The 122,402-nt window shown below is 41.9% G+C and overlaps 6 protein-coding genes across 10 annotated transcripts; 1 reads left to right on the plus strand and 5 right to left on the minus strand.

The window, feature by feature from the left end:
- The first annotated feature begins 10,555 nt into the window (after positions 1–10,555).
- On the plus strand, positions 10,556–23,415 carry LOC128765193 (high-affinity choline transporter 1-like). The gene is made up of 8 exons (XM_053875687.1): positions 10,556–10,772; positions 11,960–12,073; positions 19,092–19,247; positions 19,523–19,671; positions 19,744–19,887; positions 19,959–20,112; positions 20,462–20,679; positions 21,498–23,415. Exons 1-8 carry the CDS (start codon positions 10,589–10,591, stop codon positions 22,053–22,055), a joined length of 1,677 nt encoding a protein of 558 aa, XP_053731662.1. The 5' UTR covers positions 10,556–10,588; the 3' UTR covers positions 22,056–23,415.
- Positions 23,416–23,706: 291 nt separating this feature from the next.
- LOC128765194 (cytochrome c oxidase assembly protein COX20, mitochondrial) lies at positions 23,707–26,846 on the minus strand. Its single transcript, XM_053875688.1, has 4 exons — positions 26,699–26,846; positions 26,294–26,408; positions 24,973–25,036; positions 23,707–24,062 (listed from the first exon to the last, which is right to left on the minus strand). Exons 1-4 carry the CDS (start codon positions 26,726–26,728, stop codon positions 23,870–23,872), a joined length of 402 nt encoding a protein of 133 aa, XP_053731663.1. The 5' UTR covers positions 26,729–26,846; the 3' UTR covers positions 23,707–23,869.
- Positions 26,847–33,442: 6,596 nt separating this feature from the next.
- LOC128765043 (high-affinity choline transporter 1-like) lies at positions 33,443–39,224 on the minus strand. Its single transcript, XM_053875424.1, has 8 exons — positions 39,041–39,224; positions 38,026–38,139; positions 37,631–37,786; positions 36,066–36,214; positions 35,635–35,778; positions 35,097–35,250; positions 34,104–34,321; positions 33,443–34,025 (listed from the first exon to the last, which is right to left on the minus strand). Exons 1-8 carry the CDS (start codon positions 39,222–39,224, stop codon positions 33,522–33,524), a joined length of 1,623 nt encoding a protein of 540 aa, XP_053731399.1. The 3' UTR covers positions 33,443–33,521.
- Positions 39,225–47,285: 8,061 nt separating this feature from the next.
- LOC128765058 (uncharacterized) lies at positions 47,286–50,388 on the minus strand. Of its 2 annotated transcripts, XM_053875445.1 has the most exons (3): positions 49,513–50,388; positions 49,101–49,235; positions 47,286–47,999 (listed from the first exon to the last, which is right to left on the minus strand). In XM_053875445.1, the coding sequence occupies exons 2-3, from the start codon at positions 49,209–49,211 to the stop codon at positions 47,547–47,549; spliced, it is 564 nt and encodes a 187-aa protein (XP_053731420.1). In that variant the 5' UTR covers positions 49,212–49,235; positions 49,513–50,388; the 3' UTR covers positions 47,286–47,546. The 2 variants fall into 2 exon arrangements, with proteins under 2 accessions (XP_053731420.1, XP_053731419.1); XM_053875444.1 differs by having other exon boundaries at positions 49,101–50,388.
- Positions 50,389–50,921: 533 nt separating this feature from the next.
- On the minus strand, positions 50,922–83,647 carry arfgef3 (ARFGEF family member 3). Of its 2 annotated transcripts, XM_053875358.1 has the most exons (41): positions 83,258–83,647; positions 82,896–82,947; positions 81,423–81,504; positions 81,212–81,349; positions 79,653–79,721; positions 74,737–74,853; positions 74,516–74,558; positions 73,742–73,826; positions 72,136–72,240; positions 71,936–72,060; positions 71,136–71,383; positions 70,956–71,068; positions 69,954–70,086; positions 69,131–69,630; positions 68,648–69,000; positions 67,407–67,573; positions 67,165–67,330; positions 66,865–66,972; positions 66,568–66,783; positions 66,213–66,323; positions 65,981–66,131; positions 65,135–65,452; positions 62,653–62,786; positions 62,429–62,574; positions 61,751–61,930; positions 61,543–61,684; positions 61,032–61,154; positions 60,620–60,723; positions 60,396–60,540; positions 60,196–60,324; positions 58,977–59,153; positions 58,789–58,903; positions 58,587–58,689; positions 57,068–57,199; positions 55,356–55,486; positions 54,944–55,162; positions 54,676–54,847; positions 53,883–53,978; positions 53,365–53,738; positions 52,839–53,292; positions 50,922–52,480 (listed from the first exon to the last, which is right to left on the minus strand). In XM_053875358.1, exons 1-41 carry the CDS (start codon positions 83,340–83,342, stop codon positions 52,289–52,291), a joined length of 6,753 nt encoding a protein of 2,250 aa, XP_053731333.1. In that variant the 5' UTR covers positions 83,343–83,647; the 3' UTR covers positions 50,922–52,288. The 2 variants fall into 2 exon arrangements, with proteins under 2 accessions (XP_053731333.1, XP_053731334.1); XM_053875359.1 differs by lacking the exon at positions 65,135–65,452.
- Positions 83,648–85,328: 1,681 nt separating this feature from the next.
- Positions 85,329–121,350, minus strand: kif20ba (kinesin family member 20Ba). 3 transcript variants are annotated; one of them, XM_053875836.1, is made up of 33 exons: positions 121,248–121,350; positions 120,951–121,013; positions 120,571–120,657; positions 120,011–120,133; positions 119,737–119,875; positions 119,390–119,574; positions 114,055–114,109; positions 112,950–113,123; positions 111,990–112,101; positions 111,837–111,908; positions 111,610–111,756; positions 109,399–109,561; positions 109,048–109,194; positions 106,101–106,181; positions 104,644–104,783; positions 104,176–104,275; positions 103,646–103,784; positions 102,362–102,531; positions 101,058–101,869; positions 99,809–99,947; positions 99,206–99,331; positions 99,081–99,141; positions 98,884–99,009; positions 98,122–98,237; positions 97,690–97,845; positions 96,606–96,773; positions 95,601–95,699; positions 93,929–94,138; positions 90,096–90,137; positions 88,431–88,505; positions 88,136–88,244; positions 86,384–86,535; positions 85,329–86,316 (listed from the first exon to the last, which is right to left on the minus strand). In XM_053875836.1, exons 1-33 carry the CDS (start codon positions 121,266–121,268, stop codon positions 86,239–86,241), a joined length of 4,587 nt encoding a protein of 1,528 aa, XP_053731811.1. In that variant the 5' UTR covers positions 121,269–121,350; the 3' UTR covers positions 85,329–86,238. The 3 variants fall into 3 exon arrangements, with proteins under 3 accessions (XP_053731811.1, XP_053731810.1, XP_053731812.1); XM_053875835.1 differs by having other exon boundaries at positions 103,646–103,787; positions 104,155–104,275; XM_053875837.1 differs by lacking the exon at positions 90,096–90,137 and having other exon boundaries at positions 103,646–103,787; positions 104,155–104,275.
- Positions 121,351–122,402: the final 1,052 nt, after the last annotated feature.

The raw sequence follows: 122,402 nt of genomic DNA on the forward strand, positions 1-122,402 counted from the left end.
TGTCATACATCATCAATTAACCACAACTTAATCCTGTTCAGGAACCCACAACCTAGGTCACCGTGTGGCCCATAAATCTGTGACAAACTGGGTAAAGATTGAAATAAAAGGATATCAAAAAGTTTCCCCTGGAGGTGCCCCATAATCCGCAAAGACATTCACAAGGAACAGTGAGATTCGATTTTTTCAGCAGTTGGATCCTGTTGACAGATGCGCTTCCTTATAAACACAGTTCGCCGCGTTTTTGCAGAGCTGACACAGTCATATGGTCGTCTTAAAGCTATACAAGCACTGACACGGGGGATTGCTATGGGAGCTCAGAGTGTGCACTGGTGCATCAGTGTTCCGGGATAATTGATGTGAGTCTGACCACTTGTTTCATGTCTTCAACTATCTAACTGATTAGCACTTGGGTTTGCATTGTCCCGTAGTGCAAAAGTTGTTTTTCAACCTTTTCCAGCACACTTTGTTCAATTTAAAAAATCCAGAGGGGCACCTCCAATGGTACCTCAATCAAAGAGCAATTGTGTTGAGTTGAAAGTCCTGTAGAAAATCCCTTTTAATTTGGGAAAAATTGCAGCTGCTGATACTCGGTTGTCTCAGTGAAAAATGAAACACTGGCATCGACATCACGTCTCTGTTCTGGACATTCTGCAGCAGGTCTCAAGCTTCATAACCACCCACATTAGTTTTTACAGCGTGTCTTGCAGTTCTGGACAGATATTTTGTTGTTGAGTGGATCTAGGGTGACCAAAAGCGTAACCGGAGTACCTGTGAATCCCAGGAACCGCTCAGGACCAGGAGAGATTGTGTGACTGCAAGTTCATTCCTCCTGTGTTGCTTTTCATTTGATTTCAAGCAATTTAATTGGTTGTATTTTAGCATCCCTATGGACAACAATTTTCTGTTGGTTGTTTGAGTGAGAGTGTGTGCTTGGCGTTGGTTCGGCCGGATCATCAGTGTGTGTAATTTTATGTTTATTAATACAACTGTATTCATGGTTAAGGCTGTTTCCTTTATTTAGCCCATGCTGACGTTTCTTCTGACGGTTTATAGCAGCGGTCACCAAACTGTACCAGAAAGGGCTGCAGTGGCGTGTTTTTGTTCCCACCAAACAAGCTCACACAGTTTAACCAATCAAGTGTCATCTGAAACTAGCAGCAGTCAGACACGTGTTGACGGAAGTAGATCCACAGTCAGTCACTGTTGGAGTTTGATTAACCAACAACCTTTTCAAGGGGGAGCTTGTGGGAGGGTCGGTTCCCCCCAACTTGGCTCCGTCTCTGTTGGACCTGTGCGGTCCTCTTTCTCCTTCAATGGACAGAACATTCCACGTGGGTTATGCGCTTCAGTTTTGTCTGCATCCTCCCAGGTTTGACAGGTTGCACAATGCAGTAGCCCACTGTCATCAGGAACAGTGCTTAGCTTCTGCTGGAAGTGTGCAGGGTGGGGTTTTACTTGATGTATATCTTCGTCCAGAAGAGATGAGGAAGGTTGAAACCCATCCAGGATCTTTGGAGGTTAACACTCATGTTGCATCACCATCATTCACAATGTTGGTGGTCAGGCAGCTTCTCGACATCAGTGGACCTGACACTTGCATATTTTAATGTGCCCATCCTCCTGCGTCACAGATGTTATCTGAGATTCGCGGTAGGGGGTGATAACTTTCAATTCAACCGACTACTGTTGGCCCCGAGGACCTTCTGAGGTCTGAGGATTCTGACCTACCTGGACGACTGGCTCATTCTGGTGACGTCCTGGGAGGAGGCGCTCGAGCATATGGCAAAGGTGCTAAATCACATCAGAAGTCTGGGTTTCACAGTTAATCTCTCAAAGAGTGCGCTGCCACGGCTTCCGCACAATACCTGGGGATCCTCCTCGAGTCTCGCCTGATGACAACACGGCTCTCAGATGAGGAACAGGTGGTTGAGTCTGTCGGCTCAAGCTCGCCTGAGCATGGCGTTCTGGGAATCACGTCTTGTGGCAGGGGTGCCAATGGGCTGGGACAGTGTGGGACGGGAATGGTCAGTTCCGACACCTCATATCAAACTGTTGGAGTTGATGGTGGTGGAGAAGGTTCTGCTTCAAGGTTCTACTGCACTGCTGTTGATAGGACATCACGTGATGGTAAGTTCAGACAACTTTACAACAGTGGCTGTGAGGGCCCTCTCTGCACAACGGTGGCGGCTCAACAACGATGCCACCACTCACTCAGTTTCAGACAGAATTTAATAAACAAATAATTATATACATACAAGGGGCACATACACATATTTTGATGCCATCTCCCACGTGTGCTAAGCCTGGGCGTGGACAGGATGTCCAGAGGAGGCACTCTTGCGGACCAGTGGGGACTCACGCTGTTGGTCTCTGACTCGGTCTGGCAGAAGTTGGGGACAAAGCACCACTGTGGTTCTCACTGAGGGCCGTGGACAAGCCCACGCTCGAGGTGAATGCGATCATCAAGGGGTTCTGCTTGGTGCCAGGTGGATCAGGCCCTTCTGTTTGGAGTTTGGACCCTTCATACCAACCCTTCTCTGAGGCCGAAGGTGATCACATCTGAATACCGGTCGCAGGTGGCCATCTTGAGGTCTTTCATCCTTCTCATCAGAATGAGCAAGTGGAAAGAATGCACCAGGTGTGTGCAGTTTGTGCTTTGTCATGTTATGTCAACAGAATTGGGGGGTATCAGACTGATGGACAGACTGTTCATCTGCCACTCTCAGAGGGAGACCAGTTTCTTCTCAACGGCTGGCACATTGGGTGTAGGTAGTGGGCGGTGCGCCAACCAGTGGAAGTCTCAGGCCGAAGCCAGTCTCCCCTTAATCAATAGCGAAGGCAGTTAGAGGGCTACGCACATTAGGGATGGACAATAACCTATTGTGCACAAATTCCGCAATGACAATTCTGCATATCATGATAAATTCGATAAACATTGGACTTGCATACATGAATAAGATGAGACCATGACGGTACGCCACGCTGTCCGGCTCTGCTGCATTTAAACTAATTTTTAATACAGGAAACCTATGATGGTGACACTGGTCGACTCGGAGTCTCTGAATCAGGCAGTGTTTGTTTTATTAGAGTGATCCAAATGTAATAGCCTTAAACAGACGGTGTATAAAGCAAAGGATATGAGGACTCAACAACGATGCCACCACTCACTCAGTTTCAGACATGAATGAGAATGAGGCATCGTGGCAGAGCACTCCCCTTTGTAACACCACCAGACAAAACCAATCAAAACTCGATACGTTTTTATTCCATCACACTAATAAGTTTCCTGACACAGTCGTCTACCTTGGTTCATATCAACACATGTAGATCTCCCGCTGCGCTGGCGCCTCAGTGAAACACCGTGGTGAAAATAGTTGATATTGGACGGACATCCCCTCCTGTGTTGGCGCCGGTGTCCTCTTCCACGTACCCAATTAGAGTTCACACACTCTCACAGGCAGCATCGTTGGTACTATAGGCAAACTGCATTGAGTCCAGGAAGGGAGCAGTGATGGATTTCAGGTGGGATAGAACCAGGCGCTCAAAGGACTTCATGACCACAGACAGTGCCTATGGTCTGTAGTCATTTATTCCTGTGATCATAGGTTTCTTTGGAACATGAATCATAGCAGAGGATTGAAAGCAGGCTGGAACATGATAGGACTCCAAGAATGCATTGAAGATGTCCGTGAACATTGGAGCCAGTTCAGAAGCACAATGCCTCAGGATGGCAGGGGTAACTCTTGGTGGTATCTCGAGACAAAGCTCTTTCGGCTCAGAAGTCTGAGATGTGAACACAAGCGAGTCAGGTTTTGGCCGTTTTGGTCCCAGCTGGAGACCTGCACTTGGTCTTTGGAGACTCTCCACAGAGGGTGAGCTTCTCGCCTCAGGCGACTCAGCACCAGATGCTGGAAACTACATGTACAACGCGACTATACACAAACGTGATAAAAAGGTAGGGTCTGATCAGTGTCTGGGCAGACATCATTCAAAAACAACTTCTCTAACTCCCAGAACACTGAGGTGTGCAGCTGGGAGCTGCAGGAAGCGCAGTGGTCTGGGACTCACGATGTGTGTGGCTGTTTGACAACTCACATGTTTTTGCCTTTATTAAGATGATAAACACCTGATTTTTTATTGACAGACAGATTTTCTCAAATGAATCATGCTGCGCTCTAGAGTAACCGTTTCACTGCTGTGATGTGGCTGCAGCTCAGCTGTCTGCATGAGGAGAACTGCGAGTAGGAAAGACACAGCTTGATTTACTGAAGATCACCAGACTATTTATTGATCATTTCCGACGTCTGGATCTGTACTTCAATGATTAAAACCTTCTCGATCGTCAGTAATCTCACTCACTTTGTTCAAGGTGTTGTGAGAGCAGCGTGGATCAATCAAGACACTCCATATTATGCAGCTTGTTTTCACTATTCCCTTGTAAAATAAACATGACAACACTCTTTCATGTTTAGTTTTGGCTGTGAAACGCCACATTCTGTGACAGCCATGGCAGAGCACCGTCATCAGTTCAGTTCTGAGGTGAGGACGACTCGTAGTACTAAGAATTGACAGAAATAAGGAGGTCAACCCGATGGTGGTAAATAGGTTGTGGCGCAGCTCATGACGACTTCCTTGAGACGTGCTTCGTCGTGGGACACAAACCAGCTATTTTGCGCGGCGAATCGAACTCAGGCCACCCGAGGTCAGGTCAGGTCAGAAATATCTGATCAGGAGAGGATGTTTTATTTAATTGTTTCTTTTTCACCCCGAAGCGAATGACACGTCATCATTTCCTGTTTCTGTTTGTATCAATGTGTACGCTCCAATTTAAAGTTTGAAGAGAAAAGTGCTTTTCTACAAAGTTAGTGAAGACAGAATTATAATGGCTCCACAGATTATTGATATTTTACGGGTGATTTCCATTGCATTCCTGATGTTTGATAATTAAATGTATGTTTTGCAGTTTTATAGTATGTACAGTAGATCACTGTGACTTGGTCATAAAAATGGCACCCCTGATCTGTCAGCCTTGTCCTGAACTTTGACTTCACTACATTCATGTCAGAAAGGGCTGACTCCCTGGGGTATGCAGAGCCAGACAAAGCAGGTCCTTTCAGAGCTACTCAGTGAATCTTCTTGTAGTTATCTGGTTCTACTAAGCTCCAGAAATGCTGAGATCACTGCTAACTACTGCTTACATTGATTTGACGGTTTGCAGTCTCAATCTCCATGTCTGGATCAATACAGAAACGTTCAGGCCCTGAAATCTCACTCATGTCCACATACATGAACGGGTTGGCTATAACAACACAATGGGCTTTTTGAAGTCAGAAAGTCTGCCTGCAAACTCCTGCCAAAGCAACCTTGACAGGAGGACACAATACTTGGAGGCACTTAAAACACTGACTGCATCCTAACATACTGTACTTCAGACACCACAGGAGAAGGGCTGACACTTTCTGTTCATCACTTGCTGAGTGCACAGTGACAGCTTTGCTCAGAATGATAGTGGTTTTCAGGTGTAAAGAATCCTAACTGTAACATCATGCTAGCTTAATGAGAGGAACAGCTGTTTGTGGAACTAAAGTTGCGATGCTGCCAGTACGCCCTGAGGAACGGACCTGGTGAGGACAGATTGGAGTGGATTCATTAATATGTGTGCCACAAACAAGGCTTCTGCTGTTGCATCTTCCATCTTCATCATGCATGTTCCATCTTCGTGGGTTTGATGTGTTGTCTTTAAAGTTCTGTTGATCGACCTTACATGCTTGCTCCACATACCATAAACATATGCAATAGACATTTTGTGGGGATTGGTGCTCAAACCAGAAAAAAAGGGCACCCATCACAAAAAGGCTGTTGTTGGGTCAGTCCATTTGGATTTGCAAACATTATATTTTGACATCATAAAACACGAGATGCAATCAAACCATTGACATATTGAAGAAAACTTTAGAGCAATTTTTCATGCAATGCAACACTGGCATATTGGTTACAGGACATCCCTGAGTAACCTAAGGTGGTCTTCGTCTCTTAAATTTGTATTTTACTGATTTCTCAGTGTGGTTTCTAACAGCCAAATGATACATAGGGTAATCCATAAAGATCAGAACAAAGCCTATCAATGCCCCAGCTGAAGGGGATTACACATTGTTTAGCTGTCTGATCGTGCAGGTCATGAGGAGGAGTGACAGGGGCTGCTGAGCTCTGTGGTGCAGGCAGGGGTATGATTGCCCCCAGAACCCAAACAGATTCTCTGTCAAATATCTATATATTACATTGAGTTGGTATTGATGAGATAGTAACTCTGTTTTAGCTAAATGAAGCACTGATGTTTGATTTGTTTGCGAACATTATTCCCAAAAACATTTTTTATGAAGAGGATGGAAGGTTGGCTGAGTTTTGCTGTTTTCTCAGCCTTTTTAAACTAGTACTCTGTTTTGTTTTGAGAGGAAGATAATGAAGATTCTAAATTACCCCAACAACATCAATCATCAATCAATACATTGCGCAATATAATCTTTTAAGTGTATAATCACTTCTTTGAAGACTGCAATAGTCATGAGACGTTTCACCTCAAACTTGCTCATAGTTTTATTGGTTCAGTATGTGTTAACACATAATATTGTCATGACATGACATAATAATGTTGTGTCATGTGACGATAGCTGTTTTAGCAACTTCAGTGCTCCAGTTGTAAACCTTCTGCTGTCTGGCCTCCACCTTTGGCTTCTGTTTCTTTCTTTAAACCATGGGTAGCTTCGTCACTTTTTCCATCTGTTCAGTCTAGATCCCAGGGCAGTGAACAGCATCTCTGCTCTCTTCAGCCATCATGGTGTCAGAGCCACGACAGTGGTGTTGCAGGAACAAAGACGGACTAATTCTGATGCTGGTTTGTTTTCTGAATGCAATATTGTGGGGCAGTAAGGCTGATTTATTTGTGTGGCATCAGTGGAACACAAAGGACACATGCTTTTCATAAAACATCAGTAGTGGGATAAGTAGATTAAAAAATGAGGGACAATTACCTGATAAAAGTTAAAACAACAACATAAATCAAGGATTTGAGAGAAACTATGTCCAATGGATCAGATACAGCAAAGTAGCTACCAAAGTACAAATAATTGTTGCTTCTATCAAACTGCAATGAGCCTCAGAAAGGTAGCATGCTGTTAAAGGAAAAATAGACAAGATAAGATAAAAAAAAATAGATGGGATAAAAAATATCCATTCTGTGTGCTGTGCAGCTTGAAACTTGTCATGTTTCTGATGTTGATGTTGGTTCTCAGTGTTAAACTTATGAACAACACTTGCTGTGGTGAGGTTAATAAATGAAATGGTGAAAATGCTGCAAGCCAATCTGCCACTGACTGCGAACAGCCATAGAACATATGAAACCTCAGGCGCTGTAGATTTCAGTGATGTCCCATCAATCTGTTACATCCATCACAGAGCCAACAGTCACAAACCTTCCAAGAAAATGTCATAGATATGACCTGGGATTTTAAGCCTCAAAGTATGATGTGTCAAAGTTGTTCTGCTGTTTGTATCAAAGGTGATGCATGTAGGGAAGTGAACAAATGTGATACATGGTATCTGCTTTTCATGGCATTGTCGGCAAACCTGTGTGTCAGATGATGACAGGTTGGAAGCCGTCCTTTCCTTTCATATCCGTAAGAACACTGTGCTTGCTAACAGCAGGCACTAAGACACTCTGAGGCCACAGTATTCAACTCAGTGAGCAGCCATCAAGCAGAGTGATCAGGAGGTCCAGAATTCCTGGAGTGGTCAAAATAATAAAAGAAAACACATTTCAGAGTAGAATTGAAGAATTCAGAGAAACTATCCTATTTTCTGTGGGTTTTCTTTGCATTGCTAGATTGATAGCATGAACAGTACTGTGCTGGTGAGGAAAAAAGCGAAATAATGTGAAGGAGAATAAATGTTGCTGAAGTTCGAGCGACAACAAACCCTGGGGAAATTACCTGATTATATTCATGATACAGTTCACTGGTTGAGTGGGACTATCAAAACAGGATTATACTGGAGACATTGTTTTTGTGGTGGAACCAACTTAATGCTCACTGTCTCCTCCCACCTTCACTCACTGTGTCTTCTTTTTAGTGTAACACCGTCCTCCCTTGGTCTTGAGATATGATATCAAGATATCAGATAAAAATATTTAAGAAACAATGCTTTACACTAAAGAATAATATGCATTAATTAACATGTGACTCATTTTACAGCCCAAAATGAAACAATTTTGTTCTGAACTGGCTTGGTAATGATAAACAAAAAGAAAATGCATTTTGATGACTAAACTAGCAGCAGATGAGACAATCATGTGTTGGTGCCAAATCTTTTGTTTTTTAAAAGTGTGTTGCTGTTCTTAAATCCTTGCGATTATTGTTTTCCCTTTTGTTGGCATACAGAAATTATTCTTCACTATAAAGGTACTTGTTTTTGGTTGCCATAAATTATATATATATATTATAGAATCTTACAGCTTTATTGACAACCCTCTAAAACTTGTGAGGACGGGCCAAAATGTTCTTCTCTTCATGTTTCTGTCTTGCATGCTTTAATTTTGTCAACCTGCTCCCAGGTGTGACTTATTTGGATAACTTTCTAAGAGTCAACTACAGCTGACTACAGTTGGTGTCAGTCACCAGCTGCTCCTTCTTTTGCTTACCCTCTGTAGAGGACCCAGTACCCAGTTTGCACACCAGTCCAAACATCAAGGCCGCTTTCACTGAGGTTCACCCAATGTTGTCGTTGACAACCCCAGGTATTCACTGCCAATATCATTTCCAGCAGAATTCTTTCAGACTGTGGCTGGTGGCTCCTTATTCTGATCAGAATCAGTTTAAGATTGAGTTACTTAACTGCACTTTCAGTTAATCTAATGTGTACGTCATTTGGTAATGACAGGAACTTTTTTGTGATCATGTTAGATATAAAGTCATCGCTTTGAGTGTGTTGGGTCCCAGCCTCTTCGGGACTGGGGGTGAATTAAATTCCTCCCTTTATCCTCAACCGATTCTTAGGAAATTAATGTGAGAGATTAAGGAATTTGGTGTCAAATTTGAGATTGACTGGCATCTACTTCAGGATTGAGTATAACCACAATGCTTTGCATATTTACAGCCAATAAAATGAAGAAGGCAAGCTACAAATTTAAGTATTTTCTTTGTTAATGGAGGTATAATTGTCACCAAAACTATTGTATTATCTAAGTCTATTTTATGGATTATATACCTGATTGTTGAATGGCATTTATTTTTATTTTACAATCTTTTCTCAATCTTCTTCTTTATCTGAATTGATAGACTGAAAGCCGGTTTTGCATATTGCTGCCCCCCACAACGTTTTCAGTGTTAAGATTAAGGGAGCCGAGGACACATTTGCTGTGTCAGGTGCACCCTCTACTTTTGCAACGGCATATCTGCGTGCTTGAGATGACTCGTTTTGTTTTATCATCACATTCGAAGAGAAGGTCAACACAGCAATGGCATCAATAAATCACGCAAACACATGTTCCTCTACCCAAGGCCTAACAAATAGCATAACAAATAGCATTGCCTGTTAGAGGGCAACAAACTTATTCATAGAACTGAAGTTGTGTTCAGTAACGATTTTTAAGCAAACTGTCAATTCATTACTTCTTACTGTTTAGTTTGTTGATGTGAAAACAGCCTTTACATTCTTTTTATTAAACAGAGCGAAAGTGACAATCCATGTGGTTTTGTGGAAAATGTGTAAAATAATAAGTTGGATAAAATTCTCTTCATGGAGTCAATATAATGACAACACATGTAAGTTGAAAAAAAGAAATCGTATATCATATACTGGTGTCATCTAACTAGTCTTTAACAGTCTGTGGGCTGGTAAAAATGCCTACTTCTGTCCAAGTAATCTGCTAGAGGCTACATTTTAAAGCTTGTACAAATTGTGTCTACATGAATGAATGAAACCACAATAAATTGCTAGACTTTTACACGACTGAAAGTGGGCTAGAATTGAAACGAATACTGATGATCGAGAGTCATAAAGACTAAAAGGAGGGTCGGGCTAAACATGCTGCGCAAATACATATATAACACTGAGTGGAGTTTGGGCTGAAACACTGATAACATAATTCACATTGGCAATATGTGAAACCCAGTATAGATGAAAACATTGACTGCATACAGAGAAAGTGAGTCGTGCACATGACACATGGATTGATCAACTATGATTATTTAAAATGTATCTTTTAACCTTTTTCTCATCTGAAACAGTTTTTTTTTTTCTTTTAGTAGTTTAGTTCAGTTAAATTAAATAATGAAAATACATCATTTGCTCTGGTGGAAAAACAAAATCCCCAAATACGCAGTTATGAACTGAATGTCCCTTTAGTAGCGTATCAATGTCAAATAACATATCAATTTAATCCCAGCTATGTTGACTGGGTATTGGGAGGGGGTTTGGCGCGACGCCCGGTGATTGTCTAGCGCCGCCCTTGCCTGCAGTTCCGGCTTTCTCCGCTGGTGGGCAATGACGCCTGAGCGCAGAGCTGCATGCGGGTCAGTGCTGCTTCCACATCATGGCTCTCAACATACCTGGTGTGGTCGTCATGATGCTCTTCTACCTGCTAGTGCTCGCCATTGGGATATGGGCCTCCGTCAAGTCCCGGCGAGAGGCGGAGAAAACCCGCGGGGACAAAACGGAGCTGGCTCTGCTGGGGAACCGGGGCATCAGTCTGGTGGTGGGAATCTTCACCATGACAGGCGAGTGGACCGGGCGGTGTGTGACGGCACCATATTAGGGGGTTACGTTGTATTACCCTCCGTTGTTCATCGAGCTCGCGTGTACGTCGACTTAAGCCTTTTGTTCGTTTGTTCGTGATAAAAAGAAAAAAAAAAACGAAAACGAAAAATGCTATTAAAACGCTGGTAAAATAAGCAGAAGTTGTCCTTGAATTAAGTTGGAAATTCAAGCGACCATGACGGAATTGGAGGATGAGCTGAATCATCGTGTTCCTCAGTAGTGGGGCTGGACCGTCCTACAGCAGCCGCAAGTGAAATGGAATTGTAGTGAAATCAAAGTAGTCCAGTTTGTGTCAGTCAGTGCAGCAACTGGGGTCACCAACCTCTTGGAAAGAGTTACCCAAAGGGCACCACCAGCGTAGCATACTGACACACACATTTTTGAAATAACACAATGCAGTTTTTAAAGATAAATGACATTCATCTGAAATACTGATCACCTAATTGATTTTTAGCAATCACAAATTCACCGTACCTTTTTGGATGTTATAGCTTTGGGGATTCTCATGTGGGGTGACTGGTGCCCCAAGTGTTCACTCCTGTTGTCATCACATGGGATAAATCGCCAGGGGTCTGGGAGTGCGTTCATCCAAGTATATTCACTGTGTCTCCAGACACTATCAAAGATGAGTCTTTGATCCCGTTTTTGATTTTCATGCTGGGGCCATGAGGTGCTCAGGAGAGCAATTCTTCACTGAAGAGAACATGTGAAAGCATTTGACTGTGAACTGGTCTGGGACTCTGCCATAGTCCACTGTGTGTCCATCCTTTGACCACGAGGACTTTGTTAAGTTTACATTTTTGTCCCTTCTTGAAATCCGTGTTCTTGTACGAGCAAAATAACATTCCTTAAGTACATGAAGAAATGAACTCCCAGATCACCCTAGTTGGTTCTCTTGATCTGAACTAGTGTTTTTTTCTGTGCTGTAGAACGTCAATTTTGTCCCACACATAAGGAAAGTGACACAGAGACATTACAAGGAAGAAAACTTACATTTTGGCAAACAGGCTGCTGCAAAACTTCAGTGCACTTTGCTTTCAAATGCAGATGTGTGATGTTTTGCCTTATTTCCACATAAAATGACACGCATGCGACACAGAAAGGTCAACTCTTGCAGGGATGTCATCAGTTGTGTCTGTCTCTGCAGCTACCTGGGTGGGTGGCGGCTTCATCGTTGGTACAGCGGAGGCTGTGTACAATCCATCCATGGGTCTGATCTGGGCTGTCATGCCTATTGCCGCCACAGTGTGTTTCATCATTGGTGAGTTTTGAGTGATGCCCCCAGTGCCATTTGATTTAAGAGGTGTATTCTTCAGTATGTTAGCAACTTATCCTTACCAAGTGAAGGGAACTGAGCTTCGGTGCAGACAGTTGAGAGCATTTTAAACCAGATAAGTCACATGCATATTTGGTATTATTCTGTCTTCCCCCCCCCGTCTCCATTTTATGTCAGTTGCTCTGCAAATCCGTCCCCTCAATGAGTCTCTAAACCTTGAGCTGTCCCTCTGATATACTTTACTGCTTTCTAATCTTGTCTTTCCCATGTCATTCCAAATGAAAACCTGAGCATCTTCAACTCTGACACTTCAGACTATGCTTCTTGTCCTTATAGTTAAATAAGGACTGTTTGGCATAGACTGTTTGTGGTGCAGTTCAAATGGTGCTGCATCTTCCCGTGTCCAAAGGCTGATTATCTGAGATTAAGATGGATTTTAAGGCATGTGATCAATGCTAATAAGTCTCCCACTTATCACTTTGGTCCAGACCTGAGACCCTGACGTATGCGGCTCATTTGAAAAACAACATGTTTTGGGGGGGTTAAAGAAATGGACTGGGTTTTGTTTTGACCAAATTTTGTTTACCTATCAGCACTTTTTTTCAATCAAACATAATGTAACGATTTTAACTTTAACGCAATTGTCATGTTTCTTTGTTAAGGGTTAGATTGGAAATCTTAAACAATCCTAATCTTAGTGCGTTTAATTGTCTTAGTCAAATGAACAAATTGTTTTCGAAAACTAAGCAGAGCTGACTGTTTATAAGTCACGGACACAACTGCAGTCACCCACAATTCTAAATACATGCACTGGTCTAACAGTGCTTCCTGGCTTGTCAATAGCAGTAATGCAGGTCCTCACAAAAACCAAAAGTGGCTTTTATTGAGCATCTTTTTCTTTATTTCCTGCTTGTCTCACAAGCTTCCTGAGCTTTTTAGTATTGTACAGGTGGTAGTGAGCTATCCACTGGGCACCACAAACAAACTTTCTTCTGTTAACAATAAAAACCCTTCAGGTGGTTTGTTGGGAGATTAATATCAACATTCCGGTTCATTTGAAATACAACATTTTTGAGGGGTTAAAGAAATTGACTGTTTTTTTGTGTTGATTTTTCAATCAAACATCATGTAATGATTTTAACTTTTACAACTCTCATGTGTTATGGTAACAGTCTTGGGTAGTAACTTGGTGATTATACAGGTTGTTTATTCGTGTATTTGATTCATAATTGTCCTAATTATGGATTATGTCAACAATTACATGACACTGTAGCATTTTGTGTTTTGTATTTATTTGACCCTGCTACAATGCTCAAACATTTCATTGTAGAACATAGGATGTATCTGTTTTAATTTGACATGTAAACAAAAAAACGTTAACAGAATCTACATGAACTGGACTTTCTTCTTTGTTTGCTGTTTATTACCCAAAAAAAGTGTTTTATTTCCATTTGCTGCTGCTCTATTTATTCATAAAAGCAGATTTTTCTTTTGAAATATTTAGAGGAGCAGGAGCAGCAGCGTTTGTTCAGCTTGACGTCACTGCAGCACTTAGGCTGCTCGGTCCTGATGATGTCATCACTCTGGTTAGTTCTGCACCTGCTCAGCATACGCTGCTCATGGAGAGAGGGACTGTCAATCAGAACCACTAAATCTGTGGACCAGCTTCTCAGCTGGATTTCACTCTGTCCACTACTTTTTCTAAAGGGTTGAGGCTCTCTTCTCATGGAGCTATATTTTCTGTTTGTAAGACAAGGACACAACTGCAGTCACACACAATTCTAAATACATGCACTGGTCTCACAATACTTCCTGGCTTGTCAGTGAGCATTCAAGTGCACATTCTATGGTAATGCACGGTCCTCACAGAAACCAAAGGCGGCTTTTATTGAGCATCCTTTTCTTGTTTTTTGCTTGTCTCACAAGCTTCCTGAGCTTTTCTAGTTATATACAGGTAGTGAGCTATCCACTGGGCACCACAAACAAACTTTCTTCTGATAACAATAAAAACTGTTAGAACAACCCTTCAGGTGGTTTGTTGAGATTGCTGACTAAAATGGTCAATTTCTGGTCATTGGGACAGATTAATACCAACATTCCTCCTCCACATGGAGGTCACATGACCTCACCCATGATCCTCTTAGCCACGGTCTTGATTCAGTGATGTTGGATAAGAATCTGACTTCCCAGACGCGCATGTATGACGTGACTCACATCTTGATGCTATTTTTTTTTTTCATTATTTGGACAAATCTCTCAATCAGGGAATTTATTCTGCGTAAAAGCATAGCAGTTTTTTTTTTTTTGCAACAAACTCAATTTTTGCTTTTGTTTTGTTCTCACGAGCCCAATAGGCCAGTATTTTTCAGTGTGGAAAACTAGTGTATTGTGAGAGCCTGTCAGGTGTGCCGTGGGAAATGATCCAGTTTCATCTTTTTTATCCGGAGATGGAGGCGGACCATGATGATGAACATTAAATAATGAACTATTACCTGTTGACAAGCTGCCAACATGAGGACATTACAGGGATTCAGTCACATTCTTTCTGTACACTATCGACGTATGCTGACTCATCACTCGCAGCACGCCGTGCAATGCTCCAGTGCTCAACTCGCAGTTGTTTTTAAACCTGATGCGCCTCTAAAGTGACCACGCACACCTTCACAACAGAATGATGGCCTGCTCCTTGACGACGGCAAAGACAGTCTGCGCCACATAGCTAATGGCTAATGTGATGTCTCCATTCAAAACTTGACACTGGTGGACCGTCAAAGTTTGCTTTGTGGTTTAAACTAAATGCTGAACCAAAGAAGGTTGCTCCAAAATGTGAAGCGAGAAAGAATCGTTGTTATGAAACAAGCTGAGGTAAATAAGATTTGTCTGGAAATTCACCAAACTAGAATAAAATCATGCAAAAGACATTGTGATAAAATTGACCCCTTTCTGGAAACATGTTTAAACAAATACATTTTCTGCTATTTGTTTCTGCAAATAGCATGCCAAAATAACTTTTCACAAATTAAAAGGGATTTTCTACAGGACTTTCGGCAAAGCACAATTGCTCTTTGGCCGAGGTGCCATTGGTGGTGTGCCTCTGGAATTTTTCAAGGAACAAAGTGTGCCACGGTTTGAAAAAAGACTAAAAACACTGCCATAGGCGATATTATCTGGCCCCACTAGAATCCCACTAGAAAATCTTTGTAATTGAACAACCATTTCAAACCATACCAAACTCTAAAAATAAGGACACAGTTTCATGAAGCCTCATTAGGCCATTACTACCCTCCAGACATCCTGAGATGCCGGCTACCTCATGACGTTCTGTTGTGGATCATGGAGGTTCCCAAGATCATTGGGGAGTGTATTGATATCTGCTGGCAGCTTTTCAAAAACTATTGTGGATAAGCACAGTTCAAGTGAGGTTATTTCAAAAACATGAATCTATAATATTATAGTAAGTATAGTATAAACTGTAGTCAGTACCACTTAGACCTGAACTAACTGGCCTATAGTATTACGGTATTTGATTTAGGTATTAAGTATATATTTATGGAAAGCTTTTCTAAACTCACCCTCAGGAATATGCGCTTACATTTGTATCTCAACTGTAATTAAAGGCACTATTATTAAAATTTTAAAATCCCCATGACATCTCTTGGATTTTACTCATGGCCAATAGAGACAAATAAATCAGTCCGAGCTGTCAAAGAAATTGACAAAACGTGTCGCGTCATAACTAATTCTCAGCTCTGTGCTCTAGACGACATAGTTTGAATGAATACATTTCGTTGCATGTAAGTGTAACCATTGCCTGCAAATCCCTCAAACAACAAGTGACAAGGTTTGTAGCAGAGTTCCTTATCTAATGTGCAACATCCTCTTACAAGGGCTTTGTTTCGTGGCTTATACCATGAACAATGTGCTCACTACGGATACAAACAATACACAACTTTTAATATGTAAAACAACGGTTCATTTTGGTAAATCTTTGGTACAGCAAACAACATGAATGAACTTTTGTTTTTCATTATTAAAGGAAACTGTCAGACATTCTGTCTTCTCCTCTGATGTCCAGCTTCAAGAGGTTTATTTTCAAACTACATAATAAATTAAAGATTGTAAAATACATAATAAGAATCAATAAAAAAAGGTTTTGGTGAAGGTTGCTCAATTGACAAATCCATAAATGATTCTTCATGGGTTTTGGGGACCAGTTCCTGTAATGCCTGGAACTCAAGGATTGCTCTGGTAATGCTGCGGTGTCTTGTATCAGAGTGAACACATACGCTGTGGGAAGGATCTGAACTAAAATGATTCCTACAGTGCAAGAGTGGTTAAAACAGGAGGCCTGGGTTGTGTTTCATTGCTGCCAATATCTAGAAATGAACTGCACAAATCAGTTTCTGAACCCTTTCAGCACCAGGTGTTGGTTTGCAGGAACGCATACATGTATTAAAGCACTAGTTCTGTGTGCACTAGATTCAAGTCCCTGTAACGAAATGGTCCGGGCTCTGCTGGACATTGGTCAGTTTATGTCTAGGGGTGATACCGATGAATCTCAGCAGGCCAATACCGATTTCTTTTTTCTTTTCTTTCCTCAACTAATCATACACAAAGGACAATCAATTACACAAACCTAAAACAGAAATAATACTGAACATCACTGTACAGAAAACATTTTGTGGTAACTTTTAAATCAAATAAATAAACAATGAAAAAGGCAAAGTGCTTCATATAAACAAAATATGTTTTATTCCTTTTTCAATATACAATGAACAGCTCAAATCCTCAATGGAAACCTCAAATGGTAAATAAGGGAATGCCTCAGAGCCTGACAGACCACTCCTCTTTTAATCGACCACATGTCCAGGGTATGAGTATCTGGGGTCCAGGGGTGCTATTAACACAACAACAAAACACAGCTGTTTATCCAAACAATAAACTCCATTAGCATTGGTTTCGCTTGCCCTTAGCTCTGGTTAGCATTCGTTCATCAGCCTCTTAGTAGTGCTTGAATTCGGTGTGGTTATTGAAGGCCAAGTGTCTTGTTTTAGTGCTATTACTGAGTCTGTGGGTACGCATGTTGCAAACTGCAATTCCTTTGTCATTTTCTTGCATGGAGAGGTATTGCCAAACGACTGACTGGCTCTCATGTCTGCAGCTGCAAGTCTACGCTGCAGCCACCCGCCTGCGTCACAACACCCAGTGTGATTTTGTGGAGAAATGCCTGCTTTATTTTGTCACTTTTACATTCTGATCTAAAATTCTAAAGGGTAATTAGCATTTCTTATCATGTATAAATATAAATAGCATATTAGAGTAAGTATATAAATCATTTTTAAAAAATCGGCTTACATTTGTCATTTGATTGACCGATCTGACGTCATAGATGCCCATATTGGCGCTGATAAATTAGTGCAACCCTAGTGGAGTGAACCCTGGGAGTCTTCTATTGCAGCTAACCATGTTGTGAGCAGAGAGTTCTCGGCTCGGAGCACCCACTTGTGGATGTCCACTTGGTGCTTGCAGAATGAAACCTTATTGTCCTCAGTGTGATTTTCAGCTTGTGCTGGAGTCCTTGCAGAACATGCTTTTGAGCTGATGGATCAGGTCCAACTTCATATGTTATTGTAAAGCTGTCAATCTTTGTTGGCTTAGGCATCAGTCAGTAGAGCAAGTAACCTGTACCAGCACTCCACCTCCCCTGATCTTGTCGAGGAGTCTTTGGTAACTTTATGCCCGAAACCAGCCCCAAGGTGATTTTCACTGGGTATGGTGTTTCGCCTTGAGGCTGTTTTTTCCGCTTACTCACTCGGAGACTGATAAGACCTGTCTCCACAACTTGTGTCCAGTGCACTAGTATGCTATTTAAGGCCGGTGCAGGAGTTCAGCTACACATACTGACTCTTCCTTGGGTGGGCTCAGTCCCAGTACATCTTGCTTGGTTTGATTTCATAAGAACCAAACCTGTGGTTTGTGGGCCTTGCAGAAGCCACTGATCTTTGGCACCAGAGGCAAAAACGCACACTGTGGTTGTATTCAAATGGGATAACAAGGCGAAAGTGCACCCATGCGTTACAGGAGGGCCTGCTCTGCCCCCGGTGGGTGATGCTTTCATATTTTTTTCTCAGCAGCAGGACACGGTCCCAAGGGGTAAGCAATGCCCTGATAGACATTCAAGAACCACGGTTATGTTCAGTCACCCTGGACGTCTCTGATACTGGAAGTAGTAGTCCCCAGAAATAGAAATATTATTTATCATATATCAGTCTCACATAGGGATGCCGCGATTCGGGTTTTTGCTGCCGATCACCGATAACGATCGCCAATACAGATCACATGGATTAACAATGAATTTGTCAATCAAAATGAGACCTTCTGTGTACATGATGTGAAAAAATGAACTCATGTGAAATCATTTTAATTCAGACATGTTTTTATATACCTCTTCAAGGAGGTAAAAAATAGAAAAACCCTGAGAAAGGCTGGTCATCTTGCTCTGTGAAATTAATAGTTATTTTTCGTCATTCCAAATGTCACGCTGTGTGTCCGTGGGTGTTGTTAAGCATTAGCTGTGCTAACAGCCTGCTGCTGAGGAACCAGCGGTCTCACTTTCATGAGCCCCAAAACTACCCGTGCTCCGTCAAGTGCTAGCACTTTAAATGGCGTGTGTAATTTGACGGCGCTTCACTGCACTGCATTTTCTCATGTGTGGATGCCAAAACGTTACATGGCAGATTGAAAGAACCATCACAGCAGATATTCTGCTGCTTATTGAGCAGCAAGTAGGGAGGAGCGGACACTTCACAACCAGCGGGGATCGGTGACTGATCGATCGGAGCTTCCCTAGTCTCACATATGGCTTGTTTGAGACACAAGTCTCTCTGGTTGTTTGAACTTGTGACAACCTCACAATCTCATCAAGACATTATATCTACATTTCACCGTTCTTGAGCAGTTTTTGTTTAAACCTCTTAATTTCCTGTCTCTTGGCTGTCTTCAGGTGGTCTGTTCTTTGCTGAGCCCATGAGGAACAACAAGTATGTGACCATGATGGATCCATTCCAGATCAAATATGGAAGAGCAGCCACTGCTGCTCTGTCAATGGCCTCGCTTGTCTCTGAGATCATGTGGGTGACCGGAACCCTGATAGGACTGGGTGAGGGGTGTCAATGTGTGTGGGTGTCATTGTGTCGAGTGCGATCAGAGCGCAGGATTAGCCTACTCTCAAAGAGTCTAAATTTAGTGGAGTGTTGAGCATGTGAGGCAGCTGCAGAAACACATTCACCCAACATACACACACACACACACACACACACACACACAAGGGCATGCACAGACAGAGCAACTCAAAGACACCCACAAAGCAGTTCAGTTTTTGTGTCATGTTGATATTGTTTTCATTTGTGAACAACGTTGATGTTTTGTGTCCAGGGGTGACCATGAGTGTGATCTTGGACTTGTCCTACACAGTCAGCATTTGGATCTCGGCTGCGGTGGCCATCACCTACACTCTGATGGGCGGCTTGTACTCAGTGGCCTACACTGACATCATCCAACTGATCCTCATTTTCATCAGTCTGGTTTGTTATACTGGATCTGCTTGATAGATCTGAGAGTTGCTGGGTTGGTGTCTCAAGTTTTTATCTTCTCAGTGGTTGTGCATCCCCTTTGCCATGATGAGTCCAGCTGTGTTGGACATCACAGAAACTGCATATAACCGGAGCTTCCAGGCCCCATGGGTCGGGTCTCTTGAACCTGACAGGGTCTGGAGGTGGATTGACAACTTCCTGTTGCTGGTAAAAACACTGGAAGTGGAGTGTTAGACTTGTCTTGGGTGTTTTCAAGTTTATTCTTGCTGATCCTCTAGGGGCTGGGTAATCTGGGTCTCCAGAACTTCCACCAAAGGACACTGTCGGCCTCGTCTTCCTCCACAGCCAAGATTACCTGCTTTGCTGCAGCGTTCATTGTCCCTACACTAGGAATTCCACCAATCCTGATCGGAGCTGTGGCAGCATCGACAGGTGGGAGTCATAGAGCCGAGTAGTGACCTTGTAGTTTGAATTTGCCAGAATGCCCAGTCGAATCTTAGAAGTTCACCACCTAGGTCTGTTTGTAATTTTGTTTTGATATTTCTGTGTTTATCAGCATGATACGATGATCATGTGGATTCATGGTTGGACAGATGGATGGATGGATGTGGGGATAGATTCATGGAAGTTTATTCATTGTTGGCTTGATGAATGAATGGAAGAGTGTTGCATGATTGGAATGTCTTGAGTAATGGTTGTGTTAGCTTGTGTTATATATATTGGTAGATATGTGGAGGGATGGGGGATTCAGAAAGATGTTAATATCTTCTTCACTCTTCAGATTGGAACTTGACCTCGTATGGTTCACCGTCGCCGTTTGCTCGTGGTGAGACGGGTCTGGTTCTGCCTATTGTCCTGCAGCATCTGACTCCCAGCTACGTCTCCATCATCGGGATTGGAGCTGTTGCAGCTGCTGTGATGTCGTCAACGGACTCGGCTCTCTTGTCTGCCGCCTCCATTTTCACCTCCAACATTTACAAGAGCATCTTGAGGACTCGAGTGAGTTCATTCATTCTTCTCATGGATATTCCAACCCAGTCTTTATCTAGCTGGACAACATTGTACTGAAAATGGGTCTCCATCCCTTGAAGCATGGTCCTTTAAGGACATCCTTTTAACCTTGCTTTGTTTTCAATTGTAACCTCACTGCACATGATTTGAAACATGGTTAGAAGGCTCAAACCTTCCTGTCAATCGAGAGTTGCATTCTGTGTTGAAAAGTGGACGTGCGCTGATTGGTGTGATATCCACAGTCTCTATAAAACCACTTCCTGGAACAAAAATGTGTTACTATGCACATAGTGCGACTATGGTAGCACTATGTGCAGTCTGCAGTGTATGAAGAATGTCTTGGTTTCCACATTAAGACATTTAGGGGGTGACGACTTGCCATTGTACAAAGTGAACGTCAATGTCAAAAAGTGAATGTCAAGAACTCAATGCAATAGCTCATCTTTTGGATGTGGTGGGAACTGATAAATCTACACTGCTAGGTGATGCCATCATGTGACTAGGGACCAAAATCGCAGTCATGTTTCTGACACCTTGTTGAACATAAAGAATAGAGACCATTTTGAAGGCAAAAGGGGCACCAAAGAACTAGGTTCACACATCCAAGCACAGAGGATATAAGAAGTCTACACACCCTGTTCAAATGCCAGGTTTTTGTGACACCAAGATGAATAATTTCGCAACTTTCCACCTTTAGACAGGGTTGTGTAGACCGCTCATGGCATTGTTCTAGGACTGAAGTTGAATTGGGGTAAATTTGTCTGTGAAATCTGGTTAAGGATGACATGTTTGTGTGGTGTGCACAGGCGTCTGAGCAAGAGATCCAGTGGGTGATCCGGGCCTCGGTGGTGGTAGTGGGTCTGGCTGGAACGTCGCTGACCTTCCTGGACAATAGTGTGCTGATGATCTGGATGCTTCGGTCTGACCTCACGTATACACTCATGCTGCCGCAGATAGTCTGTGTTCTCTTCTTCAACTTCTCCAATGCTTACGGTGCTGTGCTGGGTTGTGTGACTGGCATGCTGCTGAGGATTCTCTGCGGCGAGCCCCTGCTGGGCCTTCCACCGCTCATCAAATTCCCAGGATGCACACTGGTAAACGGCATTTACATCCAGCACTCTCCGATCAGAACCATTTGCATGCTGTCAGCAACCGTAGCCATTTTGTTTTTTTCATACGTGACACAAGTGCTCTTCCGACGTGGAGTGTTTCCAGAGAAGTGGGACATTTTTGATGTGAAATCTCAGAACGCCACACAGGGTAACACCAAATTTGAAGTGAAGGCAGCCAAGGTACCGGAAGAGCTTAAGGAAGCAACGGAGAACAGTGATGTCTGTGAACCCATGCTGGAGTCGGCATGCTAGAAAATGTGTGGACTCAACACGACGACTTTTGTATTTATAACTCACGGAAATGAATGCACCGTCTCTGGCGTCACTTTCTCAACTAAGTGTGTGAACAACTGGTATTGAGCAACTTTACAGCATTTGGACACATGAATTGTAAGCCTTATCTCAGCAGGTAGTCGCAAGTGGTGAGGGTTTCAATCAAGACCTCCTCCTTGGTTTATTTCCTGTCAAAAATTGTGTTTTAAGTTTTATGTATGATGAAGAAATACCTCTGGAATATCATCTTCTCAATTAGATGTACCTAGAAGCAGTTGAAAGCAGTGACGTGCAGTGAGGTTTATGGCTGGTGAGGCATTGACTAATAATCAGATTTACAAACACATGAACCCTACAGAGAAGCCTGTTCACCATTTGATAGGCAGCAGTTAATAGGTTATGTTTAAAATCTCATATCAGTACATTCAATTAAAACAACAAAAAAACGTTATGGTCTTACCTTAGTCCAGACCAGTTTAGAAAATTGTTTGAGTTTAGATATGTAATCCTCCATTTTGAAAGTAAGGCCAAATTTGAAGAAAAAAATAACGGATAGCTGCACTTGACTTACCAACGGTCGTTTGATGTCAATTATTGTGTTGTCGTTCTGTTGTCACAAGAACAGTAGTAGGTGGCTGCCTCACTGCGCTTCTCTTCTTAGTATTTGAACAGTAAATGTGAAAAATCAGCCATTTTGAATAAAAACCTTAAACTGGTGAAATAAAAAAAACATTAATTCATAGTGTAAATCAGTGGATAAATATAACCATTATACATATATATATATATATATATATATATATATATATATATATATATAATTGACAGGTGAGGCCCTGCTTCCCCTGACTGCACGTCACTGGTTGAAAGGTAACCTCATGGCATGGAACTGCCCTTTCTATTATTGTTGCATAAAGGCTTCATTGCAGTGTACAATAAACAAATTTACCTTACAGACAGAAGAACCTAAGGTAGGTCAGCAGTTATAATCATTGTATGATCAGGCAAGCTAAGCTCATGCACAATCAGATCAACAGTTACAATGAAAACTGCCCATCAGAGTATGTCCAACTGTGTCATACTCAACCACTGAAAGTGCAGTATAGTGCTGTTGTCTTCTGTTGTTTAGTTGAATGTATTTCTCAGTAGAAATCAATTCAGCATTCAAATAAAAGCGCTGAACACAATTTTGAATTTTGCACTTTTATTCCATCAAGGACAATGATGGAATTATGGTTAAGACTTCCTCACTCTGTCAAGTGTGACATATGTTTTAAACAATACCACTGTTCCTTTTTTTATTAGATTTAACTCGTTCTGTAATTAATTTTAATAAAACTCCAAACGTGTGGTAAATTTTAAAAGGCTCAGTTTGTTTCATTCATTGTATATGGACAACACTTTAATGATAACGCTGCAGCACAGTATACACCATCAGTAAAATACAGAGTAAATCAGACAAAGTGGATGAGGATTTTGTCAGGTATTGTGGAAAATATACGTCCCAACTGGTCTGGGACGATTGTTCTCTGAGCACAGGAAACATCATGCAGACCTCCACACCAATGAGACAGCTCATTGGCATGTCAGTTAGCAAGCCCAATATTGTGATGATGACAGTCCTTCAGAAAAAAAGAGACAAGAGTAAGTAACGCTTCAACAATTTATTTATGAATGAGTCTGAATTTACATGACCTGCATTCAGCCAGAAGTAAAAGCATCAGATCAGAGAAAAAGGTTAAGTATGAACATTGATTCTTCCAGGTCATTTTTTTGCTCATGACACCGCAAGATCACGAGTGTGACGTTGGCACTTCAGCTGGTGGCTTGCCGTCCAAACTCATCCCAGCTGGGGGTCCACGTCTCGCCTCCAGATTCATGTTAGGGTCCACATATGTGCCTTCATATACAATTTTGTTTCTCATTCCCTCCTGGATCATCCTCCGCTGGGACCGTAACCTTGCATTATTTAACCGGCAGTAAAACCTAGAAAACCATTGGAATATTTGAGTTCAGAACGGACAGAATTCAATGGCTAATATGTTCAGAATGAAACTCTTTTTGGCATCGTGGTGCATGGGTATATGTCTCATCATGCCCAGCCAACAGCAGAAGGTCAGCTCTACGGATAGTTTGGTGTGCATTTATGAGGCCCGGGTTCTCCCAGGATTGTTTCACAGCATGGGGGGGCTCTTCCCCTCCACCTGACAGTTGAGGAGGAGAATGGAAGAGCACCGATAAAGTCCATACAATCCTCCTCAACAGGTCTCCATAAGAGTGAGGAGTCCTCATCAACTCACAACAAATAGCACTGTCATTGTGAGTCAAACTGGACCACGTCGAACAAAAAACGAAAAATCAATTCATTTGCACACGCAAGGGATTATTACTATAAATCCTAAAATGCCAGACTGGGTTGTGTACAATAATGCACTTTAACTGTCAATGTGTCAATTGTGTGTGCCAAAAGCGCTACGGATCATACTGTCAGAGTCGGGGCTGAGTTCAACTCTGACAGTTGAAGTTCTCTTTAGCTATTTAGCTTTAGCTTTATTTAGCTATTGTTGCAGTGATCAAATAGTCTGTCCAACATTGTGAAATGGAGCCATAAATATGAGTGCTTTTCATCACTCTACCTTACTGTTGACTGATATAAGCGACCGCTGACAAAGTCACGCATCTGTGTCCCTTGTTCTAAACCAGTTCCTAATGGCTGTCTGATGAGGCTGCAGTGTCCTCATTTCCAGAGCTCAGTAGGTGGCGCTCTCAGTTGAAAAATGAAATGATTGTTCAAATCCAAATATTGTGACCACCTATTTCTGCTTATTTCATTCGGAAGGGATATGAGCAAATAAACCAACCAAGAACATTATCAACAGACATTAATACGACTCACCAGGATCCAAGTGTTGTGACCAGAAATCCTGCAAACCCGACATTAAACGATCGTCTCACTCGACCTGCAGAGGCACATTGAATTTGGTTATTCATGAGACATGGAGATTCACTATTCACTGGGGAGTCATGAGTAACCTCAAAATTCAAATTATTGCTTTGTAAAGTTCTCCCGCCAGAGATCTTGTGAATGAGAGGTAACGAGAGTCAAGCTCAATGTGACATGACTATGTATCAAGTGCAGCAATAATGATATCAAGGTGGGTAAAACCAGGGAGCTGATGGTGGACCTCTTTCCACCTGCACTGGTGAACATACTGAGAGGGCAGCAGCATCATACAAGTACCTGGGTGTGCACCTGAATAACAAACTGGACTGGACTAAACACAGGGGCCAGGGCAGGCAGTTCCTGCTTTGGGGCGCAGAAAACACTCTTGACTTGACTTGACTTGACTTGCAGCAGTGCCATGTTTAAAACTTAATCAATTTGGTTAAGACACTGAAATATCTCCACTTCTCATCCTGCTTTGCAAAGCAGGCAAGAATAGATCATGATCAGAAATCAAATCACAAATCATCATGAATAAAAATGAAAAGGAAGAAAGTCACACATTACCACCCCTGAATATACCTCACCTTCAATATTCCCTCTAAGCTGCGCGCTTGTGCAATTGTGCACAGCTGATACGATCGCAACAAAAATTGATCCTGAATTGAATATAAATTACCGCAATTTCTGGAATACAGGGCTTCCTGCCGTCAAGACAAAGCCTTACGGCATTAGCTCAACAAAATGGAGCGATGACGGTGCTTTTTGACCGTGTGTGTCCTTAACCAGCAGTTTCCACAGGTCCTTCGGTGCAGTACGGTACGGTAGCCTCAAGTGGACAAAATTCAGTCTCACACCAGACACATGATATCCAGCGCCCTCGGTCTGGTCTAATGTGCCTTCAATGACTATTGACTATATATATATATATATATATATATATATATGTGTGTGTGTGTGTGTGTGTGTGTGTAATATACAAGTCCAAAACAATTTTATGCTTTTATTTTTTTTAATATTTTAACGCTATTATAAACTATTTATTATAACTATTTTAGGTCCGGGTGACCGCTCAGAGAGTTTGTTGGTTTGCTCAGAGACATGAAAAATTAGAGGGAACATTGGTCACCTTTCTGTTTTCGCTTCTTTTTCTAGACACACTTTATAGATGAGGACTTGAGGCTGCAATAATGAATCGACTGCTTTCAGATGGTTTAAGTTACCTGTACGATGATTTAGCCCTACACCGCACTAAAAGGTCCTATACACTTACTTGTAGCTAAGAAATTTAGCAGCCCTGCGGCCACTGACCCTCCAGCTCCGTACAGGACAGCTTCGCGGGCGCATGGCGTCTTCTGGACATCCAGTATCCACAACAGTCGGTAACCCTAGCAACATAATGTGTAATAAGGAACATAAGGAGCAGGACATTCGGGCATGTTGTAATGTCAGGTTAACGTTGTATTTGTCATTTGCCACAAGTCAAGTAAATGAAGAGCTAATAGTCAGTGTCAACTATTATTATTATATGCAAGCGGTTCATAACATTTTAAGAGTATGTAATAATGCCAGCGACAAAAGGAAAGACAGCGATTAATAGCGATGCAATTCAAGGGACTTTTTCGGCTCTGTTTTGGAGGTCGACCTTCCAACAACTAAACCTTCTTATGCCACTCACCGTCTGGTCCTCTTTGTCGCCACCAGACATGTTTAAAAAGATGTCAAAAAACGAAACAAGATCGTCAAACAGACAAACATAACATTATTATTTTGCTTAAATTTCATAACGCCATGACACTGACGCGCAACAGCGATACGACCGACCGGATGTTACGTATATTTATTTCCGGTTAGTATTGCAAACGTGATTATTTTAGTTGTGTTTCACCATATTCCCGTTGGTTCGTGTTATTTGTTTTATTTTAAAACTTTAATGGCGTACATATGACGTCTTGTTTAAAATAAAATTCAATCGAACATTTCAATGATCGTGGCCATTTCAGTGCGCGAGCCACAATATCCGTGTCCAATCCGCACGACCCGTGCACGCATGCGCAGTGGCGGAATGGCGGTCTGCCTGGGTTCCCCATATAAAAAGCCAGTCCGATTTGTCTGTCATAGACTGTTCAAAATTGTTCTTTTCTGTGCTTATCTTTCATCTTTCAAACAAATAAATAAGCATTGAAATAAATTAGGATATGAACACAAATTATTGAGTCATTATGCGACAACGGAAATTCAATGGTAACTAATAGTGCTTTTATGGTTCGACCATCTTTACTTAAAATATTCAGACGATTGTTGAAATGTGAAATAAACCATTGTTAAATCTCTTTCATGTTCATTCTGTTTTAAATTAAGGTAGCATCTTAACAGTATCAGTATAGCTCATGTTACTGCCACACCAGTGCTATAAATGCCATGGAGAATAGATCATGGCATACTGCAGCCCACAACAAGAGGGCGCTGTCTGTGCACTCATCCCTCAGCAAGTAGGTGCCTTAAATGGTCCCAAAGGAATGCAATGCACAGCTGTGTACGTGTTATTTAATCAAATCTAATTTAATTATTCTGTTAGAAGGAATCCCAACTCCAAAAGAACCGCTATTTCATAGGGGCGCTTCTCTTGAGTAAGTTTTGTTTTGATGTAATGTTACTCTTCAACCACACGAGGGCGTCAGAAGACAAATGACTGTGCTTGACAGCCTTCCCATGTAGTGGTGGTGGTCTCCATGCAGTACCTTGCAACTGGACAGTTTGAGTCAGCATAGGACACATGGCCTTTTCCCTCATGCCCCCTAAGTAGCTGAACGCCACTCACGCTCTTTTCCACTTCATAATTTAGTAGTTGTGTTTTATTGGGTAGAGTGTAGCTGTCTGCAGCGTTACCTACTGGCCGGTACAGTGGTGTATCCAAGGAGGCTGCACTCAATAGTGTCCCTAAACACTGATCAGAGTCAAAACATTAGACCGGCCATGTTTGATTGGTGGTACCGCACATGGGGTCGGGAGCAAAACAATTGAATAATTTTGACCACATGTGGTTCACAGCTTTATGCCATTATGACATTTGATGTAGGGCTCAACAAACCAAACTCATTTGATGCCTACATTAGAAAATACATGCAGGTGGTCAATGAAAGCTTTGCTTATCTGTGCATCTTCCCACAGAACACAGCAAGTCCAAAAATTAGGGGGTACGGGAGACAAAGTTGATATTTTATTGATTTATTTCTTCATTCGTTCATTCATTCATTTATTGATTTTCTGACGTTACACTACACTTTTGACCTTAAGCAAATAATCATCTGTTGTGTTTGTGATGATGGATGAGTCAACTGGAAACATTGAACCACAGTATCTAAATTTGCAATCTTTCATTGATAAATTGGTATTGGTATGTACAAAATAGAGGTGTTGTATGATCTTCTTTCTCTTGGCAGCATCAGGCGGCATCGGAAGCTGCATTCAATTCCCCTTTGATTACCCATTTGAGAACCGCTTTAAATAGCAACTGAAACCAGGCCAGTTGCCATCAGTGTGGATGGACTAACCAGGCTTCACAATGTCCTCATTCTCACAACCCACTAGATGGCACTCTCTGGATTTGAACAATTTCAATGAAACTTCACAGCATTTTTAAGTAGACATTGCTAAACATGGTCACTCGCCACCAGGGCATCGGATCTAGCAGGCAATGCCTGGTAGGTTGTCATACATTTTGAGCCAATGGCAAGGTCCACAATTAAATCTGTTACTTCAGTGCATTGCACTGCACCCTGGGTTCTATTCTTTTACTGTGCCTTAGAAAAGTATTTGCCTCCTTCCTAGGTAAGGTAAGGTAGATTTATTGTCAATTCCACCATTGCATATAGAGGATTGAAATGTCATTAGTCAGCAACCAGTGCAGTGACATAAACAGTACGACATTGAACTATGTATAAAATACAACGTAAATAACAAAAAAACAACAGGAACAACAAAAACATAAGTGTCAAGTTAACAATGGGAGTGCAAACAGTTGAAGTGCAACTAGGAGTGTGGGGGTGTGTGTATGAGTGTGCATGTGTGAATGAATAAATACATGTCCCTGAGATTTCAACGTCTCACTGTCCATACCGTGCCGCAGATAGAGCGGGGAGCGTGGATAGAGAGTTCAGCTTCCTGATGGCCTCGTGGGTGAAGCTATCCTTCAGTCAGCTGGTTCAGACCTCAGACTTGGCAGCCCTCTTCCTGATGGTAGCAGATTTTAGCGGCTGTGTGAGGGGTGTGTCGCATCTTGCATTCTCCTAACGGCTTCCTGTTGCATTATCCTGATCTGTTTTTTTTCTCTTTCTAGTTCTATCTATCACTCAGAGGTTTCAAATAATCAAACCAATTCTAACATTCAGACAATCCAAGGAAATACCAACCGCAGTTTCAAAATGATGATTTTATTTATTAAAGGCACAAAAAAAATCCAAACATATCTGACTTTATGCGAAAAAGTAATTGCCAACGGGTCGGGCCACCCTTGGCAGCAATTGAAGTCAAGCCTTTACGACAATTGGAGATGAGCCTTTCACTTGGCTCTGGAGAAATCTTGGCCCACTTGTTTAACCCCGCCATGTGAGAGGGGGTGTATATGAGTAAACATATTTATAGCATGAACTGTCCATTTAAGGTCACACCACAACATTTCAGTAGGATTTAAATCTGGAATAATCAGCGGAATTCGTTCTTCCATCACAACAAGTTGTCTAAGTGCAGAGGTAGCAAAGCAGTCCCAGGTGATCACACTGCCACCAGCATGTTTCACTGTTGGCATAATGTTCTTGTTAACAAACGCTTTGCCATTTTTATGCCAGGGCCCTTCCAAAAGTTCCAAAAAGTTCAATTTTTGATTCAGTCCGCAGAATGTTTCTCCAAAAGTCATCAAGATGGTTTTGGCAAAAGAGAGACGAGCCATTGTGTCTTTGCTGACAGCAGGGGTTTCGACTGGGAACTCTCCCATGGATGCCATTTTTGGCCAGTGTCTTTCTTATGTTGCAGTCATGAACACTGACCTTAACTGAGGCCAGCGAGGTCTGTAGTTCTTTTGATGTTGTCTTCCCCTGAGTTTGTTAAAAACAACAATAAATGCCACACAATTTTGTCTCACGTAATGTAATAGCGTTTACCACTGACATTGGTAACGTGTCTACTAAGTCTGCAAAGCTGATGAGTGACATGTTACAATCACCATCACTTGATTTACCAATAGCTGCTGACTTGGTAAGTGCCTTACTCCAGACATTAACATGGTACAGGCAGGTGTCCTCCTGTGATAACGTGTGGGATGAAGCATTGAGTATCTATCAGCAATGTGACACAGCAACACACTCAGTGGTGAAAAAAAGGGAGCTCTGGACTCAGTGGCTACTGTACACTGAGCACTGTTGGTTGTAGGGATGAACAATGTGACAAGGATGTGCACACTTCACTTTCTATCCAGTCATTGACAGCATTCTTTGTGAATTTCTGTAAAACCAACTGTGAGCTCATGAGAAGCGTACGGTCTCTCAACTGATAAAGTGACAAAGTGTCTTTCCATTTGGCCGTTTGTATAGTGCAAACAAACGAAAATTTCATTTAAGAATTTTGGAAAGAAACATTGAGAGCGGTGAAAATCAAAAACTTAGGACTGCAGTTGAGCTGCTCCACTCTTCCGACTGTGCAAGATTGCTGTAACCAGCGAGCTCTGCATTTTCTCAACATTTATCCAGTTGATTAAAAGAATAATGAATTAAATAAATTTTTCTGACGCTCCTCTATTAGCAGTGCGAGACTCAGTGATCTTGGTGCCTACAGTATAGAATCCAGAAGAGCCAAGGCCCTGGATCTTGATGCATTCGTGGACTGCTTTGGAAGACAGCACAATTGCTGCATTTTGTTGTTGTAGGTTTTGAATAAAATGTAAAACAATGTCAATTTATTATGTGATTCATAATATACATCGGTGATGACCCGTGCATTTTACACCTAGGGTTTCAGTCAAGTCCTACCCCCTCACATATATATAAAAAAAAAAAAAACCAACATCAACAAAAAAAACGGAACACAGCCATTCAAGAAGTGATAGAGAAGCAGCGGGGAATGTTTTGCATATGTCATATGTCCAGCCGGAATCTGCAACTTCAGTTCTGCCAGCGACAGTCATTATATGATGTTTCTTCCTGGATTTTCCGCAAATAACATGCGAAAACACATTCAGGACCACCTCTTCGATGTTTCCAAATCATTTAATACATTTGAAGAAGCCAGAAGCCCTGTTGTACACTCATTTGCATAGTCTCTGTTTTGTATCAGAAAGACTCCAACAAGACGGCCACAGTTTGCCAACAGTGGCGTAAGAAACAGTGCAGAGTGGAATTACACAGCTGCGCCACTGGAATGTCACCAAATATCTGTGGTTTCATTGCTCTGAACTGAGTTTGCCCATAAAAATCTGTTGTTCAGCCACAGGGTTCTGAGAGCAAGATAAGAAGAGCGGTTAGTCTGGAAATGACGGTATTAGTATCCAAACACAGGACGAGTACAAGTCACGTTCAATTCTAGATGGCCTTACTCTCCCCAACTCGTGATCTGATTGGCTGTCACAACTACCCATCAACTATATGTGTCCGTTCACTCTGAGGACACCTGTGCCTGCACTGTTGCTGCTGGAGGCCTTGGACATGACGACACAAGCTAGCTGAATTCTGATTGGATAAAAACTCTAACCTAGAAAAACAACACTGGGATATACTATGACGTGAATATGATTATTATCTATACTATGTATAACATATTTTGGGAAAGTACATTAAAAATTAAATTCACTTTTGTGATAAATATGCTCATGATTTCTGGTTATGTTAGGCGGCAGAAAAGGCCTTGCTGGCCCTGACAGCCCGCCGCTGGTATACATACATATATACATCTTCAGTTAACCACCACTTAGTCCTGTTCGGGGTTGTGGGGAGTGCTGGAGCCTATCTCAGCAGTCATTGGGTGAGAGGCAGGAATACACCCTGGACAGGTCATTGGACCATCGCAGGGCACTCACACCATTCACACACATGCACACCAAGGGGCAATTTTGGAGTCTCCAACTAACCAAGTGAGCATGTTTCTAGACTGCAGGAGGAAACCGGTGAACCCGAAGAAAACCCACGTGCACATGGGCAGAACATGCAAACTACAGAAGGCCACCAGTCCAACCTGGGAATGGTACCCACAAGTGCTAACCACTTGGCTGCCCGGTTCACAATATGTGTTCAAAATGAAAGCGTTATTGTTAAAATATAATTTTGTTATTGTTTTTGATGCGTCCCTGTGATTGAACATCGGCCCCATCTTGGCCCCTGTAGAAAAAAATTGGCTGGAACCACCACTGATTGCCGAGCGTGACGTATGAGGGACTGAGTGGTGATTGCCTTCACTTTTAATTAAAGTTGAACCAAGTTGTGCACATCCCAGCACTGCTTCCAAATATTATTTTCTTTTAAAAGGGGAAGCATGAAGTAAATATACAGACAATGTTGCTGTGTCCTGGTCCGCCATGTAATGGGCTGCCTCTGCACGTCCCAGAGGTGAGGCATGGGATGCAAAAGCAATTGATTTTCCAGACGTCAATCCCCAAAACACAGTTATACAAAACGTGAATATCTACCTGAAAGAATAAAGAATCCAAACAAGAAATACACTTTATTTACATTGCAAATGCTATCATTAGCTCATCGTCATGATCACATCCACCACATAAACATATAATGCAGTTTCTAAATCGGAGTGGGGGGTAATTCAGCAAAACCACACCAGTTGGATAATTTAGACTACACCGGTCAGGGACATGAAAAATCTGATGCAGACTCCCTTACAGACACAACCCTCTTGTTGGACTACATTGTTGCATTGTGCTCTGTGGCACTGGTATGTGGCGCTCCTAATGTAAGCTATTGCATTACATATATGTCCTTGGGCGAACTGAGTTCAACCTCTCAAGCCTCTAGCCACACCCAGATCTTTTGACTGTCATACCTGTTTTCAAACTAGGAAACGTATATAACTTGATGGGACCTGCTTGTTCAAGTAAAGTAGGATAATCAATCCTCAATACCATGCTGAGCTCTAGAGAAATTCTGGAAGAAATGACCAAATGTACCTCGAGAGTGCAGGGACCACTTATCCAAGAGGTCACAACAGAGCCCACGACAACATTCAAAGAAGTGCGGGGTTTGTGAGGCGGAAGAGTTTTTGTTTTCCTTTAATAATGAATGGAAATTAGTTGTACGAAAATTGCATTTTGTTTTTATTTGTGTGGTCTTTGACTGAATCAAATATTTGTATTTGTTTGAGGAACATGACAAACCTGCAAAATACCCTGGTCAGACTCAAAGCTCACTGAGGCTCTTTTTCATCGGTACTGAAGTGTTCTAGTCGCTCTGGGTTGATTAAGAATTTGGCAGATATGATGCCGTACAGTTACATATGCTGACATTTTAACATTTGGGCTCCAGCATGAGCTCATTTGTTCCGTCACTCTGAAACTGCGTAGGACGCTTCTGAGCTTTCACCTGGAAGACGTCCCATTTCTCAGGAAGCAAGTTCCTATTGAAGAGTTGTACCATCAGGGCGGACACAATAAGGATGCAGACGAAGGAGCTCAGCATGCAGATTGAGTTCACAGGAGCGTTCTGCACGTACAAGCCGTCTTCTACAACGCCCCCAGGGAACTTGATGACAGCTGGTATTCCAAGCAGTAACTCTCCACACATCAGCCTCAGGAATATTCCCAGTAAGAAGCCTGCTGCTGAACCATATCCATTGGATATTGGGAAGAAGAGAACAGAGACCAGCTGGGGAAGCATCAAGATGTAGGCGATTTCACCCCCTAGAATCCAAAATGCCATAACGCCTGAGTGCAGGAAGCTGAGCGATGTGCCAGCGAGACCAAACAGAACCACAGAGCTGCGGATGACCCAGCGCATCTCATTTTCAGACGCCTTTCAGAGAAAATAAGAGTTAGCTTGTCAGTGGAATGCAACAGAAATGAAGTGAAATTGATTTGATGATTCCCTGACCTTGGTCCTTAAGATCTTTTTGTAAATGTTTGAAGAGAAGATGGACGCAGCCGACAGAAGGGCAGAGTCAGTTGATGACATCACTGCAGCTGCAACCGCACCAATGCCCACAACAGAGATGACTGGTGGGGTCAGGTGTTGCAGCGCAAGAGGCAGAATAAGACCAGTTTGTCCACGCTCATATGGAGGTGGCAAACCATAGGTTGTCAGGTTCCAGTCTGAAAAAAAAAAACTTCACAACTCAATAAATACACTTAAAAAAACCTAAGCACCTGGAGACATGTAAGTCACGCCATTGCACATGCAAACAACAGGTTGAGCAATAACTGCATTAACAACAATCAGAAGGTTGCCAGACAAAAGTTGGATTGCTACTCCAGTGTCAGTAAACGCAAGCCTTTGCATATGGTAATAAGGCATCATTCATCAATTTGCACAGATAATGCAAATGGACTAACAGTTGTATCAAAACGTCTGTCACATTTATGTGTCACAAGTGTGGCACAGGCCTTTCAGGAATCATCACTATAAAGGAGAGTTTAACAGCACCTCCCTGAACTTTTGAGTTCTGTGGGTTTTAGCAGAAAAAATGTAACTGTACCATTACTGACGGTGCTGCCTCCGAATACGATCAGCTCAGGGGGAATACTCAAGAAAGCTCTGGCAGCAAAAGCACCAATGTATTGCTGAACATGTCAAGATGTTTGTAAACAATAAGTGAACGCCCCATGTCGACAGTTGTAGAATTCTGGACAGAATACACCCACTGATAAGTTTATATACAAACTGTTTCTACTTCGGTCTGTCATTAAGCTATTGTGTTGTGCCTTGTGTGAGGTTTAAATGCAATGCCCATTTTTATTTGTATTTGTTTTAAGGTCAAGGTGTGTCTTTAATAATGGCTGACAGTGAGACCCACAAACAGGGGTTTTGAGATCCACTGGTTAAGAGACACTCGGACACTGAGACACAGCTGATCAAAGGGACACTTGCCTGTTGAAGCTGCCACGGCTCCGATCAGCACTGGAGGTATCCCAAATGTTGGGATGAGAAAGGCAGCAGCGAAGCATCTGAGTTTGGCTGTGTAAGAGGAGGATGCTGATAATGTCCTCTGATGAAAGTCCTGGAAGCCAATATCCCCGATGCTCTATGGGAGGTGGGAAACAAAACCATTCAGGAATCTTCACTGTAAGCTGAAGTGACAATTTAAAGCAAAGTCAGAAACTATTTGTTGATACAGATGTCAGCTAAAGTAAATCGGAGATTATGGATGTGAGCTTCAGCCATATCAAGTGGGTGGATGGGTGGATATATATATATATATATATATATATATATATATATATATATATATATATATATATATATATATATATATATATATATATATATATATATATATATATATATATATATATATATATATATATATATGCTACTGACACATGTTGTTGCAGACATCATCCTTCCATGTTGCATGTTGACACATTAATGTAGGTTACGGTTTTCAATTGAATGTCTTCCCCTTTACCAGCAGTAAAAAAATGTCCAGCCACCTCCATGCCGTAGTGCCAGTTAGGGACCCCACCCAGGGTGGCTGGAAGGTCCCATTGAAGGAAGTGGTGGTGATGTCAACTGAGGATGGATTGGTGAAGACAAACGGGATGCACATCCACTGTGGAGACATAGTGGTGGGTTACTTTGAGATGGTCATCAGCCATTTCCATTTTTTCACCATACAAGAGCAGCATACAGACTTGACATTTCAAAAAGATTGATGGATACTGATGGGCTGATGAGGCTTCATGAAACAGTGCTCAACAGGTTATGTTCAATGATGTAGGGTCTCATTCACATAGTAGTTCCAATACAGTATTTAGTATAGTATATTTAGTGACAGAAAGAACTTGACTGTAAAAAAATCTAGTTACAAATACAGCGCAGAGTCTGGATGCTACTCACCGAGGTGATGAAAATGAGAACTAGCTGGATGATGTCGGTGTAGGCCACAGAGTAGAGGCCCCCCAGCAGGGTGTAGGTGATGGCAACACCAGCAGAGATCCAAATGCAGATTGCATAAGACAAGTCCAGGATCACACTCATCGTTACACCTGAGGAAAGTCGATTCCTTTAAATTTTGACTACATTCACTTTCTTGATGACCTGCTTTCCAGCTTTCTCCATTCACCTGGAATCAAGGTACATGCCAGATGTGATGTCATCACTCCGCAGCAGGGAGGACACAATTGGTAACCAGACACATTTGGTAGTTACACTGATTTGTTCCCCTGTTGCCCCCCCAACTCACACATGTGCACAGAGAGCGGAGACAGCAGCGTTTTTTTCCCACCCACATCCTAGGGAAGTTTTTTTGATGAATGAAGATTCATGGAATCCTAGGTATCCTTCTAGTATTGGCAGCTGAAGTACACTTTGACCACATCTTTAAAAAATGTCTTCTTTTTGCAGCCCTGACTGACCTCTCCACTAGGAACAGCAGCTAAGCCTTATCCTCATTGTTAAACATTGTTCAAATGGTTTTCACTTGAATGGTTTCCAACAAAGCAGTTAAGAATTTATATGTTAAAAAATGGAAGAGTTAATTAAAGCAACAATAAAGGATTTGCTAATTGAGGGTACTTATTTGTGGAGCTTTATTGTGTTCTAATGTACTTGGTTAAATGTGATATCCCATCGTTTTCTTATGTTTATTGATGTTGCAGCGACCACTGCACGCTGTTTTCCAGTCTGTCCCCGAGGATGCAAATTGGCAATTTGTAGCACCCGCAGATTTACAATGCGCTATTTCACTGGATTTATTTGTTTTTCTCACAACAGAACTTAAGGGCTCAGTAGGAAATGATTCTTGTTTTGGGCTTGTTTTCAAAGGCCTGGTTGCTTATTTGTCTCGCGGAATCTGGCAACGTGTGGATCAGGCTAAAATGAACACGAAACAGGTTTCTTTCCTCATCTGACTTGTGTGTAGTCTCTGAAACCTGCACTGCAATGATTCTCTCTTCATCTCTCATTTCTGTCTCTCCTGTGCGTAACGCCGTTCCCAATTGGCCCAGCGCATATGCACATTTTGACCAACCACGAGTGACTTTAAGAGAAATGGTGCCGGGAAGGATACACACAGTCAAACATAAGTTCGCAGTGAGCGCTTACTTTTATTGGTCTAATGTCATGAGGTTTCATGTCTTGACAGCAAGAAGCCCCGTTTTCGTTGTTCTGTTGCACAGCGTAGATATTTTTGTGCACTGAGAACGTTTCAGCAGAGAGCAATTGTGCACGCGTGCAGTTTAGAGGGAACATTGACTGGACCCATATTCTGTCATGAGTATAGTGAGCTACAGTGGTTACAAATGGCAAGTGTTCATGAAACTAAAAAATCAGTTTGACATATTGAATGATCTATCTATAGGACAAGGTAGATGCAACTAAGACGAACTCCTCCATTCTGGTCTGTGTCATCTACACGCGCACTCATCAGGGGGCCTCGGCATTTGTGGTGAGGCGCTTCTTACCTAAGCTGATGAGAGTCGAGGTCACCCAGACGATTTCTGACATGAGTGGGGCCAGTGACAGCAAGGCGCTCATTTTGTTGCCATACTTGATTTGGAAGGGGTCCATCATTGTGACAAACTGTCTTTCTCGCATCGGTACAGCAAAAAACAGACCACCTGCATAGGATGAGAAAAAAAAAGCTGTGATGAGTGGGACACCATTTTAATAAAGGGAAGAAAATCAAAATCGCAATGTCTGAATATAATGCAAATGCAAAAGCTTGAAAGGGCACTGAAAAGGATTTTTATTATTATTTATTATTTATCTCTGTCAAAAGTTTCTCGAGATCAACAAGATGGGCATCCTTAAAGAAAAACAACCATTCGAGTGGAAATGGAAAAAAAAAGTCCCTTACCTACAATGAAGGCCACAGTTGCTGCCACCGGCATCACGGCCCAGATCAGGCCCAGTTTGGGATCATAGACGGTCTCTGCTGTGCCGATGATGAAGGTTCCACCAACCCAGGTTGCTGGTGATGCACATTTTACATTTCTTTTTAGTAGTGTTGTAGTTGTAGACCGAGACAAGACCAAGACAGTTTATATAAGGAGTCTCAAATTGGTCCACACTTTGGTTAACCAATTAGGTTAGCTGAAACAGGCAGCACTGGTTTGACAGTTAACAGTCGTCAAACAGCATACAGGACATACTGGATGTAAGATCAGGTTCATCCACTCTCAAGCTCTAACGTGTGATCTACAGAGAGCTGCGCTCTTGCCATCTTGGTTCTGACTGCATACATAACACAGTGAGCTCTGCTTCAATGCCGTTCATTGTCACTCATCTTAAGAAAACTAGAAACACATACTGCTTTGTGGACTCAAAGCATGTGGTAATGACAGGATGACGTGTAACAAATTCAAAATTTCCAAAATACAATCAACATCAAAATAAATATGTGAATAAAAAGCAAAGCTCATTTCTATCCTGTCCCTATTCAGCATTTCATCAATTCTTTCCAAGTGGTCTAAAACACTTAAAATGGCGGTACCTACTTTTGTTAACTTGCTGAGCTATTGGCACTCGTTCACTAACAAAGACTACGAGCATGTCAGGATTAAAACAGATGAGTAAATCAAAATCCAAATTGTGAGATCCCTCCGTAGACCACCACAGGGCAAGACTGAAATAATGCAGGATTACTGTAACCCAAGCTTTTATGTTTTCCCCGAAATAGTCCAGTAGCAGCAGCAATGCAGTGGGGTCATTTCCTTGCCAACATGCTTGATTAATTGCCTACTGCCTGTTTGTTCTTATAAACTTGCAAACATTATATAATATATACATATTATTTACATATTTCACTTTTTCACAGTTGAAATCACATAGAAGTTGAATTGAAGAAATTCCTTGAGAAGGTCCAGACTCACCTGTGGTGGTGAAAATGCCCACTACCAGGCTGATCTTTCTGTCGCCCAGCAAGGCCATATCCGCATGAGCAGCTTGGGTTCGAGTCTCATCGCGTTTGGATTTAATGGAGGCCCAGATGCCGATGCCGAGGACCAGCAGGTAGAAGACAATGGTTGCAATCAGCCCTGGGACGTTGAGAGCCATCGTGTCAGTCTGGAGTGCTTGTTTGCAGCAACCTGCACATTTAACTCACGATTGTGGGAGGACAGGTGTGGTGAGGCTGGAGGCGGAGGGTGTGTCTGCACTTCGTGGCTCTTGAAAGTGATTATATGCGTGGATCAGCAGGAGCTCTAATTATCTTAATTCAACATTTGTGAATGACGTCAAAAAAGTCTCAAACAAACTGTAAATGTTTACTCCATTAACTGACTTCCCCGGGCTTTCTGTGATAAATATGGAATTAGTTGGAATAAGATATTGTGCCTATCTGTTCACTTGTTATGTTGTTTACCAGATCAATAACAAAGGTTTATTGACATGACCCCATAGCTAAACTGGTTATCCCAGCAAAGACGGGAGCAATACTCGAGCTTTGACTTGAAAAACTCACTCTCGGGGTACTGTGGGTGCAAGTTTGGAAGTCAGACTCCCGATAAGAAGGTTACTAACTGAATCGCTTTATTTATATTACATTTTTGAAACAGCCTTATTTTATTTATTTAACTGTATTGCTGTATTTGTTTGACATTTTTGAATAATGCACCTGGCCTAACCGGTTTGTGGATGGGTTTCACCTTTAATTTTGGATTTCATTTATGAAGCACAGTTCACCAATAAAAAAAATGGATTTCAAATCTTCTCTTCTTACTGTATTCAATTTTTTAATATCCTAGAACTCAAATTCTTTATCAAGGCACCTTTAGCAGATATGACATAAAAATGCGATTAAATCAATTATTTTCTTTAATCGACTGACAGCACTAGTTTATTTCAATCTCCAGTCTCCATTTATCAAACCTTTCACATGTATTTTTTACAGTAACATGTGGACACCATAGACAGGATGTGTGGGAGTGTAAGGATGAGATTTTGAAATTGATATTGTGCTTATTTTAACCAATAATTATACAGTCCTGTTTTTGTCTTAAAGCTGCTCCTGAAAGTGAAAGCAATGATGTTTAGTCACTTTTGGATGTGGTGTGATTTTGTTGTAGCGCTTGTATAAAGCCACACAAAGTGATGTATGATTTATTTTATTTTAAAAGAAGTTTATTCATCACTGTATCAGCATACTGTAATTGTTTTTGCCTACCGGGGCATTATTCTTCGGTGGTACAAGTTTTGTGATGTATATTTAACAAAAATAACAGCATATAGGACATACTGGATGTAAGATCAGGTTCATCCCCTCTAAAGCTCTGACGTGTGATCTACAGAGAGCTGCGCTCTTGCCATCTTGGTTTTGACTGCAAACCTAACACAGTGAGCTCTGCTTCAATGCTGTTCATTGTCACTCATTTTAAGAAAACTAGAAACACATACTGCTTTGTGGACTCAAAGCTTGTGGTAATGACAGGATGACGTATAACAAATTCAAAATTTCCAAAATACAATCAACATCAAAATAAATATGTTAATAATTGTGATGTGTAAACACCCCTTAAATTCAGTAAAAGGTCTTTTGCTTCCAACAGTGATTTTGAAACTGCAATTACCACTTTAATATTCGTCAAGAGAGACATTGGTCCTTGAAATCGAAACAAGAGTTGTATGAATTTTGTAATTTGTCATTTTGTCTGACAGTCTATAATCGATAAAAAAATGTCTATGGATCTGGGTTCACATCCTGTATAACAACAAAAAAATGAAGTTTAATTTCCTTTTCCTACTGTTGACTGTTGACGTCAATTGGTTGATTTGTGTTTATTTTTGACAAAACGGCGTCTTATATTTTTACTGTGATCCAAATCCTATGAACCGATTTAAAATGGGACATTGTCACAGAGAAATGAACAAAAACGAGGCAGAATGACAAGGTTGTCAAGGATTTGTGTTCATGTTTTTGTAGGCATGCACAGATCAAGCTAAAATTTGGTTTATCAAGCTCAGTTTGAATGAATCTCAGGTGGAGACTACACAAACAAAATATTGCCAGGATCAGGACAGTAAAGGCATATGGAGCCTGTGCTCCCTTGTCTGCTTCAACTGCTTCATCTTCAACCTCCAACTGTCTGAAAGGGTTGACCGGGTTGCGGTATTTCCAGTTGAGATAAAAACACTTAAAAAATGAGATTGAAGAGACGTTCACGCTAACAGTGCTTGTTTGCAGAACTGCTTTTGTGTTATTTCCCTCCATTTCTGCCTGTTTTTTTACTCTCACTCACTGTCCCTGCTGTTATAGACGATGTACCGATGAGCATCACCCGCCTCTTATGGGGTATGGTAGCTCAGGACATGGCATCTTAAAACTGAACTCTGAGCTAAGCGGGCACCTGAACGTGACCATCTGTCTTTAATTCCAGGAACTTCTTACACATTGCTGCTTGATTCTTTTTATCTTTGCAGACATTTTGTATTGATCCTGGTTAATCCAACCTGAGCACCTCATATGTCTAACTCACCCTCTGCTGTGCTGCTTCACACCTCCTGATGGCTCAATAAACAGTTCATTGTTACTCTTTTCCTATGATGAGAGTTGTGCAGCCAAGCAAGCACATCAGAGAAAGCAGTCCCTTAATCATATTGTTGATTGACGTAACTGCATATCTTTGGGTCACGTGTTAACCAATCAGATATAAGCTAGAACATAAACAGTCACGCACGAGTGAGTGTCAGACTGCTCCACTGTCGATGTCCCCCTCTCTCAGCCGTATGTCCTGTTCCACCTGCTCTGTCATGGTCCTTTTGCATTATGGTGTCCCAAACAGTGATCAGACAATTCCAGTGACATTCCGCTAACTGTGCAGTTGCGCTCTTACATTTTTCCCAGGTAATCCGTCCTCCACTGAGAGCATTTCAGGATGAAATCCACCTCTCCCCGTGGACTTAAGTCCAGACATAAAGCGCAGTTTATTTGGGTTCACAACTTGAAATTTGAGTCGAACAGGAATGATAGGTTTTCCTAAAAAAAATAAAAGAGATTTTTCAACAAAGTGCTGTTGGGTTGCTGCTGCATAACCAGTGCAACAAACTTTGATGGTGTGAATGTTCTGTCAACATTCACGTTCTGCTGTTCAATCTGAAGCCATTTTCATTTCCAACTCTTTGAGCGGAAATAAGTAAGTAAGTTTGTGTGTAGCTACGTGTGTGGTTGTTGTTGCAGGTTTGTAGAGTTCATTAATTGTAGATTGTTTAGTGAATACCTTTTTTGTATATTGTATCATTGTACTTTCACACGTGATCGTATTAAATTCTGCTCAAAACAACACCAGTGGAGGATGTGGTGCAAGAGAGAGTTTAGCTGGCTGCCTCAATCTCAATTAGGGCACTGGGTCACGTAGAGTGCAACGGTACAGTGCTTAAGCTGCAAGTGAGAACATGGACAGCAGTGTCATGGCTAGTGTGACAGCTGCAGTGATGTAGAAATTTTCGAAAAACAGAAAATTCCCTCCTGCGGACCCACCACCCACAGAGGGAGTCATAGGGGTCGGGTGCAAAGAGAACTAGGTGGCAGTCGAGGCCGGGGAGCCCGACGACCTGGTTCGTGTGGACATTCTCTGGCTCTTGGAACATGGAATGTCACTTCGCTGGGGGGGAAAGAGCCTGAGCTTGTGCAGGAGGTTGAGAGGTACCGGCTAGATATAGTCGGGCTCTCCTCCAGCCTGGGCTCTGGAACCCAACTCCTTGAGAAAGGCTGGACCCTCTACTTTTCTGGAGTTGTCCGCGGGGAGAGGCGGCGGGCTGGCGTAGGCTTGCTCATAGCCCCGCAGCTCTGCAGCTTCGTGTTGGGGTTTGCCCCGGTGAACGAGAGGGTCGCGTCCCTACGCCTACGGGTTGGGGACAGGTGTCTCACAGCGGTCGCGGCTTACGGGCCGAACAGCAGTGCAGACTACCCGGCTTTCTTGGAGTCACTGGGAGGGGTACTCGACAGTGCCCCAACCGGGGACTCCATTGTTCTACTGGGAGACTTCAACGCCCACGTGGGCAATGACAGCAAGACTTGGAAGGGCGTGATTGGGAAGAACGGCCTACCCAGTCTGAACCTGAGCGGTGTTCTATTACTGGACTTCTGTGCCACCCAAAGTTTGTCCATAACGAACACCATGTTTGAGCACAAGGGTGTCCATAAGTGCTCATGGCACCGGGACACCCTTGGCCGGAGGTCTATGATAGACTTTGTGATCGTGTCATCTGACCTTCGGCCACGTGTCTCGGACACTCGGGTGAAGAGAGGGGCAGAGCTGTCAACCGATCACCACCTGGTGGTGAGTGTGATCCGCTGGCAGGGGAGGAAGCCGGTCAGACCGGGCAGGCCCAAACGTATTGTGAGGGTCTGCTGGGAACGCCTGGCGGAACCCACTGTCAGTGGGGTCTTTAACTCCCACCTTCGGGAGAGTTTCTCCCAGATCCCGAGGGAGGTAGGTGACATGGAGTCTGAGTGGTCCATGTTCTCCTCCTCCATTGTCAGTGCGGCTGCACGTAGTTGTGGTCGCAAGGTCTCCGGTGCCTGTCGTGGCGGCAATCCCCGAACCCGGTGGTGGACACCGAAAGTAAGGGATGCCGTCAGGCTGAAGAAGGAGTCCTATCGGGTCTTGATGGCCTGTGGGACTCCTGAGGTAGCTGACGTGTACCGGCAGGCCAGGCGTGCCGCTTCCCGTGCAGTCTTGGAGGCAAAAACTCGGGTCTGGGAGGAGTTCGGAGAGGCCATGGAGGAGGACTATTGGTCGGCCTCGAAGAAATTCTGGCAAACCGTCCGTCGCCTCAGAAGGGGGAAGCAGTGCCTCACCAGTGCTGTTTACAGCGCGGGTGGGAGACTGAACCTCGGATCCAGGAGGAACAGTGTGGTTTTCGTCCCGGTCGTGGAACACTGGACCAGCTCTATACCCTCCATCGGGTGCTCGAGGGTTCATGGGAGTTCGCCCAACCAGTCCACATATGCTTTGTGGATTTGGAGAAGGCGTTCGACCGTGTCCCTCGCGATGTCCTGTGGGGGGTGCTCCGGGAATATGGGGTGCGGGACCCTCTGCTAGGGGCTGTCCGCTCCTTGTATGACCGGAGCAGGAGCATGGTTCACATTGCCGGCAGTAAATCAGACCTGTTCCCGGTGCATGTTGGTCTCCGCCAGGGCTGCCCTTTGTCACCGGTTCTGTTCATTACTTTTATGGACAGAATTTCTAGGCGTAGCCAGGGGTCGGAGGGGATCCGGTTCGGGAACCACAGAATTTCATCTCTGCTATTTGCGGACGATGTTGTTCTACTGGCCTCATCGGACCGGGACCTTCAGCATGCGCTGGGTCGGTTCGCAGCCGAGTGTGAAGCGGCCGGGATGAGGATCAGCACCTCCAAGTCTGAGGCCATGGTTCTCGACCGGAACACGGTGGTTTGCTCTCTCCAGGTTGGTGGAGAGTTCTTGCCTCAAGTGGTGGAGTTTAAGTATCCCGGGGTCTTGTTCTCTAGTGAGGGAAAAAGGGAGCGTGAGATTGATAGACGGGTTGGTGCAGCGGCAGCAGTGATGCGGTCGCTGTATCGGACCGTCGTGGTGAAGAGAGAGCTGAGTCACAAGACGAAGCTCTCGATTTACCGATCGATCTACGTTCCCACCCTCACCTATGGTCACGAGCTTTGGGTAGTGACCGAAAGGATGAGATCGCGGATACAAGCGGCTGAGATGAGTTTCCTCCGCAGGGTGGCTGGGCGCACCCTTAGAGATAGGATGAGGAGTTCAGTCATCCGGGAGGAGCTCGGGGTGGAGCCGCTGCTCCTCCACATCGAGAGGAACCAGCTGAGGTGGCTTGGGCATCTGATCCGGATGCCCCCTGGACGCCTCCCTGGGGAGGTGTTCCGGGCATGTCCTACCGGGAGGAGACCCTGGGGAAGACCCAGGACTCGCTGGAGAGATTATGTCTCCGGTCTGGCCTGGGAACGCCTCGGGATCCTCCGGGAGGAGCTGGAGGACGTTTGCGCGGACCGGGAAGTTTGGGCTTCCCTGCTCCGAATGCTGCCTCCGCGACCCGACCCCGGATAAGCGGCAGAAGAAGAAGAAGAAGAAAAGTCATATCAAACCTTGTCCTTGGAAAATTGTACCCAAACAAAACCCCCCTAATATGAGTGATCGAAAGGAAGCAAGGGCAGTGAACTGGAGGCCGGACAGTGGATTTACCTTTATCAGGGAGTAAAGAACACTGACTCTGTTGTACTTTGTGTGTGGTGAAAAGCTATGCTCCCAAGCAAACACGTTGTCTCAACAAAACGCCTGTCACTTAAAACTAAGAATGTGACCACTTTGTTGCAAAACAGAAAGCCGTTGAAGAAGCGAGTTTATCTTTCTTCCATCCCCACGTGTCGGGTAGCCTACAAAAGTTGAAAAACACTGTCTCAATTTATGGACTTAGTCAGCGTCTTGCCTATTTTCCACCCATTATTGCAGAGTTGACTTAATGAATATTTTTTCAATATCACATCAAACATTCATACTGCAACCATTCTTTTGTCATCAACCTGATCTGAGGGATCAAACAGGAGCAAAGTTCTTTCTTTTACTCATGTTTACACTTAACATATTTTTTATTTGCTTTGCTTTTTCTTCTACTGGGAAAGGCATAGGTAATACCATTACCCATTCATTGATGGTATGCTCCTGTTCCACTGTTTCACCAATGAATCCGATGGAACCATGTGATGAAAAAATGCAAATTATATTTCATCCAAAGGCAGCTAGGAAAAGTGTTCGGAAGTATTGAAACAACCCGATTTATTGGAGAAACAAACACTGATGGTCACGTACAAAGCCAGAAATGAATTACCACAGGCTCTACACACACTCAACATAGACTGGCTGAACATCAACAGATGAAGAGGGAACTTCTGCCGAGTGATGGGCTGATGAAGTTTCATGAAACAGTGTCCCCATTGTCAGAGCCAACTGGATGGCACTATCTGCCCTGGAATCTCTGGATTTGAACAACCATTTCCATTTCCATTAAAAATGAGGACAGTGTTGCAAACCAAAATCAACCGAGTCATCAAAACTGATGTGTGGTTATACAAATAATGTTCTGGCATAAAGAAAGAATAAATATATCTAGCTATCATCAACATTATAGCAAAAATGCAATGTACTCTTCCTGTTTTTAAACACTTTCAAAAGTCATGATATTGACTAAGCTCATCATTTTTATTCCCATATGGGAAGGGGAGTCTCGTAACATAAATATAACTTAAAATATTATTTGACAACTAAAACCATTGCATTATAAACTCTAGTGTCTAGCGATAGCAGTGCAGCATTGCCCATCAGATTGTTGAAGAGATGGATGTCAGAAGGAAGACATGCTTATTGTCTTTCATGTCAACATCAGAACTGTGACAGCCTAAATGTGGAAATACAATTGATTCTATAGTATCTGCTGTGACAAAGGGCTGTTCTCTGGTAGTTGGTTCCCTGTGTGACAAGATCATGTGACTGCTGACAGAGTTGTAGACAAATGTAGACAAAGGGAGGAAAGTCTGCCGGTTCTACTGACGGATGGGATTCTCATGACAGGAAGCAGGACAAGAGACATGCGGCCAAGTCACCAGTGCAACCCAATGAGCAAAAGGTCGGCCTTTTTGGTAGTGATGATGATGATGAGTCACAGTAGGTGGCGATCCCGGTGTAAAAGTGATATGAGCTTTCATTGAGATGTAAAGATTTTGGACATCTGAAAAAAACTACAGAAGACAAGCAGCATGACATACAAATCAGAAGCAAAATGGGAAACAGTCCAAGTTTGACTCTAATTCTGGAACCAACCTCTGTTATTGGTTCCAATGTGATGAGACGACTACAAGGAGGCAACTCTCCCAATGGTGGATTGTTTTTATTTTTCTGGCTGGAGATTGTCACTGGCAACAAATATTGTGTTGTGGAAAAAAACAGAAACATCAATGGACCTACAAAAATCAAGTAAACAAATTGTTTCAGAACTCAAGAATCCTGCCAAAAGTGCCTTTCCTGATGAATCCAAAACCTCAGCATAAGAAAATATAGACAATCAAAATACTGTTGAAAAGATGGAACAAGAAAAATCAAATACACTTCTTATACATCGAATTATTTTTAAGGTGATCATGTTGTTAAAATTTGACCCGCACAACTCCGAAAACTGAAATGATATACATTTTACACAAAATAGCCTAAAAAATGTAGGGTATTGTCTTTCGCTAGAAAAAAATAAAATTTTTCCAAACATTTTTTTGTTTGCTTTATGTGTATAACATCCTTGCAGTAGGACACACAGTGTGATGAGAAACACCTCAAAAGGATTGTATCACTGAAGCAAAAATGTGTTGTTGAAACTGTCCTGTGTTTTATAAATAACAGCCATGTCAGTGTCTCATGAGCCCTTCCTTCTTCCTGTGGCCGTCATCCTCATCGTCCATAATGCTGGTCTCTAGTTCAGGACTTGGAGGCAGAAGCTCCTTGGAGCTGCTGGTGCTGGCCACTCGGGCAATTCTGGTGAGTGTGTGCTTGTATGGTGAGGGCAGGTAAACCATGAGGAAGACACCGTCTGAGCAGTCCTGCTCTGAGCTGCACCTCGGGACTTTATCTTGGTTGCGTTGGATTGATGACAGGAGCTCACAATTCCTCTCTGGGTGTTGCACGTCCTCCAGTGCGATCACATTGGCAAGACCCAACTTCCCTCTGCAGCTTAGATGTCTCCTCCTTTGCCAAACAGTGAAGCCAAGGAGACTGAGGACGAGGAGAACAGAGGCCGTGGCTATGGTGATGTAGGTGATGGACGCTGAAGTGAAGATGCCGTCATCAGAACTATGTTGGCCCTGAATGGTAAGAAAATTAATCAGCAAAAATAATCTCACCACATGATAAAGAGCTGACAGTAACCTCCAGTTGTGAGTCTCTCTTGCATAACTTTTTCAATGGAGCATCTCAGCATATACTGGACTCTGTTTTTAAGACAGTGGAGGTTTGAGCTACTATGAAACGGTCATGTATTTATCCACTTTATATTCAAGAACAGTAATATCTTCAGAGTGTCAGTCTTTCTTAACTTATGAATAAAGTGTCATCGACTTACTGATAATTCCATGAACAGGGTGATCTGCAGACAATCTACAGTTGCCTGGAATTCTCTGTGTGTTTTTGGACTGTGGGAGAAAACCTATGCAAATACAGAGTCGATACACAGACTCCATATGGGAGGGACCCACGGTTTACTCAAGCTGTGTTCAAACATTTGACCTTGATGCGGTGTGGCTGCAGAATTAATCCATCTTTCATCTCATAAATGATTGTTTACAAACTAGTAGACACCCCTGTCAGATGTCAACATTGGTGGCAGTTTCAATCAAATCTTGTGAGACTGGATGATCGAAATATTGCCAAACCAAAGCACGTGCTGGTCACGAATGGTTCGTCCAAGATACATTTCCATACATTCATAATAAATTGATGGGTTTGAATATCCATATAAATCTTCAAGACAGCCTTCTACTCACAGCATATCCTTGTTTCTTCACAATGAAGCAAGAATCACACTTCAAATATTTGCCAACTCCTTGTTAAACGAGTTTAACAAGGAGTTAAAACTCGTTTAACTCCTTGTCGTCTGCATCAAAACAATGGTTGTCGTTTAACAAGACAACCATTGTTTTGATGCAGACGACTGAAGAATGAAAACCAAACATTCCCCTGGACACAAACTTATCAGCAGCTCATTGTGTCTCAATATCCATCATTTTTATGTTCGACAGATAGTAACTGTAAAATGACTTTGGTTGTTTGGTAAATATGTAAATATGAATTCTGGTACAAAGCAATCATTTTAGTAATTTCTTTTTATTGTTAAAATTGTTAAAACTTGAGCATGAGGTGTTCAATATTCAATATCCCCATCAGCTGAAAACTCAAGGCAAACTTACTGTGGTCAGTTGGTTAGTAGAGGGCATTGCTGAGGGCCCTGGTGACCAATCTAAATCTTCACGGCCTGCAGGGCCAAATTTTATCCAGCTGCTCTCCAGCAAAGTCCGCATGGTGTAGCGAGGGGCTGTGCTGGACTGAGACACGGTCAGAAGCGACGCTGAATGATGAATGACAGATGTGCTGACTGACAATCCTGAAGTAATGACCATGATGGGTGGAGGGAGTGTTTGAGAAATGAGGTCAGCTCAGAGTTGGCGTGTTCAGACAGATGTTTCATCAAAATTCAATGTACAATTTATATCTCAGGGTCAATTTGTTGCCATGCATTACCTCCACACGTGTGGTTCTACAGTCGCTGTTTTGATCTCACATGCAGACATTTCTTTGGGGTTCCACAGATGGAGGAATTACCTTTGTTCCAGTTTCTTCCTTGCATCCTTGCGATCCTGAGCCCCTCAGAATCTTCTCCTTATGGGTTTTACACCTGATCACATGACTGGAACCCGATTGAAAATTGATGGAAAGAACTAAAAATCAGAGGTCAGAGAAGAGACCCACCTCTCAGCACAGGAGGTGTCTTGTCATTACCAACAAAGGCTTTTGTACTGAATACATTCATTATGCAAATTTAATACTTATTTCTCCTATCATTCTTTTAATGAGTATATGCGTAAAACAACATGGCAAGCCTATATCAATGCAGCATTCATTTCCTCTGAGGTTATCTGTTATGTTGGGTTGTTGTAGTCAACAAATGTCTGCACAAGGAAAGCATTATCACCCACTCCTGCGTTGATAAAAGTTACATTAAGAACAGAGAAAAAGAGCATGGCTTCATTGCAATTAATCACGATTAATAATTTTAATCTATTGACTACCCTAAAATATATTTTTAGTGCATATATTAACGAAAAGTTTCCTTTCTTGTTACACCACTGGTAATTATTGTGAATCAATAATGTCATTTGTGCGTTAGAGAAATATCAGATCCATCCATCCTCATCCACTTATCTGCTGCCAGGTTACAGGGCGTCAAATTCAAAAGGTCCAAGGGGCCAAAGGCACCTCTCCCAGACAACATCCACCAGTCGGAGCCCGAGTTGCTCCCAGGCCAAGATAGAGATATACTCTCTCCACCTGGTGTGGGGTCGACCCCTCTGTCCCCTCCCAGCTGAGTAAAGGAGGGTTTGGACAGTGCAAGGACCGTCATGTTTCAAATGATCAGTGAAATGGATCTCCATTCTTTTGAGGGAAGGAGGCAAACTCTGCTCTACATGTTGTCCTTGATGGTCAGTCATGTAATAATGAGAGTCTGGGTCAGTGCACCAGACGTTGTGTCTAATCTCTGTTGATTTGCTCCCACGCACCACGCAATCGGAGCAGCCGTCACACTGACCCTCTTCTGGAGCCGCTTCCTGCCACACACCCAAGCACTCCCATGCAGATTCAAACCTGAAGCATCTGTCGGTAGGTTTGAATTACACATAGACATGTGGCGGATGAAAGCCTGGGATATCAGGGGCCACTAGCAACAGGATTGAGTGAAATGATGGGAGACGTTTTGTTCAGCTCCAGCCTTTGACACAGTCACTGATGGGAACTACTGTCTTCTTTTCTGGACAGTAGTCAATTTCTTTAGCAACAGTTAAGTCTGAGTCTTTAGGGATGGCTCAGTCTTAGTTTCTCGGGTCACAGATAATCCGGACTGAAAAGCATGAATGAGGTCAGAGAGATGAGAATGTATGAACGCAGTGTCAACGTCGTGCAGCCGGGTGTCGATTTTTAAAAACAAGGGCATCAGTCGATTGATACTGATTTTCTTCATTTATTCAACTTTTTCAATCTCTTCCACCAGGAAAGATGCTTGAGAAAAGGTCTTGGCTGAGAGTGAAAAAGTGCTATACCACAATAATACAAATTACTGCCAACAAAACTGCATGAAGAACAAAATCATCCAGACAAGACCCTAAGCATGCGGAATCATAAATAAACACAAATACTTAAACAACAATCATAAAAGCATGGTTAATACATCACTATAGCTATCAAGATGTTCGGGATGCGTGAAAATTCAAACAAAGACAAATTCAACAAAGACACCAAGTAATGTTCACTGCAGCCTGTTCAGAACAGCAACACTGAATATTAATTAGCCATAATGTTGGAGAGGTCTGTGCAGTGCAGATTTCCCTCTTTTCTTTGAAAAGCCTTGAATTGCCAGATGGACACAGGAAGTACCCTGTCACCCGTCACCTGCACTCAGCATTTCCTGGCACTTATTTAACTCCAGATTAGTGAGGCTGATGCGCAGAAGTTCGAATCACCTCCAATCCTGATGGTGTTGGTGGAGGAGATCCCTACACGGCACATGACTAAGCAACTCCAAGAACTCATTCCTGCCTGCTCCCATGGAGCTTTGCAATGCCACACTGTGATGTCATTGACACAATGTTTAAATCATAGCCGTATGTCAATCTGCCCACGTTTGTTTACACATTTGTAAAATTCTTTTAGTCATTCTAGAGCTGATCATTCAGCCTCAGCGCCATCAGTACACTCCCCCTCCGAGTCCACAGCTTCTTGACTTGTTGCGTCAGCAAACCCAAGATGATGGCACACCTTCTTCCAACATGGCAGGGCTACAATTCAACACAACTCAAATCACTAAGATATCAAAGCAAGCCAATGAGAATCATCAGATGAGTCAGTGTTGGACACATTTGCTGGACCTGACTCGTTCTTTTCCCCCAGAATGTGACAGGCAATGAATCAGCCTATTAATAACAACACTGATGAATTGGGCACTTCATGTTATTGAACAAAAACTGTGATAAAAGGTCCAATCGGCTCATTCTTGAGGCTGTTCCCTAGTTAATTGAGACATCTCTGTTTCATCCTTGGCGTGACAGTAAAAAGTCGAAGTTGAAGGTGTCTTCCTTCAGGTAGTCACTTCCATCACTTGTCATCAATGATTGTGTAACTACATCAGTTGGCAACAAGGCAGCAAAACAACATAAATGTATCATTTCTGTGCATTTATAATAAATACAATTTCACAATAATATATATCAGAAACAATGACTAAGCAAGATCACAATTATGATGTGACCGCTCTGACCATGAGCAGTCAGGCTGCTGTCAGCTGAGGTCACAGAACATTTTATACAGCCAGGCGAAACAAGTTTCTTCACGCGATGATGTCATAGAGTCGGCCGACACGACCCAGCCACTCCCGCAGAGACTGACGCACACGGGGGTCTGTCACGTGACAGGACAGCTGGCTGAGGCTCGGGTAGAGCACTGGCTGGAGGGCCAGGAAGGAAGAGTCCTGCAACAGCAGGACTTGGTTCAGGAGGCTCAAGACCATGTTGGTCCATGCCTGCAGGGAGAGACAGAGGGGGTTAAATGTCCGCCACAGTTCACAATATGAATTTTATTTCAAAATAACAAATTCAAAATCACTGCCGTGTCCTTGACCCTTTTACTTTTGAGACCCTCAAAATGCGAGGTGTGTTTTCGGATGATGAGACAGATTCACCAACAGGTAACTGTACCATGAATAGAAAAGAGTACCCCCTAACTAGTACAATTCCTGCTCCAGAACATCATAAATGAAATTTGGACAGATTTTGAAGTAATTTTGGACATGTCAGAAGGGGGTGATTAGATTTTGGGGCTGATCCGTTGACTTGGCAAGCATGAACAAGATTTATGAAACAGCATGTAAGTGTGGGTACCTGGATCTGGGCCTCAGCGTCCCTCAATGATAAACTGTGTGAACTGGAGGGGGATCCATATCGCAGCCTCTTTTCTTGCCTTAGGATCTCAGGCCCAGCGCTGACTGAGTGCCTGAGTGGTCGCCCTTGCTGGTTGACCAGCAACTTTGGCCGTGTCGGGGGTCTCTGCTGCGTCTCTGAGTGGTCCCTGCCGGCTCCGCCTGGATCTTTCATAAACAGGTTGAGGTGTGACTGCTGCGGCTGATGCTGCTGATGCTTCCGCTGCTTGTATTCCATCATCAGTCGGCTGAGTGTTCTGTCTGTGGCAATGGTGTACAGCTTGTTCCCAGCACTCTCCCACCACTCCTTCTTTCTGCCTGGCCCAGGTCCGCCAGAGGGTCCTCCTGGAGCTCCGATTCCACTAGAGTCTCTCCTCTTTCCACCAGATTGGAGGTTAAGAGGCAAACTGCTACTGCTGCAGATGGCAAGTAGCAGGGTCACATGCCACAAAATTATATATATATTTTTTGTAACCATACACACATACCTGAATCCTGAACTTGGAGTTGGGGTGTCATCAGGTGAAGTAGTGCAGATGTCTGTTGTTCTACATCTGTAGGCGCCTTCCTCTGATGGTGTCACTTTGCTTGAAAGACCCTCTACAGAGGTCGGAGTGGAGGTTTCAGATTGGAGCAGCGGCAGAAAGAAGGTTTGGTCTCCTCGTGGAGGTGGAGGTGTTTCCTCCAGTGAGCTCTCCAAATCCCGGAGCATCTGGATGTATGTGCAACAGAGGTCCAAGCAAAGTTTGTACAAACGCTTCACCAGCCACGCGGAGTCAGTGCCCCCAACTGGCTGTGCACTGTGAGATGGGACAGGTAATCTCCAGAAGTGGTGCTTCTCTCGAGTCCGGGGTGGACTCACCTACCAGCAAAAAACAATGTTGTAGAATTGATTGGGGAAGCTATTCATTACAAACATGATCACTGATAGTGATAAACAAAGACTATGCACGAGCATATACTGTATATATGTGTGTGTGTGTGTATATACAGGTAATTGTAATACCTGGGCAGTTTCTTCAAAAATATTTTCGTCCTCTGAAGAACAAGGCTGAGAAGAATCAGAACTTCCCTCCTCATCCTCAAACAAGATCCGCTTAACCTGAGGTCAGACAAAACTCGCATTTAACCAAGGACAGTTACATTTATTGGAATTCTGGACAAGCTCCTTCATCATGAATACAATGAATTCATTATTAATATAATATAATAACAGATATTAATTATTGAATTGAATATTCATATTAGTAGGGTATTAGTGAATATTAGTATGGATGCACCAACACCATTTTTTTCCCAAAACGAGTAGTATACGAGTATTTGCATTTGCGTACTAACTGATACTTGAGCCACTACACATAAAGTTACTTTGCGTTTTTTTTTTTTTTTCCATACATTATTATGCTCTTTTTCTTGTACATGGGTGGCGGTCACAAATTTCACTGTAGTACAAACAGATTTTAAAAACGGCGCTGTAAAGTGGTATCAGTTTTGTAGTATCAGAGGCCATTCTATGAGTACTAGTACAAGTATTCAGACCCGGTATTGGGTCCCAAAATATTAGTCACTTAGCATAAATGAATGGTCATAATGTACTGATTGGTAATAATGCATAACAATGATTGACTATTGCATCACAGAATGAATCAGTTGCAAATAAATGATGTCATGCAAAATAAATATATCACAGTAAAATTGAATATTGAATGCAAACTAACACGCGTGGGGAGAAAAAATAAATAATGTACAAACAAAACACAGAAAATACTATTAAAAAAAAGCTTCACTTGATACTTTACCAGCTGTGGCGTCAACGAGTCGGTCTGACTCAATATGGCACTCAGAAGAACTTGGAAGTACAAGTTAAAGCTCATCGCTGACTGACGGTACAGGTTTGCAGCTCCACCAACCCCTGACACCTTCATCAGTAGGTACTTCAGACCCGGTCGGATGTCAAAGTCTCGTGCGGTTCTGCATAAATGTGGATCAAAATATAAGTCCCTGGTTCTTTCTCATTTATCACGTGGACAAATGCCATCATCTTGATTACTGCCAGACAGCAGGCACCTGTAGGAGTCCAGAAGCAGGTCCAGGATGATGGCCAAGTTGGTCATGGAGATGTAGCGCAGGAAGCCAGCAGTAGGCCTCCCAGGGTCAGTGGTTACAGGTGTGACTCGCTCCAGGCCGTCAGGCTGCTTGACTAACTCCTCCAGTAGGATGTCACTGAGGTTCTGGAGCAGTACCTGGTGGGACAGCAGACTCACCACAATGGTCCGGAAGGGAATTCTATAGAAGTGAATTGAACAGCAAAGACAAACAACTTTAAAAACATGCTGTCATAATAAACAAGTCACATGACAGAAAAACAGTCTCACCCAATTTTTCTGCAGTGGCAAGGAGGAAACAGAAGCAAGGTGGTTAGTATGAGGTAGGAGAGGAACATGCACTTTTGGCAAGCTAAACCAGAGAAGGGAGCAACCTTTTCTGGGTGTTTCCACAAGGCTGGTGGTCTGCCGACAACTCGATTATCAGAACACATGACTGCGCGTGCTCAAAGCCATCCTTGGTGTTAGGCGTCTTCGGTGAACACTGAGTTTCCAACATGAAGACCTGAAACACAGAACTTGTTGGAATGTTTTGGGAACAGGTCTGTGATCCGAGCAGTCACATACAAGTCAGGCACTTTCTGAGCATCAGACCTACGACCCTATACAGTGCCTATCATAAGTATTCACCGCCTTGGATGTTTTACCCTTTTAGTGCTTTCATAAATCAATCATGGTCAATGAAATTTGGCTTTTTTTAACACGAAAAATTATTGGAAAAAGTTCTTTAATGTCTAAGTGAAAACAGATTTCTACAAAGTAATGTCAATGAAATAAAAATATATAAAGAAATATAATTGTTTGCATAATTAATCACCCCCTTTTTAAGTTAATGGTCGAAATGGCAGGAATATGGCACTTGTGCGATTCTGCCTAGATCAGGCCGCCCCCCGTAAACTAAGTGACCGTGCAAGTAGGAGACTAGTGAGAGAAGCAACCAAGACCCCTACGATTGCTCTGAAGGAGTTACAAGCTTCAGCTGCTGAGATGGGAGAGACTGTGCATATAGCAACTGCTGCCCGGGTTCTTCACCGGTCAAAGTTTTATGGGAGAGTGGCAATGACAAAGCCACTGTTGAAGAAAAGTCTCATTAGATCTCAACTAGAGTTTGCCAAAAAGCGCGTGGAAGATTCCATGGTCAAGTAGAAGAACATTCTTTGGTCTGATGAGACCAAAATCGAGCTTTTTGGCCATCAGACAAGACGTCATGTTTGGTGGAAACCAAACACTGCACATCACCAAAAACACACCATCCCCACTGTTAAGCATGGTGGTGTTTCTCAGCAGCCGGACCTGGAAGGCTTGTAAAGATAGAGGGCAGAATGAATGCTGCAAAATACACTGAATTCCTGGGGGACAATCTTATTCAGTCTGCAAGAGAACTACGGCTTGGGAGAAGATTTATTTTCCAGCAAGACAATGATCCGAAGCATACTGCAGAAGCTACACAGGAATGGTTAAAAAAAAACCAGGTAAATGTTCTGGAGTGGCCGAGTCAAAGCCCAGACCTCAATCCAAAAAGAATTTGTGGCTGGACTTAAAAAGGGCTGTTCATACCCGATACCCATGCGACCTGACAGAGCTTGAGCGGTTTTGCAAGGAAGAATGGAGCACAATTGCTGTCGGCAGATGTACAAGACTTGTCGAGACTTATCCACACAGACTCACTGCTGTGATTGCATCCAAAGGTGGATCTACAAAATACTGTCTGTATTTGTACAATTTCTTTATATATTTTTATTTCACTGATATTTTTATTTATAGACACTGTGACACAGCAGAACAGCCGCTTCATGGCCAATCCGGAATTCCAACTTGAAATCAAATATTTAACACAAGGAACAACAAGTGTTCAGGAGTTAACAAGTCCCCAGCTGAGTTTCGGGGGTTAGCTAGTCTATAATGTTTTTCTCCCTGAACAGCAAACATCCCAGCGTCAGGTCTGAGGCGCTGTTATTGTCAACATGCTCCATGAGCAGTTGAGCTAATACTGTTTGCAGTGGATTAATTAAAATGGATGACATTAACCAGCAAATAGGACATTTCAATGACAATTACAATGCTGCTTTTGTGACGGGGCACCAACCTGCTGAGCCATTGCCCGAATCCTCCAGTACTCTGCCTCGGCTGCAGGTGAATGAGTGGGAGCTGCCAACTTCACTTCACATGCATCTCCTGAAAAACTGTCCGAGCCGCTCTGGAAACAAGCCAGCAGGTTCTATGGTGACATAGAGGAAATTGTCCCATTAGCTTCATGACAAATGCTTCAGTAAAAGGTAGAATTACACACATCGTCAGTTAACCTGTTCAGTGTTGCGGGGAGTGCTGGAGCCTACAGTACCTCACAAGAGATGCTTGTGAGTATGTTCATGATGACATAAAAGCAGTTTTATATTATGTCTCTGTTTTTTCACGCTGCTTCAAACAGAAGTCAGTTGAGTGTTCTATACTGCAAGTATGCGAGTAAAAGCTGCGAGTCAGACTGAACACACACAGGTGAGGTTTGTTCACAAAAAGCTTTTTTACCAGCAGATGTCAAGTGTAACGGAATTGACATGCTAGAGAACTGGCCCATTTTGTTCTATCATAAATTCAAACATACTGTATGCAGTGCCAGTATTTGGCTTTTGCACAAACAGAAAGGATCAAGGATCATCATTTGATGAAAATTCAAAATCACAAACAACAAGTGCAAGTTGTTTTACTACAATACACAAGGTTCTGATTCTGACTGCATTCATTCATTTGTACAGTCACCATCTCGCAATCCTTTTTTTGAAACGTTTTGCCTTGAAGTTGACAATGAACTCTGACCCAGTCTCAAATACCTGCTCACAACCTATTGACACAAGAAACAATTGCATCCCTGTGCTCATGGTTATGTCAGTTACATATTATAATTACAATATTCTGTCATTTTGACTTTTCAATCAAATCACTTTGGAATTTTTTATTTTTTTACAACTGTTCTTATACAATTCTTGCAAATTTTTGAGTTAAGGGCAAGAGGTCGTTTCACTTAGTGTGCAACATTGCAAAAGCACAGAAGCATAACAACAGTTCGTGGGGAACATGAATCTCAAACATAGGCCGCATTCCAACGGCTATAATCTGCAAAGCAGCTTAGCTGCTGTCACTCAATGGTTGCAGTGACATCCACTCAAGATATCACGCACCCACACCCGCACAGTTGCCAAGGTGTGAAGCACACACTTTACACTTGTTCCGTCGTCAGGATCAGAAGTTTTTAACTGGATAGTTACACCTCTGAGCTGTCTCAGAGACACAATGGCAGAAAATACAAGATGATGTGATATAGACATATGTGTTCATGTATATGTGTTCACGTGTTCATGCATGGACATGACCAGTGCATATATACATTGTTCCACTGCAGTTTTTGTGCATTTTTTCCTGGGTGCATACAATGGGATGGATTTTGTTCTATGAACGTATGTTCCAGCTTCTGGAGAATTTATTGTCTGTTTTCATGAGAGGGTTCGGGAGTGAGAGACACAGAGCAAAAGATGGAGATTAAGATCATGATGGGTCATTTGAGTTGCCCGCTGCACAGCCATATGGGATTATTTTATCATTTTTTGTACCTTAACTGGCTCCAAAGTAGCAGAAAAAGCATCCTGCAGTGCACAGCATGCCAACCTCCACATTTCCTCCGTGAAAACTGGACCCACAGTCACCAACACATACCTGCATCCGGATAACACAGTGTTAAGTCTGATAAGTATCAAGATATGCTGTCTTTTTCACTTGCAGATTCTTGCAGTAAATGTGTGGGTGTGGTTTGACCTGATGCAGGAGCAGCCCACTCTGGAGATTGCCTCTGTAGGTTCAGACACACAAGCGACCAGGAGCTTGAAAAGATCCTTCAACATTAAGTTGATGAGGGACTCGTATCCGATATCTGGAACACGTACGTGCTGAGAAGTGTGCGTCTACAGTAAACAGCCACTTTGTGGCACAGGTGTTTTCCCCACCTGAGTGAATGAAGCTATTGATATGCTCCACCACCAGTTCACAGCTCAAGCCGATGGCATGCTTGAAGTTTGCAGCTGCCATGTCCCAGTACGAGTGGTCATTGTGACTACGCTGCAGCCAAAGTGACATCACGGGCAGCAGCAGCTGGATGACACAGAAGATGGCGAAACCTGGACCTGGTGCACAAAAAGTCTGACATTTAATCCAGTATTCAATTCTTTTCTTAAGTAGCTACGTAAGTTATCCAAGTTAACCAAGTTATCACAATTCACACATTGTTACTTATGCTTCTTTACTTTTGATTTTGGTGAGAAAATCCCACATGATTGATGATTATGATCTATCCATTTCCTGCAGCATTCAGTAGAATGAAAACTGTCAAATTAAATTCAGCAGTGAAATGGCAGATGACCGAAAACCCGCAGGACAACTGAAAAAAAAATGTGCATTGCAGTCTGACCATCCACCCACGCTACACAACATATCTAGCATGAATAAAATCAGATGAGACTTTGGTTCAGTATCACACTTTAAATGCAATTAAACAACGGGACTTGTCAAGTACAAAGGCCATTCCTATTTCTTGCTCTTAGGATCACCCAGACTTGTTTGTGTTTTTACAAATCCCTGATTTCGTTCTTCAATGAATTTCAATTGTGATTCAAACCTGCTTGCATGCATGTAAGTTATTTATTCTGAGAGTGGCCTGTGAACTAGAGTTGTGTACTATACAGTAAGTGTTGAAACGCATGGTGAAAGATGCGCCACAAAACAGGAGTTTCTGCACCACTGGGTTCAAGTGTTCTGACTGCCACTTGGCCGGCTTGGACTGTGCTTACTGTAAGAAGTGCAAAATTACTCATCGAACACAGCGATGAAGGACAGAAGTCTTCAAAGTGTACCGTTCTTTAGACATTTCTGTCACACATATATGGCATCACGGGCACATTTACAGATTGTAACAGGTACATCCATACCTGCTGAAACAAAAGATTAAACAGACAATGCCACAAACGCAAGTCACTATCAAGTCATACAAAGGCGTTGATAGAGCAAATGCCATCAATACAACGGCTCAGATGGATAGAGGACCGTTAAAGAATGAAGCCAATCATTTCAGGAACATTTACGATTCCTTTTTTTTTCCATGTGAATTTCTTGCGAGGGCACTGAATTAACAACTGACCAAAAAATGTTTGGAACAGAAGGACGATTTACCTGGTACGGTGGTGACCTCTCGTAGTAATGTGAAAAGCAACTCCAGTGTCGGCGGTTGATGTTGCCGAGGACAGTTAGAAATGGTCGCAGTCAGCTGTTCCAACAGCAAAATCCAGACCTGGATCAGACCTGCCGAAGAGAAACAAAATAACCACAGTCTTGACCTCCGCTGCAGACAAAGACACAGATCATGACCTCACCGGTGTCGTCATCAAACTCCTGCAGGATGCAGTCTACGCCATCCTCACTGCTGACTGAGCGCTCCTGTGATCTCATGGGCAGACTGGCCAACCGGGCACCAAGGAATATGGGTTTAGATGGCATTGTGTAGATCTTTGCCAGAAGCTGTGTGACGACGAGATGTGAGGCCTTTGGACTGCTCATATTCCCAAACAAAACCGTATGTCTGATTCATGAGTTGTACCTGAGAACAGCGGTGCAGGTAATCGAGTGCAGGCAAACACAGGTCAGTGGAGCTGTGAGCAGATACTTGGAGACAGTCCCCAATCTCCTTGTAGTCAATTTCACCTGCAGTCATAAAAGGGAACAGGAAACAGTGTTTACAAAGTCATTCATTGATGGCCCACACACTATTTGTCCAGATGAAAACTCAAGCAAGTCGAACTCTATTCCACATTAGTGCTATTAACATTCAAACTGTCCATAAGAGTACTCCAGCTGTCTCATAGCCATTCACTTGCCCTGCACTAGCAGAGCAGAAACAAGCATCTAACACACGTCATGGGTGTCTGATGTCTTTGGTGAACGCTAGCACACTTCAGGAAGCACGTGATTATGACTGACGTCAATCCACATTCTACTGCTGAAAAACAAACCTAATCCTTTGATGAACTTCATGAGACACATGATGTAGTCAGAAGCAGCGTTGGCAAATACTTGGATGTTGTCAGTGTTGATGAAGGCCTCAAAGACATCAAAGACAGGAGCCTGGGACTTCCCTGGAGACAGGGGACACAGTTTGTTTTGCCGTCTTCAAGCTAAATAAATATAACACGGTTGAGATACATACATTATTAATGCAATGGTTAAAGTCAAGAAAATTAACATTGTTTTCAACTGATGCAAAAACTGCAGTACCAGTGAATTGTTAAACAATGAGATGAAATTGTAATCGTAAGGGCCAAAACTATTAACAAGCTTGCAGTCACATTAAAAGGGTAAACATTGCTCAAAGTGCAATAAAGGGTTCAATATTTGCTGAACGTGACATGAAAAGGTTAGATTTGGGAAGTTGGTGAGGTTAAGCGGATTATCAAAAGCAGGCTTGAAGAGAAAATAATTTAGAACGTGTTTTTGTTTATGTGCACTGTAACATCAGTCACATACCCAAGGAATACTCCCCCAGCAGATAGTCTTTAGTATGAATCTTGCTGCCATGGACCGTCCTCAGAGCGCTGAAGAGGGGCCTCCAGCCCGAGAGGATCTGGGACGAACACATCTCCACCAGCTCCCCAATCGAAGTGATCACCTGGACAGCACACAGATGAGTTTAGGAAGGAAACGGCCAAAACAGCAGACGCAGCGTTGCACCCACCTGGTCCTGCACATCCTCGTCACACAGCTCCAGCTGCATAATGTGCTCAAATGGGCGAAAGAGGGCCTCATTGAAGTGGAAATGGGGCAGCTCAGCCCAGCTCATGAGCACCTCAGTCAGGACGTTGTGGATGAAAGAAACTGCCTTTTGAGACACATGTCGATCTTTGTGACACGCGGCCTGCACACAAACACAGTTTTGTTGTCAAAAATCAGCTCCTGCTATTCAAAACAGAGCACACTCACAACTGTCATCGCAAAACTACAGACATCATTCGGAGAAGAATATACTGTTTGTTGATTGATGCAGCAGCAAAGTTAATTCACTGAAACAATCTTGTTAGGAGCTCCATCCTGCGTATGTTAGGAGCTCTTAAAATATTTTAATGCTCCCACATACCTCTCAAACTGTGTACTGTACACATATTTTTTGCACATGGTGAATATGTTTCTTACATGTACGTTCTCAACAAATGCCTCTGTCTACATCTCCATCTAACATTGAAATAATCAACACATCACTCAGTAAGTAATACTCAGACCAAAAAAATCAATGCACTCCTGCTCTGATGAATACTACAGTAAAACATAAATGTCAGGTCAGAAATGCAGACAATTTGAAATTTGAGGCTTGAATGAAATGTTTTCTTCAAATAACTGCAGCGGTGGAGTTCCTTACCTCCACAAGGTGAGGCGCTACCACACTCCATGCTCTCATCTTATGTAACAGTGGTCTGTTTTGGTTTCGCACAATGCGGAGCATGGACTCTCCAAGACGGAACAGGTGGAGAGCACTGCGGTGCTCCAGCGTTGACCTGGCTTCACCTGCAGAGGCCAGACAGTAGAGTTGAGCATGCTTGGAGCTGCACGTGGCAGAGCTTGTGCACACATGTGCATACATACCTGGCATGGCAAGTGAATAGTCTCCAGTCTCATTAACAGAGTCAAAAAGCTGAGACTGAGATGCTTTTCTTAGCTGCTGCAGGAAACTGATCAGAGAGACCAAGTTCAGCTTCATCGAGGCATCTTCAAACAACCTGGGACACAGACACGCACACTTTTAATTTTAACACTCTTGATATTGACATTGAAAATGTCACCAACAGAAATTTAAATGTGATGAAAGCATGCCACTAATCTTCATGTCACATTCTTTTTCTCTTCGACAGAATAACCATCGTCAACAATATCCGCAACACAACTTCCATCCATTCATCTCCAAAACCACATTTTTTTTTCAACACCGCTTTTTTCAAGCACTCATCCATTTCTATCCACCCATTTTGCAAGTCATAACGTTTCTACACAGAATAAAATTAAGAATCTAAGTGATTTAAGTGATTGATTTTCCAATAAAACCAAAAGGAATATGGAATTAAAGTGGCTCCAGTTTAGTCAGGTTGGAAGCAGTAGCAAAGTTCAAAGTGGCACATTTGCAACACAATGACTGCCATTATCAAACCAGCACACAAAGAAAGTGAAGAGCATCTAGTTGAGATTTGATGAGGTCTGGGAGTCGCCTTTAAATGTGTTCAATCCATCTGCATCCAAAACATGTTTTTTCCCCAAACAAGAAAGAGCTGAGATAAATTCTTATATAAGAGATGATCCTCCCTGCCTGAGCATGTGTGCAAGAGGGATTAACGCTGGCACAACGCTCATGATCAATTCCACTGCGCTTATCATTGCTGCCATCATGTGGCAAAAACAATGAAATCTCACTTACAATGAAGTGAACAAAAAAAAATCAGCACTACTCAGTCTATCTGCGATACAGAAAGGAAAATGCTACACAATGTAGGTTTTCATATCAATATGTCACGTATTACGAGCTTATGAAAATTACCTATCAATTGAAAATGTGGTATTAGATATAATCTACTGTTCACTGTTGCTTCTAGCACAACAACACTTTGTCTTTCCATCAAACCACTTTCCTATCCCCATTGCCTTCGATTGAATCTTGTGGCAACTACTACCACGAACCATCTTTGTGAGGGACTGAAGACTTTCGTCTCTTTGTTTATCTGGGTTTATCCCAAGGTATCCTGGGGCCTCCTACTATTACCCATACATCCGCCCCCATCTCATTCCCCACCTGACACGCCAGGTCATCGACTGACTTTGACTGGCAATACGTTGCTCTGTAAAAAAGAAACTGTAAACATCTATTTGTACAAACATCTGAGTCAAATAATCATTAACAGAGATAAACTCAGAACTTGTTGCCACAATAACACTTTCTGATGCAGCGGTCTCTGGGCAGGCGGGCGTCCATTTTTTTCCACATTTTGCAGTCTGGGGCGTCCACACCCCCATTGCTGAAAGCCTGAACACACTCATCAGTCTTGGAGGTAGTCTGTTCACAACAAGCACAGCCCTAATACATAACAAGTCTGGAAAAACTTTTTTTCTGCATTTTAAAAAGGGCTGAGGCTCCATTCCTAGTGTAGTAGTGTTTGAGCACCAGCACTTTCCCCCCTGCATAAGATAAGTGCCCCTTCATGAACCCACGTTGTTCTCCATTCTTAAATTCCATGCAATAAATTTAAGGTTAGATTTAAACTCTATATTTTAAAAGTCCTACTCTGGACAAGAACCGGGAATCTGTTGCATAACCACTTGACCAGGGACAAGTTTGAACATGGCAGACACATGAAAATAATTTTTTGCCATGGTAGGCCTTTTCCTTGCTTGAGCGGCAGCCCCCAAAATGCACATGCCCGTGCTTTAACATTGGTTTTCTGTTACATAGTTGTGATTGCAGCTTGCAGGGGTGTGTGTGTGTGTGTGTGCACATACTTGTACTTCCATCTTTGTGAGAACCTGTATGAGTTTTTAATCAACAGAGTGAGGACATTTTGGCGGGTCCTCACTTTGTCAAGCTTCATTTTGAGGGTTAAAACTACAAAATAGCTCTGTTACAATAATTTTAGTTTGGTTAAGTTTAACCATTTCTTTTAGATGGTTAGAGTGAGAGGCTGGGGGAGGGGTTATGTCAATGTATGATGTAAGATAGGAAGACAAACGTGTGTGTGTGCGTGCGCAATGTTACTGAGTCTCCTGTGTTGCCCCGTTGAGTCACGTGACATTAATAATCGCCACTGTTTGCCATGTGGGGTAAGGGCTGATGAGACAACCGCTTATGTTGGTACCTTTCTTAGCTTACATATTGCTACATTTTATTTATAACATTTCTATCAATTCCAGGTAGAGACTTTTGAAGGGAAAAATATAAATGTATTTGTTTGATAATGTTGATAATGTCAGGAGAAAAAAACAGTTTGTCAAACTGGAGGGAAATGGAGGTTAGAGTAGTAAAAGGTTCCATTATTGACTTTCACTCACATCAGCAACATTGAGAACACAAAAGTTGATTTGGTACCTATCGGCTTGTGTGGACAGGGTGCAGACAGCCTTTGCCGCACAGGTTCCGCTCAATAGACTCCCACCCTTCAGGTCCAGACCGCGACCTCCTCTGCTGCTCTCCTTCAGCAGTTCTTGGATGGACAGAGGCTGAATGACTGGCTGGCTCAGGCCAATATCTGAGGACTTAAATCCAGACTCGCAGCTAAGCTCCATGCCCAAGTCTACAGCCGCTGGACCCTGTTCACTTTGCTGGGTGATAGTTGCCAATGATGACGGCTGGGAGGAGCCGCCGCTGAAGTGTGTGTGCTCAAGAAAGCTAATGTATTCTGTAACTCTGAAACACAACACAGACAGGTATATTGTTTGAGTGAAATGAGTTTAAATGAGTGAAAAATCTTTACCATAAGCCTTGGCAATGTTCTTTGTGTGTGTTTGTGGGCATGTTTTACCATACTTAAGACTATTGACAAGCCATCATTCTTGTGATGACATTTTGCTTTGTGAGAACATTTTAGCCTGTCCTCACAAGGTTTAGAGGGTTAAATTGTCAGTAAAAGCAGTGTATTATAATTGGGTTTCAGTTTGGTTTAGAGTCCTGGTTAAGGTTACCCATTTGTTTAGGATGGTAGGTTTAGGGTAAGAGACTGGGGAAAGCATTATGGCAATGAGATGTTCTCACAAACATAGTGAAACAAATGTATATGTATGTATGTGTGTGTGCATATAAGTATTGGTACCACTCCGTAAGAGATAGCAACCAGTATGAATATAAATTGACTGTTTACCGGTATGTTTTAATGATGTATAAAACAGTGAATGATTAAACAACATTAAGACAGTTTATTCTCATGTGTGCATGTACTTGAAGACGTGTGGCCAGCAGTCGAGGTTGTGACTCCCCATCTCTAAGCCCACATTGAGGATTGCGTCCATACACAACACATGAGCTGTATGGAGACGAACTCCAGCAGGACGATTAAACTGCTCCAGGTGTTGCTCCATCCGTTGCTTCACTGTACACATAGCCAGAAATGATTTTCCGTTAGGTTTGGGTTAAACCATAAAAGGAGCAGGTACTGCAAAGATCCCTTTACCTTGTGCGATTGTGTCTCTGCTCTCTGTTGCCTCCTTCTCTTCCTTCTCCTCCTGACCACAAGAAGCTGCAGCCATTTGAGCCAAAGCTGAGGCACAGTTGCCAGCCACACCTGAGCACAGTTAGAAAAGCTTTCAGAAAAGCTTTATTGCCAATGTCAGTGAGGAATATATATACATACACCATGTGGATGGTTAGGTTTAGGGTAAGAGGCTGGGGAAAGCATTATGTCAATGAGAAACCTCACAATGTCCCCACCGGGATAGCAATACAAACATGTATATGTGTGTGGCCCTCTGCATGCGTGCGTGAGTTTATGGGCCTCTGCATGCGTGCGTGAGTTTATGTGCCCCTACCCAGTGCGCAACTGAGTGCAGCCGCTTTGCGGAGTCCGTCCAGGCTCTGACATATGGCATCTCTCTCCCAGTGACTCCGATCTTTGACCCCATCTGCCCCCAACATAAAGTTCAGACCCCGAGGGCTTCCTGCCACACGTCCAGTCAGTGGCGTAGACAGGACTTCCATCAAGTTCTTCCACACGCCAGTGAGGATAAAACGGGAAAATAAAGACCCTAGACACACACACACACAGTACACCCACATCTTAGTGGAACACGGTACAGTACAGAGAGAATGAAAAGTGGGAGACCGACCAGCCATCACTGTATCACTGCTGCTCCTGTTGCACGTCAGAGGTGACTGGCGGGAAGCTTGGTGGATCAGCTGACCTCCAACAGTGCTGCTGTACAAACCATCAATGTCTGACAAAGCCAAACAAGCCATATCAATGACACCTCATGACCAAATTCAACGGAATCACGATAGACACCCCAATGGGTAAGGGGTAACCAGAACGAGCACTATGGCAGTGTCAAAAATAATCAAGGTATTCTTGAAAACTGATCAACATTACAAAACAAAACATAAGTTTCAATAAAACATGGCGTTGGTACCCGTGAGAATGGTGATGAGAGCCGGGACATGCTCCTCGGATGAGCTGCGGTGACCCGCCTCAGCTAGTAAATTTCGCTCTAAGATATGATGGTAAAGTTCCTCAAGCCAAGTCTGAGAAAAGACCACCATAACACCGCTGCTTTGGATTACATGCACAAACTCTTTCTGCAAGGAAAAACAAACAAAACACAAGCGCTTAGTGTACATAGTCAGATAGGCACACCTCCATTGGTGTACACACCAAGCTGAGGACGGGTGTGAGACTTCGGCCAGCGTAGAAGTTGCAGCAGCAGAGCTTTAGGTTGAACAGCAGGGCGTAGTATGAAACCATGTAGAGGCCATCTGCGTTTATCAGCGACTGACAGGTCAGAGTGTTTCCACCCTCAAACCCAGGGGAGTAGATCCCACCTGGACACAGGACAGTAGGGCTGTTAAAGATGACACACCAGGTCATGATCAGGACCATACTTTGTAGACTAATTTTTTTTGGCAGTTTAATATTCACAGTGAACATATACCACACAGCTTCCACTACTACGAGCAGTCTAAATTTTCTCTCGTGTCACCCACCATTTCCTTGAATTTTCAGATTTTTCAGGGATTCAGCATGCGCTGCTTATGGAGCGTAAATGGATGCACTGAGACTACTAGTAGAAGCAGCATCACTCTCTGTTATACTGTACGACTGAACATTTACTGAATATTCCTCCAAATCTGAGCCGGTCAAAATCGCTCACTTATTCTCTGCCTACTACATGATACAGCCTTCTTCCTCAGCGGGGTGGCGGATGGTGAAAGATTTAAGTAGTTTTAAGTAGTAGCTGCATCAGGCACCATATTTGAAGTTGGACTTGTTTAAATTCTGTTTTTCAAAGACCTGATCTCTGAATCCATCTTCAATGGAGCAGCTATTGCTATTAACTCCTCATGGATGAATAAAACTGTGAACTGCATGGTGTCCATGACAAGAATGAGGACAAACATATCAACTAAGAGATGAAGAGAACATCTCAATAAAAAGGGACAGAGATGCACATTCACATCTCCGTCAGGAATTTGTGTGGCATAGCATGACAATTTTGCAAAGTGAAATTCTGATTTACAAACATTAAAAACGCTGCAAGCATTTTAGACGTCATTTCTGATGAAGAAAACAATTGCCCCTCCTTCAACACACTGCCAACAAATACAATTTCCCCTGTGAATTAATAAAGTTAAGTGTAAAGTGTTGATGCCTTTTTGCACTCAGATGTTTGAATTCAAGGTTTGGAAATTAAAGCATATTATATTATAAAAATCCCTTTATTGATTAAATAAAATAAGTTTAATGTTTCACTTGTTAATAACAGCCAGACCAAGACCGCTGACTGCCGAAACCAAGACCCTGAGAACGACACGTCTACAGTTTGCTAGAGATTTTCTTTTGACTGACCACAAGATGGAGAACACACTGAGATAGAACATAAACACATGCTGACTCACCAGCCTGAAGACCTGAGCAGAAGGTGCAGGAGAAGTTCTGCATGGCTTGATCAACCTCAATGGAACTACTTATCCTCAGCAAATGTGGTAACTGAGCAGCCAAAGACTGGACGAAGAGCTGGGCGCTCTGCTGGTCAGCCTCCTGGTTACGCATCAACTTGAGGGACAAGGCAGCTGCCCGCAGAGAGCGGTGAGCACCACAGTCGTGAGGCGAGTGCTGCTCATCATCAGCCAGTGACACGTTGTCAGATCCCATGTCCGACACATCAGAGCGACCCGAGTCCTTCTCTGCAGCAATGGAGTATTGGTCACAGGAGTCAAACTCTGTCCGGGACAGGTCGTGCTCCTCAATGCTGAAAACACAGACAATGAATATGACTTCACCTGGATGAGGCAGAAAATAAATAAAAACCCACATCAGCATCAATCAAAGGTATCGAATAGCATAAACACAACAAGTAACACACATAGACAAAGACGCACCTGAAGTTGCTTTCACTGTATCTGGACCCAGATCCATGGTGTGATCTTGTCCTGGACTCCACGGACAGGAAGTTGGTAATGTCTGGGTAAACAAAGCCATGGCTTCTCTGGACCACGTCTGGAGGCACCACACCCAATTTCTCTCCACCGACCTCAAACCGTTTGTTGTGTCCTGCTGAACCTCTGACCCCCCCATGGTCTGTGCAAGAGGCTGGGGACAGTATCTGACTGTTCTCTCCACTCTCTTCAGGACTGGTATGACCTAGCACATCCTCATCCATGTTTACTGTGGTCTGGCCAGCATCTGTGGTGATGCTGATGCTGATGTCAGGGCTGCGCTTGCTCGTGGTAATGTCAGTTGAGTCCCAGGAGGAGGAGGCATGCCCTGAGGAGAGAATGTGCCGCTGCCATCGGAAGTCTGCCTCATTGATCTCCATGGACTCCCGGGTGGACTGTGTCCCATCTTTCAGCTCCTCTAGACGGCGGAGAAGAAGCTTTGCCTGTGGCACACAGGTAACAATGTGTTATATCCACAAGAAGAAGAAGAAAGAGACCCAAAACGTTTGACATGTGTTGTCAAATGGCATATAATGGTCAGACACGGCCCAGGATATGTGCATGTTTTCTACAGTGAAATTAGTTAGTGTTTATGTCGTGTGTGTGTGTGTGTGTGTACAGAACTTGTCATGTGTTTGTCTGTATGAATTGTCTGTATGACCTGATGTATTTGGATTTAGGTCCTATTAAGGCTTCTGGCTCTTTCAACAGGTTTAAAAATTTTAAATGAGTTCAGCATTTACGGTCCTTCAATCATTTACTGTACCTGCTCTGGTTGAACCCCTCGACCTTGTGACAGTTCGTCCAGTGCTTCGAGCAACGCGCAGGCGCAGGACACAGAGGAGTAGCATGCTTCAACGCCCCCCTTCACACAAGCCTCAGTAATCCCATCCATTACCCTGACGGAGCAAGTGAAAAAAACAAGTTAAGGATGATTCATGAAACGGCCAAATTGAGCTGGTGCGTTTGGGTCTGGCGCTTGATTTTGTGAACAATCCACAACTTTCTTGTTGGATTATCGTTTTTGCTGACAATTCAAGAAACAGTCCCCACATTCATTTCAAACCACATTGTTTGTCATGGTTCATTTGCTCGAACAGATCACACACCCGTACATCATTATTAGATAGTGGGAACCACTTGGATTCCAGAACTGATCCTTGAGGTACTCCAGTTCCCACTCCAGTTTTCCACATGACAATTTTAGTGACTGCACTTGTGTGTGGGCCCAATGTTTACAAAATAGACATCCAATCCCTCTGTGCCCTTTTGTCATCAACCCTAGATTCTGAAAATTGAGTCCAGTCTTCAATCGCAGATAATCACAATCCACTTTTCGTTTTGGGAGCTCGGAACACACATCTTCATGCAATAACGCCAAGCGACTATCATGCACACATTTTCAGTACATGTCAGTTCAATCCAACCTTGTCTTGAGTTATTGACTTTCAATAAGTTATATTGGGAAAAAGACAAAAATGCATCATGATTTTTTCACTTTATCACACAGACTTTCCAGTGACATGTTATACTCAACTTGAATCATATATTTTGCGTATTACTCCTCCTACATCAACGCCAAATCCTCATATTTCAGTTGAGCTTATTTGCCTAAGTGCACACAGAGTGCAGTGGACAAACTTCCAGATATAGCGAGTCTATCATCTGTGATTACATACTGAACTTATGGCGTTATGAGTCAACTGTAACCCAAAATATATACAGATGAAAGGATCACTGATTTATTCTGTGCTATAATATTACCCACAGCTTCAGTAGGTCCAGGTGAGACTTCCTCTTGGAAAAACTTCGCTTCCTGGTTTCAGGCTCAGCCACACACGGACCCGCCAGGTCAAACAGGCGCACAGGGTTACCCAGAATCTACAACACAGAGATTTTTCCAAAATGATAATGTACCATTTCTATAGACAGATATGGCTCCATCCACCTCCTTCATGATGCGGATGGCCTCTGTACGATGCTGTGGTGGCGGGTAAAGAAGGATTCTATGATAAAGTGACTGGAGCACCGGCTTCATTGACTCCAGGCAGTTGACCAGACGGACAAGCTCCGCTGCAATGTAGCAGACTGTGCGCACCACCTGGGCGATCCTGGCAGGAGCGTTAGACGAGCAACCTGAGCCACGACCATGGTCCAACACTCCTGTAACACTTGAATCCATATCCAGACCAACTCCTACCAAAACAAAAGAATCACAGAACTTTACTCAACATTAATGCAGATGATTGGTCTTCTATCATTCCAACTTCCTTTGAAAACCCTATATACCACAAAGATCCTCAAGAAATGTCACTTTTTTTCTGCTGGAGACCATTGCAGTTTGACTCCGCATTGTTTTAAACTTTTTCTCAACATCCAAGTACATCCTGTGTGCAACTTAAAGGTTCATGAGTGCGTATTTTCCACCAGTATTTTCCAACATGTTACATTCATCTTTCTTTCAAATTTAACCAAGATCCTTGACTCTTTGTTCTCTGGCTCACACATCTTGAAATAAAGTATCAAAAATCAGGAGGCTGCGGAAGAGGAAGACAGTCAGAAATAACTTGTTTAGTATTGCTGTTGATAGACTTTGGACAGAAATAAATCATGAGAGAAGAACGTCTTTACTATTGTTGTTGTACTGTAAAAACAGCTGTAGACTCTGCTTCCTACTGTTTGTCCTTCTAATACCACACAAATATGCAAAGTAAAATTAGTTTTTATGTATATTAAAGAAACACTGACCTGTGCTGAGTTTATCAGACAGTCGATCTCGCTCCAATGCTCCGATATGGCTGTGATGGGAGGTGATAGTTTTGTCACTGACAGGGTTTCCCATGATCGCAACCAGAGAGGGACAAAGTTGCTTCCTGGAGAATAAAGCAGTGAAATAAAACTAATGCTGAAGGGTTGAAAAATGGATAGTCTTCAACGCTGTCTCTTACCAAACAAGGTCAGTGAAGCCTCTGGAGAGGTGCATTGTGGGAGGACAGCTGCTGAGCATTGCCAGGATGCTCTCCAGGTACAGCAACAGAAGTAGCTGGTTTTCACTAGAAGATGGAACAATCAGGGTTTATATATAGCAAACATTGATGTGAATGTTTGCTATACATGAAGACCAATAGATCCAGATTTCGTTCAGCATCAAGAAGGTAATGGGTTCAAATATCCTGTGTTACATGACAATGAAGCACCACCACAATAACACTCATGGTGTCAGTCTTGAATTACGGCCTGTTGTGGTGCATTACAGGACTGAAAAAGATTGTTGTTTCTTTCTTCTGTACGGATGTCATCAACGGTATCGTCAAAATCGTGTGGTAATAAAGGCAATTTGGTGTGGATGACATTATAGGACACTGGTTTTGAACCAAAATATGAGTGCTCGCTATCTCGATAGATGAAATTCTACCGTAATTGAGATAGGTTACCATGGTCACTAGGCAAGCCAGCATTGCAAAAATCAAGAGTTGGAGGGCTAGGTATGACCTTGGTAAAAGAAAATTAGGACCAGTGGTGCCCACATCCAGGGCGTAACAGGAGATTAAGTATCTTGGCGAAAAAAGAGGCAACTCAAGAAGCAGTGGAAAAAGTCTGCAGAGGTAGAGAAAGAAGGCATCAATGCACTTCAAGCGGGTATCAAAATCCTGGCATCACTTTGCAAGGCAGAAACCATAAGGAACCGCAGAAGAACGAAAGAACAACAGTTCTTTAAGGATCCATATAAGTTCCTCAGGAGTCTCTTCTCAAGGGAGAAAAGTGGAATTTAAAAAACACTTTGTCAACCATTTATAAATACCAGTGATTTTGCTGCCAGAAAATCGTAAACTTCAAAGAAAAACGTAACTTCAGGAACTCCTAAGGTCACTGTTGAGCCCCCGTGGTCTTGAATCAACAAAACACTGATGAGGCTGGGGCAGCCTTTTGAAAACTCCTCTGAGTTACTTTTGTCATAATTTCTTAGAATACATTGGGGCAGAAAGGATAATACCAACTGATCAGTGGGATGTGTGCACCATTAGTTTAAGTATATGAAAAGCTAAAATGTCAGCCATAAAAAATAACTTGTTGAGTGTTTTCTAACCCTTCACAAAGGAGAGCCTTGTGAGGACACACCACTGCTCAAATTGGGCACCCAGTGCACTGCAGACTGCACCCTGTGAGCCGCAATAGGACTACAAGCCCCAAATCTGAGACCTGTGTTCTACAGGAAGAGCACAAGCTTCCTATTGCCCCTGAGAAAGCTCATATCTTGGTCTGCAACAGGTGCAGGCACAGCAGCAATAGATGTCAAAAGAAAGAATATTGTGGACACAATGTGTAATGGCCAGTGGTCAACCAGAAAAGCAGTGAGTCACAGACTGACAATAAAAATGTGACTAAATGTCCTCTGCTTGACCCACGGCTTCACCTCCTCATTTCATCATCATGTCTTGTTTTTATATGCACCAGTCAGAAGCCATCATCACAGTATTTTGGGGGGAATAATATTAACTTTGTTTGAATAGCAAATTGTGTTTTGATGAACTACAGCAAAATAATGAACATCACCTGTCAACTGACTCCAGTTTTTCACAGAAAACTGTTAGAACCGTCACCACATCCTCACAGAGGGCCTGGCTGGTGGGAGAAATATCTGTGAACACAAATGTACACACATCAGCTTAACAATAATAACCGCCATCATCATAATAACAATTACATAACATAATATCAGAAGTGATAAGTGACAAGAAGTGACAATAATTATATTTATTATATTATATAACTAAAAATATAAACTAAATCTGCGATTCGATTCTTAAGAGCACAGGTGCGGTGAAACTAACATTGAGCATCTATTAGAAGCTACTACAGAACCAGTCGGAGCCAAGCAAATATAAGCACATGAAGTCATTTTTCTAAGTGATGCAAAGACAAATACTCTTATTTTGACAGGTTCAGCCAACGGAAAAGCTGAGCCATGCAGCTGGTGACAGCCCCATGAGTTTCGGAGGTTTCAATTGAGACGGCATGCTAGCCATTAGCTCTGTGGTGCAGTCTTTGCGAGTGTGGTCAAGAGAGGTGCATCAGATTAAAATACAACTCAAAGTTGCATCTTTGACTGGTTCGTACACCAATGGTGAGTGTGTGAAAGTGGAAGGATGACAAGCGAATAGTGAATAACGATGAGCGTGCATTGTTTCATTAATCTGCAGTGGCGCACCAGCAGAGATCTATAGATCTACAGTATAATGTATCGAATGTGACGGTCAATCGATGTATGTACTCACTTGGCCAATCGTCAACAGCTAGTATCATTACATGTACATCTTGAAAACTGACCTCTTCTCTGCAGTGGCACTGTGATTTCATCGCCGTCTGCTCCCTGGAGAAGAAAAGTTGGTGAGTATTTACCATAGTTATAACAGACATGTACATGCTTGTACTTCTTATGATTATTTTAATATATAAACACAAAATTCATTTAAACAGAAATGCGAATCGTGAGGCCTCTAAAACGTTTCACTGTCTTGTTCATGAGACAATGTCAGCGTGTGAGACACCTCCTGCCGATGTCTCAGTTGCAGTGTGAGGTCACCGAGGATCTGACTCAGCGTGGCTCTGACCGCTGTGTTGATACTGCGCTGGTGGCAACTTGACACGTAGGTCTGTATGCATACCTGGACACACACGGCACATAAACACACATTGGCTTTTTTCCATTAACTATTGTAGAAAATCTATGACATATTAGCATTTGAAAGCATCTGAGGTGGAAGCAGAGGTTTCCACCGCACCAATGGTTGCTACTGCAAGTAGACTGTGGAGGCTGCTATAAGGACCAAACATTCCCTAGATGGATGTATATAACAATACTTACTTCACTAATACTTTACTGCTATATTGTAGTTCTGATCACACTGTGCCTTAAAACCCAACATGCATGTTTCACCAGACTCAAGAAGAAGAAAAGGAGAAAAACAATCCCCTCCTGTGTAACTGGATTTGAATGATTGATGAAAAGAGGAGAAATAGCTGTTTGTGGTGAAGGCTCTCATTTCACAACATTGTGAAATGTCTTTATTGTATTTTATTTGGAACATACAGATTCAAACAATGTGAGATGACAAAACCTTACAATTATGCACATTAATTTGGCCCTTTTCAATTCTCCAGAAGCAACATTTTGGATCATGTTGGAGGAGAGGCACCAAAATATTTTTTTGTTGTATCAAATTCCAAAATGTAAAAACAATGATTAACATTTTGAATTAAAGAGGAACTAATGAACTGATTTGAGCAACGTTTAAAATAATATTGGACCCCAATTGAACACATCGGTTAATATGTGTCAGTGTGCGAAAAACTCTCCATTAAACTGAAAGGCACATAGCACTCACAGGCACAGCCCCAAAGTCCTGTCCAAGTGGTTTTGTCACCCATTTCACTTTTAGTCTAAGTCTGAGTCTTTTGGACGAAAATGCTGATTAGCTTTAGTCATGTCTACTCGAAATAGTCTACTTCCGGTCGACGAAAACTCAAAAACATTTTAGTGAGTTTAAGTTAGGGAGAAAAAAATTCTTATAAATAAAGAGAAATAAAAGAGGGGATTCTTGTACATCACTGTATACAAAAATAGGTCTACAAGTAAAAGCAAAACAATCAAACAATTCCTCTACTATAATAAGACGTTAATATCTTATAAATACACACGCATTTATGATGTATCGTACAGTGCTTCAACACATCATGTTGCCCAAATACAACAATTTTAAATAAGCCATGGCAATAGCAGTAATATCGCATTAGGAATAAAAATATGATAAAATATTTGAAACCATGTTCAACTCCCCAATATCACACCCATAAACTTTTGATGGTTGTCCTCCCTCTTTATATTTCCTGTCACCGCCTTGTGTGTCATTCGCTCTTCCATATTTAAGAGAAGAAGAGGGAGCTTCCAGACAAATGTACACTGCAATAGTGGTAGTGAAAATGTGGAACTCACTAACAAAGACACAAATATGAAACTAATATAAACATAAACACAAAACTAACTTCAACATAAACGACCAGAGAAATAAACAAAACAAAAATGATCAATGATAATAACATATAGACACAAGTTTACACACAGTTACACTGTGACAGCGTCACTGTCTGTAACCCAGACATAATGGCAGGTGCGACTACTTACCTATAGAGCTTCCTTTTCAATCTACCTGCCACTCTCACAAAGCACCCCTGACTGTTGTCTCTACCTGGTCCATCCACCGCCAAGAATCGATTTCTATTCTTTAGGTTGCGTCTACAAGCATCCTTATTCACATGTTTTTTCACATTGTGATACATGTTCACATTACTTAAAGATATGGAATAATACAATATGAATGCAAAGACTTAAATATTATTGTATACAGTAGGTCTTCAAAGTGTCAATTCAGTCTGTCAAGAAGGTTGCCTGCAGGGATTTTTGATGTCCAGCAGGTGTCAGTATTCAGTGACACAGTATCAATACAGTATCAGCACAGTGTGTTACTGTGTTGAAACGCTTTATGATGCCTCATTTACACATCTTTAGAGACGGATTGTGTTCTTCTCTTCACTGGAGTGACATCAGCTGACTTAATCTATATGTATTCTCAGTTTGAAATGACTGTTATACATTTATGAGTAGGCAGTCACAGATTATGGACACTAGGTGTGGAATGATATGTGTAGCTCACAAGTTGATACTATGGCAATACTTGGCCCACGATAACAATAATATCACAACACACAATATCTGCCATAGCTGATATATTGCAACAATATATCACGATATATGTGACTGAAACAGAAAAAATACCCTTCAAAAGGAAAATGTCATAGTCATTCATTGTACAACGTACAAAGAAAATTGAGCTCAATGAAACGTGCATTTGCATAGTGTCTCACTGGCCAAAAGTGAGTAGCAGTAGTGATGAATTATGGAGCCAGGCAGAGATGGGATGAGCCAGTCAACCAGCAGAAGCCAGCCAATCAGAGGAGAGGACCGGATTATCTGTTCACAGCTTTCCACCCAAAAAAGGCCAGAAAATGGGCAACAAAAGGATTCGTCAATGTCGCTCCAAACCAAGGGGTGTTGACACAGGATCAGGAATTTGGCACCCGGGACTCCAAGAGACCAGGACAAATCAGTGGAGACTACAACCCAAGATGAACTGAAATGTGTATTAAAAGATAGCAAAAGGGCTTCATAGGGTGACATGACATTGGAAAAACTGCAATGCAAAGTAGGCAAACTGGAATGTCTGTTAATACTACTGTCGCCAGCTCCCTGCAATTTTTGTTTATTGAAGTCCGTCTGTGAAACTTTGATCATGATGGAAACGTAATGTTTCATTAAAACAATCGTTCCATGACCGCTTCGGAAAAACATTGGTTTGCGAATGTCCCTGTTTAACTAATGGAGGAAGAGGCAAGGACTGCGGGAGCAATAGTCATGTGCCACATAGAGGGTGTCCACCTGGAAGCTGCCATGTTGGAGATACTCCTTGTAAACTCCCCCATAGACTATAAATGGAGTGTGATGGATAAACGCAAAAAACAACAGAAAAGCTTGTCGAAATGAGTTGGGAACGCAAAGGCATACAGAGAAGGACTTCATGTGGGAGGATGAGTCAGGGAGCACGTGTCAGAATCATGTGAAATGTGAAAAGCAACAACAGGGTCTAGTATGGAGGTAGACCAGTGACAAATAAATCCTTGTCCTCAAATGCACTTTGATCATAAGAGGATATATCCGAGTGCAATTGGATATTCTCAGATGGAAGATTTTGAAGTTCATTACTCATAGAATCAATTAAATGACCAGTCAACTCAGTTTGTGTTTCTTTGCTGCGTAAATTGCTGCCAACGTGCTCATCTGGGGCAGGGTCATCAGCTTCTTTATTATCACCATGATTGTGACCATCACCAGCAGCAGCAGCTTCGTCCTCCTGTCTCTGCTGAGCTCTCTTCACACAGTCTTTGTAACGTGAAGTCCCTGTTTTTTCAGGTGATCTTAGCTGTCCAGTCATGCGAACAGATGGCACCCAGTCTGGGTCATCGTTTTGATAAAGGTCAGCCTTTTTTACCAGGCACATTTCAGCTCCTTTAATAACTTCTGCTACTGTAGCATGGTAGCAAAAGCTAATAGCTAAATGTTAACAGATACAGTCGCTTGAAATGAACAAATACCAAACAAACAACTACCACACTTAAAAAATATTCAAGTACTAACGGGCCGAATAAATTCGGATGTTGGCCACAGTTTTGCCACCAGTTTTACTAACCAGAAGCACCGCCTTTCTTCCGACAACTTCTGGCATTGTTCTGTTTGATTTGTAATAACTTCTGGATATTGATAAAATTCCAAATGTTTGTCACGATCGGAACGATTCGTACAGCCCAAAATACGACAGTAATTCACCATTTTTTCCAGGAAATGCTGCAGAATAGCCTTCAGTGCCGTTCTGTGTTGAGCAGTGAGTATCTCCAATATGGCAGCTTCCTGGTTGGATGACGCGCCATGAAAACCCTTTATTGCCTTGATGCAATCACTTGACATGTTGGTTTCTTCTCCTGCTCTTTTCATTATCCCTCATGTTTCCTTCTCAAACTTGCCGCAACCAGTGTAGCGATGATGGCCTTTAGCAGTGCCACTGTTTATCACGTGACAGCAGAAAACGCAAAATGCAGAGCAGTTTCATGTCCCACACCGGGGAATGTATTTCAAAATGGAGCGTGACTGAAGAGAAAAATGCTGGGTAATCCACTATGTGTTGTAATAAAATATCGCTATTTGCTGTCAGTGTATCGATTAGTTATTGCAACAGAGAGCGCAACAACATATTGCAATATCATTTTTTTTCCTCACCCCTAAGACACTAATACCTGCAAGGCTGTCAACTGCTGTGTCTGTCGGTGTTGAGGCTATGTCAGACTGGAGTGTCGGACAGTTAGACTCTCAGGACGGGTGACTAACATATGACATGTCTGGGCAATAATTCTAGTTCAGATCATAATGTAGGACTAATTCACTTCAGATCATGTGATTGCTGATAAGATGCGTAAGATAATAGGATAAGTGAAGACAATGATATCAGAAATGCCTCATAAGGCACAGCTCCATCTCACAAACCAACTCTGGGTCAGAAAATTTCAACTTTGCCTGTTGATGGAGGATCTTGACACTGTCTGTCTTGTTATTCTGCACTTCACTATCTATATTTATTCAATGAAACCAGGTCAAGTTTTGATTATTACTTTGCTGGAGAAGTTGCACAAATATTCCATTAATATTCTATTTCATGTCAAAATTTACACAGAGGTAGTTTATATCTGGTTAAACACAAAAAAAGTTGAATGTACTTTATTCACCAGAGCAAAATCAGTTTGAGCCAGTTAGATATGAGATCCAAACATGACAGCAAAAGTGTGTAGCAGATGTGCTCACCTCAGCAATGCGAAGGATGGAGTCGCTGCTGATGTCAAAGTTTGGCGAGTAGGTGAGGCACAACAGAACCTGAAGTGAAACAGATTCTTTTTTAAATGTGAAGTCACAGAGAGATCAGACAGGCAGGTCCAAAACATACGTACATTCAACATACATTCATCACCGTCAATTAACTACTGTCGTCAATTAGGCCTGTTCAGAGTTGCGGTGCGTGCTGGAGCCGCACACAGGGAGACCATGCAAACTCCATGCAGAAAGGTGGTCGGAAACATGTCCGAAACATGTCAGCTGAAATGACATCATGGCCGCATTTTGAGTTGACTAGCTTGTAACCCTGTCGTACTGAGAGATGGGGAATTGCTTATCCAAGGCCTGTTGCAGCATGTTCATTTGTTGAAATTACACATGTAGCAGATCTCTCATCTGCAACACCACCAGACAGGTGTCCATCCACAGTTACTTCCTCATTACACCTACTGGAATCCTGGACAGTAGAATATTGATTCACTGTGTAACAGATTGCAGACTGACAGGAGCCAAACGGTTCACCATGGACACACTAGGCATCAGCATGCATCATTTCTCCACTTCTACTCTCTCTTTACACTAATGACTGCTGACCCTTCTCTGAAGCTGCTGATGTTTGCTGATGACACCACCGTCATCAGCTTCATCCAAGGACGACGGCTCTGTTTATTGACAGTTCAACAAATGCTTCATTTGCACTACATTCATGGTCCACCTGTATACACATTTACATTTAGATACAAAGGACGAATATCAAGGTGTTGATGTAAGCAAGTGTTTCTCCCACCGGTGTTTTACATGCCTTATATTCTTAATAATGTATCTAGACTCAATACAGTTTGCCTACAGAGCCAACAGATCTGTAGACGACGGCATTCTGGTGCACCTGGACTCCTCAGGGACCTGTGCAGGACCCTGTTTGTGGACTTCAGCTCTGCGTTCAATCCGATTCTCCCAGCTCTGCTTCAACACAAGCTTTGTCAGTTCAACATGCCTGACTCCCACTGTAGGTGGATTACGGACCTGACTTGCTGGAGCCAGTACGTGCTGCTGGGGACGACTGTCTCAGACACTCGGATCATCATCGGATGTTTCTTCCCTCTGGCAGGAGGCTACGGTCCATCCAGACCAGAACCTCCCGTCACAGGAACAGCTTCTTCACCGCAGCCGTCAGACTGATGGATTTGTGAACACCCATTGTTGTTTGTGGTTTGTTTACTTATTTATTAGTTACTTCTATTACTATCGTTTATTTTCATGCATTTATTTTAATTTTATTTATTTATTTATATATTTTTGTTCATTACTGCACAATGTACCACAGCACTTTCCTAGTTGGTGGGATCCACACTGACATTGGCAAAAAAGTGGACGCTTATTCTGATTCTGACTGGTGAGACAACATCTTAAAGCATAGAACTCCATGTAAGCGTGGGCATAGTCGGTCCAAACAAACAGAACAGTGATCATAAATAGCTATTACAACACTATCATCTGGTGTGACTGAGAGAAAATAAAAGATGCTGCCTCACCTTCATCACCTCTACCTGCAGGTCTTCATGGAGAGTGGGTGTGACACGTATTGCCTCCAACATCTGACTGAGTAACTGGTTCTCCACGGCCTCCATCTCCATGCAAACATCAACCAGTTGGTCTTCGCACAAAAGCCTCTGATGGACCCAGGACAGAATCAAGCATCAGTTGACTCAACAAGCGTTGCAGGGACATTTGCTCGGACAATACCTGCATGCCACTCAGGGCAGTCTGACCCAGTTTGGTGTTTTTAGATTCAAGTGCCATTTGTAGTGGCAGCAGACAGCACCCCCTACAACAACAAAAAACAAAGTCAAATGGAAGTAGAAATGATGTTTAACGGAAATGTCAAGAAGACAGTTATTCAACTGGATGGCTACCAACCCATTTGAGAGTGAAATTAGATTCATAATTATACAAACTATGGAACACAAATACAATTTTCAGTTGTCAATATCAATGCAAGTAAGGAGATGAAGGTGCATGCAGTGAGTCCACGTCACTTGGAAAAGATGTGTGTCATCGAGCCTAATTGCAACAAATCATTTGGAACAGAAGAAGAAAACTATTGCCTCGAGAAGGAGGATAAGAAGGGCCGGTGTGCTCTAAGCAGCAGGGCGTGTTGACTTCATTACTATAGCAGCAGCTATTTCTACCAATATATTTGAGCAAAACTCATGTTGCTGACTGACCAGCAATGCAAGGTCGCCAAAGGGTTAATGCCGACTGCAGATACAGGTTGAGATGTTTTAAGTGGTGAGTTTTTTTCAGCCAGAATTGTTCACAAATAATGAGACAACACTGGTGAGTGGAGGTTCATCAAGACTAAACAAATATGATGCATTAATGTGATCTTGCTTTCACCCTGATGTCCTTGCTTTCACTGAGGCATTCAGCTCAAACATTGAAACATCTAGCAGCAGCACCATGTAGTCACAATAATGCTTATCTATAGGGAGACCACAGGCACACTGTGGTCATGGTTACAAAGATCCACTTTTGGCTTGTGTCAATATAAGAATGACTGATGGTTTAAAGAGTACTTCTTGAGAAAAGGTGAGTAGGTAACTTCATCAGAGCGCACCTTTATGATGCAACGCCTAGGCCGGGAAAGTATGAGCACCATGACCTTATTTTTGTGTCAGAAATTTTATAATGTTTGAGCTCATCTGGATACATGATTGTTATTCAAATAATCAACGATACGACAGGAAATAAGCAGTTGACAAAATGATTTGTTGACGGCATACTTTATACAGTGTGGGGCTGAAGTTGAGCTCGTGAATGTAGGCATTTCTGTCAGGACCTCATGGAAAAAAGTGAACCAACCGGCTGGATGAGGGGGATATGACGTTTTGTGTTTATAGCCAATTCTGTTTCAATACACTGAGTTTGTTCTTTTAACATCACTGCTTCACTATTATAATTGAGATGCTTCAAAAACAAACACAGACTGGTTTGAGATTCAGGTGAAAAGAAGTAACCCTGAAACTTGAGACAGCAGTTTGAAGAGATGAGGATGGCAGGAGGTGATGAGAGAGGAAATACCAAGGCTAAACTGTCACACCCGTCAGTCCAGTGGGTCCAATCGCAAACACCACTTCATATTGAAAGTAAATTAGCAGACACTGTTAGAAATTGAATGGGAAGCCACACACACAGACGCACGAGCGTGCACCTCACCGTAAATGCGAGGGGGAGAGCTTTGCAGTCTCATTCTGTGACTGGAGAATATCTGGAAGGCAAAACATTGAATAATCATCAAACAATATTCCGACTTTAACCTAACTGCTCAAAGATGAAAAGCGTCAATCTAAAATGACCAAGGTAGATGGATATAACACGCGTCCTTATGTTCCGTTTTTACGGACAGCGATTAAGGTACGGGTGACAAAATAAGTAACGTCACAAATACTGATCCCCGCCTTCCTTCTGCAACTCTGAGTGAACGCATCTGAAACATCTGTCAGGTACTCCTGGACCACCAACCCCAGCCAACGACGCATCAGCCCCGGCTACTTCACCACCGGCGATGAGTCGCTCACCGCAAGCAGAAGCACAGGCGTCCCGGATTGCTTTGAATTTGTGTCCCGAGGCTTCTTTCTGGAGTTTCCGCAGAATTTCCTCCATCCTGGAGAAAGGGGTGGTACAGCGTGCGTGTCCGGCCTCTGTGTTTCTCGTGCCCGGGCGGCCACAGCCTCCCAGGTCCTCCCAGCTGACAACGATGAGTCAGTCGCGACGAGCAATGCCAGTTCACGGCCGGAATCACAAGAGAAAACGCCCTTTTTCTAAACCTCATCAGTCAATCATCAGGAACCGGTTCTGTGGTCCGGTTGAGTTCGGCGGAGTCAAGAACGGTTCCTGAACGCAGATGTGGGTTAAAATACCCCCATTCAAATGCAGAAACTCGCCAGGTGATAATGGAATTGTAAACATTCGTCTAATGCCGGATTATTCCAATCTGGCAACACAGTGTTCACGCAGCAGATGGACTGGGATGAAGGAAAACCCGGCGCGGATTGGTGGAATCATAACTGTTGTCTATGGGTTGGACGACGTCATCTGACGTCTTGAATAATATACTGTACTGGTCGCTTTGTGGAGAATGAAGAACATCACCGTAGATGCGGGGATTCTGGCAAACCAAGCAAAATAAATTGGAAAAAAATCCAATTTATTGTATGTATTTATGTTCAATATGCAGTAACTAGTTGCTTATTAATAATTGTGACAGACCTAACAAACACCATGTGTTGGTTAAACGAGGGCGCTAGAGTTACTTCAGCCTCTCCCTGTGGCCAGAATGGCTCTTTTCACAGATGGTCTTTTGATGTGTGGTGGTAGATTTCACTGAAGCCGGGAGAGACTGAACAATTCTAATACATATGCTGTGACGCTGCTGAGGTCTTTGTCGTTAGAGGGCGCCAAACACATCGTCGTGATTCAGTGGCCAGGTCTCAGCGCTGCAGTATATCATAATGCAAAGCCCACGGCTCTAAGAACCAGGGACATTCTGTGGCTTGGCAAAGATATCAACATAGGAGCTGTCCAATGTTGGGAAACAATGCATGCTACATAAGAATATTTCAATCCAACATTAAATATCAAGTTTGGTACCATTAGTATAATGTGGGGATTCCTTGTTATCATGCCACAGTATAAGTACGCCATGTGTACTCACAATGAAGTTGAAAATAACAGTGCTGTTGGTTATTTAAGGATGTTTATTGGCTCAATTAAGTTGTATTGAGTATTGCAGTAGGAGTCAAACATGCCTCGATTCTTACCACAACTATGGAGCTTCTTGATGGAGGTGGGTTGGGGGACACTCATTGGACTTCGCCGGGTGGTGCTCTGGTTTCATTACGACACATAATTGGTTGTGCACCTCAGGGTCACATGGCGTTATGGCCTTTCATCTCAATACACTCTCGCCTCAGACCTGGATGCTGTCCTGCTTCTGCCACTTCAAATGGCCTTGACCTCCAAATGTGTCTCTCCAGGTAGTAACTTAGTGTCCGACTGCCACTAATCACTCACAAGGTTAAAAGTGTCACAGACACCAACATCAAGCGTGTTATTGGAAAAAGATATTTTTCAATATTCACTTGGACATTTTGGGAGTCACTTGTAGGGTGACAGAAAGGAAATAGGAAGGACAGGATGGGTGCCTGAAATGGGCTGAAACGTGTCCAAGGTCATGAAGGAATTCCCTTCAGTTTGTCTGCACGACGCCAATGAATGGTGTTATTGTTTTATTCTTGTGTTCTAAGCTCAGAAAATTCAGAGCCTCACCGGATTCTGTGCACACAGGGTCTGATGACTGCTCTCCAATCGTACAAATTTTTTTCAATAACTTTCTTGCTTTGCTGAAATAAAATACAGAGCTTAGCATACAGAATTCCCTGAAAGGCTTGGATATACTTTTTTTCAGATGGACATTAGGTTGATTTTAATCAACAGGATGTGCAAGACACTGAAGGTGTTTATTTCAAAGTTAATGTCAACACAGCTCAGCAGTAAACAGTGGCTTCATCTACAGATTGTCTAATGTTAGAATGAGAGAAAGAGATGAAGTGTGTATTAGAAAATAAGTGAAAACAAGATGTGAACAGATTTATTTAGTTTTAATATTGTGAATATTTGTACTGCGACAGGATACAAAACAGAATATATTTTGCATGTCGGCAAATCAAGTCTGGTCAGCAAAGCTACACAAAAGCAAATTATATTGCTTTTTCAGAAGCCTTCATGGGGCAAGGACCCTCTTTACAAAAGTTGTTCCTAAATATATTTCACCTCACATTTATTGCTTCTGGAAGAGTGGATCTATTGGAGGGCAGGTTTGTTTCAGATGAGCAATAATGTGTATTTTCTATTCAAAAGCAGAGTCAGAGCACAAGAAGCCCATTGCAAAAACATCACATATAGCCAAAAACTATGCCGTTTTCTGGTGGTGTGAAGAAGCAATGTCATCTCGGTCCTTAGCAGCACCTGTGTATTGAACAGCATTGGAGGTCATAGTGAGGAAATAGTGTTGTTGTTTTCAGAGCCCACTAGATGGCACTCTAAAATTGTCGGCATTTATGGAAAAAAAATCCATGAAGCAGAATAAAGCAGCAGCAGAATTATGTTTCAGGACAAGTTAAACAATCCAGAGATGGTTAAAAAAAAAAAATAAAGTACATATGTTTTAAATAGCGTCATTCTAAACAGGTTGTTTAATAGGAAGAACAAAACAGTTAAACAATGATTTTAAAATGTATCATTAAAGGTCTAAGACTGGTGCCAGTTGGCTCGCTGGTATAACTTACTACATGCAAACAAACAAACAAACAAGAGCCTAGCTTGATGGCTGACGCTTAGAAGACCTGACACAGCCAATCGCAAGTAACATTGGTGTATGTGTGAGTTCATCTTTAAAACTAATTCATCTAAAAGTTTAGCTGTTAGTGGAGGAATTAATCATGGAAGGCTTCGATGCCTTGTGTACAAAGTGCACATGCACACTGGACTGGCAGGAAAACTATTTGGGAATCCTGGAACGCAGCCGTGTCTTCAATGAGAAATCGCTCTCCTTCTCCTCGGGCTTCATAGTGAGGAGCTGAAAGACAAGAAATGGCCATTAGGTAAGACAGATATCAGTGACTGGAGGTTTGACCGGCACATACAGGGTGAGATGGCATGTCCATTGGTGAGGAGATCTCAACCCGAAACATTTTCTTCTTCTTGGAGCGTCTGAGATGCAGAGAGGAAGAGGAGCAAGAGGAAGCCAGCGAGTCCAGGTCACCTCTTGAGCTGACCAGACTCAGCATTTTCTTTGCTGGAAAAACAACACAGATAAAGGGGTGTAAAAAATATCAGTCAGTGACGAGCAGAGAGAGAAAACTAGACAATGGCAATGGCAGAACATCTTGTGAGGAGATCCTGGCAGCATGTATAAATTGGGATCACCATCTTGTCTGTGTGAGGTCTACTAAATAATAATCTGAACATCACTTTAGGTCCGAAGTCACTCTACACGCTGCTCACTGACTGCAGAGTTCCAGGTCTTAACCATAGCCATTTGACCAAACACTGACCTCAAATCTTTCGAACACCAGTGACCAGTGTAACTGAACTAGGACACTGTCTCATGAAGGGTCATTAACCCATCACTGACCCGGAGTTCCTTTTTGGACAGAATAGCAGGTACCTCGCTCAGACAAAACTGAGACAGGGTGCCAGAGTCTCATTCTCATTAAATACTACCAGGATGCCCCAGAAGGCCTTCTAAAAATGGATGATTTCCATTCAACCTCTGGAGGCCATCTGGCTCAAGGACTACCAGTGATTGGTGGTTACTGGTGCCCTGGCATTGTTAAGTAGCTGCATCCATCCTCACTTAAATCATCTTAAAACATCATTTTGTGGCTGTAACTCAAAGGACAGGATGTCGGGTGGTAGACTGATGGAGAGCCAACAAGAGTCGACCCTACATAGTAGGGCTATCGTTGGCAGTCAAGATGGGCTTGGGTGACAAGACAAGATTGCCTTAAGTCTCTTCATATTTGCCTGCAAGATCCAGCCTTCCAGGAGGCTAGTTGTTCCTGAAATGGCAGATGAGTCAGGTTGATACGAGGTAGCCCCTCACTTTTAGTCAGAGAACAAGTACCATTCCACAAAAGGGTTCCAGTCAAGGCCTGAGTGTTGTCACTGTTATTCGAACTCATTCTGCTGGTATTTTAAAAAATAACTTGGTAAGAGGGGAAGCACAACTTCCATGAAATCATTGAATAATCAGAATCGGTCAGACAGACCATTTGCCGACTTCAGGAGGTTATGAGTTATGAACCACAGTACGAGTGAGTGCATGCCAGGGACACAAATGCACGACTGAGAGACCATCACCAAACAGGAGTTCTTAAAGATCAGATACTAGATACTAAAAGGCTAAAGGCTCCTTTATGCCAACACAGCTAAGACCAGACTTGTGTATTCACCACAGTCCAAGATGAGGGGAACTGCTGTATAAACTCTTTGTCGTGCAATGATTTTCATCTGGACCTGTATGGAATGACCGAATATAACAAAAACAGAATGTTCATGTTTATTTTACACCACACTTTAGGTCACTTCAGTGGCATCCGAGCCATCACCTGTCAACGTTGACGGGAGCGAATTTATTCCCATCCCAAACTTTAGGTCAGAACTTTATCAAACCATTTTGAAGCTACAACCACTTGCAATAGTGACATCAAAGTAGAATATTTCATTGAAATAATCTGGGGTCTGAAGAGTTTAAGCCCCCTGATATTAGAGTATGAACATTCCAAGCTTCTGAGAGTTCTGAAACATTGATTTGTCCTGTCCTATGATACAGCCTTTCCCACACCTCTCTCATTCTTTTAATTTAGACAAATTCTGAGTCGTCTTACACTGACCTTTAGACCCTAACAAAGTTGGCGAACTCTGTAGGAAGTCTCCTATTCTCTGTAGAGTCCCATCCTTAATGGTGGCCTGGGAATCGGGCTGTCCGGTCACACAAGGAACCTGTTGGAACCAGAAATAGTCAAACCACTTCAAGCTAAAATATTACAGCATCTGACTTTCAGAGGTGACATGGAGAATGAATATTTAGCTGGTTTTCAGGAGAATGTGATTTTTAGACTATTTGATCAGAACAGATGATCACATGGACGTTAAGAGTGCACATGTTTAGTAGAAGATCATAGTCACCTCTTCTTGTTGCACTGTCAACTTCGGCTTCAACTTCGTTCTGGTGTTCATTCTGTTCTCAGCCTCTACTTCCACCTGACAGCATACACACACACAGGACACTCACACTCAGTCAGTCAGCACAGGGCATGTCACTGAAACGTAAATAAAGATACATAACTACAAACTGGCTGTTTTGGACAAACTGGTCAAAACAGAGCAATGTCACCTGCAGCTTTTGCTGAGGGTGAATGAAGGCAAAGTAGGCAATACAGCTAAACAATATGTTGTTATCGTACAGTATCTATATCAGGATTGGGGGAAGAATAGGGAGCATCTAATTAATTATGAATAGATATGAACAAAGCAAACATCAACAATATCAATTTCCCATGGCCATGCATGTAAAGCTGAGAAACATGGCCACAGTTATTCAACATAATTAAACTAAGCAAAGTCATGGACACAATCATTTGACACAGATGGTATACCTTCCAGAAATCATGAAACACACAAAAGAATGAGATGAAGAGGAAAACAGCTGAACACATTGTTTAAACATGACATGGGACTACCACATTATATTCCTTTTAAATCAGGTATTAGAGCTTCACAAAAATCACAACATTTCTGATCTTACAACTTAGGAGAAGTTAATGTTTTGCTGGATGCCATGGTTCAATGGTAATCTGGCCCCCGTTAAATCTACACCGCTAACATGTCGTCAGTGACAAAATCCCATCTGCAGGTGGAGTCTCACTCTACCCTGGGATGATAGAAAAAGAGATTCCACACTCAGACTGATGTTAAATCTGATCATGTATTCACTCCTTTCACTTTGAAAATAAAAAGATTGGCAAAATTAGTTGAGCAGAGCAAAAGAGAAATCATGACAAAATAATGTTTTGTGCCTCCAAATTTTATTTTATTTTACTATTTTATTTCATGAAACTCTGTCCCACGAAATGTTGACACCCCTATTGGTGTATGGTAAATACCATAATAAACACAGAGTAGCACGTGACTATACACTGACCCTGGAGTCAGCCATCAATTCAAACAAAGGAATGTGGTGTCCAGTCAGGGACATTGTCTTGCAGTAGAAACGTAGCATTCAAGCTCATTCAAGGCACTTTTCCCAGCTAGTATTGAACTTTCATGCCTCTGTAAGAATCTGTAAATTCATCTTCTGCTGAAGGAGGCTAAATACATACAATAAGGAAAATACACAATTTTGCCAAACGTAAAAAAAAAAAAAAAAAAAACACACACACCACCTTCTGGAATAGATAATACTGTAAACGATATGTTACAGGTGTGCAAACAAGATAAACTACACGACTAGTTCAGTTTGTCTTTTGAACGCAACACAGAGAGGTTTATAGTCTGAATTCTGTTTGTTTACTTATTTTACATGGTCTTGCATGATTTAGAACTCGTGCGACATTCTAGAAGAAACAGAAGAATCAGATAATGACTCAAGATAGATGATGATGACAATGATGATGATACCAATGATCAATGAAGCGAAAATTCCACCAGAAATGTAATAACAATAAAAATAACAATAATAATGGAATTATAGATTAAAGGACAATAAGATTTCAGGTCACAGAAGCAGGGATGGCGGTGTTGTGGACATTTTGGATGTCAGTCATGATCCAACCAAGTACAAAGACCAGTTACCTTGTTGGTGGCTTGTCGTTTACTCCTCCGAAAAATGTGAGACTGAACAAGAAAGAAATATCTGTTAGTCTAAACGTTTTGATCAGAATGTCAGATCAGTTAGGACGTCTGTGCTGTTTGGCATAATGTTTTAATACTTACATTTTTGAGACTGTACCAGAGAGTAAGCAAGGAATATATCTACATCGATCAATACATCTATTGCAATAGTGTCTTTCAGATCATCAGAATCAGAAAACTTTATTAATCCCAAGGGAAATTATGTTCGTAACATGCTCTGTACTCAACATGTCACAATAAATTAAAAAGAAATAATATTATAAAGTGCAAAAACATACTAAAGAGCTTAGAAACCATGTTAACAATGTGCAAGAAAATGCAGTTCCAGAAGAATCCTTCATTGTGATTTTATCAGAGATGAATTGTACGTTTTTATTGCGACAGGAAGATAGGACCTCCTGTGGCGCTCAGTCTTTGAGATGGGTAGTCTCAGTATGTTGGTCTTGTGCTTCTGTGTTGGACCAGGAGCTCATGGAGGGGGTGGCTGATGTTGTCCAGTATACTCCTTAGTTTCAGGAGCATCCTTCTCTCCATAACCGTCTCCAAGGAGTCCAGTTTCACCCCTAGCACATCACCAGCTTTGCGGATAAGTCTGATGAGTCTCTTAGTGTCTGCCACCATTAATCTGCTGCCCCAGCAAACCACAGCCAACAGAAGTCAGGTCCTTCAGACGTAGAAGGACCTGAGCCTCCTCAAGAAATAGAATTTTTTTTTGTAAAGGGCCTCAATGTTCCGAGCCCAGTCCAGTCTATGAGGATCCCAAAATATTTGTAGTCCTCAATCACATCCACATTGACCCGCTGGATGGAAACAAGGGTCACAGGAGACTTGATCCTCCGTAGGTCCACCTCCAGACTTTGCCACATTGAGCTGCACATGGTTCAGCTCACACCAAGCAACAAAGTCCTCCACCACAGCCCTGTAGTAAAGTCTCCTCAGCCTTGCTGATACATCCAACTATGGCAGAGTCATCAGAGAACTTCGGAAGGTGGCGAGTCTCTAACCGATAGTTGAAGTAAGTTAAGTAAGTAAGAAGATAAGTAAGTAAGATAGTTGAAGATGTGCGGTAGCACACTGAAAACACCTCTTGAGATGTTGTTTCCTCAGATACGGCTTCTTCTTTGCGACACGTCTCCCATAGAGACGAATGGGACGCCTAGCTCACACTGGTACCAGAGAGCTTCCACTCCTGGCCCAGAGATGCACAAGTACTTTTTGGCGTTTGGACAAAAAAAACTCTACAGGGACCACTTGATCAAAAGAAGGAATGATGAATGGAGGAGCCATTTGCAATGTATCAGAGGATTGAAATAATCATTCATTCAAGTACTTTTTGGCGCACTAAGTGAACTTACAATGGCTACATAGCTTTGCCCATCTTAATGCTTCTCTACAGGTTTCTTTCTAAGGTTTTCTGACAGCTCCTAGGACTTCATGACTGTTGTCTGCAGGCAACCATAAGACGACTGTGGACAGGTGAATATTGGGCACTATTTAGAGGGAGCCTGACAGAACACAGTCCTGTAATCATGTGACGCAAAGTCTGGACGTGAGACTTGAGATGAAGTGTGGTTTAGAAACAGCAGCTCTGGCACAGAGATGTGAGACTGGAAACATGTTGGATGAACAAATGGAAGTAGGGGACGATGTTGCGCAGTGATGGAGTAAGCTCTGTGTTATTCCACAGTATATTAATGGTCAAGACATCAAAGAGGAGGGACACCCCACTGAATTAGTTTGTTGGCTCATTTCGATACCACCTGGCCATGAGCAGTTTGAGGAATCACTGTAAGTGGACTAGGCACACCAAATCGGGAGACAGCAGATGTTACTAACGGAGAAGAAACCTTGAGTGATCGCCACATAGTTAAGTTGGGGAGATCGTCTGCCTCGGTCAACAACAAGAGAGTGAAGCAGGAGTGAAATGTTTGTTCACCTATTCGTGCAGTGCCTTTCTGCACTTGAATTTGTTTTTTTAAGTGCATGTTTACACTCACATTTTTCTTTTCTCCTTTTCCCACCATTATATAAATAATTTTGGATGTTCGGACAAAAAAAAAATTCAACAGGGACCACTTGATCAAAAGAAGGAATGAGGAATGGAGGAGAAGTGTGCTGGTGTCCATCTTCAAGAACAAGGGAGATGTCCAGTGTTGTAGCAACTATAGAGGGATAAAGTTGATGAGCCATATGATGTGTTGTGGGAAAGAGTAGTGGAAGGGCAGATGTTATCATATGGAATCATGCCAAAAAAGAGCACCACAGATGCAGCGTTTGCTTTGAGGATGTTCATGCAGAAGTACAGAGAAGGTCAGAAGTGCCAAGAGAAGAGTTGTGGTATTGTATGAGGAAGTCTGGAGTGGCAGAGAAGTATGTTCGAGTGGTGCAGGACATGTATGCCAGGTGTAAGACAGTGGTGAGGTGTGTTGCAGGTGTAACAGAGGAGCTCTGAGCCCCTTCTTGTTTGCCATGGTGATAGACAGGTTGACAGATGAGGTTCCCTTGGACCATGATGTTTGCAGATGACATTGTGATCTGTGGTGAGAGCAGGGAGCAAGAGGAAGATAAGCTGGAGAGGTGGAGGTGTGTATTAGAAAGGAGAGGAAAGAAGGGTTAGCCGCAGTGAGACGTAATACATGTATGTGAATGAGAGGGACCCAAGCGGACATGCGAAGTTACAGGATGTAGAGAAAAGAAGGTGGTGGATTTTAAGTACTTAGGCTCAACTGTCCAGGGCAATGGAGAGTATGAGAAATAGGTGAAGATGCGGGTGCAGGCAGGATGGAATAATTGGACAAAAGTGTCAGGTGTGATGTGTGACAAAAGGGTGTCGGCAAGGATGAAAGGGAAAGTATACAAAACGGTTGTCAGGCCAGCAATGTTGTATGGTTTGGAAACAGTTGCACAGGAGGCAGAGCTAGAGGCAGCAGAGATGAAGATGCTGAGGTTCTCTCTGGGAGTCAGCAGGATGGATAGGATCAGGAAGCAGTTTATCAGAGGGACAGCACATGTCAGGTGTTTAGGTGACAAAGTCAGAGATGACTGACTGGATAAAACGCTACTTGAGCAGGAGGCAACAGTACGTGGAGGTAGATATCAATAAATCAAAAGAGGGAATGTACGACGCAGAAACTGCTAGATTACTCTGTAGAAGAGACTATAAAGTTTAAAGTAACAGAAGATTAGCAACCCGCAAAGGACTAAAACAAACCCAGACAGTCATATAACATGTCATGTCAAGTTTGCAATGTAGCAGAGGATTGAAATAATCATTCATTCATTGTCGAGAAATCATTTTACATAACTTCTAATTTTGTCTCTGATCGCTTGGTGCCCTTGTCAACCAGGATAATTCAGGTAAACATGTCAGTCAAAAAGCAATGTGGATCACATCACAAGGAGGGCAAATTAAGAGCAAACATATGAGACATGGACTGATCAGTCCAGATAATTTTGTACTGGTGTTAAATTGTTGAGCATATTCCTTAACATGTGCACACATCCATCCCATGAGGACAAGCAGACAGCATGACAAGGAATCTCTCCAGAGATACACCTCAGGCATTAATTGTGCCCGGCGACATACCAAGCCGTTTAATACGTTTCATAACGTCCCACATCAGACAAAGATGCAGTGCCTTGCGGAGCCACACCTTGGCTAAATTTGGACACGTTGTGGCAGACTACAGAATGGCAAATTTTGGGCCCCTGTTTAGTGTCATGACACAACAGCTGTTAATGAATCTCTGATTCTTTATGGTGTCTGAACATACCTTCTCCATCTCGCCACTCTTCCTCTTCCGAGCCTGGTTGGTTATTTTAACAGTGATAGCGCTCTCTTCTCCCTGACGGCGAAGCGCCACACGGTTTGGCTGAAGTGGGCTGAAGGAAATCTCCATTTCAGGCTGAGGGAAGCGGCTGGTCTTTCCATTCTCCGTCGAAATCTCAGAAGAATCCAACACTGATGGGTAACTGGTGGAGCCCTGAGGGAGGTATACGGTGAAAATCCTGGTTAATTATAGTAGCAAAATTAACATTAATAATATGGACCTGTTGGAAAGTAGCCAACTCTTCACATGCAGTCGTCTCATCAGGAAATCACGAGGTGCAGAATGGTAAATTTGGAACCATGGAGGTCAGTCTAGTTGGACAATATCATTTATAGAAGCGGTTTGACAGACGTTCAATAGTTCAAGAGAATCAGAGAAAAGATTGGCAATCCTCCTATGATCTAACAACCTGAAATGTCGGTCGTACGGGCAGTGAAAGGTAATGGAGTGAGTGGAAGTGGAATACAGCCAATGTAAAATCCAGGACAAGTCTAAGACTACGGTTGCAAAAGCGGAGGGTGGGAATTTCACAGTAAATTTCCCAGGGAAGTAAAGCTTGGGAATTATTCAAAATGGCAAGTATTCCATTGGAATAATGAGAATTGATGGAAACCTGGGGGAACTAGCAGGAAGTCGTAAGAAAACATTCATCCAAAATGTTTTCCAATGATATTTCAACAGATTTATTTGCATGGATAAACAAAAACAAGAATGTCGGGTTCAATATTACACATCTCCGAACACCAATCATTCAAAAATGCATGCCCCATCCAAGAATCTCCACCAAGTCCCATCCTGATTGTTAAATGAACAACGTTCCTCTCCCTCCATTTAAATGTGCAAATCAAGAAATCCTCTGCATTTTTGCACAGGTAATAGGCTCTTTCTGGGTCTCATCAATATCCAATAAGTCCACTTCTTAAACATCCAACTATGACTCTTGCTTTTCAGCGTCACTTTCTAGCCTTGAGGATGGCTCTGTGTCAGACTCAATGAGCCTTAGGTTTGCCAAAATGCCAACTTGCTTTTAATTACCACTCTCACATTTATGAGCCTGTTGCAAGTCTTTGTGTGGGTGTTGCCAAACACTGACCGGCATTTTTACACACACCATGTAAACAGAGGTTCTTATCAAAACTGCATTTGGATTACAAATTGATAATCAATACATGTGATCTCTATCAGTGACCGGCACTCTGTTTGATCGGTATCATTCATTGGCAGCAAAAAAAATGATCAGATCATGCCTATTTCTATGTTATATATGCTATTTAAACATTGAACAAATATATTTCCATCCAATTCACTTTTAGTCCACAGGTTCATATCCATGCCTTCGATAGTCTCTCTGCTTCAGGCTCCAAAGTATGGTCCAGACATCTTCTGGTGGAGGCACACACTGTGCCAGTCGGGGTGTGGACTCAATAGCCATGAAGTAAGCAGTTTGCAGTTTGAATGGCATGTTTGTTTTAGTCAAGACGATGCCGAAACATACTTGAATAAACTAAATTCAAACTATATTCAAGTTCTCTAAATTCCTTTAAATTCTTCCGTTAAGTTTTGCAACCCTATCTTAGAAAGTTGGAGCATTGCAATCTTGGCAAATTCTACTCACTTGACTCCTGACTGACTGCTGGCTATCCTTCCGTGATGGTGATGTCTTAACAGGCTGAACCATCTCACATGGAACAACAGGATCAACAACTTCTGTCACCTGGAAAAGTTTAAACAAAACAAACAAAAAATGAAAATTACAATTTTTCCCCCAATTTCATTATATATTAAATTAACTTAATTTCAGTACAGATGGTTTCAGTAATAATATCAGTCAAGATCTGAAGAAATGTTCTCAGTCAGATAAAACGGTGAGTGAAAAACATGATAGCATTTGGTTCCATGTATGTTCACTGCAAGTTCCTATCTGCTCCTGCCACGGCCTGTCCATTGCCGCAAATAAACTGTTAAAAAAATAACAGAAATATAGTTCAATCTATTGAAATGAAGAGGATTGGCAAACATTTTAAGCTCCTTCAACAACAAGTAAATAAGTTATTTATGTTGAAAAACTAGTCGGTCTCGACTTTCTAGAATTTCTACTAGTTGGTTTCACTGTTCCCCTGACACACACAAATGGATCATCAATGATCATCATCAGGTGCTTCAAGCTGTTTTGATTTTCAAGCATTTTGTCATTTTTCATGTCTCAGTATGTCAACCAATACAGGGCAAAAGGGTCTGCTGTGCCCAGTCTCCTTCCTGCCTGCAGGCCTGCATAGACCAGGTGGCCTCCATCAGATGTCCGAGTGTTCCATCATCACACCAACGTCCCAACAAATGCAGCATCTCAAGCCTAAATGACTTCAGACCAGTCTCTCTGACGTGCAGTAATAAAATAATTTCTGTGATGACCACAGATGTTGAAGTAACATATGCCAAAAGGTTCCTGACGATGGGCTAAGCTTGCGATAATGGTCAACCGCATTATATTAATGTGGTGCATGACTTATAGGAAAGGTGAAACATGTTACTCATCTCAACACATATCGGCAATGAGGATCATAGACGTTTGCCAACATTGCAGGGACTGTGGTAATATGCTTTCTATCCCAGTGACATTGACCTTCGGAGGTGAGCATGGTTTTCTTTGCTGCAGCTCCTGGATGAGTTGATCTTTCTCCTTGTGACTGCTGAGCAGGTTGCCAAGTTTAATCTCCAGAGCAGCCACCAGTGCATCTCTCTCACTTTTCCAATTCTCCATCAACTTTTCCATCTTTGCCAGTTCACTCTCCTGATTGGGATGGATGGAGAGAGGGAGAGAGGGAGAGAGAGAGAGAGAGAGAGAAAGAGAAAAAGAGCCAAGTAAAAACCTAGTGATTCAATTTGATGCTTTGGGTTGTGATTCGACTCAGTATACACAAATAAGAGTCTGAAAAAAACGTAAAATAGTTGTTTTGATGTTCACCTGAACATTTGTGCATGTCACCTCGCAAGTTCTGCATGAACACATACAAACTTAATTTCATGAATTTGGAATGGATTATGGATGAACCTCACCAACATTTTGTGAGTGTGGACGTCAGAGGGAAGTGAACATTTCTCCTCACAACAGGATCGCTGAGACACACAAAACTAACGCATGATAGTGAGCAAAGATGGAGCAATTCTCTACTTGGAATTGGGTAACTCATGAAGAATGATTTTGTGTTTGACTGATTTCATGAAGACAGAGACCACTAGTTCTGTGGGTGTGAGCATATATGCATGTATTCAGGTACAATTTATTAGAAGCAAGTCACATATTATGCACTCGCTAATAGTGGTGAGGGAGTCCTCAACACTGTGTGTCTGTGTAGAGGCGACGACACTGAAGTGTCCGGAGGAATTAAAATGACTTTAGGTAGAACCTAAACATATTCCTGAATCAATCTCGAGATATTTCTACTGATCACAAGATAAAGATAAGCTACACTTATTACAAACATCCCAGAAAAACTGTATTTGCAAAAAATAAGAGTGACTCGCCAGTCAACAAAAACAGCAGCAAACGCTGCATAGGAGGTCAAAATCCTAGTTGAGGGGGGGGCCACACCGCGAAAGCACGGGGTAATGGGTAGTACTAGTGAATCTCAAAATTGAGAATGATACTTTCCTCAAATCTTGCTCCTCAACAAGAGCTTCCGAATCAATTCATAATGACTCCTTACCAAATGTCCATTCTGCAGCTTATATTTTTCTCTATCTTCAGAAAATTTCCTCATCTCCAGGTTCCTCTTCTTCTCAGCTTCCTGGACCTGAGAGATGAGAGACAGCTTGTCCTCCTGCCACCTCTTCTTCTCTAACTGTTGCTTCTCACAGCTCAGCTGAAGACAGAGTTTCAAAGATGTCAGGGTTCAAATAAATAGCCAGAAAAAATTGCAAAAACATTCAACCTAATTTTAACATCAATGCTCATACATGCACTACTAACATCCCTACACTTGCAACTGTGCTGTCTCAAAATGTTACATAAATAGAGCAATTGCAGAGAGAAGGTTCTCCGCTGCTGGTGATAATTTGAGATCAAAATGGAGCAACATAACACCACCATCTCCTCTGCAGAATTGTGATCCAGCTCTGACCTGACCAAAGATTATCACCTTCATGCTCTCCTGAGCTTGATTCAATTCTTCTTTTGCCACACGCAGCGCGTCTGAGATCCCGTCATCCACGGTTCCGCCACGTCTCAGAAAGGTACCCCTAACTCTTTCAAGCTCTGAAACACATACACTTAAAATCAAGGCAACGCAGGTATTGACATTAGTATTCAGAGTGTCTGTGTTTGTCTCGAGGCAAAGTGCATAGGGCTATTAGGGTGGTTTCAGACTGCAGAGTCTGTCTTGGGTGGCCTGAGTCTGATTCGCCCCCTGCTGTGCAGCCTTGCACCTATGCGCATCAGGTGATGTCCTTTATTTTGTCATCAGCTGGCAGCTCTCTGCACAAAATAGCTTGTTTGTGACCCACTACGAAACACATCACAAGGAAGTTGTCATCAGCTGATTTCAAATAATATAATAATATATATAAAGCAGACATGAAGCAAAAACTTTTGTTCTTGGTTCATGTGTGCTTTATTCATGTATTCTGATTCAATTTTAGACAGTAAGGAAAAAAGGTTATCCATCTGTATGTAAAGCTCATGAAACAATGGTATCCATAATGTGTCAATGAAGTGCTAAATCCTTCGCATCAGCTATACGTATGTTGCGCCAAATACTCTTTGACTAATGGATTTCCCAGCAATAGGATGCATCAAGTCTTCTCAAGACACAATTCCAACATGCATCCTTCTTTGATGACTTCTTCTTGGATACGTTTTTTGACACCAAATGAGTTTCATAAATGTGAAAAAAATGTATTACCGCTGGACAGTTCCTGGATAACATTTTCTTTCACTGCTAACATCTGATCCATCTGCACCTGTGTCTCCTCCTGCTCTATCAAAGTAGAGCGCATGTCTTCCAGGACACGCTCCTTGTCCTTTAGATCTGTGCACACACACATATATAAACAACTGCAGTGTATACAAGTATCCTACAGCATTAAGATGTATTTTTACCATCACAGGCTTTCTGGTATTGCTTTTGCATCTGATCAGACATGTTGCTGGACATAATTTCCTGTACACAATAATATCATCATAAATCATTGTCTCCGCATTAACAGGAGGTCAGACAAGCTTACCACTTTCTGTTGCTTGACAGTCTGGGCCCAGATTCCCAACTGCTGCGCCTGCAGGTGCTTCTTTACTTTGTCCGCCTCAGCCAAATTGAGCTTCATAACTCGCTCCTGGTCTCTCATGGATGCTATCTACAGACACATATATTTGCATTATATATTTTATGATCTAGCACTCCCCCTAACCCTGAATAAGGTGGTGGTTAACTGAAGATGCATATGTGTATTTTATGCAACATCATGCATCATGAAACTAACATCATGAAAATATACTTGAATTTCATCAAAATTACAGGAAAGGACAAGTGAAAACCAAAAATAACACACCACATTGAAGTTTTAGTTGTTACTTTTAGCCATTTGTTTTCAAACAACTTGAATGGTATGTTTGTTCAAGTCAGTGAAGGTGTGAGGTTTTGTCAAAGCTTTGGGTTGAAAAAAACAACAAAAGGCCATGTTATGTGATGGAAACTTGCAAACAGACACAAATTATATTTAAAAATAAATAAATCAATAATGATAATAATAATAATAATACCCAAATTCCCCCTTTGTGGGAAGAATAAATAAATAAAAAAAAATAGTATCCACTCTAGATCCCAAAAGTACCTCTTTCTGGACTTGCTGGATCTGCTTCTTATAGTCAGCCAGTTTCTCCAGCAGATCTGAAGTCTCCAACTTGTTCCTCTGGAGGTCAAGATCTAGAGATAAAAGTCTCTCGCAGTGTTGCCCGTTGTTTTCCTTTAGTCTGAAATGGCAACATTAACAAAAGATTCCGCCATTACTCCCCAGAACAGAAGATGAAAAACAACAACTTTACACAGCTTCTTTCTGATGACACAAATGGTAACAAGCATGCCATTGTTGCAATCAAATATTAAAGTGAGTATCAGTTAATTGTTTATCATAGTATTTGACTAAGATAAGAGTAAACTAATAGCCATGAATTTCAAATGGTACAAGCTGAAGGTATAGCACAAATCCTTGTTTCTCATTTCTTACTTTTGCATGTGTTGTTTAATTGTAAGCAGCAGCAGCACAGAACATAGAGTGGAGGAGTAAAACGCATCAAACAAATATAGCTTTTAATAGGGATGGGGATGATGGTCACTTTTCTAAATATATTTAATTTCTATTCATAAGGTCATGTGTCAATAAATAATATGTTTTGACAATGTAAGTGTTTCAACTGTGTGACAATACAAACACAAATCCATCTTATGTTCTGTTGCAAAATATTAATCAAATTCAACATTTTCAATGCTGCCATAATTTTAAAAGCATGGCTGGGCTGTAAAAGTATGGTCTGTTGTACAAGTTTAATCATCGAGGTTTCAGAGTGGTTTGCAGATGGATTGTGCACATGGATGGGTCATGGCAAAATTGCACATCAGTGAACTGAATGACAACACCAGCTCATTAACTAAATTATCATTGTTATCGACATTACTATTTTGATCAAGACCAAAACTTAACACGAGATAATATTAAAACTTTCAAGAGATTATCAAAGGACTGATCTGAATGTGAGTCTTCATGAACAGATAAGCAGCAGAAGCTAGTTGAGCAATACCAGAACAACACTCTCAGAAACTAGTATTAGGATTCCTTTCATTAATCGACATGAAACATCTTGCAGCTTTAACTCACTAAGGCCTTATTTTTGGATGCATGAATTTAATGCCTTTTAAGACTTTTAGGGTTCCGTGGGAACAGTAGTATAACACAAGACAACACACTCCAAACCACTCTGTAACTGTAACAATGTTCTCCATAGTGATGAGATGTAAAAAAGGAATAGTGGATGCATTTAGACACATAAGAAGTGGTCACTGAATTAAATATAAAAGACAGTTACCTGCTGATTTCTTCAGTCTTCTCCAAGAGCTCGATGTCCTTTTCAATGATGGTCTTGCGAGCCACTTCCAAGAGTTCCCGATACTTGTCTACTTCCTGATGCTGAGCTTCCTGGATAGCACTGTCCACTTCCCCCTCTTCTTGTTCAAGAGCCACCTCAGAGATTTTATCTGAAGATTTAGCTGGTTTTTCTATTGCAGAGATGTTTTCATCCCGTTTTTCTTTGCTCTCCTTTACTGAAGCATTGTTTCCCTCTTTTATCTGGGCCAATGATAGAATTTCAGCCTGTAATTCAGATTTTATTTTTCTCAGCTCTTCATGGGAGGAAGTGACCTCTTTAAGTTTGATTCGGAGACACTCTGAAATCTCTTCTTCTTTGAGGCACTTTTGCTTCAAATCCTTCACAAGTGTCTGGTAGGTTTCTTCTTGTTCATTCAGTTTAAGTTTCATCTGGTCCAGCTGCATTTGAGAGTTAAGTTCTTCTTGTAGTTTCACCTTCAGCTGTTCTTGTAGCTTCTGTTCAGAGGACTGTTCGCAAAGTGTTTTCTTCATGTGCAGGCTGGATTCTTGTCTACTTAACTGGTGCTCTCTAAACTCCTGACCTTCCTGATCTAAGGTCACCTGTTGGTGCAGAAGTACCTCTTTGGCAGGAGTGACCTCCTGGATCTGGTTCTGCTGGACCAAGCTGCTCGTAAAACTAGGAACTTCCTCCATCAGTCGGCTTTCATTCACTGTCTTCGTGATGGACTCATGTATGTGTGCAGCTTGATCTGGGACTAAAGACTGTTCAGCACACTGTATCGCCGTCGTAACCTGCAGAGAGTTAAGGGCATTAGGTTATTTTTTAACTCTTGTGAAATGTCTAGTCAGGTAGGACTTCTGCAAGTGTGGTGCCCTGCAGTTGTCTGTTAGACTGCCAAGTCTGTGCTCTTCTTAATTTCCACATCAACAATAATTTGTTCTCTGCCTCTTCACTCAGAGTCAATGTCTAGGAAAGCTTTGTTTGACCCTCTCATTGTTCAGAATTATGAGAATGTGTTCCGCATTCTTTCTTCGCTTCCATTCAAGTCTGCAGGCACACTTGAGGCGATTATCATGATTTTTTTCACACTATCAGGAACATCAAAAGCAGGATTATCTGAAACAACAGCCAATATTAAGCCTACCTAAACCTCTATAGTACTTCCCCACCCAGCACAGTTGTTGTTATACCTCCAGGAAAGGCACTTCAGCTTTAGGTTTTTTAATAATTCAATCTGTCTTTCAGAATAATAATTCCATTGAAAGTGTCATTTTGGATATTACCTGCAGCATCTGCTTCTGTCCTGTCTTAGCCTCCTGAATGTGTAAAGGGGGGGGCTCTGCTGCCCCCTGTAGGTCTGACACTTGTCTCTGTAGCTGCTCCACATATAAGGTCATCTCCTGGAGCTGAAGACGAAGGTTCAGGTTATCCTTATCAGGTGTAAATAATTCACCTAAAACAGTAGAGGGGAAACAAAATTAAAGTTTGATGGTGATCTTTCTCATCTACTACTTTTGATAGACTGTACACACCTACAGTTAGTGAGGGGCCAAAACACATGGCACAATAACAATGTTACTATTAGGAGATGTATGTGTAACTTAAAGAAACAAAGGGAAAAATAAAACAGATGGCCAGTTCTGGAGCCGAGTTGCATGAATGTGAAGCATCAACCCAAGTTTGAGTGACAGGTCATATGGTAACAAGAAAAGGAGGAGCATTTCATTATTTTATCTTCAGTTTTCATTGTCATGTCACAGACAAAAGAAACGTAAATTAAGAATGTAAATTATTGTCTTTTCCTGTTATATGGTTCACAAACTACAGTGAGTTTCATATTTTTGGTCTGTTTGAAAACAATTATATTTGCTAACTATGAGTGGATAATTTAGACAATTAAAATCAGGCCTACCGTAGAAACAAAGCAGCAATGGATAAATCAGAACTTGGGTTCATGATCATAATTTTGAAATGTATTTTTAGAGCGGTGTTTAAAGGATGCTCCATAATGATATTGTATTTGACATTCATGACGTTGATTTTATCAGACCGAAGCTTACATCTGCAACTTTTCCAACAAGCAAACTTATTCAGAAGAATTTCCAAATGCATTGTCACAACTTCAGGTCTGTATTTTGTGTATCATATGCATTGTTGATCAGCCAGGATTGTCAATGACTCGAGATCACAGGAATCTTCCTTTAATAGTGTATTCAAAACATGCAATTTACCTGTCAAACTCAGAGTATCTAGAAAGCATGCCGTGGACTATGCTATCCTACATAGTTATGTAAGACCGTTGCTCAGCATCACTGCAGGAGAGAGTTGGGCCACCTCATTGAGCCCTCATATATTATTCCTAAGACCCAAAATCAACTTGTTTTGATTAAAAAAAACAAACCTACAACCCCAACCTACAACTTATTGTCTCACCACAATCCTTGTGAAGTGTACGTCAAATGAAGTGACTTTAATTTAAATCAGATATACCTATATAAAAATGCAGCAGATGAATGAGTGAGACACTGAATGAATGAGTAAGAAGATAAGAAAAAAATCTTAACTACCTTGGAAACTATGAGCAACCAGGTCCCCCGACAACTTGTCTCCTTGACCATCTACTTTGTCCAAGGCCATACCAACCTCTGCAGCTTCGATGGCCTTCTTAAGTTCTGCTAACCCAGATGAATATTTCTCCACAGAATTTTCCTGGTGAGCAATAGACAGAGCAGATGGACAGATTTGAAACTTACACGCTCATCACTCCATCCCTCCGAATAAGAGCATCAAGTGGGATGGTGAAGAATATCACATTCTAATGGATATAGAGATACATTTAAATATTTTTCAGTGATGTACTGAAACTAAAGACCCTGAAATGAGCAGGACTTGTATGATGGTGTTGATCGCTGTTGTTAGAGTATGTATTATATGTAAGTATTATGGTGCAACGCTATGGGCACATTGTAAAGCATAAATGAATAACTTGCGACTCAAAAATCAAACCCTGCACATCTTGTTAAAGCAGTCAATACAGCATCTATTAGACATCAATCAAGAGGCATAAAGCGGTTACCATGGACTGTCCAGGTTGACCTTCTGTTGAAGTCACCATTTTGTCAATCAGTTTCTTGAAGATGTCCAGACGTTCATCAGCTCGTTGCTCAACAATCTCTATCTCCCTGGCCAGACGAGACCTATCACAAAGAAACATTTCCACACTACCATGACTTCATGGAGCTCATGTAAAAGGAAGTTCCAAAATTGCATACTAAAATCAACACACCATTCTATTGTGATTGCATTTAAAATGATTGGTCAAAAAATGTGGAAAACCTTTTTCCTGGTTCCCAAATCGTATTCCAAGCCATGGTTCAAATGTTGCTGACCACTAACCACCACCACAAACTTGGGGGGGTCACTTCATTCTTGTTTTATTATTGTTAACATGTATCCAAAATGTATTCAGCCAATTAACATTTTGTTTTTAAATATGTGCCTCAATTCACTGGAAAAACTGCGTAGTGTTCCACGTAGTCCTGATAAATAAGAAATTTCCTCTCACTCAAAGTTGCTCTGCATTTCAGAATAAAGGCTGGTGAATTTAGAGCAGATCTCCTCCCGGACACTGGTTTCCATGATCATGTAATCAGCTCGCTCTTTCTTCAACTTCATCTGCAGTTCATTTACAAGAGCCTCCTGCAGCTGCAAAAACGAAGCACAAGCACAGTGACTATGTAGTTCACAGATGAAAACACTTTGATGACTGACACAGGACAACAGGAAAAGTCGAATATTCATCTCTAATCTGCAGACAATTGCATTGACATTCATCTGACTTTGCATTATATTACATTGCTTCCAACACATTATTTGAATTCTTGCAGTTTCTGTGTCAGGTACATATCAAATATTAGAATTGAGGTTTTTCCATTTCCTTTGTCAGTGAGTTCCATATTCCCCACACTATTGCAATGCACATCAGTCTGGTTCTAGCATATGGTTGTCCCCCCTTCATCTCTTGTATTCATCAGGAGTTAGTTTAAACATTCTTTGGAGATGATCCGGTAGCAGTCCATTTCTGCCTCTAAACATGACCAGCCGTGTTTGTCTTTCCACAAGCACAGGTAACCTCAACACTCTTGCTTCAGCAAACAGTTCATGGTATGTGCTCTGTAATCTGCCTTATACAATTTTCTAAGAGCCTTCATCAGTAGCAGAAGCAGTGGTCTAGTATTAGTTAGGTTGCTATTCACCCACACCTCGACTCCACAGAGTAGTTTTGGGAGTATCAGAGTACTGTCAACGATCTTTCATTCAAGTAGTAGCCATGTGAGCTGCACGTCTGTACTGCATACTTCAAAATGTAATTAGTAAATTGGTTTATAGTGTACATGCCCATCACTGGCTAATTAACTGAAACATCCTGGCACTTTAAGTCTGGGCAGCAGCAATCAATTGCTTAAAGGACTCCGCTATTCCGTCAATTGATAAGGAGGGATGGGTGACAACATATCTTCACGATAAACCGCCAAAAACAATCTCTGCGATGAGAATTCTCAACTCATCGCTGCATTGGAGTAGCATACACGAACACCACGAGACCCTAACAGCGCGCCGTGCTCTCCAGCTCCACAGCGTTTGACAGCCAACACTGGCGTGTGACAGTTGTAAGAGAGTTTGCTGGACTTTGGTTCACGAATGTAGTTTTAAACTTGTTTTCAATACAGGAAACCTCTGATAATGGCATTGCTCGATTCTAAGTCTCTAAGAATAATAACAAGAATACTATTCTCCACAGCAAGAAATCAAAACCGCTTCACCACACTTGCTGCATCTGGATGTGAGTCATAAGCATGGGTGCCTCACATTTAACTATGAAATTACTGAACATCACTGCCTCACAATGAGGGTGGCAGACCTACAAAGTCACAACAGGTGTACACTAACAAAAAGCATAATTGCATTTGGTGGCAAAGGAAAATGTGTAGTGTAATTTCTTGTGTAATGAGAACCCCTTACCTGGTACCTCCTTTTACTGACAAGTATTTTATTGTCATCTTCTTCATCAGTGGTTTCACCAGTGGTTTCCTTACCAAGAAGCTAGAAAGTGTGAGAAGTGTGAGAAACACACATTAGGTGAGATACCTAAACCACGATCATTTAATTAGCACAAATTAAATGACATGACACAGTTGCCAACAAGCACCACAGAGGACTCCACATCTTACACAGCCACTTGAGACAATATTTACCTCCGACAAACTGTTCTGACCTTCAGAGAATAATGAGTGTACAACACTGCGAGCAGAAGTCCATGAGGTATCACTCAAACAGTCTGTTACACATACATTCAAAGTTGCATGGACTGATTCATTTCCAAATTTAGATAAACCCTTTGAGGCAAATAGGATAACTTTATTATAATAAGCACAGCTATATAAAAGTTTTCCAAAGTATCGACAATGTAGCCATACAAACTGTCAAAATGCCACAATCATTAAGAAATATTTGGTGGGATATCTGCACAATTGTCCAGCAAGGTTACAGAATGCAGTTACAGTGGTATTGTAATTTCTGATCATGCTACAGTATCACTGTCATATTCTGACTCACAAATACATATGGAAAGGACTAGATGGAGATTGCAGCAGAAATGGCGATTGGACGCGGAATTTATAGCATACATTGTACCTCGAGACAAACAGAAAAGAAACCTCAGCCGGGGTCAGATGGGAGGCTTTTAAAGCTTTTAACAGAGGCCAGATCATTAGCTTTATGTCTTCCAAATCAAGGAAATCACAGCAAAATTATTGTCATTAGAATCCACGATAAAAGTGTACGAAAAGACACTGTTTGACAACCCCAACTGTGAAATTGAACTGGAACTTAAGGTCCTGAGAGCACAATATATGGAAAAATAGCCATGATTATATTACTTCCAAAGCCTGGAAAGCCTAGTCAGGAATGTGAAAATTCAGACCAATCAGCCTTCTGAATGCAGATGTTAAATTATTATGTAAAGCTCTTGTTAAGCGACTAGAAGTGGTTTTACTTATTAATAATGATCAAAACGGGTTTATTAAGGGTCGTGAGGGATTACACAATTTTAGGGGGTACTGAATATATTCTATTGTCAGAGAGAGAGACCAGACACCGCATTTTTATCACTTGATGCGGAAAAAGAATTTAACAGGGTCGAATGGTCTTATTTGTCTGACATGCTTAATCGATTTGGTTTTGGAGAAGTTTTTATAAAATGGTTGAAATTGTTGTACACAGATCCGAAGGCAGAAATTCTTACAAACAATACAATATCAAAATTGTTGAAGTTGACTGGAATTATTACAGGTGAAACAGATCACCGCATTGTTTTATTAAGGACGCTGTAATCGTTTTTCTCACCAATTTGGAAAGATCTCTTTCAGCAATGAATAAAATAATAAATATATTTGGTAGCTTTTCAACATAGATAGTTAATAATTCCAAATCATCGCTGATGTTGCTGAACTCTAAGGAAAGACCTAACGGCACACAACAAAAAGGTGAATTTCAATTGGTTGATCAGTTTACATACTTGGGAATAACAAATTCAGTCAAATGTGTTAGAGCTTGTCCAAACAAACTACAAATTAGTATTAGATGAAATCACAAATTCAACCAGCAGGTGGACCTCTCTGCCAATATCATTGGCTGGAAGGATAAATATTCTAAAAATTAATGTACTTCCAAAACTGGTGTACTTGTTCCAGAACATACCTCTTCCAGCTCCTTCAAATCTATTTTCTATGTTAAGGAAATATTTCTAAAGTTTATTGGAATAAAAGACGACCCAGGTCCCGTTTGTCACTTCTATATTTACCATACGACAGAGGCGGACTTCAGTGTCCAAACTCTCTTTGGTATTGCTGGGCTTCACAGTTGAGAACCATTGTGTTCTATTTTTCAAAAGAAAACCATCCTGTTTGGGTAGTAATGGAATCCATATCTTTAATTTACGGTTTATTATTTTATTTACGGTCATGGAGAGAAGGATGCTCCTGAAACTAAGGAGCATCCTGAATAACATCACTCATGCCCCTCGATGAGCTCCTGGTCAAATACAGTAGCACACGTACCAACAGACTGAGATACCCAACTCAAAGACTGAGCGCCACAGGAGGTCCTTTCTCCCTGTTGCAATAAAAGCGAACAATTCATCTATGAAAAAATCACAATGAAGGATTCTTCTTGAACTGCATTTTCTTGCACATTGTTCACATGGTTTCTAAGCTCTTCAGTATAGTGATAGCGTTTTTGCACTTTATAATATTATTTCTTTTTAATTTATTGTGATGTGTTGAGTACAGAGCATGTTACAAACATAATTTCCCTTGAGATTAATAAAATTTTTCTGATTCTCATAAATTTGGGTCTTCAAGTCCTTTTGACACAATTAACAGTCGCCTCAGGATATTGCAATGCAAATGGCTCATGCATCCATACGTCACTCCAGAAAAACTCAATAGATTCAATGGGAATATTTATGATTTATGTTTTAAATGTGGTCAACATAAGGGGACTTTTTTTCATTGTGTCTGGCAATGTGCCAACTGTATTAAGTCCTGGTTTGATGTCAAATGTAAGATTGAAGAGATTCTATGTACACAAATCAAATTTTATGCAAAAATGGTATCCTGCAGGAAATAACTATACCAAATGCCAATGCACATGTATGGATCATTGCCTTTTGGAAGCAAAGCGCATAACAACACTGAAGTGGAAATGTGTAAATCCTCGAAGTATTCAAAAGTGGTTAAATGTGTTGCCACGGAAAAGATATATTTTTTGATCAAAGGAAAGTGTTATCGATAGGATTTTATTATTGTGTATGTGGATTTATATGATTATTACTGTGGCTTCATTTTATTATTATTTGGTGGCAAAATAAAATATTCCACCTTTTAAACTTGCAATATTGACTGCTCACCCAAAGGTCCATTAGGCTTGTGTCCAAACCACTGAGGGAGCTACTCATACTGTTGCAAGATGCTATGGTGTCATCATGGTTGGCAGAGGAATCGTCAGCAGAAGTCTGAGTGGTGGAGGGAAGTAGTGGTGTGCTCAGAACAATCACCTAGACACAAAACAATGATCAAAAAAAAAGAAAGAGAAGAAAAAACGGAATTGAAAAAAAATATGTCAATATACAGATATACACACTTATGATATGAAAAATAAAAAATAAAAAATATATATATATATCATTTCTGTAGTTAAAAATCCATTCCGTTTGCACAGTTGAAGTGACACATCATAATGTTAACAATGAAACAACAACCTGCTGAGCGATGGCAGAAAACTTGAGGACGTTGAGTGTCTCGTCATACATGGAGGCACATTGGTTGATGTTGACAATCATAGAGGCTTTTCCTCTAGTGCAGAAGAAACTCTGCAAGTAGCGGGTCAGTTTGCTTTCCCTGAAGGGGACGTGCTGAAACAGCCTTGGGGAACATACAAATGCACAAATAAGTCCAATCTTGACCGCATAACAACAGAAAGATATAAATATAAACATTTAAAACATGTTGTACTGTAGACACGAGTACACACACACACACACAGACACACACACACGTATTTCTATCCTTGTGAGGTATCGCATTGCCAACTAGGGATGCTCCAATCAGGGTTTTTGCTCCAATGCACTGGTCAGCCAGAGTGCCAATCACTGATACAGATGAGATGATCTGTGTCCATAATATGAAAACATGAATGTTTTAATATATCTCTTCAAGAAGGCAAACTATAGAAAAAAACCCTTGCAGAATGCAGTAACTATTGTCATAAGGACAACTGAAAAACATTTAATTTGATGTGAGACCTTGCAGTTTGGTGAATCTCTTGAGACTTTGCTATGTCTATGAAATATTTACATACTGGCCGCTTGGACTCAGAAACAGAGAGCACTGCATTTAAGTTGCATTAAGTTTCCACCCCGGACGTATGTTTCACTTTCAGGTGGCGACTGATCCAGATAGTTTCCGTCTCATCTAAGCTCTGTGAAATTAATTATTATTTCTTGGGCAATTAGCTTAGCGTTCTGAATGTCACGTTCAGACCAGCGGATATTACTAAGCGTCAGCTAAGCGCAGCTACGCTGACAGCTGCTAAGGAACCAGCGGTCTCAGTTTCATAAGCCCGGAAAACTCTGTCAAGTGCTGGCACTTTAAATGGCATATTTAATTTTAACGCAGTTCAGTGCACGTTTTCCCATGCATGTTCTGCAGGATGCAAACTTTAAATGACAGTTTGAAAGAATCTTCACGGCAGACTGTTGCTTCACGGCTGCTGCTGATGAGCAGCGAGTAGGGAGGAAGAGTCGCATCACAACCAGCAGGGCCTCATCTGTCATATGTGATCGGTTGTTATGATCGGCAATGACAGGTAGTAATCGGCTTTAATCGGTCACTCTGAAATCGGCCGATCACAATGGGTGACCGATCGATCGGAGCATTCCCCAGCCTCTCACCCTAAAACTAACCATCCAAAACACTTGGCAACCAGTAGGGCTGGTTAATTAATCACATTTTTTTATCACGATTATGTCTTCTACTATGAAGACGTGATAATCATTCATGAAACCATTATTTAGCTTAACATCCGTCTCCCCACCAGCTCTCGTTCTGTGTCATATGTGCTCTGCTCGCTAATGGACTTCATTATTGATTAATCCACATCGAGGCACTGGCCTTGTCCTGAGACTTTGATTGATTGGCTCACCACCCAGTAGTAGTTGATAAAGAAGGTGGGTTTGGGTGGATTTTAAGTACTTGGGCTATACTGTCCAGGGAAATGGAGAGTGTGAGAAAGAGGTGAGGAAGCAGGTGCAGGAAGGATGGAATAATTGGACAAAAGTGTCAGCTGTGATGTGTGACAAAAGGGTGTCGACAAGGGAAAGTGTACAAAACGGTGGTCAGGCCAGCAATGTTGTATGGTTTGGAAACAGTCGCGCTGAGGAAAAGGCTGTAGGTAGCAGCAATGAAGATGCTGAGGTTCTCTCTGGGAGTCAGCAGGATGGATAGGATCTGGAACCAGTATAGCAGAGGGACAGCACATGTCAGGAGTTTAGGAGACAAAGTCAGAGAGGCTAGATTGAGATGGTTTAGACATGTACAGAGGAGAGAGAGCCAGTACATTGATAGGAAGATTGGTTGAAGGTTGAAGTTGGAACTGCCAGGCAGAAGGTCGAGAGGAAGGCCGAAGAGGAGATTTATGGACATGGTGAAGGAGGACATGAGGTTTGTAGGTTTGAGAGAAGAGGAAGCAGAGGACAGGGTTAGATGGACGAATATGATCCACTGTGGCGACCCCTGAAGGGAGAAGCCGAAGGAAAAAGAAGAAGAAAAGATGAAAATCTCCATTATATAGGAGGTCGCTGTACAGTACATTGCTGTATCACCGTTTTTTCACAACTCTGGCGATCAATAATGAAAAAGTAAGAATAGAACACACAAAACTAACACTTGAAATATTCAGAAAAGAGTCTCACTTGGTCTGCTGATTTTGACGTAGTATGTTAATACACTTTCCCAGGATGAGCAGCGATGTGTTGATGTTTCCGGCTTCTTTCAGGCGAATTCCATTATTCTGGGTTTTGGCACAGCGTTCTGACCCAGCCAGGTCACAAAGACACAGCCTAGAGTAGTGAATATGCCAACATATGTTCACTAATTTAAGAAATGGAAACCTTTACAACTGAATCAGAACAAGACCCACTCTCCAACAGCTTGAACCCTCAGCATTCCTGCATCTTCAATTTTCATAATGCGGATGGAGAAAATACTGTGACTGCAGAGAAGAAGCAGCAGATAGTTGCAGATTTTACAGTTCATAGTAGACAACAAACCTACACCATGGGCAAGAGCAGACCTTCTACTAGAGAGCTGGTTGAGTTTGGTGGATGAGAAACTCTGGTTCTTCTTCCCAAGTTTCATCAACTTATATGCTTCCTCTGCGTTATCGACCTGAACCCAGCGAAGATCTGAGAGAAAAATAGAGTACAGAAAGAACAAATTAAATTCCAGCATTAATGACTGCATTTTGTGAGAATTTTAAGACTCCAGCTAAGGTTAAATGGCAACATGTTTTCACTCTGACGGCATCTCATATTTGATGGTTGTTTTTTTATGCCGAAGAGTTCAAGCCTTATTCTTATGCAGTAGTGTTTCAATTGTTAGTCCCATTGACTAAAATAAAAGTTGGGGTGCCACTGATCATACAGCACAATTGGTACCATGTGATCATGAACATTACATTAACCATAACCTATTTTCATAACCTAAAATCAATAAACACCAATGAACTCTGAATGGACAAAACTGTACTGAGCTCATACAGGTCAGTTTTGCTTGGTGATTGATATTTGTGACTAGTTAAAACTGGAATAGAGTCTGGGTTTGGCTCATTGCCCACTTTGAAGTCCATGTCACCCATTCAATGTATATGGAGAATTTCAAGTGAGGCTTGACCGGGATGGGATGGAATGGGATGTGATGTGATCCTACATGCCCTGTCATTGACAAACGACCTAACAAATAGTCAAATGTCCATGTTGAAATATTTGTAAAACAATGCATACAGAAGGAACATACAAACCTTATTTAAGTGTTCCACCTAGTGAGGCAATAATGCAGGGGCAAAAGTAATTTTCAGTTAGCACCAATAGCTATTCATAACAGTAGTTGAAGTGTATATCAGCAGATCCCTTGAGAAACACCATAGCATTTTATCAAAGAAAAAAAGAACAGTGCTCTCATGAGTTCTCTGCGGTGGATGGTGTTCCAAACCAAAACTTTTGTTCTTGAGCTCACTCATGAAAATGCTGCAAACCTTTAACAAAGGCATTTCCCTTGTGATCCTCAGACAGACGCAGCATTGGTCTTCTTGCAGCAGCACTCGGAGCCACCTCCAGCAGGTCGTGAATATTCTCGTTATAAATTTCACAGAAAGAAACCCAAATTGAGAACTTGGTGTTGGTGTCCAATGGCAGATGGATTTTGTCTTCTGAAACACATTTGGAGGCAGAGACAAACGCAATTGGTAGTCTGTCACATGATTTCACACCAGACAAACCTGACAAACATACATGAAATATACATGAACAAAAACATACACGGATATTTTGTTTTTTGGCATAAATTGAATTTGCATTTCAGTAGATAAGAATACAGGTATACTGATTCAAGGGAGTTTGACAGCCAACGCCGGCGTACAACATTCTTGGAGAGTCTGGAGGACTTAGTTCCTGATCATAGGTTTAAATGTAATTGTACAACAAGGAGCACTAAGTATTATACTAAAATATATAGGCATTAGTAGATACTGAGACTCTGGATCGGTGTTTGTACTGGTGCCACACTCACTTCTCGGAGATATATATATAAAACATACATGGATGGAAGTAGGAAATGGATCCATTTTCCTACTTAAATTTAGTGGGTGCAGCTAATATTCTGATGCGCTCTATAGTTCAGAAATTACGGTCCGTTGTGATTTTTGTGTGATATAAACAATACACAGCCAGTATTTGGGGTATATGAAAAATTCCTTTCATGAAACAAAAAAATTAAAAACAACAGTATTCCATATGAAATGGTGTACCAGACAGTACTACATTAAGTGATATCTTTTTAATCCAAATACAATTAAATAAATACAATTACTGAATTACTTTAAATGCTTCATCTCTCTCAAAGAATTTTGTATTCACTGTGGCTGTGTCACATGGTGAATGAGAATAAGACAGCGTGCCCAAACACATCGAGACGTTTGCCGTTTCTTCTCAGTTAACAACACAGATGGCTCTTCTTTTTTGGATGTTTTAACACTGTTACAATGAATCCCTTCACGCACTTCACAGCATTGTGATGAGAATATTGGGCACAATTCACCAACAACTGAAAACTATACATTTGTGAAAAAATCGACTTCTTACCTTCCAGAGAGGCACTACAGGGGGACTTCAAAATGCTTGGGTTGCACTTGTCAATCTGTCAAGAAAAAAGAAATGACAAAAGTAACACCAGAATCCTGGAAAGTTGTAACATTATCCAAGAAATACTTTCCGGTTTTATTATTCACATCAGATGGTGGATGGAGTGATAATTGATAATAATGAAAAATAAACTGACTTTCATCCATCTGAATAGGGATGCACGGAATTATCACACAAAAAGCACTATTTGGCCAGAGGTGGAATTGTGAAAACAAGGCTGTGTTCATAATCGGATATATGATAACAGGTTCCCTGCTGATTGGTCTAAGCAGCTACCTGTTCTATCGCAAAGTTCGGACTGTTGGCAGCATATGTGGCCATGGAGAAGCTGCCCGTCATGACTGAGGGATTGTGCAGGGCTGCCAGCACTCAGACTCAAGCGACAGGTGAGCTCAGCCGCAAGCTGGAGGCGATTTCTGAGCACCTTCGCAGAATGAATAACAACATGGAGAAGCTGTCAGCTCGGCTTGGCTGAAGCTGGCCATCGAATTCGGACATATTGGAAAGAGCCACCAGGAGACTCAGAGAGACTCAAGGGCAGATGGAAAATTCTAGCATCAGCCTGACCCAAAACAAGTTGTTATCTTCATCGGCTCCCAGATACAACCGGCCTCCCAAGGTCGCTCAACTCTCCTGGAAGTTTTGCAGACAAGCTGCTCTGCCCCCACCTCCATTCCCATCACTGACTCTTCACCCTTGTCTTCAACGCCTTCTTTGGCCCCCACTGTGCCTCCCTCCCACTCAGCGCAGAAAGAATGGCGGCGCCTGAATGGCAGCAGCTTCCCTCATCTGCACCTGGAGTCCTCCCATCCCAACTGCCTCCTCCCTTCGATATGTGCAGTCCTTGAGTTCTGTTGTTGTGTCTTCGATGTGCTCATGTGCTGAGGTGTTTTTTTCTAATACCAACACTGCGCCCCCACTCACAGGGGCCTAGTTTGGGAGTTGCTTTTTTTCTCCCTCCTCCTTGTGTTCTCTATTCTTACTGTGATCGCTACTTCTGTCCTCCCTGTTATTAAAAATAGTTATTCACATATTGACACCTTGGCATATTATCTGTGCCAATGGTTCTATACATAAAGCAAACAGTGTGGGACTTAAACAACAGCCCTGACTTGTGCCTCTTTGCAATATGAATCTACTTGAAAGAGAACCATTCATTTTCCACTCTGGCCGTAGGTTGATTATAGATTGTTTTGATAATTTGAATTGTGCTTTCATAAAACCCCAATTTTTTTAATGTTAGATATAAAAACTCCCAGTTAACACGATCAATTGCTTTTTCTGCATCTAAATTTATCAATGCAGTTGGTATACTCCTTTCTTTAATACGATTAATAATATGTAATGTTCTCCTGATATTATCTTGTGTTTGGCGACCAAGTATGAATCCTGTTTGATCCTCATCTACGATGTCTGTAATAAAATGCTGGATCCTTCTTGAAATGATTGAAGTCAATAGTTTAAAGTCTACATTTAGAATTGAAATTGGATGGTAATTTTGGCAATATTCCTTATCTTTGGCAGGTTTAGGCAGGACTGTAATAATAGCTTCATTCCAGGATGGAGGTAAAACTGCTTTTGAAAGTGTCCAATTAAAGGCAGAGTGAAGTAGAGGTGATAACTCAATTTCAAATTTCTTATACGACTCTGATGGAAATCTATCATTTCAGGTGATTTGTTTGTTTTCAACTTTTTAATTTTTCTGAATTTCTTCATGAAATTCCTATTTTTTTTTTTCTTTTTCCTTCTTAAGTTTGCTGGAAATGCTAATAATTTAACCTGTTGTGACAGCTTTTAATGCATCCCATAATATCATTGGATTAGTTTCATGATGATCATTATCTGACAAATAGTCTTGAATTTCTAATTTAATTTGATAATTTGATGATCTGATTTATTATTATGAACTCCATCATTCTGCATAGTTTTTCTTTTTCGCACCATTTTAATTTGATTGATTGATAAATATATTACAATGTGGTCTGATACATCTGTCACCCCTATTTTACAATCCTGGACGATACTCCGGTTCCCATTCCGCATGAGGAAGTAATCTATTCGAAAATATACTTTGTGTGATGCTGATAAATGTGTGTGTAATCCCTTTGATGAGGGTGAAGATCTCTCAAAACATCAAAGTACCCAAATATTTTCAATAAGGTTTGCAAGAATATTTTTGCCTTTTTTTTCTACTTGGTGCATCAAGGTCTCTATTCATTATCACATTGAAATCTCCTCCGCATATGCAAACACCTTCATTTTCTTGTGTGATGAGATCAAAGAAGAATGTAAAGAAACTTTCATTGGTCTCAGGTGGTGCATACCAGGGTTACAGAACACTGGTCTCCTGTCTCTTTCTTGATCACTGATTTCTTTTTGACATTCGAATCTTATTGTGTTAGATATTAAAATTGCAACCCCTCTTTTTCTCAAGTTAGTATGACTATAATATGTATTTTCAAATCCAAATCTCAAGTTTTTCGTCTGGTTTTTCTTCTGTCTGGTGTGTCTCTTGCAGAAAGTTGATTTGTGTTTTTTCCTTTTTAAGTTCATTCATGATTTTCTTTTAATATGGTTTCCCAATCAATTTACATTTAGTGACATGAGCTTTATGGTTTTAGTATTTTTCCAAGATGTTTCTAAGTTGTGCAGGTTTGCAATAGCTCCCCCACAGGACCCAAAAAATAAAATAACCCAAAAATGCTAAACTCAAAATATGTACATAAACGACTCCTAAAAAGAGACAACTCTGAACCATCGTTGACACGTTCATCCATTGTGGGTAGTCCCTTCATAACAGAGGGCTCTCCACCCAGAAATGAGGTTTGCGCTCCTCATACTGTTCTCACTATAGTAAATAACAGTCCCTTTACACCAACATATTGATATTAATAGCCCCTTTTCTGTATAACATATGTTAATGAACAAAAACTTACAGTATTACATCAAACTTAATAGAAGAAGTTGCTGCTTGCAAGTCTATTTATGAGGATTTCATAGCTCCTTTTGTATTGCTGTCCAGGCGTTGGAACTGCAGTAGTCTTCCTCTCGCAAAACGACCAGTTTCTCGCAACTCGGGTCCAGGTCCCAACACTCGATTCTCTCAGTCTCTCCAGTATGTTATCCTTGTTCACAGTGCCGGTTTGCACATCATCTTTTTTTAATATCATTTCTTTTGTGGTGAACTTTAAAAAGTTCAAGATGATCAACCTCGAAGGTTGATTCGGTCTTGGTCTCGGGAACATCAATCTGTGTCACCTGTGATCAGGTGTCCATGAATTCTGCCAGCAATTCGTGTTTCGGTTACGGCCCTTCTTCAATGCCATATGTCCAAAGATTATTGCGTCTGGAGCATGATTCTAGATCATTGAGCCAATGCACCATGATTTCCTGTTGTTTAATGAGGTCTTGTAGTCTAAGTCTGAACTCCATCTCTCCACTTCCTCCAGCCAAGTTAGAGCTGTGTTTACATTCTCTTTCTGGGCATCAATTTCCATAGTTACCTTGGTCAGCGTCTGTTCCATTTCTTTCTTCAAATCTTGTATTTCACTCTTCAGTTGTTTTGAAATATCATCCTTGAACACCCTCAGTTCGACTTTTAGTTCCTTTTGCATGGCTTGTATCCGTTTACTGATGTCATCCAGGCTAGTTTGTTGTGCGGGCGCCATGCTGTTAGCTGCAGGTGCTTGCAGATTTTCTGTCTCCTCTTCACATTGAAGCCGTAGTTTGACTGTCTGGGTTTTCTTATTGTTTGTTTTTGATATTCCTGCCTTCATGCTTTAATCCTCTTAGTGAGTTTTTTTGAGTTATATAGGAATTCGAAATTGGTTTTCAGGGAGTCAGTTACTCACATGTCCATCACACCTTAAGTCCCACCGGAAGTCCAAATATAAATAATAATTTCTAGAAAAAACAATTTCCATGGTCTGTGTTTAGAAGACAGTGGAGGCAGGAGACAATATTTCGAGTTGAGTTGCTGGGATGCATAGATTTTTCTGTGGCTCTGATGTTGTAAGCTGTGATTTCACATACCAAGCTTTTTCGTCATTTTTCATGAGATTGTGAGAGAAGTCACGAAGTCTTTTGAATATAGAACTTCTATATTTGAGTGCTCTTTCTGCGTCTCTGCAGCGTGATGAATGACATGGAGCACTTGATTTTATCACTTCTGTCTCAGGTTGAGCGCGAGCGATTGCTCTTGTGAATTTATGCACTTCCAAATAATAACTGGTTTTCGAAAGGTTTCCAAGAAGCAGCTATAACTGCTGTTGTGACTCAAAACGCTGGCAGAGCGTCTGCTCCTTGGAGGTTCTGACGCTGAAAACATTGCCGCCATAGTGCCTTCCAGAGTAGCTTCCCAAGCGGGCAACTTTCGTGGGGAAGAAGTGTGGGGCAGTCTTTGTTTCATGATGAATATCACATTTTCATAGCCGTAGGAAGACAATTGTAATCCTGATAAAAAAAATGAATTGACCAGCCCTAAAGCCAATGCTAAAAGAGTTTATTGTTTTGTATGAGCGTTGTCGAATACCGGAGCTTTCAGCAGCTGATAGCACCCATGGACACTCAATACTCATTCCCTGGACATGTAGTCAACAGCAGTCTGTCAGGTTTTATGGCTACATTCTGGTTTGCCATAAGCGATGAGTGAAGTTTACATTGTCGGTTTGAACTGTTCTTTGAAAAAGGAATAAAAGTTATTTATGTCATATGAACATTTTTGTTTCATATTCTTAATTCATTTTGCTTAAGGTTGTACTGTTTTCTGTTCAGTGTTGTTCGGTATTATTATTTAATAGGTTTGCCTAATTCATTTTTTTTAAATAGTGATGTTTTAGCATGTCTTAGATGTGGGGAAAACAAAAATTTAAAATTGGTATCGGCCTGTTGAAGACTTTAAAAAAAATGTGTTAATCCAAAATGGAGTCAAAATGCACTATGTCAGACCACTGACAAAATTCAGGCAACCCACTCCCCCATTCCTATGATTCTTTGCAGGTTACATGATCCAGCTTTAGTGACATCAGTTATAATTACATATTTTTTGAGTCGCTGCTACATTTGTTATTTAAAAAAGCAAACTACTCACAAATGGGTGAAAAGCATTATCTTACCCATCAGTACATGTTAAGATGACATTTGATCTCGCAACACTGTAGATTTCCATAAAAGCAGGAGCCTTTGATATTTGAATTACAAATAACAGTCCACACTTCTGGGCCTGCAATTTCCAGCCATTTAGTTGAATGACTGAAAACATAAGGGACAGACTAACCTCCTTCATCTGCCTCAGGAGATTGCTCTTGAAGGTGGCCTCCATGGCCTGTTGCTCCTGCGTAAGTGTGGTGAACTCTCTGCAGCGGTGAGGTTTTATGCTCACTCCATTAAAAACCCGATCCTCAATGCTGCTAAAGATGACCTGCAGAGAGCGAGGCAGAATTCCTGCATCTGCATCTGGGCCTAAAAAGAAAGGAAGACTTCAACCATTTCGGGCAGCCGCAAACCAAAACACACCACAGCAGTCCATCATCAGAACATGAGAATGTTCAGATTACAGTCACACACAAAAAAAGCATGCAGATTCAGTGAAATGTTTACGGATGTTACAGCTGACTGACTGACCCAAAAAGGTGTATGTCTTCCCAGTGTTGGTCACGCCATAGGTAAACAGCAACGAGTGCCCTCCATCCAGCACATCTTTTACCAAGTCCTGGACGGTTCCCTGGAACAACTGTCTCTGTGTAGTTTCCGGACCATACACCTGATATGGGGAAGGATGTTGAAACTTTATAACAGAATAAACACAGATGAAAAAATACTATTCAGTTATGCAATTGTGCACTATACAATATCATGAATAAGCCAACACATATACTGAAGAATAATACAATAAAACCTGAGAGAACTGGAAGCGCTGTCCAACATGGGGCTGAGGTCTATCAGTGCTGTGTCGGGTCAAGAGAGACAAACCAGGAGGTTTCACCAAAATTGTGTCGGGCGGCTCAATGGCAAAGTAGTCCTGCACAAATACATGGAAAAAGACAAATAAATGAGTAAATACCAACCAAAATTAGCATTCGCTTGTCAAAAGCATTAAGCCACAAATTTCTCGCACAATTTTCACATTTTTAGCGCAAGAAAAAAAACTAAACTAAAAATAATACATGAATAATTTTTAAAAAACGATCGGCGCACACAGTTCAGTGAACTGAACTCACATAGACGGTTGGTTCAGCATGTAAATGAAAGGAGTGGCATGACTAAACTTCATGAAGAACCATGTAACCTGACAACATGTCAGTCAACTAAAGAAACAAAAAAAAACAATAGTTGTTAAAAGAATATCATTGACAAAACTGACATGAGAAAAAACAGGATAACCCATATCAAAATAAATCCACAAATTTACAAAAATCAACATTTGCAGGTCTAAGCTAAAGCATCAATAACATTTACCTGCGACTCCCCACTTTCGATCTCCGCCGAGGTGAATGGCCGGATCCGAAGGTAGACCTGCAGGTGTTGTCGCTCTTGGACACCGGTCTGTCATACATCACAATGACACATGGGTGAATGAGCGTTGAAAGGTTCAACAGTTCAGTATAAATCAGTCTCCTTACAGCAATAGATTTAGTGATTTTTGTAGACTATAGTCAGCATTTTGCAGTTTATGTACCGATCATATCCATTCACTCTGACAGGAAAATGTATACTTTCAATATTTAGAGCAATCGCAACTGAAATCGAAGTTTCGTTTCCTTTGAATTACATTTCAAATGACTGTTTTCGTCTTTAAAAACAATGTCCGTATGCGTATTTTCTCGGCGTTGACTCACCTCTAACGACCGATTTGTTGTGCTGTTCATGTCGATTTCTGTGCAGACACCGTCGAGTCCATGCTGAAACAGTAGTACACAGTCAGACTACTGTTGAGCATCATTAAATGGCTGTCTCTTGCTATTTTACTAGCAATAGAAATGAATATATTAACGGATAACTAGGGCGTATGATTAGCTTATTAGCCTAGCTTCAACCAGACGACGGGCTTCAACGGTCAACATCAAACAACACCTTGACACACGATTTTTAAAACGTACACCGATATGTTTAGGCTGGTTCCGGAGAATACTCACGAGGGAGTCTTTGAGCAACATGGGTTGTACGGCCAGGGGAGAAAACGTTTCTTCTGCACGGAAAAGCGAGACGAGCTGCCGCCATCCGAGTTTGAAAGTACTGACAGGCACCAATCAAAACAAAGAAATTCTTCTTTGGGGTTTTACGACAGCTGACATCCATAGTATTTGCTACTGCCCCCTACAGGAAATTGTGTTGTACCCATTCTGCGCTGTCCGGATTTGTACACACACACACGACACACATCCTATAAAATTAGACTACATTGACCAAAAATCTAACCTTTCACTTTTCTGTCTTGAATTTTAGCTCCTTTAGCATCCTCAGAACAGTCTCCAGCCGCATTAAGTGATCTTGAAATGTAGATGAGAACACAAGTAAGTCGTCCAAATGTATTAACATGAATGTATTAACATTGAAAAACCAACTCATTCATTGCAGCTCGCATGAGCTGTAATGTTGCATACGAACATGTGAAATGTGCTCTCTGTCCCGATACTGATTTGGAGGTATGTGGCAATAAGACAGGGAAACAGGTATCTGGTCTATAAAAGGGATCTTATGCTTCATGGTCAGTAAATTCAAGACCTTCGTACTGAAATGCATCAAACACATCCCCTTATCTTTTCAACATACACTCAGCGTGACATCAATATGCGATTCACACCTCTCTTTTGCTGTCCGATCGTTTACTGTCTCTGTCTTTCCTGTGACTTCATGATTTGCTGACCTCTGCTGAAACACTACTGGGTACACCTTCAATACACTCCCCAGGTCTAAGACAGACAATAATACAGAATACAGAAATACAGAAATACAGGATTGCTGGAAGAAACAGCAGTGGGGACAAAGATCAATCTTACCCATCAATGCAGTATGTAGTGGCTCAAGCTGCATGATCATATTTCTGGGCCAGTTCTTCACCCGTTAGCCATAACTGTGGTGACAGAAAATGCAGGTACATAGACCTACATAGACCCAGTATTTACTGCCTCATGCACCCGGAAACAAGCCGCACTCCACCCAGGCTACAGCTCACTCCCTAATGCCTGATCAAACTCTGTAAGGATTAACTGTCAGCAACATTTGGCTATGTTCAACCCAATAATGCCAGGAGGGGAATGATCCAAGTCTTCTGGGCCGTTGTCATCGAT

This window comes from Synchiropus splendidus, chromosome 9, assembly GCF_027744825.2.
Source record: "Synchiropus splendidus isolate RoL2022-P1 chromosome 9, RoL_Sspl_1.0, whole genome shotgun sequence".
In the NCBI taxonomy this organism is placed as follows: Eukaryota; Metazoa; Chordata; class Actinopteri; order Syngnathiformes; family Callionymidae; genus Synchiropus; species Synchiropus splendidus.

What these genes read in the sequence shown, in the direction of transcription:
- arfgef3 (XM_053875358.1), bottom strand. Translation starts at nt 83,342, where the DNA reads ATGGAGGAAATTCTGCGGAAACTCCAGAAAGAAGCCTCGGGACACAAA. An exon ending in AAACTGGAGTCAGTTGACAG is followed by an intron (nt 72,241 to 73,741) that starts GTGATGTTCATT and finishes TCCATCTTCTAG; the next exon opens with TGAAAACCAGCTACTTCTGT. An exon ending in TGCACTCAGTTGCGCACTGG is followed by an intron (nt 66,324 to 66,567) that starts GTAGGGGCACAT and finishes AACTGTGCTCAG; the next exon opens with GTGTGGCTGGCAACTGTGCC.
- LOC128765058 (XM_053875444.1), bottom strand. Translation starts at nt 49,310, where the DNA reads ATGGTCATTACTTCAGGATTGTCAGTCAGCACATCTGTCATTCATCAT. An exon ending in CTACTAACCAACTGACCACA is followed by an intron (nt 48,000 to 49,100) that starts GTAAGTTTGCCT and finishes CTTACCATTCAG; the next exon opens with GGCCAACATAGTTCTGATGA.
- LOC128765043 (XM_053875424.1), bottom strand. Translation starts at nt 39,224, where the DNA reads ATGGCTCTCAACGTCCCAGGGCTGATTGCAACCATTGTCTTCTACCTG. An exon ending in AACTGTGGCCTTCATTGTAG is followed by an intron (nt 37,787 to 38,025) that starts GTAAGGGACTTT and finishes CATCCTATGCAG; the next exon opens with GTGGTCTGTTTTTTGCTGTA. An exon ending in AAAAGATCTTAAGGACCAAG is followed by an intron (nt 34,026 to 34,103) that starts GTCAGGGAATCA and finishes TTTCTCTGAAAG; the next exon opens with GCGTCTGAAAATGAGATGCG.
- LOC128765194 (XM_053875688.1), bottom strand. Translation starts at nt 26,728, where the DNA reads ATGTCTGGTGGCGACAAAGAGGACCAGACG. An exon ending in GCTAAATTTCTTAGCTACAA is followed by an intron (nt 25,037 to 26,293) that starts GTAAGTGTATAG and finishes GTGCCTCTGCAG; the next exon opens with GTCGAGTGAGACGATCGTTT. An exon ending in GTCACAACACTTGGATCCTG is followed by an intron (nt 24,063 to 24,972) that starts GTGAGTCGTATT and finishes ATGGTTTTCTAG; the next exon opens with GTTTTACTGCCGGTTAAATA.
- LOC128765193 (XM_053875687.1), top strand. Translation starts at nt 10,589, where the DNA reads ATGGCTCTCAACATACCTGGTGTGGTCGTCATGATGCTCTTCTACCTG. An exon ending in TCCTCATTTTCATCAGTCTG is followed by an intron (nt 19,672 to 19,743) that starts GTTTGTTATACT and finishes TTATCTTCTCAG; the next exon opens with TGGTTGTGCATCCCCTTTGC. An exon ending in AGAGCATCTTGAGGACTCGA is followed by an intron (nt 20,680 to 21,497) that starts GTGAGTTCATTC and finishes TGGTGTGCACAG; the next exon opens with GCGTCTGAGCAAGAGATCCA.
- kif20ba (XM_053875835.1), bottom strand. Translation starts at nt 121,268, where the DNA reads ATGTTGCTCAAAGACTCCCTC. An exon ending in TTTCTGCCATCGCTCAGCAG is followed by an intron (nt 109,195 to 109,398) that starts GTTGTTGTTTCA and finishes TTTTGTGTCTAG; the next exon opens with GTGATTGTTCTGAGCACACC. An exon ending in TCCAGCAAGTCCAGAAAGAG is followed by an intron (nt 99,332 to 99,808) that starts GTACTTTTGGGA and finishes ATGTGTCTGTAG; the next exon opens with ATAGCATCCATGAGAGACCA.